The 144,179-nt window shown below is 37.2% G+C and overlaps 1 protein-coding gene and 2 long non-coding RNA genes across 3 annotated transcripts; 1 reads left to right on the top strand and 2 right to left on the bottom strand.

Moving 5' to 3' along the window:
* Positions 1-72,940: 72,940 nt before the first annotated feature.
* LOC110348641 (uncharacterized) lies at positions 72,941-77,345 on the bottom strand. The gene is made up of 2 exons (XR_002394051.2): positions 75,876-77,345; positions 72,941-73,092 (listed from the first exon to the last, which is right to left on the bottom strand). It is a non-coding gene; the product is annotated as an uncharacterized LOC110348641 (long non-coding RNA).
* LOC110348642 (uncharacterized) lies at positions 77,343-90,686 on the top strand. The gene is made up of 3 exons (XR_002394052.2): positions 77,343-77,540; positions 79,445-79,523; positions 89,435-90,686. It is a non-coding gene; the product is annotated as an uncharacterized LOC110348642 (long non-coding RNA).
* A 12,849-nt stretch (positions 90,687-103,535) lies between these two features.
* On the bottom strand, positions 103,536-118,670 carry Mrpl39 (mitochondrial ribosomal protein L39). Its single transcript, XM_004842219.4, has 10 exons — positions 118,472-118,670; positions 117,428-117,634; positions 115,444-115,583; positions 113,429-113,528; positions 112,182-112,249; positions 109,367-109,479; positions 106,645-106,710; positions 105,551-105,704; positions 104,326-104,373; positions 103,536-103,639 (listed from the first exon to the last, which is right to left on the bottom strand). Exons 1-10 carry the CDS (start codon positions 118,611-118,613, stop codon positions 103,592-103,594), a joined length of 1,086 nt encoding a protein of 361 aa, XP_004842276.1. The 5' UTR covers positions 118,614-118,670; the 3' UTR covers positions 103,536-103,591.
* Between the last annotated feature and the right edge of the window lie 25,509 nt (positions 118,671-144,179).

Below are 144,179 nucleotides of genomic sequence, written 5' to 3'. Positions count from 1 at the left end.
TCTCATCATTTTTCCTTTCCCTTCTTTCCTTTCCCCTGCCCCTCCCACTACCCCTACCCCATTGGGCCTTTTCTTCCTATTTTGCATTATCGATTATTCATTCTAATCATTGGTACATTTTAGGTATACAATATAATGACATTCATCATTGGAAATGTGCACCTTTACATAATCTCTCTTGGTTCTTATTTTTCACCCTTGCCCAGCCCTCCCTTCAACCCCTGCAGTCCTCCCTATTTACAAAGATTTTGTTCCTATTTTTCCATTTTCTCATATTAATTCCATTCCCTTCTTTCCTTTCCCCTACCCCTCCCACTTCCTTCCCCTTTGCCCCTTTTCTTCCTATTTCACATTACCTATTATACATTTTAGTCCTTATTTACACTTCAGTTTCTCACACCAGAGAAACTATTCAGTATTTATACATGTGTGTCCTATTTATTTCACTTAAGAGTATCACCTCAATGTGCATCCACTTAGCTATAAATGTCTCTAATTTCTCATTTTTTATGGTGGAATAGTACTCCATTTTATTTTTTTAAAAAACACACATTTTCTTTATCCAGCCTCCAGTTGATGGGCATTTGGGCTGTTTCCAAGTTTTAGCTATCACAAACTGTGCTGCTATGAACATGGGTGCACATATATCATTGTGGTGTGATTCTTTTAATTCTTTGGGGGAAGATCCCCAGCAGTGGAATAGCGGGGTCAAATGGGACTTCCAGTCCTAGTTCTTCGAGGAATCTCCACACTGATTTCCACAGTGGTTGCACTAGTCTACACTCCCACCAGCAGTGGAGCAGGGTTCCTCTTTCCCCACAGCCCCACCAGCATTTGTTATTGGTTGATTTCATGAGAGCAGCCATTCTTTCTGGAGTGAGGTGGAATCTCAGCATTGTTTTCATTTGCATCTCTCAAATGACCAGTGATGTTGAACATTTTTCATGTATGTATTTGCTATTTCTACTTCTTCATCTGAGAAATATCTTTTCATTTCAGATGCCCATTTTTGGATTGGGTCTTTAAATTTGGGAGGTCTGATCTTTTTAACTTCTTTATAGATTCGAGATAGTAGACCTTTGTCTGAGGGACAGCAGGTGAAGATTTTTTCCCAGATTGTGGGTTGTCTCTTCACACTGCTGGTGGTTTCTCTTTTCAGAATAGTCTTTAAAAAGCAAAAAGAGAGATTCTTTTGAAATGTAATCTTGGCCAGACACACCTGTACATGCCCTTAATCCCAGCAGCTTGGAAGGCTAAGGCAGGAGGATCACAAGTTAGATCCCACCTGGACAATTTAGAGAGAACTGGTCTCAGAAAAAGGGTTGGCATATAGCTCAGTGCAAAGGTCCTGGGTACAACCTTCAATACCACCAAGAATAAGAATAAGAATAAGAATATCACTCCTCTACTCAACCATCTTTCAGTTCCTTTCCATCTTACTCAGAATAAAAATTAAAAGTCCTTACCACAATGGGCAGAGGCCTACTTGGTCCTCATTACTTCTCTGACATGTCTCCTCCTAGTTCCCTTTTATTTACTCCACCTTAACTAAACAGATCCCATCACTGCTCCTTGAACATAGCGGCAAGGTCCCTTGCTCAAGACATTGCATTTGTGTCCCCTCTGCCTGAACTTTCCTTTCCTCTCATATCCAGACAATCTCAGGACTGGGGTGCACACTGAAAAGCTTAAAATGTATATTTTTTAAATGTTTTACAATTCATACTGTTCATTGTTTTGTGTTGGCTTGGTGCCCAATTTACTTAGATGAGCAAGACTCTCTTTACAAATGCTTTACAAATCCTTAAACTTTGCTTTAAACCTTTTCCTCCACCCACAGAGCATGTACTTTGGTTCTATTCCTACCCATCAACACTTACTTAGCACTCAATTTCATCAGACTTCAATTTTAACATAAATCATAACTAATACAGCCTAACTAGTGGCATCAATTGAATTCACCAATGCCAAAGCTGAACTATTTTTCCTTAAAATTCTCAGTACAAGGTGGTAGACTTTGCATATACGTTTATCTCCAACACTTTACAAAACCCTACTGAATAAAAAATACATAGGGAGAAGTAAAATCATAACCAAAAGATAATGGGGAACCAAACAGGGATATACATGCTCTAGCAACACACAAGAATATCCACACATTTTTGAAAGATCAAAAATGAATGAATGTAAGTTTATGTAATAAACCAGGAAAACCTTGAATCTGCTACCAAATACCTGCAAAGTTATTAGCCAGTTATATAAATGTAATATTTTGTATCATAGTTTTTCAGGGCAGTCTTTAACTTATTTTCCCAGTGCAATTATTAATGCACCCCCCTATTTCCCTCAAAAAGGGCTGCTTTGGAAGACTATTGTATGACTATTATGTCTAGAGGATCTGTATGAAATTTGGGTCTTATAAAAAGCAAAAAAAATAGATACATCAATTGTACTACAGGTATTCTAGAAAGAGCCCTGCTACATCATGAAACTTTCCTCATCTTTTGCTTTACTCAGAATCGAGTAGTTTTATCTCCTAGGGAAAAAAATTAAACTTTGGAGAGAAAAATTGAAAATCATACACATAGGTTTAGAAGTTCTGGACATTAGAGTTGGAGTAATGGGATTAGATTATCCAGAAGGAGAGTTCAAATGAATTAGAAAAGGAGGCAGCCAGGGACAGATACTCCTGGGAAACCCACATCGAAATGGTGATCATATATGAAGGAAGAAAGACAGTGGTTGCAGGAGCAGCATAAGGGAAAAAGATAAAAGTATCTTAAGTTCTGAGACAATGGATAATGTAAGTATCCTGAGTTGATCAACACAGTGTATTGAAATATCACATCTATAAAGATATTCAATTATTATTTATCAATAAAATGAAGAAAAAATCTAAAGAGATAAAAAAAGATTTGGATGAGGAAGGATTGGGTAGGTATGTGGGTCAGTTGATTAATTGTATCAATTGGTGCAAGAGGTTAAAGACTGACAACTGAGAAAATGGCTATTGTACTCAGTGAATAGTAAATTACTACGAGTTTGGAAACACAGTGTAAACATGATGAGGACAGAAAATGAATTGGAAAAAATTTTAAAGCACATAGATGCTGAGGAAGCGGTTATTTAAGAAGTTCGCTGGTAAGGAGAAAAAACAAAATACTACAATAATTTTTTTTAGCAGAGAAATTGTACATAATTGTAAAATATTGTGAGATTGAACAATAGTAATTAAAATGTAAGAAAAATAGGAGAGTTTGGAATTAAAACACAAATTCTTACTTTAGTTTTGAGGAATATATAATTCAACAAAACTAGGAAAAAAATATGCTATAATGCAGTGTGATGATAAATGACTTATTCTCTAATAAGTCAATAGCATAGATGTTATTTAATGTAGATGTTTATGCAGAGATGAGCTCTTTTATTTCTGTTTTATTTTATTAGTACATATCAATTGTTTTGGCGTACTTGTTCATGTACATAATATACTTTGATCATCTTTAACCTCAATGATCCCCCTTCCTGTTCCTTCTAATCCTCTTCCTCTTCTCTAAGACTCCCTTCTACTTTCCTGTCACCACTTTTTTTTTAATTCCACATAGTATAAGGGAAAACATGTGACATCTGACTGAATCTGACTTATTTAACATGATGCTCTCCTGTTCCATCCATTTTCCAGCAAATACTATGGTTTTATTGTTCCTTAGGAATTATCAAGTGTGCAGGACCAGTGATGCAGGTGGTAACAAGAATTTACCCAGGCCAGGAAAAGAGTAAAGATAAGGGTTTACTCAGCCCAGAGTCCACTGCCTAGGGGGGCACCAGGTGAGTTTCCAAGAGAGGAATCCCACCAGACAAGGTGAGAGATTGGGGTTTTTATAAGTGTTTAAGGATATGGAAAAGCAGTCTAGGCATCAAATGTGATTATACAAAGGATATATTTATCTGGATTATCCAACACCTTATAGATCTTTTGAGAGCACCGCAATGTGAGTAAAATGGCATATTTAAAGTTGCAATTTGATAAGACCATTTCCTTAGGCTTACAGAAGCCCTATTAGCTTCAGATAAGGAGTTCTATACATTACCTTTTAGAGAAGAGGGGTCTAGACTCATTGTGAGGAATGAATGGGCCTCACATCAAAGGTTTGTTTTTGTCTTATAAAGTTGGGTCAGTGCTGCTATTTTATGACTCTGGGCTAGATGGCTTTAAGGGAGTTCTGATGTTCAGGGTTTGGGCCCTTTTACTGCCAGGGGCAGCCACTACATGGCTGAGTAGTGTTCCACAGTGTATATACACCACATTTTCTTTATCTGTTCATCTGTTGATGAGTACCTAGGCTGTTTCCTTAGCTTGGCTATTGGGAACTGCACTGCAATAAACAAGTGTATACATGTATCAATACACTATGCTGACCTTAATTCTTTTGAAAATATACTGAGTATTATATATGAATCAAACAGTAGCTCTATTTTTACTCTTTTGAGGAACCTCTATATTGATTTCCAAAGTGGTTGTACTAATTTACATTCCCATCAACAGCATGTAGGTTTCCTTTTTCTCTGCATACTTTCCAGTATTTATTATTTTGTTTTGGTTTAGTTTGATTTGGTTTGGTTTGGTTTGGTTGTTGTTATTGTTGTGTATATTCTTGATAATAGCCATTCTGACTGAAGTGAGATGGAATCCCAACGTAGTTTTTTTAATTTACATTTTCCTAATGGCTAATGATATCAAACATGTTTTATATACTTACTGGCCATTTGTATTCCTTTTGAGCGTTGTGTTTGATTCACTTGGCCATTTATTGATTGGGTTATTTATTTTTCATATATTAAAGTTTTTGAGTTCTTTATATATTCTAAATATTAATTCTCTGTGTAAAGAGTCACTGAGAAAGATTTTTTTCCCATTCTGCAGGTTGTCTGTTCAGTCTTATGTTTGCTTTGCAGACTTTTAACCTGATGTAGTCTCATTTGTTGATTCTTGGTATTTCCTGTGTCATTTGTCCTATTCAGGAAGTTTTTGCAGCCAGTTATGACTTCAAGTGTTTCCCTTGTGTTTTATTTTAGTAGTTTCAAAGTTTGGCATCTTATGAGTAGGTCTTTGACCCATTTGATTTGATTTTTATAAAGGAAGAGAGCTGGGGATCTAGTTTCAATCTTCTACATATGCATATCCAGTTTTCCAAGTATCCTTTTTTAAAGAAGCTGTCTTTTCTCCAGCATGCTTTTGACTCCTTTGTCAAGAATCAAATGATGGGCCGGGGATTTAGCTCATTGGCACCACACCTGCCTCGCAAGCTCAAGGCTCTGAGTTTGATCCCCGGCACTGCAAAACAAAACAAGAATCAAATGGTTATAGTTGTGTGGGTTGTTTCTTCTATTGGTTGTTTCTATTCCATTCCATTGGTCTATATGTCTATTCTTATGAGAGTACCATGCTGTTTTTATTACTATAGCTTTGTTGTGTATTTTGAAATTAGATATTATGATGCCCATATAGATATATGATATAGATATATAGAGATATATGATGCTGTCTTCTTGCTCAGGATGGCTTTGGCTATTCTGGATCTTTTGTGTTTCCACATGAATTTTAGGATTATTTTATTCTAATTATGAGAAGAATATCATAGGTAATTTGATGGAGATTGCATTGAATCAGTAGATTGCTTTCAGTAATATGGCTATTTCAACAATATTAGATCTGTCAGTCCTTGAACAAGTGCGGTTTTCCCATCGTCTGGTGTCTTCGCCAAATTCTTCCCTCAATCTTTTGTCATTTTCATCATAAAGATCTTTCACCTCCTTGGTTAGGCTTATTCTTGGTTTTTTTTAACATCATTGAGAATTGAATTGTTTTCCTGATTTCTTTCTCAGTGGGTTAATTATTGTTATATAGAAAAGCTATTGATTTTTTTAATGTTGATGTTATATCCTGCCACTTTGCTGAATTTGTTTGTCAGGTCTAAAAATCTTCTGGTGGAGTTTTTAGTATCTTCTAAGTAAAGGATCATATTGTTTATAAATAGGGATAACTTTACTTCTTTCCCCTTTTGTAGCATTTTTACTTCTTTCTTTTTCCTACTTGCTCTGGCTAAAATTTTAATTTCTACATTGAACAGAAGGACATCCTTGTCCTGTACCTAATTTATAGGAAATGCTTTCAGTTTTTACCTATTCAGTATGATGTTGGCTATGCATGCATAGGCTTTATTATACTGAGGTAATCCTTCTATACTAGTTTTTTCAGAGTTTTTTTCATGAAGGGATGTTGAATTTTGTCAATAACGTTTTCCACATCAATTCATAAAATCATATGATTTTTATCTTTGTTTCTGTTTATGGGGTGTATTAAATATGTTGAACCATACTTACATGCTGGAAGGAAACCAATTTGATCACGGTGTATGATCTTTTTAATGTGTTGTCAAATTCAGTTTGTATTTTATTTGCGCATCTATGTTTATCAAGAATGTTGATCTATAGTCCTTTCTTTCTTTCTTCTTTCCTTCCTTCCTTCCTTCCTTTCTTTCTCCCATTCTTTCTTTTTTTCTGAGTTTTTATCCAGTTTTGGTAACAGGGTGATATTGGCTTTGTAAAGTGACTTCTCTATTTCATGGAACATTTTGAGAGGCATTGGTATTAGTTCTTCTTTAAAGGCCCAGTAAAATTCAGCAGTAAGCCATCTGATATTGGGCTTTTCTTTTGGAGAAGAATTTTATTACCATTTCAATCTCATTGTTGTTGATCTATTTAAGTTTTTTATGTCCTCATGGTTCAATTTTGGTAGGTTGTATATATCTAGGAATGTATCCATTTATTTTAGATTTTCTAATTTATTGTAATATGTTTTCAAAATAGTTCCCAATAATTCTCTAGATTTCCATGATATGTGTTGTAATGTTGCTTTTTTTCCTCTAATAGTTTTCATTTGGTTCTCTTTTCATCAGTTTGACTAAGGGTTTATCAATCTTGTTTATCTTTCCAAGAACTAATTCATTTCAATGATCCTTTGTATTGTTCTTTTAATCTTCATTTCATTAATTTCAATTCTAATTTTATTATTTCTTTTATTGGTTCTGGATTTGTTTTATCCTCATTTTTTTAAACCTTGAGATGTTCTAAGATCTCAGATTTTTAATGTAGGCATTTACAGCTATAAATGCCTTTTCACAACCATCTCAACTGTACGCCACAGATTCAGGAATGTTGTGTTTCCATTATTGCTTGATTCTAGAATATTTTAAATTTCTCCCTTGATTTTTGCAATGACCCATGGGTCATTAAGAGTGCATTTTTTAATCTCCATGTGGTTGTGTAGTTTCTGTGGCTTCTCTTGTTGATTTCTACTTTCATTCCATTCTGATAGAATGAATCAGATTATTTCAACATTTTTATATTTGCTAGGATTTTTTTCCATTAAGTTTATTGATACATTTTAGGAATCCAATACACTTAGATTCATCATTGGGATCTTGTACCTTTACATGACCTATCTTGGTTCTTATTTTTTCCCCATTCTCCTGCCTTCCCTTCACCCCCTCCACTCCTCCCTACTTACAAAGATTTTTTTTCCATTTTTTTTCCTTTTCTCATATTTTTTCTTTTCCCTTTTTTCCTTTCCCCTTCCCCTCCCACTTCCCCTACCCCTCCCACTTCCCTTACTCCTTTAGACCTTTTCTTCCTATTTCACAATATCAATTATACATTTTATCCTTATTTACACCTTTAGTTTTTCACATCAGAGAAACTATTTAGTATTTGCTAAGATTTTATGGTCTAAAAAGAATTCTCTGAAAATGAATGAGTTGAACATGATCTCGCTATTTATGGGAACACTGGGTAAGAGAAGCCCCTTTCACCAGTCTCAGAGCCAGCTATTCATAGACTGAAGCCAGACTTTTGTGATGCACTTTGTTAATTCTGCACACACCACTACCTTCCCAAAACATCAGTACATGCTCTGCTGAACACAGTATGAAAACACAACAGATAAAGAAATGCTATACTAGAATAATTCTTCATGAATTTTAGTTTTTTTATACTTTCACACTGTATAATGATAAGTAATTATGTTATTATAGAAAAATGCATTCATAAGCCCTTAAAAGTAGAGAGCTTTGACCAGCTGGAAGCAGAAGACTTGTGCCAGGAGACATGATGGAAATTTGATGTGTGAGAATGACTCAGAGCACAGCAGCTCATTTGAAGGTGGAGGAGCTCAGGTGGCCTTGAGGAGTGGAGGGACTCTTGGCATACCCCACCACGGAAACAGGGACCTCTTCTCTACAGTCCAAGTAACCGGATCTGTTAGCAACCCCAAATGAGCTTGGAAGCAGATTCCCTCACAAAGCCCCCAGGCAAGAGTCCAGCTTGCCAACAACATGACTTCAGCCTGTGAGACAGGCCCGAGCAAATGGCTGAGCTTACCAGCTTGGATCCACAGAGCCCTGAAATAATACATTTGTGCAATTTAAGTGGCCAAATGTGTGGTAACTGTAAGGTAGCAGTAGGTAAGAAACACATCATACTTCCCAGAAAAAAGATGTAACAGCTAAACAACATGTTAAAAGGCTTAACAATGAGAAATGATTATAATTTAATTGTTTTACAGTCATGTGAGTAAAACATACAAAATGAAGTTCTAGTAGAGAGATGTGTTGTGTCATGGTATTTGCCATAATTTCTTTAAATAAGCAGCTAAACAAATATTTTTTCTAAATGTTATAATCTGACACAATCATAAATATTATCAGATCCTGACTCATTTTAACTACATAGGGAAGGTTAGACTTGAATAAAGGTGTTGATAGCCCAAAGCAACTCAGATGAGAAATTTCCCATCATTATAATTTGTCATTACTTCATTTCTTTGTCACTGTTACTTCATCTACTATACAGTATATATAGTTCTATATATTTAAAACATCTAATATAATATATATATATTCTACAGTAGGTGAGTATTCAGGAAAATAAGAATATTCATGAGCCCCTGATGGGCTTATAAATTAATCCAAAGTTTTAGGCCAGTAATTGGTAATATATTTCAGAAATAAAGCTGTTATATTTGGCCTTTAACCTAAAATTCTACAGATTTTTCTAAGAAAATAATTTTAGTAGCATTTCTTGGCTTTGTCCCGGTAACACCACATTAACATATTGAAGAAATACCTGAGTGTGCTGGAACACACCTGTAATCCTGCACAAAGGAGACTGAGGTAGGAAAATCACTAAGAGTTCAAGGTCAGACTGTACTGCATAATGAGCTCAAAGTCAACCTGAACTACATAGTTTGAGACCGTGTCTCAAAACAAAACTAGAGGGCCAGGGATTTACCTCAGCAGTTCCACCACCCGCCTTGATCCCAGGTACAAAAAAAAAAAAAAAAAAAAAAAAAAAACTAAGGAAATAATATTAGGTACATCTTATATTGAAATAAACACTAAAATGTGAAGACAAAAATGGTCATTGAAATACAATATACAATAGTAGAAGTTGGTACCAACCTAAATATCTAACAAGAGAGATTGGTTAAATTAGGGTACACTCACATAATGAAATACTGCCACATCAGCTAAAAGCATGTGGTAGATATGTACTTCTTAACATGCTAAGTTACTCCAAGAGAAAAATCAGGGAACAAAACAGCATTACGGTAAATTATATGAAAACATTTACTCCAAAATGTCACCAATTTCAGGTCCTTTCTACTACTCTTCTATTTTTTTGGTGTTTCTGTTATGGTCATAAATTGACTAATAATAAACTAACAAAAGAAATGTTATTTTTAGTAAATGAAGTTTATGTTTCTGTGCTTTTATATAAACTTCCAGATTTATTTAGTCAGGACAAAATTGACTATACATACTTCAGGAAAAATGGCAAAATAGTTATTTTTTTTATTTGGAGCAAAGAATTAAGACAAAGATGTTCTAACCCTCAGAGGTTTGTGACTAGTGGGTAGGACAATTTATCATTAGTTTTATCACTTACCAAAACATGTGCCTACTGCCTCTTTACCACCATGACCTCTTTAATTCTGCATAAATTGTGCACCAAAGTTCATTAGTCAAACTCTTTCACCTGAATATAAATGTTAAGCAGTTTAAGAATTTTTGCGGAACTAGAACTTGAACTAGAAATGCATTCACTTAATCCTCACCTTTATTTTTGCCACCTCAGAAACAGTATCTGAAAGTTTTGTGTCCAACCACTGACCAGAGAACCAAACATGATTCTATTAACTATAAACACATCAAAGATTGTGATAAAATTTGACTTCAGGAGAGAAAGGAAATGAAAATTTTAGTTTTTGGAGATAATTACTTTTCTGAGACAAATCTAAAATGTACATTTTATGAGATTTTTCTCAATTTCAACTTTCAATTCTTGTATTGACTGGAATGAGATGACGTTGTAATGAAAAAAATCAAAGATTTTAGTGCTCCACAGGACTGTATTTGAAATATGTATTTACTTGTTGCTAAGTCCCTAATTGCTACTGAACCATAGAGAGCAAAAATTTGAATTCCTACCTCACGATTACAACTAAACCTAATCAGCCCCTGAAGGTCTCTCATCCTAATGTTGAAGGTTAGCTTCTCAACCTCTGAATTTGGAGGACAATGCAAACATGCAGTCCATAACATCTACCTTCTAAGGTTGCTTGAGAGTTACATTGGGTAATACACATAACCCAGAACATGATATAATAAGTGTCTGCACTCAAAAGCAGTGATTGCTGCTGGAGGAAGCCAGGGAGTAAACAGTGCAAGATAAGATATAGAGGTAGGAATAGATTATTTGTGTTCAGAGAATACCAAGCAGTTAAGATGAGTTAAGCAGTTAAGTTGATTTCAGGCAGAGGACCTGAATGAGGATTGGAAAGAGCCCTGGATTTCTTTGGATACCTCTTTCTTCCTATTTGCCTAATGTGTTAGGTCAGGCACTCTTACTCTCAAAATATCCACCATTTCTAGAAGAGCAGCAGCAGTACTCAAATAACTGGCCAGCAATCATAAAAGTAGAAATTGCTTTGGCTGCTTATTCAGAGCATGTCCTAAATATAACTGAGCAAAGAGAGTTCAATATTCCCAAGGCAGTAAAAACTCAACATCCAGGACTTAAACTGATGTCTCCAGAGTGTACTTACTGCAAGGCTATCCAGAGAACTGTGTCACACAGCTGCACTTAAACTTCCTTTCCATTAACCTCAGGCTGGGAGCTGCTTATTCCTTTGCTTTGAAATTGACCCTTAGTGATTTGCAGATGGTTTCAGAAATGTTCTTTGTAGTAGATAGATCGACTTTCCAATTCTTTTTGCTTTATAATATTGTGATTAAATTTAATAGAATGATGGAGTAAACAGCAGATATAGCCACTAAGTTTCAAGTAGCTAAGGTAAAAGAAACTTGGGTAAATTTAAAATTAGGAATTCAATACTATTTGTTGGTACCATTGACTTGGCAATGATTTTCTAAATCCTTGCACCTCAAAGTGGATTCACAAAAGAGCAGCAACATTGTGTAAGAATTATTAGAAATATAATCTCAGGCATCATCCACACCTACTGATTCAGACACTGCATTCTAACAAAATCCCTTGGTGATTTATATGTGCTTTAGTATTTGAGAAGTACTATTATAGGCACTTGGAATTTTATTGTTGCTTTAACAAAGTCTTCTCACCCAAGCATGGTATCACACACCTATAATCCCAGTGTACTCGTACTGAAGCAGAAAGATTGCAAGTTTGAGCCCTTACCAAGACTATTACAAAATTAAAAATTACAAAATGGCTGGGAATGTAGCTAAGTGCCAAAGCTGTGTGGGAAGGAAGGAAGGACAGAAGGGAGGGAGGGAGGGAGGGAGGAAGGAAGGAAAGGACTTTCCCACTGTCCACTCCCAAATCATTTGTTAGGATTTGTATTCAACTGCAAGCAACAATCCCAATTATCAGTGGTTAAAGTAAATTAGGAGTTTTATTTTTCTGCCGTAATGGAAGGTCGTTAGTTAGAGCAGAGCTGAGAAAGAAGCCCCATGATGCTATCAGAAATTCAAGTTCACTTCACCTTTATGCTTAGCAATCCTTAGCATGTATTTGTCACCTCAGGATTAAAAAGAAAGGTCCCTTTCATGTCTTGGTTCCAGCCTGCAGGCCAACAATGATACTTGGCTAAGGAATCATACAGGGGACAGCTGCAAGGAGGACAAATCTTCCCCTAGATTCTTTTCCTTTAGCTTCTCCTTCAGACATGCTTGATTTGTCGTCATTTCCCATCAAGTTCTTACTCATCCATTGGCACCAAAATTTCAGGAAAGTTAGTTAGTGACTGCAACACTCATCCTCCACCTTTCCCTTTGGGAACCTCACTACGAGAGCTACTTCCACAACTGGTAAAATCTATTTCCTAAATTGATCCTTCATCCCAAGGGCTCATCATGAGCCCTGTTCCCTAACTAAGCATTGACTGTTCTAATCCCAATGATAGCATCTTTCCAAACCCACTAAAACTCAAATCAACTCAAATGAAAATTAGATAAACATACAAAAATGTTCATGTATTCAAGTGTATAAAAGAACTTGAGCACATAATTTTTAGCCCTTTGGTGCAACAAACTATTCCTTGATACTGGTACAGAATAATTTTCATTTTATTTGACTGAGCACCATCTGTTTTGCTCTTCCACTGGTCTCTTCCCATTCAAATGCATCCTTCACCACACTGTCAAGGTAGCCTTCATAAAACAGATCAAATAACATCACTCTCACAGGCTAAGATAGGAGGATCACAAGTTTTCTCACCAACATTTAAGGAAAAAATAATATCAAACTCATACAGACATTTTCAGAGTTTAGGGAAAGAAGAAATATTTTCTAACTCATTTTATGAAGCTTGCATAATAATGATGCATTCAAGAAAAGAAATATATAGGTTAGTATCGCTCATAAGCATAAATGCAGAAATCTTTTTTGAAAGTTAGCCTATAGAGTCAAATAATATATATATATAAATGATAATACAGCAAGAAGTGAAGTTTGTCCTAGGAATACAGGGTTGTTCCCCTAGAAGTTAATTGAAGAGACTGTTCTTTCTCTACTGGAAATTATTGGTATGTATATTTTAACAATATTAATTCTTCCATCCATAAACATAAGATAGCTCTCCACTTATTTATGTTGTCTTCAATTTCTTTCACCAGTGTTTTAGAGTTTTCAGTATACAGATCTTTCACTTCCTTGGTTAACTTTACTTCTAAGTATCTTTAATGCTGTTGTAAATGAATTACTTTCTTAATTTCTTTTTCAGATAGTTTATTGTTAGAATTTATAACAATGCTACTGATTTTTGTATGTCGATTTTGTGCCATGCAATTTTTCTGAATTTCTTTACTATTCCTACCAGTTTTTTGGTGAACTTTTCAGGGTTTTCTAGCTATAAGATCATATCATCAACAAACAGAAACTATTTTACTTCTTCCTTTCCTATTTGGATGCTTTTTCTTTCTTTGTCTTACCAAAGTTGACTGGCTAGGTCTACCAGGATTATCTTGCATTGAAATGGTGAGAGTAAACATCCTTGTCTTGTTCCTGAGCTAAGAAGGAAAGATTTCAGCTTTCCACACTGAGTATGATGTTAGATATGGGTTTGTCATATATGGCCTTCACTGTGTTGGGGGACATTCCTTTTCTACCCAGATTGTTGAGCGTTTTTATCATGACAAGATTTTAAATCTTGTCAAATGCTATTTTTGCATCTATTGAGAGGATCATATAATTTTTGTTTTTTATGCTATTCATGTGGTGAATTGTACTTATTGATTTGCATATATTGAAATAGCCTGGCATCCCCAAGTTCAATGTCCCTTGATACTAGTGAATCATCTTTTTGATGTGCTGTTGCCTATAGTTTGATAGCGTCTTGTTGAGAATCTTTACATCTATATTCATAGAGAATATTGGCCTATAATTTTTCTTTCTTGTTCTGTGCTTCTCTAGCTTTGATATCAGAGTAATACTGACCTTATAAGATGAATATGAAATTATTCTTTCCTCTTCAGTTATTTGGAAGAGTTTGAGAAGAATTGGTATTAGTTCTTCTTGAAATATTTGGTATAGATCAGTCATGAAGCCATTTGGTCCTAAACTTTTCTTTGGTGGTAGATTTTTATTACAGACAACCTCCTTATTCATTGTTTATGCTTATAGTTTCTATTTCTTCATGATTCCATCTTGATAGGGTATATATTTTAAGAATTTAGCTATTTCCTCTAGTTTATACAATCTGTTGCTATACATTTCTTCATGGTAGTCAGTTATGGCCTTTTGTAGTCTTGTGGAATAAGTTGTAATGTCCTCTGTTGGTATACAATATAATGACATTCATCGTTGGAAATCTGCACCTTTACATAGTCTCCCTTGGTTCTTATTTTCACCCTTGCCCAGCCCTCTCTTCAACCCCTCCAGTCCTCCCTATTTACAAAGATTTTGTTCCTAGTTTTTCATTTTCTCATATTAATCCCATTCCCTTCTATCCTTTCCCCTACCCCTCCCACTTCCTTCCCCTTTGCCCCTTTTCTTCCTATTTCACATTACCTATTATACATTTAGTCCTTATTTACAGTTTCAGTTTCTTAGACCAGAGAAATTATTCGGTATTTACACATGTGTGTCCTATTTATTTCACTTAAGAGTATTGCCTCAATGTGCATCCATTTAGCTATAAATGTCTCTAATTTCTCATTTCTTATGGCTGAGTAGTACTCCATTTTATTAAAAAACCACATTTTCTTTATCCAGTCTCCAGTTGATGGGCATTTGGGCCGTTTCCAAATTTTAGCTATTACAAACTGTGCTGCTATGAACATGGGTGCACGTATATCACTGTGGTGTGGTTCTTTTAATTCTTTGGGGAAGATCCCCAGCAGTGGAATAGTGGGGTCAAATGGGACTTCCAGTCCTAGTTCTTTGAGGTATCTCCATACTGATTTCCACAGTGGTTGCATTAGTCTACACTCCCACCAGCAGTGGAGCAGGGTTCCTCTTTCCCCACAGCCCCACCAGCATTTGTTATTGGTTGATTTCATGAGAGCAGCCATTCTTTATGGAGGGAGGTGGAATCTCAGAGTTGTTTTCATGTGCATCTCTCGAATGACCAGTGATGTTGAACATTTTTTCATGTATTTATTTGCTATTTCTACTTCTTTGTCTGAGAAATGTCTGTTCATTTCAAATGCCCATTTTTGGATTGGGTCTTTACATTTGGGAGGTCTGATCTTTTTAACTTCTTTATAGATTCAAGAAAGTAGACCTTTGTCTGAGAAAGAGCAGGTGAAGATTTTTTCCCACATTGTGGGTTGTCTCTTCACACTGCTGGTGGTTTCTCTTGCTGTGCAGAAGCTTTTTAATATGAAAAGATCCCACTTGTTGATTGTTTGTGCTAGTTCATGGGCAACTGAGGTTTTGTTCATAAAATCTTTTCCTACACCAATATTTTCAAGAGTTCTACCTAACCTCTGTTCCAACTGGTTCAGAGTTTCTATTTTCATATTTAGATCTTTAATCCATTTCGATTTTGATTTTAGTGTAGTGCATGGTGAGAGATATAGGTCTAGTTTTAATCTTTGGCAAGTTGAAGGCCAATTTTTGAAGCACCATTTATTAAAGAGGCTATCTTTCCTCCAGTGAGGGTGTTTGGCTCCTTTGTCAAAGATGAGATGGCTGAGTGTGTCTTGCATTGTTTCTGCATCTTCTAATCTGTTCCACTGGTCCTCAAGTCTGTTTCTTTGCCAGAACCATGCTGTTTTTATCACAGTAGCTTTGTAGTATAGTTGCAGGTTGGGGATTGTGGTACCCCCTGCCATGTCTCTGTTACCTAGAATTGCTTTTGCTATTCTGGGTCTCTTCTTGCTCCAAATGAATTTTTGGATTGTTCTCGAGGTCTATGAAGTATGCTGCTGGGATCTCAATTGGAATTGCATTAAATCTATATAGCAGTTTTGGAGGTATGGCCATTTTCACTATATTAATCCTTCCTAGCCAGGAGCAGGGGATGTCTGTCCATTTTCTGATATCATCTTCAATCTCTCTTTTCAGAGTGCCATAGTTTTCAGAGAAGAGGTCTTTGATTTCTTTCGTTAGGATGATTCCTAGGTATTTCAGGTTTTTGGATGCTATTGTGAAAGGAATTATTGGCCCTATTTCTCTCTCAGTGAGTCTGTCATTGGTGTAGAGGAAAGCTATTGATTTTTGTGTGTTGACCTTGTAACCAGCTACTTGACTGAATTTGGTTATTAAGTCTAGAAGACTTTTGGTGGAGTTCTTGGGGTCTTCTATATAGAGTATCATGTCATCTGCAAATAATGACAATTTGACTTCTTCATTACTTATCTTTATTCCTTTTATTTCTTTCTCTTGTGTAATTGCCATGGCTAATGTTTCCAGAACTATATTGAACAAGAGTGGTGACAGTGGACCTCCTTGTCTTGTTCCTGATTTTACTGTGAAGGATTTCAGGTTTTGATCATTTAGTATGATATTGACTGTTGGTTTTTCGTAGATGGCTTCTATCAGTCTGAGGTAGAGACCATCTATTCCAATTTTTTGTAGGGTTTTTTCATAAATGCATATTGGGTTTTGTCAAATGCTTTTTCTGCATCTATGGAGATAATCATATGGTTTTTGTCCTTGGCTCTATTGATATAGTGTTATTACATTAATTGATTTTCATGTATTGAACCATCCCTGCATCCCTGGGATGAATCCCACTTGATCAGGGTGTATGATCTTCTTGATGATCTTCTGCATTCTGTTTGCCAGTATCTTATTAAGGATTTTTGCATCTATGTTCATTAGTGAGATTGGCCTATAGTTCTCTTCTTCAGTTGGGACTTTCTCTGCTTTGGGGGTCACAGTGATGCTTGCTTCCAGAAATGAATTTGGAAGTATTGCTTCCCTTTCAATTTCATTGAAGAGTTTAAACAGTAGTGGCAGCAGTTCCTCTCTAAATGTCTTGTAGAATTCAGCAGTGAAGCCATCAGAGCCTGGGCTTTTCTTAGTTGATCGGTTTTTAATTACATTTTCAATTTCATTGGTTGATATTGGGTTGTTCAGAATTTTTAGGTCTTCTTTGTTCAACTTTGATAATTCATATGTATCTAGGAATCTGTCCATTTCTTCTGTGTTGTCCATCTTATTGGCGTATAGGTTCTGGAAGTAGGTATTGATGATCCTCTGGATTTCTGCTGGGTCTGTTGTCATTTCACCCTTTTCATTCCTAATTGCATGGATTTGGGCCTTTTCTTTCCTTTTTCTGACAAGGTTGGCTAAAGGTTTGTCAATTTTGTTGATTCTTTTGAAGAACCAACTCTTGGCTTCATTGATTTTTTGTATCATTCTCTTAGTCTCCATTGCATTGATTTTTCCTCTGATCTTTATAATTTCCTCCCTTGTATGAGCTGTGGGGTTGTCCTGCTCTTCTTTTTCTAGAAGCTTGAGGTTCAGCATCAGGTTGTTTAATTGGGCTCATTCTGTTTTCCTAATATGAGTATTCACTGCTATGAATTTCCCTCATAAGACTGCTTTCATTGTGTCCCATAGATTCTGATATATTGTATTGTCATTGTCATTTAATTAAAGGAACTGTCTGATTTCTTCTTTAATTTCCTCTGTGACCCATTGGTTATTCAGAAGTGTGTTGTTCAATTTCCATGTGTTTATGAAATTTTTTGAGTTTCTTTTGCTATGGATATCCAATTTCATTGCCCTATGGTCTGATAATATACAGGGGATAACTTCAATTCCTTTGCACTTACTTAAACATGTTCTATGTGTGAGTATGTGGTCTATTTTGGAGAATGACCCATGTGCAGCTGAGAAGAATGTGTATTCTGATTTTGTGGGGTGGAAGACTCTGTAAACATCTGTTAAGTTCATTTGTTCAAGAGCTTGATTGAGTTCTAGTATTTCATTACTTATTTTTAGTCTAGTTGATCTATCTATTCGTGACAGTGGGGTGTTGAGGTCCCCCACTACAATTGTATTAGTGCATATATGACTTTTCATGTCCGTTATTATTTGTTTTATGTGGTTGGGTGCACTAGTGTTTGGTGCATAGATATTTATGATTGTCATCTCTTCCTCTTGGATTCTTCCCTTTACAAGGATGTAGTGCCCTTCTTCATCTCTCTTAATCAGTGTTACTTTGAAATCTACTTGATCTGCAAAGAGGATAGCTACTCCTGCTTTTTTTCAGGTTCGGTCTATGAGTTTCCTTTTGAATTAAGTGTGTTTCTTGTATGCAGCATATTGTTGGATTTTGCTTCTTGACCCATTCTGCCAGTCTATTTCTTTTGCTTGGTGAATTGAGACCATTAACATTGATGGTTATAACTGAAAGTTATTGACTTGTCCTTGCCATGACTTTTTCTTTTTGTTGGGTTCTCCCCCTTTCCATTTAATTTCTTGTCATGCCAGATGGGTTCATTCTGGTTTGCTTCCTGGGGTTGTGATCCTCAATGTCTGTTCCTAGGATATTGTGTAAAATTCTTTGGAGTGCTGGTTTGGTATTCACAAAGTTCCTAAGGTGCTCTTTGTCATGAAAATATCTTATTTCTCCATCCATTTTGAAAGATAGTTTTGCCTGATACATCAATCTGGGTTGGAGGCTGTTTTCTTTTAGGGCTTAGAATATGTCACTCCAAGCTCTTCTTGCCTTGATGGTTTGTGTTGAGAAGTCTGCTGTGATTCTAATGGGCTTTCCTTTGTATGTGATTTGTTTCTTTTCTCTGACTGCTTGGAGAACTTTGTTCTTCTGTTGTGTTTCTGGAATCTTAACAATTATATGCCTGTGTGTAGATTTTTTTGATCAAGGCTATTTGGAGTCCTATATGCCTCACTTATCTGTATGTCAAGCTCTTTTCCCATGCTTGGGAAGTTTTCTGCCATTATTTCTGTGAAGAGATTTTTTATGTCATCTGCACTCTCTCCTGTTTCTTCATTGAGCCCAATCAGTCTTATGTTATTCTTTTTTGCATCATCTAGCAGCTGCTGGATTGATTTCTCATGTTCCCTTATAATTTGGAAGCAATTTTTCTTTTCCTGGTCGCTAATTGCAATCTTATCTTCTATATCTGAAATTCTGTCCTCACATTGGCTCATTCCGCTGTGCAGACTTTCAATGGAGTTTTTCATGTCCTGGAAATCTATTTGCATCTGTTTTAGGGATTCCATTTGTTTCTTATGTTGGGATTCCATCATGTTCCTCAGCTCCTCTCTAGATTTATTAACCATGTCTTGCACTAGGGGCACAATTTCTCCTGTTATCTGAGAAATTATTTCTGATTTCATTTTTTCCAGATCCCCTTTTGTAGCCAGTTGAGTGGGTCCAGGTGGTTGAGCATCAGAGTGTTCCATCTCATTTCCCTTTGGGGTTGCTGCAGGTGATCTGGAAGTTTGGTTTTGAGACTTATTTATGTGTTTTCTCATTTTGACTAGGGTGGGGGGCTGTTAGCGCCTGCACGGATTACCTCCTCTGAGCTGGGTGAGGTGGGACAGGGGCCAGGAGCAGCGGTAGGGATAGTGACCCAAAAGCCCTTTCCTGTGGGCTGGGAGCAGCCAGAGGGATGATGGCCGGGAAACCCCTTCCTCTGGACCAGGAGCAGTGGGATGGTGGCTCAGAAGCCCCTCCCTCTGGGCCGGGAGCAGTGGGAGGGATGGTGGCCCAGAAGCTCCTTCCTCTGGACCAAGAGCAGCATGACAGAAGGTGGTCCAAAAGCCCTTTCCTCTGGGCTGGGAGCAGCAGGAGGGATGGTGACTGGGAAGCCCCTTCCTCTGGACCAGGAGCAGTGGGATGACAGCTCAGAAGCCCCTACCTCTGGGCTGGGAACAGTGGGACTCAGTACCTCAGTCTGGTGGTCTGGTGTCCTCTGCGTCTTTGTAGTGTGGAATCAGGTGGCTGCCTGTCTGCAGCGGGCTGATTCGGCGTCTTCCCCGCGACCAAGATGGCTTTCTTAACTAATTATTTGTGGTAACCTGACCACACAATGGAAAAACCTGACCCCTACCTCACATCATACACAAAATTAATTTAATATGGATCATAGTCCTACACATGAAAGCTAAAACAATCAAGCTTCTGGATGAGAAAATGAGAGAATATCTTCATTACCTTAAGATAGGAATAAATTTAAACAAGATAGAAGAAAGACCCTAAAAAGAAAGTATTGATAAATATGACATGATAATCAAAATAATGAACCCCAAAGATGTTCACATCTTAGTCACCTAGAGCCTGTGGATGTGAGGTTATATTGGAAAAGAGAATAAAGTTTACAGATAGAATATAGGTTACTATCATTGAAGACAGAAGAAGGAACACAAGCCAAGGAGCCAATCCACTTCCAGAAGCTGGAAAAGGCAAGAAATAAATTCTGTCCTAGAGCCAGTAGAAAGGACCCTGCCCTACTGACACTTTGGTTTTATTCCAGTGATACATATGTCAGACTTCTGATACACAGAACTGCAAGATAAGAAGATAGTGTTGTTTGCAGTTGGCAGGTTTGTGGTAATGTGCTGCAGCAGCCAGAGGAAAAAGGTACATATAATTTCATTAAAATTAGTAACATCTGTTCATATAAAGATCATTAGAGCTTGAAAAAGCAAGAAATAGATGATATCTACTAAGAAGATATTTACTGCAGAAGATATTTACTACAGAAGGAATCTACAACAGACTTGTATCCCAAATATAAAAAGAATGTCTATCTCTAGTTAAAATACAACCTAATTTTTTAAACGAGCAAAAGATTTGAACTGGTATTTTACAAAAAAGGAATCAGAATGGGCAATAAAAATTGAATAAGTCCTCAGTATCATTACTAATCAGGAAGAGTCAAATTAAATCCATATGAAATAAACCAATAAACTCAAGGAACATCTGTAATTAAGAGTGACTGAGGAAGCAAAAGAGATTGGGACTCAGAACACAAGTGTGAGGCTGGGTATAGGACAGGAAGAAAGACACTTTTTTCATTGTGACAACATGGAAGTCAGAGAGTGTAAATTCAGATGAAGGCATGTTGTTAAATTTTTATGGCACACAAGGCCAAATGGAATGATTTCCTGTAGAGTGTGGTGAAATCACATGGTGAGAGAGTCCTTGTGAAGGGAATTTTAGAGGTATGAGGAGAAAATAGATGTTATAAAGAAAATGTAAGTAAATATATAAATTAAAGAATGGAAAAGACTTCAAAGTGTTGGCAAGGATATGGAGCAAATGGAACCTTCAAGTTTTGAACTTGAACCTTGAAATGTAAATTGGAGCAACTGTTTGGTGAAATCTACTAAAACTAGACATATTCTTATTCATCAATCCTACTCCTACACTAGTCCTAATTAGGTAGTCATCCATATGATTGGTTCCAGGACCCCTCGAAGATACCTAAATTTTCAAATACTCAAGTTCTTCATATGAAGTGGCAGAGTATTTCCATAAAACCTAGGCAAATCTTCCTATATACTTTAAATCATCTCTAGATTATTTATAATACCTAAAACAATATAAATGTTATGTGAATAGTTGTTGGATTGTTTAAGGAATACAAAAAATATGTACATGTTCAATACAGACATAATTTTTCTGAGTATTTCCTGAGATGTGTTAAATCCACAGGTGCAAAACCTGAGGATATGGAGGACCAATTTTATACCCAAGATAAATTAGTACATATGTTACCAAATTATATTATCAAAATAGCTATTGTGGCTCTATCCAAAATAGCCCAAAAACCAGAAGTATTCCAAATGCCTCAAATAAGTTAGATAGATAAATGAATTTTGGTTCAGTGATATGATAGAATACTACATTGGAATTTTTAACAATACAAGGTAATACATAAATGGTCATTATATTGAGTTAAATAAGGAATGTATATTCAATATGATTCCATGTATATGAAGTGCAAAAACAGATATGGCCAGAAAGTTGTGGGAGTCAAAATAGTGAATGTTTCTGAGGAGAGAAGGCCATTTTCTGAGAAAATACGTGATGGAAATGTATGGAGTGCTTAAAATATTCTGTCTTGATTTAGATCATTTAAAACTTCAGCAAGCCTAACTCTAAATGTATTAGTTTACATAATTAGTTTACACAATTTACTCCATGTATTTCAACTGAAAAGATATAAAAAGTGAGTTAAATGAAATATGCTCACATTGCTGGAATGTAGGAGATAGGAATTTCCAACTGTGTAAAGGCATAGGCATGTAATAGCTAGGGCATAGCACAAGATAATAACATCCAACTGCTCTAAAGTTTTTAAACCAAAGAATAAGAGAAGTTAGCCTAAAACTGATCAGAAGATAGACAAATTCTTTTAAATTTAAGTCATCTGTTCTTGGCATAGCCAGATTTTAAAGGAGATTTCTATCTATAACAGAAAACACGAGCAGCATTTGTACACTATCTATTACTGGCTAAGACTCTGTATGTTGCTTAGCACCCCTGAAACAGTCATCGGATCTGAACCAGCCGTGCCTCACAGGCAGGAAAGTTATACCAAGCATCCTGCCTCTCTTCCTTCTACTCTGGACCCCAGTCTGTTTTCTATTTGGCTATTGTACCAGGATTCTTCTGGAATACAATGTGGTCTAAAACCAGACATCTTACCTGAAAATGAAAAATCTCCAAAACAGTAAATACAAAACAAAAAGAGAAATAGTACAAATGCAGGTGAGTGTTTAAAACAGAGCAGTCCATAGGTCTAGGTCAGTCAGTGGTGGAGTACTTGCCCAATACGTGCAAGACCCAGTGTGCAATCCCCAGCACAGCAAAAAAGACAGGAGGGAGGGAGGGAAGAAGAGAAGGAGGGAGGGAAGGGAAGGGAGGGAGGGAGGGAGGAAGAGAGGAATGGACAGAGGGAGGGAGGGAGAGGGGGGAGGGAGGGGGAAATGAAATGAAACAAAATTAAAAGAAAACTTTATGCTTAAAGTAAGTAATTTTTAGTGCTATTTCCTCCCTTATTACCCAAGTACAAATATGTGAGCTTGTCCCATGTTCTGTATCACCCATCTTCCTCCATGGAGATGGATTGTGGATGGCAGAAGGAGAACAGTATTGAGATCCCTGTAAAGGACAGGCTAAATAGCCAACATGAGCCGCTTCCCAAAGTGCAAAAAGGAAACAAGCTAGTCAGTTCTACAGTCAAAGGCTCGACTTTTGACTGCTGCTTTAATAACTTTCTTACTTTAAATAATATCCAAAAGCATTAGCCGAAGTTATACACAATTGTCTAAGCACTAGATCCAATTACCGATCACTAAGCCAGAAACTTCCCCATCTATACCTTCAGAAATTGTTGCTTCTTCCTTAAGGTTACATACATTGATACTTCATGAATTGTATCCTAAACCACCCCCACATGAGTTAAAATTCTCTCTCTCCTTCATGCTCCCATGGACACTTTTGTATTACTATGTAAAACTTGCTATATTCTTCTTCGTGATTCATGTTTGTATTATATCCTCTGATGAAGTAATCCAGTCCCCCACCATAATCTACAGAGTGAATAATCTACATAAGGGATCTCAACCAACAGAAACTATCCTTTATGCTTCACTCCCTACTTATCAGAATTCCTTTTGTTTTTTGGGAGGTAGAGGAGTGCTTTTTATTTGATTTCTTTTTTTTTTAGTAAATCTGAACACATTTTCATTTGTAGATTTTGGATTTTTTTCAAAATGTGTATTTGAATCTCTTTCTGTGTATGTTTGACCTTTATTATACTGATCCTACCATTTTTTTCAAATGAATGCTTGATTCTCTTTTCAAGTGTATGAGTTTATTTATTTGTGAATATAATGACTTCTTCCCCTTTACATCCAAAAACAATGCCCAGAAAGATTAAGAGAATATCGGCCTTATACTCATGCATGAAAAGAAAGTCTGCATTTAGAAGTGTTACCATCCTTGGCTCCTGGCTGGTGATCAAGCTCCCTTATTTTATAATACATTCAAAACTTTTGAGTCTGTGGACTTTTTCTTCAGTTTCTTACAGCTGATAGGATCTGGAACAATGCAAACCCTGAGGAGAGTGGAGTCACCTGAGAACTAAGTGGGCACATGAGACCTCTGGTTGCCCTGTTTTCACAGTATCCTCTTCATCTTCCCTTCACCTTCAAGGAGTTTCAGAAATAGCTGTTTCTCAGCATGGTACTGGCAAAGAAACAGACCTGAGGACCAGTGGAACAGATTAGAAGATGCAGAAACAACTCCAGACACACTCAGCCATCTCATCTTTGATAAAGGAGCCAAACACCCTCACTGGAGGAAAGATAGCGTCTTTAATAAGTGGTGCTGGAAAAATTGGGCTTCAACTTGCCAAAGATTAAAACTAGACCTATATCTCTCACCATGCACTAAACTAAATTCAAAACGGATTAAAGATCTAAATATTAAAATAGAAACGCTGAACCCATTGGAACAGAGGTTAGGTAGAACTCTTGAAGACATTGGTGTAGGAAAAGATTTTATGAACAAAACCTCAGTTGCCCATGAACTAGCACAAACAATCAACAAGTGGGATCTCTTCATATTAAAAAGCTTCTGCACAGCAAGAGAAACCACCAGCAGTGTGAAGAGACAATCCACAATGTGGGAAAAAATCTTCACCTGCTCTTTCTCAGACAAAGGTCTACTATCTTGAATCTATAAAGAACTTAAAAAGATCAGACCTCCCAAATTTAAAGACCCAATCTGAAAATAGGCATCTGAAATGAACAGACATTTCTCAGACAAAGAAGTAGAAATAGCAAATAAATACATGAAAAAATGTTCAACATCACTGGTCATTCGAGAGATGCAAATGCTGAGATTCTACCTCCCTCCATAAAGAATGGCTGCTATCATGAAATCAACCAATAACAAATGCTGGTGGGACTGTGGGGAAAGAGGAACCCTGCTCCACTGCTGGTGGGAGTGTAGACTAGTGCAACCACTGTGGAAATCAGTATGGAGATTCCTCAAAGAACTAGGACTGGAAGTCCCATTTGACCCCACTATTCCACTGCTGGGGATCTTCCCCCAAAGAATTAAAAGAATCACACCACAGTGATATATGTGCACCCATGTTCATAGCAGCACAGTTTGTGATAGCTAAAACTTGGAAACAGCCCAAATGCCCATCAACTGGAGACTGGATAAAGAAATGTGGTTTGTTTATAAAATGGAGTACTACTCAGCCATAAAAAATGAGAAATTAGAGACATTTATAGCTAAATGGATGCACATTGAGGCAATACTCTTAAGTGAAATAAATAAGACACACATGTATAAATACTGAATAGTTTCTCTGGTGTGAGAAACTGAAAGTGTAAATAAGGACTAAAATGTATAATAGGTAATGTGAAATAGGAAGAAAAGGGGCAAAGGGGAAGGAAGTGGGAGGGGTAGGGGAAAGGAAAGAAGGGAATGGAATTAATATAAGAAAATGCAAAAATAGGAACAAAATCTTTGTAAATAGGGAGGAATGGAGGTATTGAAGTGAGGGCTGGGCAAGGGTGAAAAATAAGAACCAAGAGAGACTATGTAAAGGTGCAAATTTCCAATGATGAATGTCATTGTATTGTATACCTAAAATGTACCAATGATTAGAATGAATAATCGGTAATGTAAAATAGGAAGAAAAGGTCCAAAGGGGTAGGGGTAGTGGGAGGGGCAGGGGAAAGGAAAGAAGGGAAAGGAAAAATGCTGAGAAATGGAAAAAATGGAAATAAAGTCTTTGTAAATAGGGAAGGGTGGCGGGTGTGAAGGGAGGGCTACGAATGGGGAAAAAATAAGAACCAAGATGCATCATGTAAAGGTACAAGTTCCCACTGAGAAATGTAATTGTGTTGTATACCTACAATGTACCAATGAAAGAATTTAAGAAACAAAACAGCTGTTTTCAGTTCCGAATGGTTTGTCCCTTTGGTGGGGATTACAGATTGAGGCCATCTGTTGTTTCAGCTCTGTTGCTGCTCTCCAATAGGGAAAGGAGAGGAAGGGAAAGGGAGGGAAAGGAGAGGAAGAGAAAGGGAGGGGAAGGGAGGAGAGGGGGAAGGAGACAGGAAAGGAGTCAAAATGAGGATGGAGTTTTTAAAAAAATAATTGAATCCCACATATTTGTAGTCTTGCTGGTAAAGAAACTACAATACCAGAAGCACATTCAAAGAACAGCCAGGAAATCAATCGTGTGAACTTGGAAAATCTACAAAGACATGAAATTCAGGCTCATCTCCCTCTATGTTCAACATTTATGTTTGTAAAGACAGCATCCCACCAGGCTTCAAGCTCCAAAACAGCAAGGAGGCTGTCTTGGTAATCATGGTATGGCCAATACTTAACCACAGTGGAAACACAGACACTCAAAAATGGGGGGGGGGGGTGAAGAGAGAAGAGAGAGGGAAGGGGAAAATCAGAGGGATAAAACGAAGAGTTGTCTGCTGTCATTCTATATTGGAAATCAGCTTTTCCTTTTGAGTAACAACCACAATCTATCCTATAAGAGATCAGTCTTAGATAATCACTTTAGGAATGTATAGTTATCTTTTCTCATATCATATCTTATATTTACATTGATTTTAACCAACCTCAGTGCAGTTCTTCTCTCTTTGTGTATCATATTTTTCCTCAGATCATCTTTATATCCTTGAACATTTCTATATATTTATTAATATATTCCAGGACCTCTCAGACACTGAAAAAGTCTTCACTATAAGATAGGAAGGAAAAGGTAGGCTATGTTCACAAATTCTATTAAGGTGTATTGACTCTTCATTAGAAGCTCTTCCCACTGAAGAGAAAAGTCATTTTCAACACCTCTTGAATGCATGTTGTCACGTGACTTGGAAATATAGGTATTTAGAATATGCAACTTATATAACTACTGATTGGAAAAATTATTTGAGGCACAAAAATTGTACCAATCATCTGAAATACAATTGCTAAATTATTATGATCTATTGTCTTGAAGACAAAAACGTCTCCTCGTTTCTAATTTTAAATTTTGTAAGTAACAAGGAGGAAGGCCTTTCAGTGTACAAACTTCATACAATGTACAATTCAATTTTAAAACCATTTAAACAAGAAAAAAGGTGTGAAACTCCATGAGGCAATTTAACTGAAACCATTGAGAGCCTTAATGTCAGTTTGTAATAGCTTGTCTCATAAATTTGTTTTCAACATAGTCCTGAATCAGCACAGTAAGATTTTGAATAACATGGACCAAAACTTATCCTAAAGTACATAAAGCATTTTGACACATAAGTTCACAACAACAGTCTTCAGTAGAAAAGGGAACAGTGAAAGTTCTAAGAAACTGGGCAGGAATACTTCCTAACGTTCAGTGGTTTAGATGAGTTGCTAAATTCTAGTTGCAACAGTGTATGTAATTCACATGAAAAAAAATTATTTTATTCACTATGCAGACAAAAAGTCCCTTTGAACATGCTCTATTTGGGGATAATTTTGTGACTCAAAAAGTTTGTCATATTTCCCCAAGGGTGCTTTAATCATTTCTCTCTTTCGCCCTACAAAGACCTCAGAAAATCCAGTTATGTGTCATAGGTACACATATGTGGCAGAAATATTGAGAACATATACTTCCCAGTAAATAATTAGGAGTAGAAGAGTAGGTCTTTGTGTGTTTAATGATCATTTTTCCATATATTTGAGGAAATTTCTTAAGGCACTATTTCACAATAATTCCTTGTTATTCATTAAGGGATGAATGTCCCAAACCAAAGTATTAGGATTCTGAGAGATTTTCTCCATTGCACAGTTCAGCCAAAGGGCACATTTTGGAGAAATAACTAAAATCTAGAAAAGTCTAGTTATTTTATTTTAAATAAAAGCCCAGATCTTCACAGCTAAGCCAATCCAAGAAATGTCCAATCCAAGAAATGTCCAGCTAAACCAATCCAAGAAATTATAGTAACTGTACTATAATCCACTGAAGTTACTAAAATCCAATGAAGTATTCAGTGAAGAGTATAAACAATTTCTGTGTGCTCTGAAAACAGAAATAACTTAAAATATCCTTTAGGTCATTCCTGGATGGGACAATGACATTCTATATTTTCTGATACTTTCATCTCTCTTTCTCCACATTTCAAAGAAATGAAAATTTCTCCCCATTATCAAATCTTCTAATTATTTCATTAAATGTGTTTTAGTCTGGAAGCATAAACTCATATAAAGTGGTGTTCATCTGCCTTGTTTGCCTTGCATTTGCTGCCTGCTTATAGACTTTACATTGTGAAATTCACCAAATAAAAAAGATAGAAATAAAACGGTAGAGAAAAATTGTTTATCTTTATGTCAACTTATATTATGCTAACTTCCAGAAAAGGGGTGTCTCTATCCTGTTGTTTTTGGGTTTCTGTTTTCAACTGAGAATCTGAAAGTCCATTTTGGCTGATAGAATTTTCCTAAGTTGTGGTTCCTACTGGTCTGATATAATTCTTAAGGTTAATCTCTGTATTACACTTTCCAAAGAAGATGGACCCCTCTGTAGATATTCTGTTAATTTTTATATTACAATATGCATACAATAGCCAAGAGAACATTGGGTCTACTTCCTTTCTTGTTGACAATTTATAGAATGTTTAGAAAGATTTTTCAAACCCCTTTTGAACCATTCCTTCTATGTACTAGGATCCTTAATATGAAATCATACTGTTTTTTTCTCAGTTGTTTTTAAAATTTGCTTCATAAAAGATCAGAATGCTATTTGTGGATGCCAGAGGCCTACAATCCCTTCATTGTTTTGATTTGATTTTCAAGGATAGGCTGTTTGTATATTGTTTCCTCTCCCCAAAATGCCATGCTTCTCTTTTCTTAGCTCTCTGTAATCCTCCTAGGAAACCTACTGTGCAATCTTGTTTTCCCTGAAGCCTCCTGGTCCTCCATCTGTACTTCCATATTTTACATGTTCCTCTACTATAACACCTAATGTATAAAATGAAAATTGTGTAGACTGTGAGTTCTTAAAGAAAATTCTATTAGCTTTGAAGTTCTCAATTCATTATACATTATATTCTCTCATTAATTTGTTTATTAATTTAATCACTCATTTAATAATCTTTTTCAAGAGTCTAGTATTTGCCAGCACTCTTTAGGGATTCAATGATCACTAGTGAATGACACAAACCCTGCTCTCTTTGAAGCTTTTATTTTAGAAGGATGAGGCCTAGCAATGAGCAAGTAAATAAACAAACTAGATAATTTTGTGGTTAATTGTTGTCAATAAAATATAGAAAACAGGCCATGTAATAGTGTAATGAAAAATGTACTAGACATGGAAGTGAGATATTGTTTGGATAGTATTATTTGAGCTTCAATCTAAATGAAATGGAAAACTACATTAAGATCTGTACATGGAGCCAACAAGCCCCCAACAGTTGGAATAAACCTGGCAAGCCCAAAGAATAAAAAGAGCCCTGTGTGGGTAGGACTGAGCAAGTAAAGGAAACAGAGTGTTAGCCAGACAGTTGATTGGGTAAAGCTGTGAATGTCAGTGAGGAGTTTGGATTTCTTTTTAGTTTAATTACAAGCCACTGGAAAACTTCTAAAATAGTGATGCAATCTAGCTTGCATTTAAAAACAAAGGTATTCTGTATTTGTTGAATGAGTAAATAAATTATGATTCCTTCATTTCTGTAGCATCAAAAAGGTTTTTGTGTTGATTTTGAAATCCTGCTTCAGCACTGATTTAAGTTGAAGAAAAGAGGTGATTCACTATCCCTGATCTCCCGGGAGGGATCCTTCCTATCAAAGTATACACTCTCCATTATTTCCATCTCTATGTATAAGCTATTCATACACTGCTCTTCCTGTCCATAATGTCCTTTCTCTCCTTCCTTTTATAGCCAACTCTTGGTCATTTTAAAGAGAACTACTGCATAATCTACCTCTGGAAGTAAACTGCATGAATTATTTGGCAGATGACAACCATATCTATTGCAGTCCATATCTATTACCTGAGTAGAGCTAATCTTTCAAACAATCTATGCAAGAAGGATTTGGGGTCTCTCTGCTCCTTTTCTCTCTTAAATGCTCCATCTCTTGACTCTTCTCCAGTTAGTAGCATTAAACATTCCTTTAGGTGGTCCTCTAGCGAGGTGTAGATTGGGGTAAGGGTGGGCAGGTGTATTATGCAGGAATATCATTGTTGTCCTATACCCAAGTTATGCCCTCCAATACCAATTTCATGAGTTTAAAAAATGACATATTGGTCCCATCTACCTGAATCTCATTTCTACCTCACAACTGGTTCTGAATTCAGAGCAAAAAAAACGGGTTTCTGCAAGCTTAGCAAGATACAGCATGATACAGTTGGAAGATAACAAATTGGAAGTTTCGGAATGTGATAGGCTTGACATCTGTTTGCAACTCTATTGATAAGTAGCTGCAAAACTTTAGGCCTGTCATTCAAAACCAATAATGAACACTCTATATCATTCATTTGTTCATTTATATACAGTAATACCTCGGTCCACAAGTGCTTCTGTTTGGTTCACAAACAAAAGTTTTTAGCAAAATTTTGCTTCCATTCACAAACTGCATCTGGTCTTGTACATAACCAGGCCATCTTCCCCACACAAACACAAACACAGCCATATTCCCCAAAATCATAAAACAAATTAAATTCATAAACCAAGGAGCATATATATATATATGTATTATACTATATTATATAAGTATGTCTTTAAAATAATTCTGAGATAGTTATTATCTAGTTTTGAAAATGAAAAGTTGGGCATTAATAGGTTCTGCTCCATTGAAATTTGTACTCGGAGGAAAAAGAAGATGTGAAGAGAGAATAGCTGGAGATACAGAGATTTTCAACACACAGGATTTGATTTTCAAGTCATCAATTTACTTGAATGTAGGCTGTAAGCCTGAGCATGGGGAGAGTCCATCCAAGCACTGGGATTTAAATCCGGGCAGCTTGACTCAAGAACATGACTAAGCCTCTGAAAGTTTCTATAAAATGTGCAGTTGGACCAATCTCTAAGGTGTCTTTCTGAATTTTTCTGAAACTTTCCTCCATTATCTCATCTGCCTTCTCAAAAAGTGTATATCCCTCTTCAATGCCTTGACAATGACACAATTAGCCCCATTTTTCTGTCATTTCCTTGTGGTAGAGAGGACTCTCACGTGTATTTATTTTCATGAGTCACTTATGGATGGCACACTATTTAGCTTGATGATTGTAGCTGAATGTTTGCCCTTCTTGTATGAATATAAACCTAAATTGATTTGGCAAACAAGTCTGATTTGCAATATTTCCCCCATTATTCATCACTTTAAATTGTCTTTTGACAGAAGCTGGTGACTCAAAAACTCAAATCCTATATATTGGAAATCTCTGTATATCCAATTATTCTCTCTGGGTACCTTCTTTCTCCTCCCTATATAAACTTCAAATGGGAGAATCTATTAATACCCTATGCTTTGTTTCCATCCCAGACTTTAAAATCACCAGGCACACACTGCACTTTACTACCTATTATTTTGTCTGTTCCTATGTGAGAGGCACGCTGTGTCCAGGTATAACTGTTTTGAACCATAGTCACATAGCTTTTAATGTCCTTTCTCAAAATTATTCAATCTGCCCCCTAGTCAACTTCTTGTTTTATGGTGAAGTGGGTGGGTGAGTTTTAGTGGACTCTTCTCTAAACTCAAACATATTCCCAAAACATGAGTACATCTCATAATGAACACGTTGGATCTTGCTACAGACCATAAATATTCCTCACCTCAGCTAACACCATAATTCTCATACACCTGGAAACTAACAAAATCCCCCCATGGTCCAACATCCATTGGACCTTTTCATTTGTGAGTTATAGAGCTCATCTTGTTTTGTTGTTGTCATCACTGTTGTTTGGAGATACAGCTTCACACAACATGGAGTGAACCGAGGATTGATGGCTAGCTCTACTGAATTCTGATTGTTTTTTTCTTTTAATTGTTTTGCTACATTTTCTGTCTCTTGATGTTAGTTTTTAATATACTCTAAAAATTCACAATTGTCTTCTTCCAGACTTCCTTCTAACTAGACTATTATGCTGCATTGTCTCTAGTATATATAGTGATTAATAAAAATAGCTGAGATTTGCTCAACAAAGACATGCACTAAAACATTTCAAACAGCACTATTTGTAAGTGCCCAAAACTGGAAACTACCCAAATGCACATCAATAGTACAGTGACTGTGACATATTTACACAATGTTCTTCAGTAAGAATGAACACGCATAAGTGCATGTCACGTATAGATGAATTTAAGTGAAAGAAGCCTGACCAAAAAAAAAAATTTGTTGCTGTTGAAAATCAGATTAGTCATGACTTTGGGGAGCTGGGGAGAATGTCTGGAAGAAAGAAAAGGAGTCTGCATACTGTTCGTATTCCATTCTTTCATTTCAGTTCAATTTTAGAAAACTCAGTGAGACCTCCACTTAACATATATGCACTCTCTGTATTTTAATAAATCACTTTTAAAAACAAAAATATTTAAACATACTAAAAAGTAAAAAATATTACTTACTTTGTGCCACAATACTTATCCATGTGATTTTTATGGACTAAATAACTCAATCTGCAATAACAGAATCAAATCCAAAGTTCTAGCACAGATAGTTGACCCTGGGTGTAGTTTGAATCTTGGTTCTGTTCATTTCCAAGTCTTTGCTTTTATTTTTACTATTTTTCTAGTCTTTTGTATTAATCTGTTCAATCTTCAGCTTACTCATTTACGAAATGAAGGTAATGATAATAGCTATTTCATAGGTTTAGGTAAGCTTACATTAATAAGTATTTGCAAAGTACTTAACATAATACCTAGCAAATTGTAAGTCCTCCTTAAAGCTTTACTAAATTATAGTTTCTGGATAAGAAATCCACACCTTTTGTAAACTGAAGCATTCCTAAGAAAATGCAAATCTTTTCACCTTCAAATTTTACAAGCTAATTTACAAGCTAATAAGAGCATGTCATACTCTGCTTAGGAATGAATAATGAGTTTGCACGGAGAAGGATGTGATCTTAACATGTGGAGAAGGGAATTAGATAATGGGCACAAGTATAAAACAGCCAAGGTCCTCATCATCAGGGTTTATAAAAGAAAAGATAAAGTGTGCTTCTCTCTAAATCCAGACATTTAGTACAATTTGGTGTCATATATGAATGCCAGGCATGATGTGTAGTGGTGAGGCTGCTGACTGAGAGACACAGCACCTCTTAGCCTGTTTTCTGTTGCTCTAACAAAATACCTAAGACTGGATAATTTTTTAAAATGTGATGTAATGTAAAAAAAAAAAAAAAATAGAAGTTTCTTTGGCTCACAGTCAGGAACCTGGGTAGTCCAAGTACATGGCATTGGCATCTGTTCAGTATCTGGTAAGGGGCTTCTCACTGCATCATCATATAGCAGAAGGCATCACATGGTGAGGCACAGAAAGGGTGCCATTTGAGCCTCTCCACCTCTTCTTATAAAGCCACTAATACCATCATAGGGGCCCCTCCCTCATGACCTCATCTAAACCAAATCACCTCCCAAGGACTCCACCTCCAAATTTGGGGATAAGGTTGCTAAAGCATGAACTTTTGGGGGACACATTCACACTATAATAGCTTCTTGTACTATCTGGGCAAATAATTTCTCCCTTGGCTATCTGACCTGCTGTTAAGGATTACAATGGTACCCACCTCAGAGCTTGATATTTAAAGCAATATTTTTAAAGGACTTGGAGTTATTACCATTCACAAAGCACAAAGAGCTAGTTTTAAAAACATAATAAATGCCCAAGATTTTTTCTGGGCAAAATTATAAAGTGAATTTTTTGTTCTAACCTTTGTTAATTACCTTCCAAGTGCTCCTGCCTCACTCCCTGAGGTCCCTAATGCACATAGCCTTGAATATGGTAATTCAATTACCCCCAGACCAGCCTTCTACCCATCCCAAATTCTCTCCTTGGAATATTTACGGAATTTACTTGCACTGTGTTTCATTTCACTAAATGGGGCGGTGGGGGGTGGGGGGGTGGGGGGGTAATCTTCTCTTAGGTAATAATGAGTGAATTTTTCTCAGAAAACATTTCTGATCTTAATAGACTTTTGTCAAACCTGCTTTATCACCCACCTACTGAAGTGGCACCACCTCTTGCCAAATGGAAGACATTTTCAATCACAACAGTGTTTCCATTCTCAGTCATAACAAATATATTCCTGCCTAGTATTCCATGATGATTTTCGAGCTGTAAATTGCAAAACAACAAAAAAACTCTCCATCCTACTCTTTCATGTCCAAATAAAGGACAAAATTGCTGGAGAATTAAGAGAAATATGTTATCATTCTTCCATTGGATTTCAATTTCCCCTGGGAATGTCCAGGAAGCTACTATGTACAACCCATCCTTCCCTGTGTTGAAAAACTTTCTATTTCTCAATACTCTGTAAGCCTAGGATATATTCTCTTCCCCACACACTATTCTGAATTTCCTGATTGATTCCAGGAGCAACCACATGCATGTGCTGTATGCACATGTGCACATTCACATGAACACATACCCACAGAACTACACTGCCATGCCTAATTCCATACCTACAGTATGTTGTCTTAACTTTCAAAACAACTAATTCTGATGACCCAACATGCAAAACCTGGACTTCAGTGGTAGCCCTAGGATCCTAAATGAGTTCAATTAAAAACAGAGGCAAAGTCCGAGTTGAAGAAGTTCAGGTTTTATTAACCACACAATATATAGGCATCATAGAAGTAAATATAGTGATAACACAAGCTCAGTTGAGAAGAACAGCTCCAAATGTAGTTTGCAGTTACGTTTAGAATGGCTTAGTTAATCTACACCTGTACTCTAGATGAAAATGACAGTGGATGTGTGATAAGTAGGCAGAAGTGAGTCTGGTTGACATAAATTCCCAAATGTTCCAAGCTCTTGACTTTCTCTTTCTCCAAAGACATCTAGCCTGCCAGGCATTGAATAAAACATGGACCCATTTGGGTTGAAAACCGCAGTCTGGATCAAAGTATTCCATGCATTTCCTGGCAGTTGGAGAAACTCCCCCCACAAATCCAGCATCAATGCATCCAAAGAGAATCAACAGCAACTTTTCCTAAAGCCCTCACTTCAATCACGGGGCAGGGAGAAAAGGTAAATTCTCTCCATAATATAACCCCAAGAAATAGCTGGAAACATTCTGGAGATGGTTTAAAAAGTGTATCTGATGATATAAATCTGCACTGATGGCTCAGAATGTCCCAGAAATAAATGATTACTCATGCAAGAAAATATTTCACAGAGAACTAACTGAACCAGGTCAAGACTGAAGGAAAGTTAAAGACACCCAATACAAAGGTTTCCTTTCTTTTAATCTCTGGACAGAAAGGACTTGAAATACTTTCTGTAGTTGGGATTTCTTATGAATAGTTCAAATGTGGGTATTCTCTGGGTGTTCTAACATCTGAATCCTTAAAGTGCCAGTACAGCCAACTGCCCTAAAGTGAGATCACTGGGCATGAGCCAAATGCCATCGAGTAGCACAATCCAGTGCCTCCACACTGACCAGAGGGCCTGTCAGGATCTGCTGCCCACTTCACTCCTGGCAAAGGTCATGACCAACATGAGCCCTTGCACACCCACATGCAGACCACTTTCCATCTATTGCCCTTAGTCCCGCCCCAACTGTCTTCACTATTCAATGGACCTCAGCAATGGAAAGGAAAGCACAGGTTAGCATTCTGGGTGCTGAACCTTTGAACAAAAATAAAATTGAGTTTTTAAATAACCATGAATAAAAACAGCATTGTTCTTGTCCTAGAGAAGATATCCCTGCCAGGAGCCCTTGTGCTTTAGAGGGTTATTGTAGCCCTCTTCTTACCAGGCTTCTCCTCATAAAACAGGACAATTATAGAGCAAAGCTGTTCATGTGGAGCCTATACCTCACCTTGTAGACCGAAATCTGGAGATCTGGAACCCTAGAAATCTCCACCCAGATATCTGTAACCCCACATCCAAGGCCAGAGTGGAACTCTTCACCAGGTGAAAGCAGGGGGCTGTGGTCATTTGCTCATCCTAACCCAGAGAAGTGGCTAAGAAGCTGTTGTATTTTAAAACTATGGACATAGTTCTAAGTGCAGCTTGGGGTACTCACACATACGTAGTAAGATAACACTCAGCACATGAAGGTTCTTGTGGTGGGGATAAAAGATGAAGTACGCAGAAGCTGGAACCTGCTTTCCCCAAGCTGCTACATTTTCCTACAGAACTCTGAGAAGTCAGAGTTATCAATTTGCACTTAGCTTCCCAGGTTGATACAAAGGGATGTTTGTCAAAGTAGCAGCATAAGACAAATTTGATTTAATGATATGTTGGCTTGTCATTGCTGTAATGAAATACCTGATAAAAAGCAAGTTAAAGGGAGGAAGATTTATTTTGGCTCTCAGTTTCAAAGATTTCAGTTTCTGGCCACTTGGCTCTGTTGTTTCTGAACTGTAGTGAGTCAGACTACACTGGCAGAGAAGGTACGGCAGAGGAAAATTGCTTAATTTGTGGCAACCAGGAAGCAGAGTAAAAGAATATGAATGACCCTGTGCTAGCCAGCTCCCTCCTTCTACTTTTGTTCCATCCAGGCCCCCATCCAAATGGGATAATGTTGCCCATGTCTGAGGCAGGTCTCCTCCATCAGTTTGCTGTCCCATGTGCCAATAATCTCTAGAAACACCATCATAGATACACCCAGAAGTGTGTTTTACTAACTTCCTAGGTATTCTCAATCTATTCGAGTTGACAATCAAGGTTAACCATCACAAGTGCATGACTAGCTTGAGTTATAATTTTCAAATATTTATATGGTTTGTGTCCCTCAATTTGTACTCTAGTTCTAAGGACAGTACTAATGACAGACATGCTAAAAGCTATATTTCCTTAATGTTAATTAAATTTAGAGCCTAACTTCTATAAAGGTTCCATTCCTAAGAAGGCTCAAGTTCTAGTTGAACAGTAAAATTTCCATAAGACCAGCAACATTGATCCTTAAAAGAACATGGTGGCAAAAAAGAACTATGCCCAACAATGTTGGAGCATGATATGCTTCATGAAGTCTCTCGGACTTAGTGCAGAGTTTCCGAAATCCAACAGTTCCAGCACTGCTGAGAAGCACAAGTCCAAAGTCTCCCCTGAGACTCAGAGGAAACCCTTACCTGTGCACCTATTAAAATAAATTGAAAAAAGGTTAAACATTTAAATATACAATGACTCAGAATAAACATTCTCATTTTAAACAGGAGGAAGAGGGAGATAGAAAGAAACAGGACCAAAGCAAGATCAAAACCCAACAGGCCAAACATTAAATCCTGTGATTCCATGTCCAGCACCAGAGACAAAGATGTGGGCTCCAAAAGACTTTGATGGCCTAGCTTCCACAGCATTGCTAGTTGCTGTAACCCATATGGCTTCTCTTCCCCTCAGGACTGCTTTGATCATTGCTTGTGCCTTTCCTCAGATCTTCCAAGTTCCTGGCTTCTTTAGCTTCCTGGGGACTCCACTGCACTCTTAGCTTCATCTCACAGCTTAATGGCCTGCCCTCTCAGGGACACACTGCCTGGCCTCACAGACCTTCATCTGAAATCTAAGTGGAAATCTTGACACTACAACTGCTGCATTCTGCATGCCTGTAAAACTAGCACCATGTGAATGATGCCAAAGTCTGCTGCCAGCTCAAACAGTAACTAGGCCCTTTTAAATCATGGCTGTAGAGACCTCCAAGTGCCTGGATAAGTGAGCACTGTAAACTGAATGCCAGGAGGGTGTCCTGGGAATGCCCTCTCAAAGCAAAAATTTATAGTCTTACACCTTTGAGCCTGCAATGGGTGGGTTTTGGTAATTCCCAGAATTCCTTCAAGCCATTTTTCCTAATTTCATGATAGAACTTGTCTTCTTTTCAATGCAAACTTTTCAGCAAACAAGCTGTCCTCTGCTCCATCTTCACAGGCCCCAACTTTATAGGAGATTCTTTTCTGGTGAAATTCAAAGCTTTGAAAAATCACTCAGCTGTCAGGCCAGGATTTAGCTCAGTGGCTTTGCTGCCTGCTGCACAAGTGCAAAGACCTGAGTTCGATCCCCGGTACCAAAAAAAAAATCACTGAACTATGTCCTTTACTCTTTATTCTCAAGGTAGAGCTGGTTAAAAGCCCCCAATTGTACCCATCCCACAGCCTGAATGTTGGACTGCCTTGAAATTTCTTTTGCTAGATTAATTACTCCACTTCCCTTAATCCCAATCTCCTACAAAGTCTCAGGACATGAGGAAAATGTAGACAAATTTCTGCCAGATCATAAAACACATGGAGACTAACTGCCAATGGAATCTTTGTTCCCAGGTGAAACCTCCCAAGCCTGGTCTTTACAATTTGTCTTTTTCTCAGCATTCTGGTCTTCAAAGATCCTACCAGAATCTTTCCTCAAGATCAACTCATAGAATTCTAGGGTTGCTTCTCCAGCTGGCATCTTGAAACCCTTCCAAACTCCTTCTTCAATTAGTGCTAAAAGTTTCTGAATCACATAGTCAGGTAACATCATAGCAACTACCCCACTCTTGGTACCAAAATCTGTCTTAGTCACTTTCTGGTCACTGAGACACAATATCTAACATATGCAACTTAAAGGACAGGTTTATTTTGGCTCATGCTCCAATTCATGCCCAGCCAGCTTCCAAGAAGAAACAGCCTGGCAGAGGGGCATTGCTGAGAGAAAGCCACTCACATCATGGCATCTGGGAAGCACCAACCAAAGGGAAAACCTAGGAAGGGAGACATACTCTTCTAGGTCACACCTCCCATGACCCAGCTCTTTTGACCAGACCCCACCTGCCAATACCAAGCCTGCTGTAATGTTCACATAATCCAATCACCTTCCACAACCCCTGCCTTTGAGTGAATGAGGTTCTAGGGGAACATCCAGATATAAACTATAACAGACAGGAATATACTGAGGGGATGAAATAGGTGGATTACAAAGGATCAGGGAGCTATAAGAGGAGCAACTCGAGAGATAGAATGGGAGACTGGGTAGTGTTGGGAGCAAGAGAGATTTGGAGCAGCTACCATGTGTTTTAAGATAATAAAAAATACAGGCTATTTTGGATTAAAGATGACCATAAATGTTTCTGTTACACCTATTATGAGAAAGTCTCAGTCTGCTGGTATAACAAAATACCTTAGACTGGATAATTTATAAACAACAGAAATTTATTTCTTACAATTCTGAAGACTGAGAAGTTCAAGGTTAAGGCGCTAGTAGATTTAGGGTTTAGTGAAGGACTAGTCCTCATGGGCAGCACATTCTTGCTGTGTTCTCGCTTGGTGAAAAAGGAAAAGGGCTCTCCTTTGACCACTTTTTTTTTTGAGACAGGGTTTCAGTATGTAGTTCAAGCTGATCTTGAATTCACTATATAGCACAGACTGGCCTCAAACTCACAGTGATCCTCCTGCCTCATCCTCCTGAGTGTTAGGATTACAGGCGTGTGCCACCATACCTGGCTCAACCACTTTCATATGGGCACTAATCTCATGAATCTCCAATGTAAAAGACTCATTCATGTCCTAAAGTCCCCATTTCTTAATTTTATCACGTTGGGTCTTAGATTCCAAAACAAATTTTGGAGGGACCCATTCACATCAGAGCAGAGAGTCTCCTTCAACTTTTCTGAACATGGGGCAATCCCATTAATTACCATGGCGAACAGAATGAGATGGCAGTGGCACTCCTGAGGTGGAGGCTTCAGGGACCTCATGTTGCTTCTCTCATCCACTGGAAACCCTTCCTCTCAGAACCCGCCATGCCATGAGAAGCACAAGCCCTGTAGCATGGCCACAGTAAGGAGAACTGAGACATTCTGACAGACCATCTCAGCCAACAGTCCCAACTGCCAGCCTTGTAAATGATCAGGGCTGGATGTCCTACTCCAAATGAGCCTCTGAATGACTGTAACACTCAACAGTAGCACAAGAATAGAGTCAGCTGATCTCATCAACCCACAGAATCACAAGAGATAATAGTTATTGATGTTTTCAGCCACTGCCACTAACTTGGGATGGATTGCTGCAAATCAATAAATAAGCAAAACTTTGGAAAACAGGATTTTAAGACACTTCACTGAGGATTATGGATATATTATCTCTGTTTTAAGAGATTACACAAAAATTAATTTGCTTTTCAGTTATTTATATATGTCAATTGGGTATTGATATGAAGTGATGAGTCACATACACTTTACATGAGTTATCAGAAGCTCTTAATTAGTACAAAATCATGTTTTTCATATTCATGCAAAAATTCTGGATTTTTCTTTTTTCAATTAATTTTATTGATATATAATGATTATATTCATCATTGGGAATTTGTACTTGTACATAATTTACATTGATTCTTTTTCCCCATCCCCCTCCCCTCCCTTCAACCCTTCTTCCCCTCCTTATTTACAGAAGCTTTGTTTTCATTTTTTCCTTCTATTCTCTTTTTCTCTTTTCTTTTCCTTCCATTCCCCCTCCCCCCTCCTTGCTCCCCTTCCCATTTAAACATTTTCTTCCTACTTCCCAATATCTGTTATCCATTTTGGTCCTTATTTACTCTTATTTACCCTCACACAAGAGAAACAATATGATAATTAAACATATGTGTCCAATTTATTTCACTTAAAGGTATGGTTTCAAAGTGCATCCATTTACCTAGAAATGTCTCGCATTTATCCTTCTTTATAGCAGAGTAGCACTCCATTGTATATAAAAACCACATCTTCTTTATCTATATATCTGTTGATTGGCATTTGGGCTGTTTCCAAGATTTAGCTATAACAAATAATGGTGCTATAAACATGGGTGTGTATTTATCACTGTGGTATGTTTTTAACTCTTTTGGGAAGATGCCAAGAAGGAGAATAACTAGGTCAAATGAAACCTCTGGTTTTAGTTTTTTTGAGGAATCTCTATACTGATTTCCATATTGTTTGTACCAATTTCCATGCCCAACAACAGTGGAGAAGGGTTCCTTTTTCCCCACAGCCATACCAGTATTTGTTATTGGTTGATTTCTTGATAATAACTATTCTTTCTGGAGTGAGATGGAATCTCAGTGTTGTTTTAATTTGCATTTTTTGAAGTACCAGTGATGTTGAACATTTTTTCATGTATTTATTTACTGTTTGTACTTCTCCATCTGAGAAGTATCTATTTACTTTAGATGCCCATTTTTGGATGGGGTCTTTAAATTTGGGTGGGGGGCTGATTTTTTTGAGTTCTTTATATATTCTAGATATTAGTCCTTTGTCTGAAGAAGAGCTAGTAAACATTTTTTTCCCATTCTGTGGGCTGTCTCTTCACTTTGTTAGTGGTTTCTTTTGCTGTGCAAAAGCCTTTTAGTATGATGAGATCCCAGTTGTTGATTCTTTGTAATATTTCCTGTGAAATTGGGATTTTTGTTCATAAAGTCTCTGCCTACACCTATGTCTTCAAGAGTTCCACCTAGGGGGCTGGGGATTTAGCTCAGTGGTTTCGCCACCTGCTTCACAAGCGCAAGGCCCTTAGTTTGATCGCCGGTACCAAAAAAAGAAATAAAATACAAGAAAGCAGAAAAGAAAATCCACCTTGAAAAAAATCCCATGATTCGTAAAATTTGTAATAACTATGTCATCAGAACTGCATGGTTAGATGCATAGTCATATCCAAAGAACACTACCCACTAACAATCTTTCTCTGTAAAGCATATAGGATCCCCAAGCAGTATGCTATCCTTAACAGGACACCCAGACCCATGCCAGTATCAGATATGTTAACAAAATCTGAGCTCCTCAGGATATTGGATTTCTTGAAAGACTATATGCTTCTATATTTGAGAGAGGTTTAAAGCACTCAAAGAGCCATTCCATTCCAATTTAGGTGACCATCATATACTATATGATTCTTGCACCTTTATCCAGTTCTTTGGCCACTTGGAAATGACCACAGCTCCTGTGAATCGGTTCTTTTTAACAACAATATGCAATGCTACCAAGTTTGGATCAATGACACTGTTATTTTCTCTGTGCAATTCAGATTTCTAGCTTATTTAAATCCTTGATTATTCCATCCACATAACATTAGTTATGGAAGAGCCAGGTAAGCACTTAGCTATACATACTTCAAGTAGAAATTGCAAGTTAATGGCTGATTCATTATATTTACCCACCCATCAGTTAAAGCACTTGGTGGTGTCATGAAAAACAGCCTCTCTTCCCCAGGAGCAGAATGGTCAGCATCCCTGACTCCATTAGCTGCTGCCTTCTGCTTCTGCAGCCAAACTCCAAGGCCCACAGGAATCTGCTGGAGCCCAGGAAGAATTAGATACTGCCTCCTGTGCTGATTCCTGTAAAACATGAACCCAATCCCTACCTCAGCCAGCCTCAGGAAAGAGCCACCAATAGCTGGATCATGTCATCCAAGCACTGACCAAACTCTCTCCTCAGAGGTTAGAAACACCTCAATCCTTAATGTTAGATTCAGGTAGAATTTTAAACTCACCTTCAGAATAAGATTGGTAATTTTGTTCCTCTTAAAATAAATATTATTAAAATATTTTTTCAACATCCCTTTAGCAGAAAAGAAATTTTCTTTCTTTCTAAAATCACATACAACTTATTTACATATATTGATGATACTATCCCAATAAGAAAATAACTGAAAAGCAGATGAAATCATTGAATATATAAATAATAAAGTAAAATGCATGTTTCTGGTAGACTGCCTATATTTTGACCTCTGATTCTTCATCACAGAAGCCCAAGTGTGGTGGGACACTGCTGCAATCCTACCACTCCGGAGGCTGAGGCAGGAGGATCACCCCAAGTTGGAGGCCATCCTGAGCTACATAGAGAGTTCAAGGCAAGCTGAACTACATAGTAAGAGCTTGCCTCCAAAAGACAAACCAAAACAAAATTTGTAAATATAAATAAAAAATAAAAATCCAGAAAGAATTCTCTCTAAAAGAGTACAGAGAGGTGCTTGATAAATCAGAGAAATCAGAATCCTCTTAGCTGACAGAAGGAAATGAAAGTCTCAGAGGGTTCATACATTAATAATTTGTATGTCATCATATTTGGTTTCAGAACTTGAGCTACTGACAACCATCAGCTTCAGGCAACTCTCAACTGCTGATGACACCATCTGGAGCTGTATTATATAATTTGTACTTTCAAAGCACCAAAGTTCAAAACGCCTAAGATGGTTTCCAAAATTTCTTACGGTCACAAGATGGTTGCCTCATTCCTGAAGCATCACACCCATGTTCCAGTTGGGTTTTATTGAATAAAAGAAGCATTCCCCTAGTTCCTGGGAAGAGATACAAATTTATACATTATTACATACTACCAGTTATTTAACATGTGGCCTGTTATGGTTTAAGGTTTGTTCTGTTTGTTCCTCCAAACCCACATGTGCTCATAGGTGGGGCTTTGGGGAGCTGATTGGATCATGGGGGCGTGATTATAGCCAAATGTGATTTGGGAGGTGAAATCTGATTGGAGGAGGTGAGTGAGTCACTGGGATGTGGCCTGGAAGAGTCTCTCTCCCTTCTTGATCACTTTCTTTCTCTGCTTTCTGCTGCCATGTCATGAGCTGTTTCTCCTCTGCCATGCCACTCTGCCACACCACCCTGTCTTGGAGCCAGATGACTATGAACTGAAACTGCTGAAAACCATGAGCCAAAAAAACCTCTCCTTTAATTTACAGGCATCTGTCAGGTATTGTGTCTCACAATGATAAAATAACAAAGACAGTCTATAAACACCTAAGTTAAGGGACATCAAATTCCCAATTTACTTCCATGGCCATTTATGGCTCTTAGAATCAGGAATCTGGGCTGTTGCTCTTTATCACTTAAGGAATAAAGTACCCAGGCACAAAAAGGCAGCACCCAAGGAAGGAAATGGAAGACAACCAGAGAAGGAGGCTGACCTTTGTATTGAATCCACTTCTGATTTGTGATGTTCTTCTAAGACATCTCAACTTTGCTTAAATCTTCTCCTCTTAAGCACACCCTCAAGGATTAGATGCAGGAATAGATGGCTTAGTCAGTGACATTGGCCCAAAGTATTCTTAGATTAGCACTACAGAAAGACTTCCACCATTTCCAAAGATCATTGCATCCTTTCTACTATGTTGACGTAGGAAATATTTGGAAATTAGTTAAGAGGATCAGAAACCTCTTGGGAAATGTAATACTCTAATTTTGTAGTAAACATATGTTGATATTCCCATTATGATATCTTTCCATCAAACTGCCTTGCTGCGACAATATAGTGGTTGTTTTAATGAATAATAGAACACATCAAATAGACATTCAACCAAAATAAATATCTTAAAATAATTTCTTTCAGTATTTTACATTTTCAGCTGTATTTCATAAAATTGATCACAATCTTTGAATTTAATCCATAATTATTATTAACTCAGCAAAATGTTTTATATTTATTAAAATTTAATAAACATATTAATATTGTTATGTTACATAACTTTGCTTTATAAAGAAAATAGGAAAGAAGACATGCTACTGGAATCCATACATATTCCTTCTAATTTTTACCTACAGTTACTGCTTTTTATGCCTATACACTGCAAATGCTATGAAAAAACAGCTACATTATGTACATACTAGCATGCCAATCCTCCTTAAATCATTTGTAACTTCTTTTAATTAACCAGGGGTAAATGATTCACTGTGTCAATAAATCATGGATGCAATGTAATGGTCATGGCAGACAGCTGTTGCTAAGGTATTTAAAATCATACCATGTCCAAAAGGCATATATCCTAAAGTGTGTATTAGTCTCTGGAGAGCAAAATTACACAGGTATAGTTTCTCTCACTCAAAATTTACATTTTAATGAAAGCACTTTCATGTAATAGGTAAATCTCTTCAGGCTAATGCCAAGGCTCATTGCTTTGCAATCTCATCCTGTTTTAGAGACTCTAGCCCACTAGATTAAAGTGTACGTAAATGTTAAGACTTAAGCCTGTATTTTAAGTAATCTGGGAAGCATTTTCTCTTTAATGAAATTAGTTTCAACATGTATGATTCATTCATAATTTACAGGGACTTCAGGAAGTTAAAAATAACTAGAGCGATGTCCCTCAATTTATAGAAAGGGAAGAACATTCTATAATCAAGTTCAAAATTTCTGCCTCTCGGAATTCCAATAAGAATCACTATAGTCTTGGTTCCACCATAAGAATGATTAGTACATAGAAAACAGGACACTGACAAGTTCCTATTTCTCAGGAAAAACTGTAAAACCTGCAGCATCCATGCTAGATACCAAATACTCCCCAACTGTGGCAAGTCCTAGGCTGCAACATAAAGTGCCCCAGTGCAAACAACAGCATGGTATCACCCGAGATCAATACAAGTAGACAGCATAGTGTAGCTAGCACTTATATAGCACTTCCTTCATGCCAGCTATTATTAAAAGTGCTTTACAGAAAAAAAATCAATCCCCTCAATAACCCTGTATGGTTAAAAACTATTACTGTCTCTGTTGTCTAGCTGAGGGAAAAATGGTAAAAGGGAGTTAAGTAACATTGCTTGCAGTCAACAGCCAGAAGAAATTAGCAATCTGTGGCCTCACTGTAGTGCTGATCTAAAGGCCTGTAATCCACCATGAAAAATTTACACTCTTATGAGGGATAAAAACACTTCACATGAAAAAGATGTGAGAACACTTGCAAAATAATGGACTAGATTGAACAAAAAAGCAAAGAATTTCTAAGTGACATACTACATTAATAAGGAAAGCATTTTAATTGGAGAACAACTTGATTCAGCTTATATTAGACACAAAGGATTACACAGGCTTCAATTAATATTATCTTTAACCTGATGGTAGTTCTGCAGTGTGAGAGAACATTTTGAGCATTTTAATTTAAAAGATCTGAAGATACATGAATGATTGGGATTAGTTATAAATAATAAGCTCAATTCTCCCTGTGTCTAGAGCCGGTCAACGCAGTTCCCCAGCTCATCTAGGAGGGAGCTCTCTGATTGCACCTTACTGGTGAGAGTAACGGCCTCATCCATGCTGATAATGCTGCAGGAATAGGGAAGCCTCTGAAAGATCAGCAAGGCCTTACTCACTACCCAGAAGCCACAAGACCACACCTGCATAGAAAGTGACCAGTGTATCTGCAGATACTCAGGACTTTCTTGAGCCAGCATGGAAAGCCCCATTTTCCAGGAACTCTCTTTCCTAGGAAAACTGAAACAGTTGGTCACCCAAGAGCCAGAGCTGTCTTGACCATAAGCAAGGCAGGTGGGAGTTGAAACAAAGAACAGAAGCCTCAGAAAAAGTCACATTTTGATTCCAATTCTCCTTCGGCATGACCATCTGGGACATGTGACGTAATCTCTCAGAGAGATCATTCTCTCTAAAACATTACAATAATTGTCCTATGAATTTTGGAAAATTAAATGAGAAACTATGAAAAGTTCCTGGAAAAATGTCTGGCATAAAACATGGACAGTAAGTATGGCAGATGTTAGTACTATATTCCAGGAATTATAAAATCAAACAGTAACTACATAAGCAGCTATGTCTAGACAGAAGGTTTTTGGGGAGGTGCATTTGGGGTTCTTTATATAATGTTTTGAAGTGGGGAAGAAGGGATATGTCTTTGACCACAAGTGTTTCAGTTTTTTAAAAGTCAGTACACTTAATGGGATTTTTTTTTGTCAAAAATCCACGTTGAGTCATGCATTTTCAAAATTCCATTTATGAGTAAAACTCAAGTTATTTCTTCTAAAGTAAATATTTAAGTTAAGAATATAATTACCTATTGCTAGCATTTTCCTTTCTGTGGTATTTTAAGAAAGAAGCTTGAAGAAACAAAATTATTCAAAATACCCCATTATTTCTGTTAAAGTATAGGATTCTTTAAAATAACAATTTTTTTACAAGTTTTTATCCAAAGCTTGTAGGCAACAAGTTCTTATCCAAAATAGTTTTTATCTATTTAGTGCAAGCTCTAGTTTACACTAAGCATATTTTAAAAGATTAGTTAGAAGAGAATAAAATATAATCCTCTTCTTTAAATTGACAAGCTATAATAGGTTTCTTAATATAAGATCCATTAAAATCTATGATATTATTTTTGTATTTTTATGATATGAAACAATTCATTTTTCAAGCAATGATGATTTTATGTTCTGTGTTGTTCTCTAAAGTGAATAGTTTGCTATACTTGAATTTTAAATTGCAATAAAGAGAAATAGTTTTGACTAATTTTAAAATCCAATCTTTAGTTACATGTCTTCTACTATATAAGGCTTTAAAACAGTCTGATAGAGATAGTAGAGATGCAATCTATGCTAGCATTTATTTTATCTACTTGGGAAGTCTTTTTCTTCCACTAAGTACTACACTGAATAAGGATTTTCAAATTTTACCAAAAATTTTATTACTAAAATATTTCTCTACTGTATTTTAATAGTCATTCTGTATTTCAGCCCATAAATTTTTCAGTTTGTGATATGATACAATTCAGAATAAATAGTTAAAAGATTCTGAGAATGAAACTTGAATTGCTCAGACAAAGTGTGAAATCCCATGTGTTACTAAAATCAAGGGACTGTCTTGATAAAAATTTTCTGAACAAGTTGCAAGTGGATAATTCACTTTAAAAAACTCCCCACCCACATGCTTCTCTGAAGCACGTCTCTGAAGCATGTCTAAAGTCCCAACCAACCCTCCCATTCCTTAGCATAGAATATGCATTGGTTTCTTTCTCTTAACTTTGCTTTCTTTAAAGTCAAATAATAACATTCAATCTTGGGACATTACAGGAAATGTGATTTAGATTCTTTCTATTACTGTGACATAGAAAGAAAAAAAAATCCCCTCTGTGTACTGCTTGTGTTTCTTTTTTAAATATCAATAATTTAATTATTTTTTAATATATTAAGATATAATGGATTGCCTTTCTATTCATGTTTCTTTATATTTCACACTGTGCCTTATTTGTTCTCTGCTTCCAGATTTTGGGTAACTCTCAGATCGATGGACCATCTGCCCTCATCTTTTGAGTATATTTCAAATTAGGTAGAGAAAGTTCTGAATAAAAGTCTTCATCTTTTAATATAGTACATTTGTAAAGAAGTACAATACCCAAAAAAGTACATTACTTCTGACAGAGAAGTGAACATTTACTAATCAAATTTGTCATCAATGTTATAAGCAATTTACTGTACAAGTGGCCACTTTGAAACTCTGGGAGCACTACAGATTGCTCAAAAGCTCTGAAACCATGTTACATTTCTGCATTGCACCTCCATACACCAAATTGAGCATGCAAACAAAATAATAAGTCACCTGAAGGCCTGAAATAGTTCATCATAAATCTGTAATATATTCAGATTTGTTCACTTTTAATCCCTAGGAGAAAAACAAAAATTATTTAATTAGTGTTATTTATTTTTAACTCTTTGTTAATTATTCTTATTATTTGTTCAATTTTAATCCTGGGAAGAAAAACAAAAATTAATATATTGATAATTGATTGACCCACCTAATCCCCAGTAATTTCAAAAGTTCAGATTTTCACAAACATCAAACACCCCCTACCACCACGAAATAGAATCTGTATTTCGGATGGTCAAGAGCAAATACATAGATTTCTAAAAAGTCACAATTAGACATTTTTTCCATTTTCAAGGTTTAATTTATGTCTTTTCTAAATTCCTATTTACTGTCAAAATGAATTCAAACTCCACTGAAGACTGCATCCTGGTACTTCCTGACCATGAAGTTTGACCTGTGAGTCTTAGAGATAGGAAGTCCAGCCTGAGAATAATCAAAGAAACAAAATCAGATCTACTTTTTTTTCAGTTAACACTGTTAAGATGTATACTTTATTTCTGCCAGAATTGTGGCATGTTTTTTAAAAGTGGAAAATATTCTAAAATTAAGAAAATGGGTATTATCACTTTTCTTTATTGATTTTCACTAAAGTATTTTATATTTTAGAGAACCTTCAAGCTAAATTACTTAGTAAGAGAGTAAATATTTAGGTGTTAAATATTTACCTATAAGAAATTTTAAAACAATTTAAGAATGAATATTGCTTTAACTATCAAATAAAATGTTGAAGAATATGGATATTATCTATCATTATATAGAAAAAACTAAAATATTTATTTTGCTATTTTAGAAAGTTTTTATCATCAGTCTGCTCTTCAGTCATTTTTTTCCATTTATTGAAAATCCATGATTTCTAATAAAATTAAATAAAATACTTAAATTGTATTAACACAGTATTCCGACCATATACTACATCTAAAATGAGCTCAATGCAAAGGCATGCAAAGGTATCATCTTTCTCCTCTTCTGGCTCAGAAATACCACAGATGATTTCTACAGAAAAATTAGTTTTGTTTTGTTTTGTTTTGTTTTTAATAACTGTAGACAAGATCCAGAACTATATTTACCAACTTGGGAATCCCACTTAAAATGCAAAGTTATTCTCTCCCAGGAATAGAATATAAGATCTAACTTAGTAGACTGGATCCTGGAATAGGTCCACTAATATACACAACCTCAAAACTAACAGGAGAGCCCATGTGTTCCAATGGTGGGGTGTGGGATGGAGGCTGAGCTGAGCTGTCCCTCCTGACCACCACTATCCTTTGGTGCTACAAAATAGTAGTACCAAAAAAGTAGATGGGTAACACAACATTCAAACTGCAGGGAAATGGAGAAACTAAACAATAATAAATAATAATATCAAAGGTATAGTAAAAATGGAGACAAGATCCTGCGTGCAGTCCATCAAAGCAAAAACAATTTCTAGGCAGAGCCATCCAAGCATGAATAAGAGAGAAAAAAGGAATGGTTTGGCAAGCATGTGAATGACACAGAGAAAAGAAAGAAGCATAAAACAGAGAGAGGATGAAATGAAACAGTCTTAGTTACTTTTCTCATTGCTGAGACAAAATACTCAATATCCACAAGTTAAAGGAGGAAAGATTTATTTTGGCTCACAGTTTGTAGAGGTTTCAGTCCATAGTCAGCTGGCTCCAAGGCAGGATGGTGTGGCAGAGGAGAGACAGTCCATGATGGGGCAGGCAGAAGGCAGCAAAACAGCAGCAGCAGCAACAACAAGACTGCCTTCTTTCTTTCCCTTTCTATTCCATCCAAGCTATAAGCCTATTGATTGGTGCCACCTACACCCAGAATGAGGCTTCCATTATCTGCACCTTTCATCCCAGTATCACACTGTTAATTCATATTCACACACCCTAAATCCAGCTGCCTGTGAAAAGCCCTGCCTGTGAAAAGCCCTGCCTATGACAGCCTGAGGCTTTGGGGAGATATCTGAATACAAACCATAACATATAGAAAACAAGAAAAAATTCACCTCAAAGGAATAAAAGTTCTCCATATGTGCTTCAAATTATTTAAAATATTAATTAGTATAAATGCTCAAATACAGATTTTTTTTTAAAAAAAGAATGACATGAGAAGACTGAAGGCCTAAATAATATTGTCAAAAACTTAATGAATCTTTTAAAAGATGGTAGGTGTAATACATACAACTGCAGACTGAATTACTGACACGAAGGAAAGATATAGATGGTGTTATGGCTTATATCTAGATGTCCCTCCAAAGTCTCATGTGGTTATACGTAGGGCTTTGGGGAGTGACTAGATCATCAGTGTGTGACACTGGGTTAGTCCACTGATTGATTTAGCATAGTTCTGGGTGTGGGTGATGGACTTACTGAGGCAGTAAGGCCCACCCTGGCTATAGGTGGTACCAAACAATGGGCTGTAGCCTGGATAGAATTAAAAGAACGAGAAAGAAGGCTTGCTGCTTCCTGTCTTCCTTTCCGTGAGCTCTTTCCCCTCTTCCATGTCTTTCTGTCATACCACTCTGCCTTGGAACCAGCCAACTATGAATTGAAGCGTCTACCAACTGTAAGCTAAAATAAGCCTGTCCTCCTTTAAAGTTGTGGGTTTCAGGTATTTTGTCTTGGCAATGAGGAAGTAACTAAGACAGATGGTCTCAATGAATACAGATAAAAAACACTAATCTCCCATTCATCTTTTTCCACTCAACTCATTAATTAGATTTTTCAGAGAATTGTTGCCCTAAAACACAAATATTATCATGCCACTTATATGTTATCCCCAGGTATCTACGTAGGAAGGACAAGCAGTAGAGTGGGATAGGAGAAGACATGAAGATTAGCATTGATGTTCTCATTCTTGGGTTGAGTGGGAGTCTATTAGTTATTAAACAATGTGTAAATAAATCCCAAGAATTTAATTATAGCAATTATGATTTTTAAATTAATATCTCTGATATTCAACTAGGAAGTCAATGATAGTAAGACTTATGTCTTATGAATCTTTCTGTCTTGAAAACCTATCCCCAGTGCCCCGGAATCAAGATATATAGTTTAAATGAATAAAAGCAAATACTTCAGTAATATGATAAGAACATATGCAAAATGACCAAATCATGAAAAGCTTGCATGTCGGGTAAAGACTCTGAAGTTCATCAAAACGTATAAGAGGAAATGACATAATTTAATGTATATGTTGAAAACTCATACTTGTGATCATGTAGTAAATAGACCAAAGAAGGCTAGAACTAGAAAGAGCAAGAAGTTTTATAATGGTACAAATAAACAATTATGAAAATCAAGATAGTGATGGCAAGAATGAAATAGTAGGCAGATACAAAAGATGCTTTGAAAGTTGAGTGGATACAATAAACTTGTTAATCTAATATAGAAGTTGGGTTTTTTCTGTTTTTGTTTTTGTTTTTTTTTTTGGTACCAGGGATCGAACTCGGGACCTTGCGCTTGCGAGGCAGGTGCCGGAACCACTTAGCTAAATCCCTGGCCCTCTAATATAGAAATTAATGAAGCATTAGTTGGATGTGGTGGCATGAATCTGTAATCCAAACTACTCAAGAGGCTAAGGTGGAAGGATTTGCAAGTTGGAGGTCAGCTTGGGCAACATATACCATCTCAAAAGAAATGTTAATGAGGCATTGAAATGTAAAAGCATCTTCAAAACTTCTGGCCTTGATGACTAGGAAGATGAATTCATTTCGCAAATCATCAAATTACATTAAGCATATGCTCAGAATAAGCAATATAAAGCCAGAAGAGATAAATAAAACCCAGACCCAGTCCTCTGGAGTATAAAAGTGTACTTAAAGTGTAAACAAGGATCAAAATGTATAATAGATAATGTGAAATAGGAAGAAAATGTCCAAAGAGGAAGGGGAAGTGGGAGGGTTAAGGGAAAGGAAAGAAGGGAAAGGAATAAATATGAGAAAATGAAAAAGTGGAAACAAAGTCTTTGTAAATAGGGAGGGGTGGAGAGGTTGAAGGGAGGGCAGGGGAATGGGGAAAAAATAAGAAGCAAGATATATCATGTAAAGGTACAAATTCCCAATGATGAACGTCGTCATATTGTATACCTACAATGTACCAATAAACTCAATGAATAAAAAAAGTGTAGTGTAAGAGATAAACATATGAATGTGTAATAGAATGTAATGAGTGCTATTAAAGATCTATAGGCCTATGGTACTGACTGTCTTTAGATTTGAACTGTGTTTCTCTGAGTGATAATGTGCTTTTGTACCAATGTGACACTATGGTTTACCTCTGAGCCTCTCAACTACATATGTGTTTCTATCTCCCATATTGTATTTTATCAAAGTATTTTGCTTTTTGATTATCTTCAGCTGTTACTAGATTTACTTCTTGCTGTTGCGATTCATTGCCTTTTATTTGTATGTGACCTTTCCATTTTGGCTGTGTTACATGACTCATAAGATTCTTACCTCAAGTTCAGTACACAAAAGCAAAATCTACTATCGTCTTATTTCCTTTTTCTATGCTTAATATTCTATATTTAAGAGATAAGTAGCAAATAATCCAGGAATATATAAAAAACAGAAATAACTATTGAAATTACCTTAGATGAATTTAAAGAAATTGAGATAAATAATCTGCTTTAAGGAAAAAATGACTCTCTCCACAGGTAGAGATGAAATGGATTCCACAACAGTATGGTTTTATTTTAGTTTTCAATGGTATTACCAGCCAGAAAGTGATGAATATATAAAACAAGTATAAGAAGTTTTGAAAAGGGTTGAAAGTATCTGGATTCTGCATGGGGCAAGGTTTAATTCTGGGTAGGAAGTGTTTATCTCCCTTTTAGATAAACTCGCTGAACAGTTACTGACTTCAATTAGTGTAGGGCATAAAGAAAATGCTCACATTTCTTCTGGAATTGTACATATTCAATTGCTTATCTCTCCAGAGACATTGTGATATCTGTTGGAATTTTACTATTATGAAGACTATTTATGGCCTTTTGGTAATCGACTTTCCTTAAATATGGAAAAAGAAAACAGGATATTTGCTAATAAGATTAAAGAACATCATACCTTAAAAAGAAAAAGATCTATAGGTCTGTAATTCCAGCACTAGCAAGGCTGAGGTAGGAGGATTGCCATGAGTTCAAGACCAGCCCGGGCTACAGGGTGAGTTCAAGACCAGACTGAACTACATAGCAAATTCTGTCTCAAAAAAAAAAAAAATTATAGGCAAATTGCTGTGGATAAAATAAAACTTAGTGCTTAACCCTGTTGGGGGATGAGTAGTATATAAATATATACTTAGTGGAATCAGCTCCAAGAAGAGGTACAGTCAACTAAGATAGAGAATTCAGGAGGTGGAATAGATTCTAAGGAAGGAAGGAGGGACAAGACTTTCTCTCTGAGCCAGTTAAGATTGAGTGACCTGTACATAATCCAAGTGACAGTGTCAAGCAGTCCCGAGCTGAAGTGAAGGGGAAATAGTTGGGTTACCTCTTACACCAGATTATAACAACGACCTTGTCTTAGTTTCCTGTAGCTACTGTAACAAATTACCACAAATTGGTGGCTTAAAACCATAGAAATTAATTTTCTTATGGTTCTGGAGGAACCCAAAATTGAGCCATTGGCAGGGAGGTCTGAAAGTTCTAGGGGAGAGTTTTTCTTTGCCTCTTCCAACTTCTGGAGGTTGTCAGCCTTCACTGTGGTTTCATGGCTTCATCCTTTCCCTCCATAACTACATTGCCTTCTCCTCTACTGTCTGTCTCAATTTGCCTCTGTCTTTCTCTTTTGAGAATGTTTTTCATTATATTCCAGCCCTACCCAGATAATCCATGATGTTCTCAAGATCCTTGATTATATCTACAAAGACCCTTTGTCCAGAGAAGGTAACATTCACAAAGTTCTGGGAATTAGGATGTGGAAATGTCTTTTCAGGGCCACCATTCCACCACTACAGGCATCCCTGCTTTCCCCACTGATGGCCTTGTTCAGTCAGGGAACCTTTAAATTTTAAATCAGATTAAGCCACTTGTCTTAGTTACTTTTCTCATTGCTGAGACAAAATACTCAACACCAAAAGTTGAAGGAGGAAAGGTTCATTTGGTTCAAAGTTTGTGGAGGTTTAAATCCATAGTCTGCTGGTTCCAAGGCAAGGTGGCATGGCTGAGGGACATTATAGAGGAGAAATAGTCCACAGCTGGCAAAAGCACACATTAACCCTCTTCCTGTCCCTTATGTTTGATGCAGGCTACCCACCTTGTGGGTGCAAGCATAGCACTCACACTCTTAATCCTAGCCAGAAGTACACCAAACCAATCAGTGGACTGATTCAGTAATCCCACACCCTTGATCTCAGCACAACATTATCTAGATCCACCACCTCTGAAAAGCCCCTCCTATGACTGCATGAAGCTTTAGGGGGACGTTTAGACACAAGACATAATATCAAAAAGAATTTAAGTAAGTAAATAAATAAATAAATAAGAAAAAAACAAGACATAATATCACCTCTCTGTACAAATATCTCTATTAGCTCCCACTCTGACAACCAAGTGACCTACTAAGCTTGAGCATATCTGACCCACAGTTACCTCTCTCTACCTTTAGTTACTTCTCTCCCCTAAGTCCACACTACTATAGCCACTCTAGCCCCCTTTCTTTTCCTCTAACACAGCACTCCATCTAGCACACCACAATGCGAGTTTTATGTGTCAACTTGACTGAACCATGGGGTTCCTAGTCATTCAGTGAAACAGTATTTTGGTTGTGTCTGTGAGGGTGCTTTTGTATGAAACGAACATTATATCAGTAGACCTAGTAAAGTAGATTTCTTTCCCTAATGTGGGTGGGCCTGATCTATTTAGGTGAAGGTCTGAAAAAAACCAGACAGACCCTCCTCTGAGTAACAAAAAAATTCCTCCTGACTCGTGGTCTTCTAAGTAGGGCATCAGTTTTTTCCTGCCTTTAGACTCAAGCAGAAACATTGGTTCTTACTAAGTCTCAAGATCAGAACTACTTGTTTAGATCTCCTGTTTTGGGTACCTTTGGACTCAGAACTAAGGCACCTGCCCTCCTGGGTAACCTGCCTCTCACTTTGCAAATTTAAGAATTTTCATCCTCCATAATCACATGAGCCAATTCCTTATAATGCAGTAAATCCTGAGTGTGCATGTGTGTGTGCGCATATACACCCATTGGCTCTGTTTCTCAACCCTTTCTTTTTATTCATTAAGTTTATTGGTACATTTTAGATATACAATACAATGACATTCATCATTGTGAATTTGTACTTTTATATGAATTATCTTGGGTCTTATTTTTCCCCATTCCCTTTCCCTTCCTTCAACCTCTCCAGCACTCCCTATTTACAAAGACTTTGTTTCCATTTTTTCATTTTCTCATATTAATTCCTTTCCCTTATTTACTTTCCCCTACACCTACTTCCACTTCCCCTTTAGACCTTTTTTTCCTATTTCACATTATCTATTATACATTTTGATCCTTATTTACACTTTCAGCTTCTCACACCAGAGAAACTATTCTATATTTACATATGTGTGCCCTATTTATTTCACTTGCGTATCACCTCAATTTATATCCATTTAGCTATAAATATCTCTAATTTCTCATCCTTTATGGCTGAGTAATACTCCATTTTATTTTTTTAAAAAAACACACACATCTTCTTTATCCACTCTCCAATTGATGGGCAACTGGGCTGTTTCCAAGTTTTAGCTATTACAAACTGTGCCGCTATAAACATGGGTGCACATATATCTCTATGGTATGATTCTTTTAATTCTTTTGGGAAGATACCCAGCAGGAGAATAGCTGGGTCAAATGAACCTCTAATCCTAGTTTTTTGAGGCATTTCCATGTTGATTTCCTCAGTGGTTGCAACAGTCTACACTCCCACCAACAATGGAGAAGGATTCGTTTCTCCCCACAACCCAACCAGCATTTGTTGTTGGTTGATTTCTTGATAGCAGCCATTTATTTCTGGGATGAGGTGGAATCTCAGTGTTGTTTTCATCTGCATCTCTTGAATGACCAGAGATGTTGAACATTTTTTGATATATTTATTTTCTGCTTTTACTTCTTTGCCTGAAAAACGTCTGTTCATTTCAGATGCCTGTTTTTGAATTGGGTCTTTAAATTTGGGGGGGGGGTCTGATTTTTTTAAGTTCTTTATATAGTCTAGATAGTAGTCCTTTGTTTGAAGAACAGCTGGTAAAAATTTTTTCCCAGTAGGTTGTCTCTTAGCTCTGTTGGTGGTTTCTCTTACAGTGCAGAAACTTTTTAATAAGATGAGATTCCAGTTGTTGATTTTTTGTGCTAGTTCCTGTGCTACTGAGGTTTTGTTCATAAAGTCTTTTCCTATTCCAATGTCTTCAAGAGTTCTACCTAACCTATCTTCCAGCAAGTTTAGTGTTTCCACTTTAATATTTAGATCCTTAATTCACTTTGATTTTAGTTTAGTGTATGGTGAAAGATATGGGTCTAGTTTTAATCTTGGGAAAGTTGAAATCCAGCTTTTCCAGCACCATTTATTAAAGAGGCTATCTTTCCTCCAGTGAGGGTATTTGGCTCCTTTGTCAAGGATGACATGACTGAATATGTCTGGAGTTGTTTCTGCATCTTCTGATCTATTTCACTGATCCTCAGGTCTGTTTCTTTGCCAGTACCATGCAGTTTTTATCACAGTGGCTTTGTAGTATAGTTTCATGTTGAGGATTGTGATACCCCCTGTCAAGTCTATGTTGCCTAGAATTGCTTTTATATTCTAGATCTCTTCTGGTTCCAAATGAATTTTTGGATTATTTTCTCTAGTTCTGTGAAAAACACTGTTGAAATTTCAATTGGGATTGCACTGAATCTATATAGCAGTTTTTGAAGTATGGCCATTTTCACCATATTAGTTTTTCCTACCCAGAAGCAAGGGATGTCTTCCATTTTCTAATATCCTGCTCAATCTCTTTTTTCAGAGTGGTGTAATTTTCAAGGGAGTTATTTACTTCCTTCATTAAATTGATTTCTAGACATTTCATTTTTATAGATGCTATTGTGAAAGGAATTGTTTTCCCAGTTTCTCTCTCAGTGAGTCTGTTATTTGTGTACAAGAAGGCTATGATTTTTGAGTGTTGACCTTGTATCCAGCTACTCTGCTAAATCTGTCAATTAAGTCTAGAAGTCTTTTAGTGGAGTTTTTTCGGTGTTCTATGTATAAGATCGCGTTGTTAGCAAATAATGACAGCCTAACTTCTTCCTTTCCTATCTTTATTCCTTTCTCTTGTTTAATTGTGGTGGCTAATGTTTCCAGAACTATACTAAACAGGAGTGGTTATAGTGGACATTCTTGTCTTGTTCCTGATTTTAGCATAAAAGATTTCAGTTTTTGACCATTTAGTATTATGTTGGCTGTTGGTCTTTCATATATAGCCTTTATGTGGTTGAGATAAAGACCATCTATTCTAATTTTCTGTAGGATTTTTATCATGAATGGGTGTTTGATTTTGTCAAATGCTTTTTCTACATCTACTGAGATGATCATATGGTTTTTGTCCTTGGCTGTTAATATAGTGTATTACATTTATTGATTTATGTATGTTGAACCATCCTTGTATCCGTGGTATGAATCCCACTTGGTTAGGGTGTGTGATCTTCTTGACGGTCATCTGTGTTGTTTGCCAGTATCTTATTGAGAATTTTTGCATCTATGTTCATTAAGAAGATTATCCTGTAATTCTCTTTTTTGGCTGGGTCTTTCTCTGCTTTTAGGATTAAAGTAATGCTTGCTTCCAGGAATAAATTTGGGAGTATTGCTTCCCTTTAAATTTCATTAAAGAGTTTGAGAAGTAGTGGCATTAGCTCTTCCCTAAATTTCTTGTAGAATTCAGCAGTGAAGCCATCAGGATCTGGGTTTCTCTTTGATGGTAAATTTTTAGTTAGGTTTTCAATTTCACTGATTGAAATTGGGGTATTTAGAATTTTTATATCTTCTTCATTCAACTTTGGTAATTTATATGTATCTAGGAATCTGTCCATTTCTTCTGTTTTCCATTTTATTGGAGTACAGGTTCTCAAAGAAATCCGCTGGATCTGTTGTCCTTTCACCCTTTTCATTCCTAATTGCATGGATTTGAGCCTTTTCTTTTCTTGATAAGATTGGCTAAGGATTTGTCAATTTTATTTATCCTTTCAAAGAACTAACTCTTCAATTTGTTCATTTTTTGTATCATCCTCTTAGTCTCCATTGCATTGATTTCTGCTCTGATCTTTATAATTTCCTCCCTTGTGCAAGCTTTGGGGTTGTGTTGCTCTTCTTTTTCTGGGAGCTTGAGGTTCAGCATTAGATTGTTTATTTGAGTTCATTCTGTTTTCCTAGTATGGGCATTCACTGCTATGAATTTTCCTCATAGAACTGCTTTCATTGTGTCCTATATATTTCTGTATGTTGTATTGCCATTATCATTTAATTGTAGAAACTGTCTAATTTCTTCTTTAATTTCCTCTGTGACCCATTGGTTATTCAGGAGAGTGTTATTCAATTTCCATGTGTTTGTAAAGTTCTGTGGTTTCTTATGCTATGCATCTCCAATTTCATTGCACTATGGTCTGATAACATACATGGGATAACTTCAATTCCTTTACATTTACTTAAACATGTTCTATGTATAAGGTAGCATGTGGTCTATTTTGGAGAATGACCCATGTGCAGCTGAAAAGAATGTGTATTCTGATTTTGTGGGGTGGAACACTCTGTAGACATCTATTAAGTCCACTGGTTCAAAAGTTTGGACCAGTCCTAGTGTTTTGCTGTTCATTTTCTGTCTAGATGATCTGTCTATTTGTGTCAGTGGGGTATTGATGTCCCCCACTACAATTGTATTAGTGCTTATTTGTTTTTTCATGTCCATTAATATTTGTTTTATATAGTTGGGTGCACTAGTATTTGGTGCATATATATTTAAGATTGTCATCTCTTCCTCTTGGATTCTTCCCTTTACAAGAGTGTAGTGACCTTCTTTGTCTCTCCTAATTAGTTTTGGTTTGAAATCTACTTTGTCTGCAAATAAGATAGCTACCCCCACTTTTTTTATGGGCTCCTGTCACATGGAGAACTATTTTCCATCCTTTTACTTTCAGTCTATGAATTCTTTTTGAATTATGTTTCTTGTATACAGAATATTGTTGGATTTTGCTTCTTAATCCTTTGTGTCGGTCTATTTCTTTTGATTCATGAATTGAGGGCATTAACATTTGATGGTTATAACTAATATATATATAGACTTACCCTTGTCATATTTTCCTGTTGTTGGCTCTTTTATTTTTCATTTTCCTCCCTTTTTCCTTTAATTTATTGCCTTGTCTGATGGCTTCATTCTGTTGGGCATCATGGAGTTGCGACCCTCCTTGTTTTTTTCTAGGATATTGTTTAGAATTGTTTGGAGTACTGGTTTGATATTCATGAAGTTTCTCAGGTGTTGTCATGGAAGTATCTTATTTCTCCATCAATTTTGAAAGATAGTTTTTCAGGACACATCAATCTATGTTGGAGGTTGTTTTCTTTTAGGGCTTGAAATACTTCACTTCAGGCTCTTTTTGAATTCAGGGTTTGTGTTGAGAAGTCTTCTGTGATTCTGATGGGCTTTCCTTTGTATGGGATTTGTTTCTTTTCTCTAACTGCTTGTAGTATTTTGTTCTTCTGTTGTGTTTCTGGAATCTTGACTATTATATGTCTAGATGTAGATTTTTTTATCATGGCTAGTTGGAGTCCTATATGCCTCTCTTATTTGTATGTCAAATTCTTTTCCTCTGCTTAGGGAGTTTTCTGCCATTACTTCTGGGAAGAATTTTTTTATGTCATTTTTACTTTCTCCTGTTTTTCGTGGACTCCTATCGGTCTTATGTTATTCTTCTTTGTGTCATCTAGAAGCTGCTGGATTGATTTCTCCTGGTCCCTTAGTATTTCAAGAAATCTCTCTTTTCATGGCCACTAACTGCAATCCTGTCTTCTATAGCTGATATTCTGTCTTCACACTGGCTCATTCTGTTGCAAACACTTTCAATAGAGTTTTTAATCTCCTGGATATCTGTTTGAATCTATTTCATGGATCACATTTCTTTCCTATGTCAGGCTTTCATGGTTTCCATTTCTTTCCTATGCTGGGTGTTCATGGCTTCTATCATGGTCCTGAGATCATTTATTTTTTTATCTATTTCTGTTCCAGAGTCTTTAGTCATGTATTTAATTCTGCTCACCATCTCTGTAGTTATCTGGGAAATTATTTCTGTTTTAAATTTTTCTAGAGCCTCATTCATCTGTTTTGTTAATTCCTGTGATATCAGTTCAGGGTATCCAGGTGGTTGATTATCAGATTTTTCCACCTCATTACCCCACAATTTGCCTGCAGTGAGCTGGAAATCTCGGTTTGCACCTTGCTTAGGTGTCTTTTCATTTCTATTTTTGTTGTTTATGCTTTTTTTGGTTTAATTCCTGGCTTGATACTTCAGTATTGCTTATTGTGAGTATCATTATTGCTTGTATTTAGAACCTTTATAGAATGACTGTTTCTCAGAGGTGTCTTCCAGGTATAATTTGTCTTTAGATTTTGAGTCTAATGACTCTTAGGCAATCTCATTTTCAATATACTGGGAAGGACAATTGATTAGATCAATCATGACAGTCTAGCCCAAGTGATACAATCAGCATCAACAATAGCATCAGATGCAGCTTAGAAAATGACAATTTGTGTTAGCTATTAATCTGTCACCTTTAACTTCATGAACTAGATAAAGATTGAGGACCAGCCAAAAATATCTTTGTGGTAAATAAACTCTTCAATATAGCAAATTTACCCTTTAGGATGAGGACATAGAAGGAGTTGGGGAGGGAGGGATACAGAGATAGAAGGAGAGAGAAAGTTTAGAAGTGAGATTAGAGGACACAGGAAGATCACACAAGCTTTGGGAAACTGTTGAGGACAAAAGGAAAAGATAAATTGAAGGAACAAAGACAAGAACAGAACAAACTAATAGCAATAGGGAAGCTAGATGCTGTATTACCTTCCTATAAAAATAATGACAATTGAGAGAAGGAAAGAGAGAGAAAAAAATCCAAAATAGGACAGGAACAAGAACAAATGAGAAATGAGAAACAAGGAGAGAAATGAAAAGCAAGAAGGTAGAGAGGAAAAAGAAGAAAAGGAAAAAAGGGGGCCTCCTTCAGGGTATGTCTCTGATGGCACAATAGACAATGTGGGCAGCAGTGTCCAAATCTAAGTCAATTAGTCTTAGCAAGCCAGCCATAGTCCACTGAGATTCAGGCTGATTTCTGGCTGCAAGGCCCAAGTTAAGCTCCCTGACCTCATGCAAGATTGAACTCTGCCAGGTTCTACTGCAGGTTTCAGCTGTCCTTCCCCCAAAGCAAGTCTGGGTTCTGATGGGAGGTGCTGATCCCACTAACTTACCAACCACAGTAGTCCAATGTGCCTTTATTGCAGAGATTTTCCTGACTTTCCCAGTGGGCTTCAATTTTTCTCAAGGAGCCTCAGAGAAGCCCTCTCTCTGTTTTTCACTTCTGTTCTATCTTCTGGTGCTCATAACCATCAATTTCATGGCCCCAGGTGCCTCTGTAGTGCAGATCAAGATACCAGCCCGGCCTGCACAGTAATCCCAGGGCCCAGCCCTCTGTGCGATGGTCCTGGTGCCAGGGTGGCAGACAGTGTTCTCGCAATCCTAATACACATAACTTTTATCTGTTTACCTTGTTTATTGTCTACTTCCCACTAGAATATAACTTCATGAGGATAAAGGTTTTTGTCTGGTTTTTGTTTTTGTTTTGTTATTGTTGTCTTGTTTTGGTCATTGGTGTATCCCTTCTGCTTAAAAAATATAAAATATACCTAGCATATTGTATACATTCAGAAAATCTCTTATTGGGTTAATTCATGAATGTATATATTCTGCAAAATACTTTTCTTCCAGTTTAAACAGAGAATACACAGACTGTATTTTATAATTTCTAATGGATTTGGGGTTCACCTAAAGTATGAATGGTCATTGGCATGAGTCATGCCAAAGAAAGAGAAAATTGCAAAGTAACATAAAATTTCAGAAAAAGAGGACAAAGTTTTAAATACAGAGACATGTTAAATGTCTATCAAAAAAGGAAAGGACAGATAAGACTATCTTCTGAAAAAAATAACTGAAAATAGAATGTAATTGATAATGATCTTTAGATGTCTTCACAAATATATTTTAAAATTAATTAGAAACTTTTGTAAATGTGTCTGCAAAATTATATTTATGAACTGCATTTTTCTGAAAGCTTTTTGGTTTATAGGCTATGAAGATTTTATTAAAAGAAAAATAGCCATTGAATTTTAAACTCTCAAATGGTTTAAAAGTTTAAAAGTTTTGGCTTCCAGTTGAAGATGGTTGACTAAGCACACATATTTCCTTTCCTCCCCACCACAAATCACTTTGAAATGGCAGAATACAAAGCATGAATATTGCAGTGCAGGAAGCCTTGGGCAGAAACAATGAAGACCTTCTTGAACATAGAAAGAAGATAAGATGGATTCTAAAACGAAAGCTGAACATCCTCAAAACAGAGTGAAGGTAAGTTTTTCTCTGACTTGGTCTTATATTTCAGGTGAGCTGCAATCCTTTAGAAATGAAGTTTACACCCAAAAATGTCAGTTTTTCCAGAAGAAATCTTAGAAGATATCTAAAAGTAGAAGCAGAAAACTTGGGTCATTTATTAGATAATGAGTCAGTTGGTGAGAAAATTAAAGTCTATAGGGTTCTAAGGTTAGGATGCAGTTGAGCACGTGTTAATTTCCTCTATCTGCTAGCACCCTGTTGTTGCTTAGTAAATCCACAAATGAAGGGACAGGAGGTGGCTATAAATAAATTTCTGGAAAACAGAAAGCACAGGAGAAATAGATATTGATAATACAGAACAGAAGACAGTGTAACCAAAAATACACACTGGGAGTGTATACTAATGGAGAGAGCTCACTTGGTCTTCTGGTAAGATTTAGAAATACTAGACTTGGTATGACAAATTGCCTAAGTGACGTGCAGGGCCAAACAACAAGAAGCTACTAAACAAATAGTCAATCTTCTCCAGACAGCCAGGTGGGAAGAAAAATGTGGGGCCTTATCTTAAAAACTGAGTGAATTCTCTGCAGAGAACTGGGCCAACAGACCTGAGGGTTAGCACCTTATAGACTCTGTCTCCACATTCCAGAAATGTTGTTTCCCCAGATATCTGGGTATTCCTTAGCCCATCCAAGTTGACACATAAAAGTAACCATCAGGTGGGATTTGTCAACTGACTCAGTTTTTTCTGACTACAAAGTCTGTGAACATGGTGATGAAATAGTCAGGGAAACAGAATCTATATATATATATATATTTCATTTAACAAATATTTATGGACTACTCAGTTACACCAGGCAATTGTCTTGGTGCTGGAAATACATTTGCCAATTAGGCCAAGGCTTTGATATCATACAGCTTACATTCTAGTGAGCATTCTCTTCCTCCAAGAAAGAAAAACAAACCCTCCTGACTCCTAAGCATGGCTATTAAACTTTGAGGTTTGTTTTCAATTGTAAACATCATCTTTTAGCATCTGTGGATTGCTAGCGACCCCCTAGGAAAAGAAAGAATCATTCCAGCCACAGTCCATGCAGGCTAAGCTTTCATACCCAGGCCTATCTTTCAGGAAAAAAAAAAAAAATAGAAAACAGGGATAGGACTAGCTAGGCTGTCCTTTTCTCTTAATTGGGATCTGAAAAGTATTTTTCCAGATTTAATATTATCACCTTGTTTGTTGGTGCAAAAAGTCTTTAAGAAATAAATGTCACTTAAAACAGTTTAGCTACTTCTTTTTCACATTCTGTCCCTTGCCATGTGTTGCCCTGAGCCACTTCAGGACTGTCTGCAAGGCTGTCACCAGATGTTGTTCCTCAATCTTGGTCTAGAACCCAAATAAATTTCTTTTCCTTGTAACTTAAAAAAAATATGTGTATAGTGTTGTTCCTACTATGAAACCTTTACAGTTAACAACTCCACTGAGATCACTCTGCTGAGGAGTGACCTCAATTTAGGCTTTATTTGCAACATTGATTTATTGGTATATGGTGTAGGAAACACCAAAAACCTTCCCTAGCAGAATAAGCCATAACCTCTACAAGAGCACAAGCACAGCTAGCAGGCTAATGCCACCTAGGAAACTTCTGTTTGAATTTGGGAGGGGAGAAGAAACATCTATGGTTAAACCCAAACCATTCAAACTGTCATTGAGAGAAGAGTAGCATTAGCTCTACTACTTTGCTACTACCCTGTAGGTTGTTTTCAAGAAACTGAACGTTTTATGCCCAAAACTTTCAGGGGACGATCACTTTCTGAAAGACTAGTTTGTCCTAACAGATATGTAATCTACATCTCTGAGCACCCAGGGATCCTGTGGGACTTTGTACATACTCCCCATTGTATAAATATGCTAATTTCTAAAGCATGGGAACAGCAATGACCTTGGCCCTGACTACCCACACCTTGGGTGTTTGTCTCCTCTGCTTTGAGGAGGGTGGCAAGTGTGGCAGAACAAGGTTCTGATCTCTATCAAGCTATATTCCTCAGATCCCTCTCATCACTCAACCTCCTTTGGGTCACCACATCCTCACAAAGACGCCAAAATATTTGTAAAGATACTCTAAACTGCTTATAGTTAACCTTTTGAAAGAAGCCGTGTGGGTTTCTTAACCACTTTAACCACCATAGGCAGTTCCATTTTACAGGAAACAGGGAAGTTTACTCCCCTAGGGGATCAGGGTTACAAAAAAATCCATCCCACAGTTTTATTTACTTTTCTTCACAGAAACTTCCCTCTTACAGGTTACAGAAGTTAAAGTCAGAAGGAGCACAGTGGCCATCATAGTGAAAGTGTATAAGATGGAGCAGGATCACTGATTTCCAGGAATAAAAATAAAGCCATTGTGGCTGAAATATGGGAAGAATGAGAAATGCATAGGAGTTAAAGTCTGGAAAGTAAGTAGGACCCAGATGCCATAGGTCTTTACAAACCAGTTTAAAATTTGAAATTTATTCTGAGAGCAATAGCAAGCTATTGCAGAGTTTTAAATAAGAATACAACATTTGCGTTAGATTCTTAAAAGATCATACTAACTACATACGTACTATGGCAGGTACAGCTAAGAGATAGAATAGTAACTTAAACTATGGCAACCCATAGAGATAGAAGTAGATGGTTTCAGGCTATGGTTTACAGGTTAAATATGTAGAATTCTTAATAAATTAATGTGTGAGGTGAAAGAAAACAAGAAATCAGAGGAACTTAAGTAATAAAGTGGATGTTGGCACCAATTACTGACATTGTCAAGATCAGAGAAGAATAAAGAGCTCTGAAAACTGCTAAGGTCAAAGTTAATTTCTGATATTCTTCAAGGAAGGACTTCATGAGTCAATTCCATTTTATTAGTCAACATATACCAAAATATGCTAAACATTTTAGTTTACACTAAATTATTTAGTATTCACACACGTTCAATTTTTCAAGTCAAAACTGTAACCTGTTGATATAATCTTGCTGTTTCCATTAGTCTCCTGTCTCCTAGCAAAATTAATTTATTCAGAACTTATTCATTAACCACTCTGTGCATAACACTAAGGATATGCTGTTTTATGAGAAATAGTAGCTTGATAATTAAAGCACAAATACAATTATTGAAGGTTTTTTATATTTTTAATGAGACAAAAACAAATACCAGTAATACAACTAAGTAATGAAATCAAATGATAAGTATTAAATGCAAAAGTTAATAACACAGAAACATAACTATAGTGCCATAAGAGTTTGGGGAAAAAAATTGTGAAGTCTGATGAAATTGGAGGACAGTTTTTTCAGGAGTACACAGAACTCCAAAAACATTTGTTCAAAAATGAAGATAGAAATCAATTAATTAAGTCTGTGTTCTCTAGTGATATTAAATATATCAGTCATTTCTACAAAAGGAAAAATATTAACTTCATAATCTTTTGAGGCTTCAGTGAAAATGAAGGAAAATGGGATCTGCCTTTTATATTTATCTAATAACAAGAACATCCTAACACCATTTTACTTCAGAGATGACTGACACTGAAAGATATTTAGATGTATGGGTTTTCTGTCAAATATAATAACATTACGCCACTTCTTGGGTATGTCCATATTATTTTATAACCCATTTGACTAAACTAATGATAACCACTACATTCAGTGTTTAAAGTTTACCATCTCTATTCATGTTATTCTTTTACATCCAATTTTTCCCATATTTTAAACTCACTGGGGTCATTCTTAGATTATAGATAGCAGAATGAACATTAGGATGCTGTTTTTAAAACAGGTTTGGGAATGTAGATGTGTTTTTTAAAAAGCTGTTAGAATGTCTAAATACTTTAGAAATAAAGCTTTGTAAAGAGAAAACTGGAATTATTTATTTATATAAAAGGATGAAAGAAGAAAACAAAACACTATTATTATAGCAAGTTAGTTCTATGGGCTGAGTTGTGTAGTGCCCCCCCCCCCAATTCAGATGTTGAAGCCTTAACCCACAATGTGATTGCATTTGGAAATAGGAGCTTTAGGAGCTATTTGAGGTTAAATGAGTTCATAAGGGTGGTATTCTAATCAATAAGATTGGAGACCATATGTAAAAAGGAAGACATATATGCACACACTGAAGAAAGCCACTTGAGGACATAGCAAGAAGGTGGCCATCTTCTGTCTGGTGAGCCAGACAGAGAGACTCACTGTGCATACAATTGGCTTTAGACCTAATCTTAAACTTTCTAGTTTCAGAACAATGAGAAATAAATTTCTGTCATTTTAGCCCCTTGTTCTACAGTGTTTTGTTATGGTAGCACTAGCAGATCAATACAAATTTCAGTGCTGAGAAGTGGGGTGCTGCTGTAACAAATACCTAAATATATGAAAGTGCCTTTGGAAGTAGGTAATGCATAGAGGCTGGAACCTTTTGCGGGGGGGGGGGGGTGTTAGTTACTTTTCTCTCATTGCTGCGACAAAATACCCAACACCCAAAGTTGGAGGGGAAGAGGTTTATTTGGCTTACAGTTTTTAGCAGTTTCAGTCCATAATTGGCTGACTCCAAAGCATGGATGGCAAACACGCCTCACAAAAGAGAAACAACATGGTGCACACAAGGTAGCAAAGGCAACAAGGGATCTTAACCATGTCATCGTGCCCCTTTCATTCAGACTAACAGAAATTAGGGCAGTGCCAAACCAATCACTCACTTGTAGTGGTTTAGTAGTTACACACCCTTAATCCTAGCATTACACATTCCAGATTTAGCTACCTTCAAAAAAAAGGCTTTGGGGGGTCATCTAGACACAAGCCACAACAGGGTGTGTGCTACAAATATGGATATTAAAGGTGGTTCTGGTGAGATCTCAGCTGGAAATGAGAGCTAGAAAGAAAGTTTTGATCTTATGGATGGAAACATAAATAATTATTATGAGAACGTTGGTAGAAATATGAATGTCTGACAAAAATCTCATCTGTTTGGAAGGTGATTGAATTGTAGTTTACTATACTTATTAGTGGATTTATTCTGTAGCTAAATGTGGTGTTAGGAGGAGGGGCCTAGATGGAGGTGGGTCACTGGGGGCTAACCTGGAAGGGAGTGTTCTTGTCCCCAGATCCTTCTCTCCCTCTCTGTTTACTGGCTGCCATAAGTTGAGTCTCTTTTCCTCCACCATGCCCCTCTCCCATTCTGTATTTTGCCTTGAAGTGAGCCAATGATGGACTGAAACTGTGAGTCCAATAAACCTTTCCTCATTTAAGTTGTGAGTATCAGGTATTTTCTCTCAATTATGGGAAAGTGGCTAAAACAGATTTTGGTACCAGCAAAGTGACTGTGACTATACCTGACCATGTGATTCACAATCCTTTGGAACTGGCTTGTAGGAGGAATTTGGAAAGGTTTGGAGATGCAAGCTAGAAGCCTTAGAATGCTGTATGAAGAGCTTGATGACTAATTCTGGTCAGGTCTCAGAAGATCAGAATGCTGATAAGAATGTGGATAGTTAAGGCCAGGATAAGGAAGTTTCAGTTGGGAACAAGGACTCCATTGGCAATTGGACTAGAGGCCACATGTGTTACACTCTGGAAGAAAATTTGTCTTTGTTTTGGCAATATCCTAAGACTTTGTGAAAGTCTGAGATGAAGGGTGGTGGACTTACTCAAAGCTACAGGTGGTGAATTTTAATCTGGCAAAGGAATTTTCAAAATAGCCCAGTGTTCAGGATGTGGCATAGGTATTGTTGGCTATTTTATTTTCTACAGTGAAAATCAGAAGCAAAAAGCAGACATGAAAAGTGTGCAGTTTCATCAGAAAGGAAACACCTGAAAAGTTATAACTGAGAGATTGATTGCTAAAAAACAAAATGACATTAAAAAGAAGCCAAGTACTTTGCGTTAGGACATTAGGAAAGATGACTTCAAGGCATCTGAGGAATTAGCAAGACCTCACCCCTTGCAGGCTCGATGGTTCAAAACTATAAAGCTTTCACTTGAGAAGAGAACCCTTGGATCTCATGCTCAAAAATAGCCACTTAGGGAATGGCATTCCAGGATTTGTTTCACAGTGTTCATGCACCCAGGTACTCAGAGGCCTCTGGAGTCATGAAACAAGAAAGCCTCACTACTGCTTAAACTGATGGCAGACCCTGGCATCATCTGTGTGTGCTGGCTTTACAGGTATACAGAATGAAAGAATTCTGAATTTGAGGAGGCTTACATCAGATTTCACACAAAGACCTATGAAGCCAGACAGTGTGCCCCACAGAGGGCAATGTATAAAGCTGTGAGAGTAAAGTCAAAAGTGCAGTAGAGACTCCAGGAAGTTGAACATGGTAGGAACATGGATCATCTACTGAGAAAATCCACAGACAGTGAGCAGAGCTACCCCACAAGAGAGGTCATGCAACTGGCAATGCTATATGGCTCAACTGGCAATGATATAGGGGCAGAGCTGCCAAAGCCCTTTGGAATTCATGTCTCACCACAACTTCCCTACAAGTGCTGGACACACAGCTACAGGATTCAATGTTTATCTTGTGCTGGTACACATTGGACGTATTTAACTTTCTCTTTTATTTTTACAGGGACCCAGAGCTAAGAGTTTGCCTTGAGTCTCAGAAGAGACTTTGGACTTCAATTTTTCAACAATGCTATAACTGTTAAAACTTTGGCAACTCTTAGAGATATACTAAAGCATGTAGCATAATGAGATAGATTTGAGTCTTTTGAGATCTGGGGACAGAATGTTATGGTTTAGATCTAAAATGTCCCCCAAAGTTTCACATATTTGCAACATGATTGTACTGTGGCAGTTCTACACTCATTAGTGGATTCATCCATTCATGAGCTCAGTAGTTAAATGTGTTATTAGGAGGTGAAGTCTGGTTGAGGGTGAGTCACTGGGGACATAACCTAGAAAGGGGTATTCTTGTCCCTGGCTGATTCTTTAGCTCTCTGCTTCCTGGCTGCCATGGATTGAGTCCTTTTCCTCTGCCATGTTCCTCTGTCATACCATTCCTGCCTTGGAGTCAGCCAACTATGAACTGAGACAATGAACCAAAATAAATCTGTCCATCTTTAAATTTCAGGTTGGGTATTTTTGTCCAATAAAGAGAAAGTGATTAATACAATGAATATTAAAGGCTATTCTGGTGAGATCTCAGACAGAAATAAGAAAAATGTTATTGGAACTGGAGAAACAGCTGTCCTTTTTATAAAGTGACAAAGAAGTTGGCTAAATTATACTTGCATTCTACTATATTGTAAAAACTAGAACTTGATAGTGATGAGATTGAATATTTAGCTGAAGATTTATCTCAGAAAAGTTTTGAAGGAGTGGCTTGGTAATAGTAAAATGTGAAAGAAGAGAGGTGAAGTGAAGCAGAAATTGCTAAGCGAAAAAGAACCAGAAAATTTTTTCAACCTGGAAAATTTTTCATCATTGCAAAATGATGAGAAGGCATGTTCTGGGAAACACTGTATTAGTCTGTTTTCCCATTGCTGGAAAAAATACCTGACATACACATGTTAAAGGAGGAAGGATTTTAGTACACAGTTTCAGAGAGGTTCAGTCTATGGTTGGCTGGCTCCAAGATAGGAACATCATGGCAGAAGAGCATGGTGGAGCAAAGTTGCTTATTTCACAGTGGCCAGGAAGCAAAACCACAGAGAAACAGCACCAGCAGGACATATTTCTTGCAAAGGCATCCTTTGAGTTCCCCACTCCTAAAACACATTCAGCTCCAAACATTAGTGGATTAATCCTCTGATAATATTTACACACCCATGATCCACTCATCTCTCCAGTAGTCTCTTAATCCAGTCAACTTGGCAATTAAGATTAACTGGCAGGAACACCAAGGGTGTAGGTGGACTATCAATCAACAAAGAGCTTATGATATAATATTAGCAGAAACACTTTGTTTCAAATGGAGTGAACAATAAAAAGGACAAAATAAAGAAAGGCTATCATAATCCTTAGATTTGCAGGACAACAGAGCTATTTGGGTGAAAACAGACAGTATTCTTCCAAGTAGAAGAAAAAACTTCAAAAGTGATTCAAAGATTATCAAGCCTACTTCTTTGGTTTCAAAAGGTTAGATGGCCCCCAACCAAAGCACTGGGAGGATACAGCTATAGGATAACACTGCCACCTCAGTAGATCTTGAAAGCAACCTATTAAAGCAAAGAGGATTGATTGTTCTGGGGCTTCACAACCTAAAGGAATGTACCTTGCTAGGTACAAGTTTTGGACTTGTTTGGGACCTGGTACTTCTTCCCTCTTTCCTATTTTTCCCTTTTCGAATAGGAATGTTTATCCTATGTCTGTCCCAGCATTATATTTTAGAAGCACAAAACAGCTGTAGAGAACTTTTGCCTGGAGCTTCACACATATTTGATTTAAATGATATTTAGATGAGACTTCACACTTTAAAGTTGATGTTGGAATGAGTTAGGACTGTTGAAAGATGGTATGTATTTTGTGTGGGAAAAGACATGAATTGGAGGAGACAGAATTCTATGGACTGAACTGTGTTCTCAAAAAATTCCTATGCTGAAACTCTAACCCCAATAATTATACTTAGAGATAAAACATTTAGAAGGTAATTAGTGAGGTCATAATCCATACTGTGGATGACATCATAAGAATAGGAAGAGAGAGAAACCTTTCCGCATGTATACACAAAGGAAAGGCCATCTGAAGACGTACATAGCAACAAGTGGTGGTCTGTAGCCCAGGAGATGGCCCGCATCAGAACCAAATCAGCTAGCACCTTGATCTTGGATTTTCAGGGTCCAGACTGTGAGAAATAAATTTCTGTTGTTTAAGCCATACTGGCTATCATATTTTGTTATGCAGTTCTAGAAGGCTAATAAAATGAGCAACATCAAAGTAGCATTGATTTCTCGTGAGGACCTCCGTGCCTGGGTTATAGGATACTGGTTTTTAGGCAGAAATAAAACACAAGGATAGTACTGGTGCTCACAGAAGTATCCCATCATTTCAGGGAGGAAGGGGTGGGGGAGACAGTGTAGAGTGATATACCACAAGGGACTCATCAATTCACCAACTGAAGCTAAGAACTCTGGGCCAGGCCAGTGGAGATAAGAGCAGGCTGTGTCAGATACTGAGCAAAATGAGTGCTGAGGGAGAGGGGAAGGAATTTTTCTCTGTGTTGGTAATGACAGATCTTGAACCAGCGTGGTTCTCTTCCAATGTTGTTTATGAACCAAAATGTTCTGAAAATCTCAGTCCAGTCCCAGGAGTCTACCTTCTCCTCCACTAAAGGAAAATTTCCAACAGACTCTGACAACTTGTCTTCCCAAAACATTAGAAAGAAGAAATGGGCCAACAAAAATGGCATTAGCAAAAAGTTTAAACATTGGTTATTTTTAAAAGTTATCTACAGAAGACGGTGCATATATAAACAAAAAGATTCTTAGGAGACATGTGATGCATTAATTAGGTCACAGCTGATCAGAGCCTGTCACTCACTGCACTAAATACGAACCTTCTATGCAGAGATTTGAATGCATTCCATTCATCACTGCAAAGGGGTGAATGGGAAAGGAAAAACTGAAAGGTTAATTTTCCCTAATTTGTAGATTTCATCTATTTGATGGAGAGAGCAGAAAAAAATACACCACTCTTTTATCCTCTGAAGGCATCCCAGCATTTAAGAGTGTCACATAACACTATAAGCCAGTAACTCATTTAACAAAGGAATTGTGGGTGAAAAAAAAAACAAACTTCAGACTTGGGCTTCCAAAACGTTATGAACAGTGAAAGGAATAAAAATTAAATTATGATAGGAAAAATACTCTGATCCTTTGTGAAAAATAAAACATTTTATTAAGTCTGAACATCTTATGAAGGCCACATTTTTAGCCTCAGGCACCAATTATGGTTGCACCACTGTTGGGATCCAGAAGAAGCCTTCATAATCCTTCAACCTTCATAATCCTAAGGGACAGAGGGCATCTGCAAGTTCAGAGAATAATTAACGATTTCCATTTTACTATCCAACAGAGTAAACAGTGAACTGAAAGCTTGTGCTTCATCATATAAGCTGGTCAAGCCTGAAATGTGGGTCTATTTCTTCACCCACCATCTAAAATGTATTATCCATTCTGAGAAATGTTTCCTCTCATATTCTTCCAATAGGCTGAGCTGAAAAATGAGTTTAGTAACCATCAAACTTGAATTTTAGTAGTCAATGAACCTAAAGGAATTACTGTTATTTTTTTCACCATTTATTTCTTTAAGGACCAGAGTTTAGGTGGTTGGTTCCTAATCATTCCCTGTGATTGTAGTGGTTTCTACACAATTGCATGTATGTACAGTGTGTTCATAAGATTTCTTCATCGGTATGTAGATGTGCAGCTGCCACAATCGATTCAGCATTATTGATAATAATATCAATAATTGCCACTTTTATCTGGGAGATTATTGGTGTTAACTGCTCAGACTCTGATGGGTCTGAGAAGGGATAAGAACCTGAGCCAAATCAGTCCTGGAGATGCATTTGTTTTCCTTTGCTAGAGCTACCATAATAGAGTACCACATACTGGATGGCTTAAGCAACAAAGATGTATCATCTTACAGTCTGAAAGCTGGAAGTCCAAGATCAATGGGTTGACAGCATTGGTTTCCTCCGAAGGATATAAGGGAAGGATCAGTTTCAGGCCTGTCTCCCTGGCTGGTAGATAGCCAACTTCCCCATGTCTCTCCACATCAACTTCCCTCTGCATGTGCCTCTTTCTCTACACATCATGTGTGTTTTTGTAATAAGTACACCAGTTATTTTGGCCTAAGAGCCCATCCTATTGCAATATGATCTTATTTTAACTAATTGTATTCACAAGACCTTATTTCCAAATAAGGGCACATTCAGAAATACTGGTGTTATGACCAGCATATGAATGGGAATGTAGGTACAGTTAAGTTCAGGACACCCATGGGATAACATTTATCTTGACAGGGACCCTTACTTTCTCAAGCTTTCATGAAGCAGGCACTTTGCATTCATCGCCTTAATTAATCAACGTATCCCTACCTTAGTCTGCTAAGGCTACCATAACAAAACACCATGAACTGGGTGGCTGAAACAACACATTTATTTCTTCATAGTTTTGGATGGCAGAATCCAATGTCAAGACCCAGTAGAATTTAGTTTCTGGGGAGGATTATCTTTGTGACATAGAGGAAACCATCATGTCATTATATTCTCAGATGACCTCTTCATTGTAGAGGAAAAGAGGGAGAGAAAGAGAGAAGTCTGATGTCTCTTCCTCTTCTAATAAGAGCATTAGCCCTACCAGTTTAGATACCCACCCTTGATCTAATTTAATCTTTATTACATCCTCACAGGCACTATCTCCATATACAGTCACTTTGGAGGTTAGAGTTTCAACAGTTGAATTTCAGGATAACAAAATTCAGTCCATAACAATCCCATTATTAGCTTTTTTTTACAGATAAAGTGAGGCACCGAGGTTAACCATCAGGTTCCACAGCTAGATCTAGTGTGAAACACAGGCGAATTTGATTCCAAAAACCCATTTCTCTGTCCACTCTGCTTTGTGTCCCAAACTAGGACCTAAAATGGGGAACATACAACCTAGATTTATTTTTCACTGGGAAAAAGGGGGGTTGAGAAATATAAACCCTGCTTCTATTACACTGAATTATACAAAGTTCTAATTTGGGGAATGAAAGAGCAAATATGGGCAATTTCGTATAGTCCAAACTATGACAAGAATGGGGAAATTTTGAAAGACCTTTCAGGTTTCTAAATCCAGTAGAGGGGCCTGGTCCATCTGAGTGAGAATCATGCTTCCTTGCCATATACCAACTGCTCACTGTATGGCTCTTCCCCAGCTACCAGATTCCACAGGGATCTGTAAGCAAGGAGACTTGGAATATGGGGATAGACTGCCTGGGCTAGAGCTGTGTTTGAATCTCAGCTTGACTATTCACTAAGGCCCAATATAAAGCATTTAATTAATTTCTCTGTGCCACAATTTCCTCATCTGGACATAGAGGTAACAATGTTCCTCTCCATAAGATCATAATACTGAAAGTCAATACACATATGGAGTTTTAGGGCAAGGCCCAGGACACAGTAAATGCTTTATAAATGTTACATCTTATCATTATGGTCATTCTTTGTTGAATTATATGTAAGAGGGAAGAAAATACAAGCCTTAAAAATAGAGTCTTAGGGCTTAGGGCTCAGTGATACAGTGCTTGCCTAGCATGTGCAAAGCCCTGGGATCAATTCCCAGGACCCTCAAAAAACAAACAAAAAAACACTCAAGAGGAAGGAACCTCCACTTCTCAAAAGAAGAAATATGAACAGCCAATAACTGTATGAAAAAATGTTCCCAAACTTCACCCATCAGAAAAATGCAAATCAAAACTATACTGAGATTCCATCTTGCTCCAGTCAGAATGGATATCCTTAAGAACACAAAAAACAATAAATGCCAACAAGTATTTAAGGAAAAAAAACTACTGTCCACTGTTGGTGGGAATGTAAATTAGTCCAGCCACTAGGGAAATCAGTACGAAGGCTCCTCAAAAAACTAAAAATAGAACTACCAAATGATCCAGCTATATCACTTCCTAGTATATACCCCAAAAGAATCAAAGTCAGCATACAGAGGAGTGTATACCACTGTTATTCACAATAGCCAAGTTATAGGATCAGCCTAGGCGCCTGTCAACAAGATGAATAGATTAAAAAAATGAGGTATACATACACAATAGAGTATTATTCAGCCATAAAGGAAAATGAAATCATGTCATCTGCAGTAAAATGGATGGAAGTGAAGATCATTATGTTAAGCCAGATTCGGAAAGACGGGTCTCACGTTTTCTCTTACATGTGGAATCTAGACCAAAAAAGATGACATGAAAGTAGAAGGTAGACAATTTAAAAAGATGAAAGGGATGGGAGAGAGGGAAGGAGAGGGTAAAGGAAGGTAACAGGGAAAGGATATTGTTAAAGTTTGTTATACACGTGTATGAAAGGGTCACAATAAAAACCACTCTACTGTATAATCAATATGTGCTATAAAAAATCGTGGAAAAAGGATAGTCTTAAAATTCTCCCAAGTTCCTTAACCAGACTGGATCCTCTGTAAATTGACTATGTGGTTTTCAATTCTGCCATGCATTCAGGAGATCTAGAAATAAATTTTCTTGTATCAATTTTATACCGACTAATACTGCCTTTTGCACTTGGGATGGAAGATCCAAGTATAGGCACCTGTGCTGGAAATCCAGCAGTGACCTTGTCTTATCCATAAAAAGGAATGAGTGCATGATGATGAAACTGTCTATTCTTATCCTCCCCTCTCTTATTTCTTCAAGTCTAAAAGGTTATGAGACTCATAAATGAGTTACTCAACTAAGCTTGTTAAGTATAAACTTGCCAGACTTTTGCATCTTTGTTCTGCCCCACCCCATCTATCAAATGGCCCGCTCCAAGAAAATGCCACCCACCCTGGTAGGGTGGGAGAAAGCAGAGGCTGGGGTGATGAAATGAAAAGAGTGACTAAAGTCCCAAGTGCTCCTGGGTGGAACATGTCCTGGGAGTGGGTCTGGAGGGCCAGGAGGGAAAATGTGTGTGGTCAAAATTAGCGACTATTCAAATGTATCCTTAGCATGCCCAAGTATACCTGGGTGTAGGGAAGGTACAAATTTTCTCAACCCTTTAGTGCATTCCAAAACCAAAGGCTGACCTCTGAGGGAAATAAGGGCGTGGCCACACAGACCGTCCCTAGAAGACATTCCTTCCTCGGTTAGGGACCGCTTGCCTCTGGCTGAATCAGTAGGAGCAGGAAGGGAGAACTTTCCACTTGCTTCACTTTTCTTTCTCAACTACAAGCAGGGTGTAGACTCCCCAGCCAGCCAGTTGTAAGAAGCAGCACTTCCCCTCCAGCCGACTGAAAGCTCGGCAACGTCTGGCCGTAATTTGAATGCGTTTCCTTTTCATTGCGAACAAAGGTTGGCGCCCCAGCCTTGCTGCGCGGGTCAGGAAAGTACATGGCGGGTGTAAGAGAAAACACACACCGAGTGACCCACGAGAAAGGGAAAGGGGAAAACACCCCTCCTCGGGGCGCTGGACTTTTTCGACTTTTCCTTTAAAAAGAAAAAAAAAGTTTTTCAAGCTGTGGGTTCCAAGAAGAGGCAGGAGGAGGGGAAGGGGGGGGGGTGACAGAAAAGCCGCCCGGTCGGTTATGAGTCACAAGTGGGTTATAAAAGGGTCGCACGACCGTAGGCGCGGGCTTCCTGTGCTCGGCCAAGCCGGAGCGAACGTCACCAGCCACCGCGGGATTGTCGCCAGCCCCGGGTCGGGACGGGGCGGCAGGAAGCAAGCGCGAAGGTCGGCTTGAGAGGAAAGAAGCGGCCAGAGCCCGGAGGTACGCGACTCTGGGCTCGCTCACCCGTCCGCCCTCCTCTGGAACGTGGCGGCGGCCCGGCGACGGTGGCCGGGGCGGGACGGGCCGCGCGAAGACGGTGGCCGGGGCGGGACGGGCTGCGCGGCGCGGGAGCGACAGCGGCAGCGGCGCGCACGTGGCCGCGAGTCCAGCCCGGCGCGCGCCTGAGGAAGGCGCTCGGCTGTGGCTGGAGGAACCCGGGGGAGCGGGCAAGGGAGGATGCTTAAAAATAATAATTTTAGAAATGAACGCTTGAGCTTCTTGGCCAGGTCTCCTTTGCTGATTGCGGAGGTGCTTGTGACGGGCTGTCGAAGAGGCCAGAGATGTGCGTGGGGCACTGTGGGTCCAAACAGGTGTCTCTTCTAGTTTCTCTTGGAAAATAACTAGTAATTAAGTTTTATAAAGTTAGAATCGTATCATTTTGGCTGTCTATGACTTCGTTTAATAGAAGTGAAGGATGAGCAAACGTTCAGTGAGCTTAGGTGTTTATTTATTTGGGGGTTTGTTTTGTTTTGTTGAGACAGGGTCTCCCCATGTAGCCCAGGCTGGCCTGGAACTCTTGGCGAGCCTCCCGCTGCCTCACCCTCCCAAGTGCTGGGATCTCAGGCGTGCGCCTCCATGCCTGGCAAGCTTGGATGTTTACTTGCCAGGCCCAGGGTGCAGTTCTTCGGGCACATTGACTGTATTGATTGATTGATTGATTGATTGATTTTCCTCGCAAGATTCCTATGAGTGTCTATCATATTTCACAGCGCTCCAGAGTAGACCAGGTCTTAAAAAAAAAAATTATAGCCGCAAAACAGGCATATTAGGATGATTCAGAATAAAATGTAACGTGTAAATTCTGAAGTGAGCAACTGGCAAAGATATAAGTGAGACTCGAAACTATGTTAAAAATGGAAAAACTGAAGCCCAGAGAGGTTAAGTTACTTCTCCATCACACAGCAGATCCAAGACTCTGTGACTTGAAGAGGACAGAGGTATCTAATGGCACTTATAATTCAATTTACATTTAGCATTAGACAGATGAAGTTAAGTGGATATGATGTAGATATTTCAAAACAATTGTTACTGCTTATTGACTCTTCACCACTGAAAAAGAACTGCTTTTTTTCTTTTAATATTAGGGATTGAACCCAGGGCCTTTGCACTCAGCTATGTTGCCAGTCCTTTACAAGAAAAAAAATTTTTTTGAGATAGTATCTTGCTAAGTTGCCCAGGCTGAACTCAAACGCCTCGAGTTCCTTCTGTCTCAGCCTCCCTGCGTCTTATATATTGCTTTACAATCTAAGAGCACTAGTAATACTCATAGACTCATCTTTTAAAATTAGATGGGTATTTAATTGTTTATGTGAGCAATAATATAAACTATAAAGTTTTCAAAGCAGTTCCTTGCCTCAGCTAATTTGTTAGTGACAATGAAAGGAAATTGGCAGGGTGCATGGTGTTGGCCCCATTTTGTCCTCAAGGACTTGTATCTAAGAGAATTTGAGTTTTCTCTAGTAAGGTCACTCAGTCCTTAGCACAAAGTCTGCTTTGAGATAAGCATGTGGGCTTTGGGGTGGAGGGGAAAGGATTGGATTGCAGGCCTCTGAGTCTCAGTTTAGGCTCTGATGCCTGATACCTTGCTGTCCCCTGATTTCTGTCACACTTACTGGTTATTCTGCTGCAAGGGCAACTTCGGAATGGGCTGGAGTCAGTGAGCTCCCTCCCTCCCACAACGGCTCAGTTCTCTCTGGCCACACATACTAAGAATGAGACCTATTGACACTGGCTAACACTTACAGCACCTTCAAGGCAGAACAAACCTTCAAGGTACTGGATAAACCTGAACTCTTGTCTTACCCTACTAGTGTGTAAAAAGTACAATTTAATGATCTTTACAGGCAAAGTAAAAGCCTCAAAACGCCATGTTCTCTTGCTGGGAAGGCTGGCGTCGCTCTGCTTACGGATGGAGGAACACAGGTGAGCAAGCTGGGCATGGCCCCAACTGCATGACCCTGAAAAGAGAGAGGAGAGGCTAACAGGACATTGCTGCACAGTTTGATACCATTTCAGTTGTGGGAACTTAGTTACTTGTACTACTGGAATGTACTAAAAAGTTTTGCCACACTTTACTTTCCATGTGCAAACACGATAACTTTCATCTTTCCTCATAGTTCATCAAATCACTCTTCTGTGAATCAAAAAACCCATCTAGAAAGCCCTAGATTTTAACTTCTGAAAATTTTCTCATCAGCTACTCTGTCATGACTAAGATCTACCATTCTATTTAGAGAAGTTTTTCTTCATTATAGAGTAATAGTTCTTAAACCTCCCTTTTCCTCCCTCTTTGGGATTATAATGGAAGTTATATATGATTTTCCCAGAATTTTTTAAATGTGTGCCCTCACATAATTTTGTGTTCGGTATCAGCAAGTTAAAAGCTTCCTTGACTCTTCAGCCATGACCCTCCTTGATGGTTCGGTTTCATAGTCCCTAATAAATAGTTTGACTTGGTGGAAGTGGTATGCAGACTCTCCACCTTCACTTGTGCTGCGCACCTCTCTCCCTAACTAGTAAAAGTCTTTGTTGTTCGAACCATTGGCTGTTCCTTAGCTGAACTATTGATTTTAATGGCTTCATTGCTTTAATCCTGGGCCTCCAGCCCACGGTGGATGAGCAGTAACCTGAGAACATGGCATGTTTCTAGCTCCATCCCTGTGCCTCCTTTTTCTCATTCTCCCAGGTGGGTAGCTAGGACTGAGTCATTTTTAAAATCCCTTACACTGAGGAACTTTTGTGACTCCAGAATAATTATTCAAGTCCCTTTTGATGTAGCTCCTAACTTTGTGAATTCATGTCCTCTATGTCGGAGGAAGAACCACTGAAATTCACCATAGAATGTATACTTGTCTTTCACTGATCTTAACTGAGTTCAAACCTGGTACCTGTTTCCTGAAAATGGATAGAGTAAAAACCATGCAGAACATTTTTTCCAAGGGAAAATATTAAAATTTCAAAAGCTACTTTTTATCCTACCTTTCTACTGGCAACTTTCATATATATACATATATACACATAGGTATGTATATATAAGCAGTAACTTATATATAGACACATGTATTTATACATACATATTGCTTTTATCAGGCTTTTAAGGAAAGCAAAGCATTTATTTGGTCCCAGCTATGTAATCCTTTCCTGCCATGAAACACTTTTCAGCCCTCTCCCTCTAAGTGTCTTTGAACTCACAGTATTCAGGGCCTCCAGCAAAACCACCTCAAAAGCACATTTGCCCTCAGATTAGCTCACTGGATGTCAGAATAGTTGAGTGTCCTCACTCACCACCCCAATGTGAAGGGATATGTACTTGATTTCTAAAATTACCACCCTCCCACACAACAACACATTTGTGAGAAAATGAGGCTTAACATCCATCCAGCGGCTGTAGCTTAACACTAATTGTGACTGTGTTAGTTCTGAAAAACTATAACCATCTGTGGATAAACAGACACTGGCAATAGGACAGATTAGTGAAGAATGTCACATGGGCGCTTTAATGAGACTGAAGCTGATGATGAGATAAGATGAAACAATGATGTTCGATCACATTTGTTCCATTTTTCCATCAATGAGAGCGTTCTGTCCCAGGTATTGTTTCCTGGCTGCCTTTACAAAATGCCGTGGTCCTTTATGTGCCTGTCCACCCTGGCTAGGCCAGAGCAGGTAGTGCCAAGATTGCCCAGGGTGTGTCCCAGCGGCTCCTCCTCCCCCACTGTTAACCTTGGGAAAATCATTTCCCTGCCTGTGCCTCGCTGACCCTGTGTGTACATGGGGAGGATGCTAATGCTCATTCCTGAGGTTGTGAAGAGGAATAACCAAGTTAGGATACATCAGGCAATCAGAAAGTCCTGGCATGGAAGCAATCCTGTGTGAGTATTTGCTGTCATTATGTATAAATCAACTGTGTAAGTGGATGATCTTGTCTGGTTCAAGAAACCAACTTTGAAAGTGAGATAGACATTCAGAGAAAGAAAATATATATGTGTACACAGGGATCTCTAAAAATTCTTGACACATTAAAAAAGTTGTTAATTTTAGGTTTTGCTTTGTTTTTTGGTACTTGGGATTGAACCCAGGGCCTCTCCTACATCCCCGAGCCCATTATATGTTTTACTTTGAGACATTTTATTTGGGTCTTGCTAAGTCACTAAGTTGCCCAGGCTGAGCTCAAACTTTCAATCTTTCTGCGTCAACCACCCACAGTACTAAGGTTTTTAAGTTTTCAACAGTTATGGAATTCATCTGCCTCCTTAACCAGAGAAAAATTCATAAAACACTTCAGATTTTCCAAGGAAACATTTTATGTATTAAACAGTTACTTTATGTGCTTGCTTTGGCAGCACATATACTAAACAGTTACTTTATGACTTCGAGATCAGGATTAAACCAAATAATACAGACTTTTAGATAACCCCTAATCTATATAATGATTCAATTGTAGAGTAGCAAATCTGTCTAGACTTGTCCTTGTAAAATGGCAAGGTTACCGTATGATGGATGTCCAGATACTTACAAGGTCTTCTCCACGCACTGATTACTAGTGTCATTGGTACTGTGGCTAACATCTTTCAGCCCTGAGTATGAGCTTGGTACCCAACTAAATGCTTTACATTTGTCATGTCACTTCATCTTCACAACAACTTTTTTAGTAAAGTCATTATCTCCATTTATAGAGAAGAAATTAAGACTCAAAAAAAGTCAACGTGCTAAGTGACATCCAGCTAGTAACATTAGTGAGGTCAAGGATAAAACCCAGGCAAGTTAAAAACAGAACAAGGAATACCTTACCTTCAGGTAGACTCACTAATTGTTACCTTTTGCCTCCTTGCTTTACTTCTCCCTGTCCTTATCCATCTATCTATCCTTATCTCTCTATGTTTATATTCTACATGCAGACCTGGCATCTCACCTCTAAATGCTTTAACACATATTCCCTAAGAACAGTGACAGTTCTACACAATTATGACATCTAAGTGTGGCTTGAAAAAGTAAGGATGAAACCCAGTTTTTACTCACAAGCCCAGATGATTATTTCTACTCATTTTTTTCTAACTTTACCCTGATTATACTTTGTGAACTGAGATCCATGCCTCTGCAAGGGTCCATTACTAATCTGGAAAACTAACAACTCAATATATTTCCACATTTACAAGGTTCTGCTACACTAATCCTCCAAGAACACTGTATATCACTTAAATTTTACTGAAATACTTGTGCCAAATCCAGTTCCACCCTGCAGATAGAAAGCCTAATCTCAGGTCAGAGTATTACTGACAGTTGGCTCTGTATCCAGCACTAAGGTAAGACCTACTTTCTGCCCTCACACACAACTCAGCTATGAAAGAGACATACAATAATTGCCACACAGTGTGATGAGTGGATGGAGAGAGGACTAGCCACCTTGGGGAAGACAAAGGAGAGTCACACTGGGAAACAAAGAGAGCCCAGCCCCTAGAAGTGCTACCTGACAAAAGAGCATTTAGGAAGGGTAGGCAAGTCCATCTGAAGAGCAATTCGTCATAGGCATACCCAGTGCCTCAGAGGGTGGTATCTCAGGATGACATCTTGGGAAGCACCAACAATAACCCTCATTTGGTTTGCCAAGTCATTAAGTAAAATCCTATGGCGTATAAAATACAAACGGTGTGGATTTTGCCTCATAACTCAGAGTATCCCATATATGTAGCATCATAAGACACTAACTTGTAATAAGGCAAAGTCAAACCTTTTGTTTACAGAACTTGCTTAGTTTCTCAAACATAATACTCATTGCACAAATTCTTCCTTGCTTGGGGCCATTATGGTATGTGGAAATAGAAAAATATGAACTGTGGCTTGTCAAAGTAGGAAAGCAAATTCTTCCTGTGGTTTAGACATACAGACCTTACTAACAAACAACCCGGAAGTTCTGGTGGGTGTGTTTTGTGGAAACTCGGTATTGAGAGTTAATACTGTGAAATCAAGGGCCAGGGATTTAGCTCAGTGGTTCCACCTCCTGCCTCACAAGCACAAGGTTCAGAGTTCAATCCCTGGTATCAAAATAAATAAATACTGTGAAATCAAGGGCACAGAAAAGGCCTTATGGAAGAGAGACCCTGAAAGAGTGACAGAATATTCCAGAGTCAGTAGCTTTTCTTTTAGAAAAGTCCAGGGTGGAAGATAAGAAAGGATATCAAAAATAAATTATAAATGAAAAGGAAAAAGTTATTGTTACACAGGGAGATATGGAGACAGAAAGAGGATCTGGGGGAAGGAGAAGGGAAAGGGCAAGGGGGAAGGAAGGGTAAAGATGACCAAGACGCGATTTGTACATATACTGATTCACAAAGATGATTACAATTATCATAAATATATTAAAAATAGAAAACTAATTTAAGAAGTCTACTTAAATGTTTAAGTTTGCAGGTACATGGGAAACTTTGTGGAAATAGGAAATAAGAATGGCCATCATTTAAAGCAATAGAATGCATCCCTCCCCTGAGTTCACTCTCGTTTTTGTTTGCGGGTGTTTTACATTTTAGCTGTCTGCGCCTGCAGCTGAGCAGCGTGAGGTCAGGGTACTGAGGAAGTCAGTCCCTCCCTGGGACGAGCTGCTCTTGGGGGTGGGGCAGCAGACTCAGCCTGGCTCCACTCCTGCTTCTGCAGCTTGCTCTGTTACACTGACTCTGGGGAAAAATTCCTAACCTGATTTTTCCACATCCTTATCTGAAAAGTGAAGGTATTAATCACAATCCGTAATGAAATTATTAGGAAGGTTACTTAGCTCGTAAATAAGTTCCACAAGTCATTTCAGTAAAAACTTCCTGGTTTTAAAATTGGGAAAACCAAATAATTTTCTAAAGCCAGTATTTTTTCTCTTTTGTGCATTCACAACTAAATGTTCACTCATTGCAATGGTTGCATAACTATTCTGCAATATCCACATTGGCTGTCTTTTGAGACAGTTCAAAACTTTATCACTTTTTTGTTGTTGTGATTAATATTATTGGCAAATTCTTGAACTATATAAATGTATGTTGTAAAGCTGTTTCATATGCAGATGGCTCTTTTCAATAAGGAGCTCTTAATTTAGAAATAGTAGTTATTTTTAATAAATAGCTCTTACTTAGAAGTAGCAAGTAAAGACATTTAGATTTGTATGAAAGTATATGAAAAGAAAATATCACAACATAATTTTATAATTTTCCCTTACAATAATGGCTTACACAGGAAATTTTTCTTAAATATAAAGTTAATGATGTGAAATGTAATCTTATTCACTAAGAGTGCGGGATATAGGTTATTTCTGTACAGCAGTCATTCTAGTTTGAGAAGCTGCATTTGTGTGCTTTAGAAGATGTCACTATCATTGCTTGGGGTCTTGGTAGCAGGCCACACCAGTTCTTTTTTAATGATAGACCTTGTGAATTCAAGAGGAAAAATAACATTCTGACCCCATTTCCTGACAGCAGAGAAGTTGCCTTACCTTTAAAATCAGGTACTGATTCATAATATATAATATTCTCGAGTGCAGGTGATAAACTTTATACAAATAAACACACTGTGAAAGTTCAAGTTTTTAATAAAAACAGTATTTCAAATTTCTTTTATCAGAGAACACTGAAGCTCTTTATGAAGGGTTACTGAAAAATTAAAATACATTTTATGAAGTTTTATAACATGCAAAGACATTTAAACAGAAAACAATTAAAACTCAGATGAGACAGATAAAATATTTAATTTATGACTTTTATACTAAATATAAACAGTATAAGCTCTTGAACTATTTTAGGTGTATCTTTATCTTTTCCTTAAATCACTCTTTACTCCCATCAAAACCTACCTACCTTGGATCCTCTCTCCTCAGTTTTTAACTAGTGCTTTCAGGGATGACTAGCTAACTAACCTAATAAAGGAATATAAGTTAATATGTCAACTTCAAACACACCCTGTTCTTCCTTCCCCAAATGACTTAACTTGAATTTCAAGAAGAACTTATCTGAAACCTTACCTACCATTTTGGTTCTCCCACCACAGAGGATGATTCCGATAGTAAGAGATTCAAACTAAGTAGAAGGAAAGCACTAGGACAGATGCAGAAGTTTTATTTTTTTATTTTTTTATTTTTGGTACTGGGGATCAAACTCAGGACCTTGCACTTGCAAGGCAGGCACCAGAACCACTGAGCTAAATCCCCAGCCCAGATGCAGAAGTTTTAAAGGTGTGGGTCTTTGGGGTATCTTGTTTGCACTCCCTTCATCTTTTGGCCCTAGGTCAAAAGGTAACCAAGAAATTGCTGTTATGCCAAAGATAGCTCTGGCATGTCCAAAATTGCTCAAGGTCTTGATTTCTACATACCTGTATTAATCTTTATTGCTTACATCCATGACCTACCCCAAAACTCTAGTTTTGGAACACAGAGAATCAGAATAAGTTCTGGTGGGAAAGTCAGAATCTGCTTCCATATATGCAATTATTCGCTAATTGCTTTCAGGAAGAAGATCCATATAGGAATCAACTATGAGTTCCATTTAAATGCTTGTATTTTTGACAGGTACCAAAACAATTAAAGCGGGAAAATGTTTAAAGGAAATTAGCTAAACTCAATCATTTTAATTTTCAAAAGCAGGAAAATATTTCTTTTCACCTGTTAAAGTGATTTTGGAGCTAGACTTTGTATTGCTGTATCAACATAGGATCATGGCTTTCAATGGAAATAGATGTATATTCATTTCATAACAAACTAATGGTTTCCAAATATTTTTATATTTCAAAGTGAATAGTTAGGGTATTCCATGATGGGTTTAGTTATGAAATTCAACCACTGACATATCATGCAGTTGCTTTGATATGCAAATATTAAATTGTGCTGAGAAGAAGCAGCACAACTTGAAAAAATAGATGTATCAAATTGTGGGGGGATAGAAATTATGATTCATACATAAAAAGAGATCCTTACAATACAAGTTATGGAGATAAATTATGATGATTGAAAAACATTACAAGTAAACTTAAATATGCAAACTTAATATGTAAACTTAAATATGATTAAGATCATATGATTCCTCTGTATTTTACCACCAAAAAAATTGAAAAAATAAAGGGATCAAACCTGGGATATATTCTCCTCTGAATATATAGCATGCCGATAATATATTCCCCAGCAAATCAGTAAGGTAAGTATAAAGATATTTTGAAATCCTATCCCTTCTCTATCCTCCCCAAAAAATCATCTTTCAGAAAAGCATAATTTAAGGGAAAATTTCCTGAATGTGCCTTCAGTTTAGATCTTATTACCAGGGAAGAGTAACCTGCCCAATAATGAAAGTTATTTGGGACTATTGATTATTTGTCATATATATATATATATATATTCCTTCATCTTAGTAGATTTTTGTCCAAGGTGAGGATTGGTTTGAAACTTGCACAGTGAGTAGCAGTTCTTTCAAGTACTAGATTTAACAAGAAGTCTGTTCCCAGCTACTGAGAAGAACTATGCTGTAGTAAAAGTTACATTGCCACGGCGTGCCTCATGTAAAAGGCCAGAAACTTTTGTGGAGTGCAAGAGTTTGAAGTATAACTGCAGAACTGCCTAAGCAAGATAGCAATCCAACTTATCTTGTATAATTCACATAAATTTCTCTTGGATTGCTCTGCATTGCAAATTATGCTTGCCATATTCTCATCATTTGGTTGACACTGTCACTGTTGATTGCCAGCTCTATAATTGTGTATAATTCTTCTGCCACTCTACCAGCTGGTAGGTGTATTAACTCCAAAAACAGCCACTTCGTTTCCTATTGGCTTATGACATCATCCTCTACCCAAGGCCTTGGCTAATGGACCAGCCTATCTTGTCTACGATCGGTAGTTGCCACTCAGGCACATAGCAATTCTGTTTTTGGTTGGCTGGCCCAGGCAGAAACACTGAGAGCACAGCTTCCACCTTCAGGAGGCTAGAAGACTATTGAATATATTTTTAAAGCTATTCTTAGATGTCTTCTCCTCTAATCTGTTTATTGGAGTTAATATTTTCATCTGTGTTTTAAATGAGACTTAAGATTATGTAGTGTACTAAGACAAATGCTCATTTCTCTGCAGTTTTAGAAATTCATCAGACTTGTATCACAGTTTGTATTTGAGCATTAAGAACAAGACTTGTGTGACTCTTTAATATACCTTTAGTTTTTGAAACAAAAAAAATTAAAAGCTAAGCTATTAGAATTTTTAACATAGTACAACTATCAAAAACCCTGGTACCCTGGTCACTCTTCAAAGCACTCTAATCAGACAATTCATATGTATGGTTAAAGAAAAAAGGTCAAAAGAGGAAAAATATTATATTACAAAATAACTATTTTAATACTTGTACTCAGATATCACAATTAGAGAATAGGAGTTAAATTTATGGGTAGAATAGTATCAAGCAAATATATATATATATATATATATATATATATTTATTTATATGCACATATATGCCTTTTAGAGAAAGTGGAATTATACTGGTTGAGTGGAACTAACCCTTGAGATGACTGTGTATTGGGCTGGGGATTTAGCTCAGTGGTTCCACCGCCTGCCTCACAAGCTAAGGATCCGAGTTTGATTCCCGGTACCAAAAAAAAAAAAAAAAAAGATGATTGTGTTTGTATTGAGCAATTACTGTGTCTAAGGCACTACTAAAGGGAAAAAGTCACTATGTTTACAGTATTTTTAGCAATATTCTATAAAATGAACTAAAACCCTGAATTGATACTGTTTATTTCAAATCTTTTCATCATGAAACTAATTCATCTCAGGAAACAGCAAAGTTTAAAAAAATACTATCAGTAAGTATGATATATTTCCTTGGTTTGGAAATTTCCAAACCACGATATTCTCCCCTGTCAAAATATATTCACTGGGGAATTTTTAACTTTATGCATTACATTTGAACTTACTCACATTTTTACATCTAGCTGGTTTCATTATTAAATAAAAAGAGAAGGTGCTTCCCCTATGGTACTCAAGAGGACCACATACCTGAATGATGCTCTGACTTCTAGGTTCTGCAGTAGTAACACTGAAACCAGAAACTTGTGGGAGAAATGTCACTTTATGAGAGAGAAAAATCTGACTCTAACGGGAAATAGACAATTCATCTTTTTCTTTTTTTCTAATCAAATCTTTGCTGAAGACAAGTCATTTGAGATAAGAACACTCTTTAAGTCCTACTCCTTTACATAGACCAAAACCAAAGCCTCTGGGGCATGCTTTCCCAAAGGACGCTCTAAATAGCAGATGGGGACATTTTTAGATGCATTCATTTGGAGGCAAGACCTGAATTGTCTATGTCATAGTTTCAGAAAGAATAACAGTAAAACTTCAACTACTTACTCCAGAATGAAAATCTAGCCCAAATCCTACTTTTATAAATAGGCTAATTCACTTTTAATTTTCATAAAGTACGATTTTGAATATTTTTGTCTTTTACTTGTCTAGCTCCTCAGTGGGAAATAAATTAGGACACATAATACTGTATCAGAAATCCAGCTCTCTCCTTTTCATTTTAACATTTGGGGACTTTGAAGAGTAGTTTTCTTTTTTGTGGAAAATCATACAAATGCATAAATTATTCTCAACTACAGAATAGAATTTAAAATTTTAAAAAGTCTTCAAATATACTTAAAAGTAACAGTATTATCTCTTAATTGCCAATTTCTCCACCTTTTTCAACAAATTAATGCTTAGGATTTAAAGAGCTCTTTCCCTTCAAAAGAAAATAAAGACTATTTTGCATTCCGATTTATACCCTATCACTCCATCTTTATTAGTGCATGTGCATACGCAACTATTTTTTTCTCTCTTTGCAGGTGGCGCAAATCAGGAAGGGGAAATCTGTGGTTTAAATTCTTTACGCCTCATCCTGTGAGTGCTGGAGGCTTGCTGGAGGCTGTATGCTGTTAATGCTAATCGTGATAGGGGTTCTTACCTCTGACTGACTCCTACATGTTAGCATTAACAGGGTATGATGCCTGTTACTAGCATTCACATGGAACAACTTACTGTCGTGGGAGGATGACAAAGAAGCATGAGTCACTCTGCTGGATAACTTAGACTTCAGGCTTTATCGTGTTTAAATTTGTTAATCTGGTACTGGGATGTTCCACTTTAAGTGTTAAGAATAAGGTCATTTAAAGGATTTATCAGCCGTATCACAAACACATACATTTTTACTTTCATCTTCAAGCCCACACACTGATATTTCTCTTTAAAAGAAAATATATTGGCATTGGTTTAAATTCAAATGGTTTGTTCGTTACAGTATAACTGTTCATAAGCATTTTTGATGGTTCACCTAGAATACATGCTAAGTACACTATAAAACAAATTTCCATAATATCTTTATAGTTAAAAGTCAGACTACCATTCTCCAGTTATATTACGTATTATCTGTAAACATTTTTTAAAAGATTTAGAAATTGGCATTTTTCCCCAAGTAACAATTTTCTATTCAGACATCTTCAATTTAAAGTTAATACTTTTATTTGAATCATAAGAGGGAATGACGCTATGTTTACAATGAAATAGTATTAATAATTTGCATGGCAAATAACATCCAAAAGCTATCCGCCGGCCATACACAGCACAAAGATTTAATTTTTTATAATTCATATTTCAAATGAAGTCCCAAATCTAGGCTCAAGTTCAGTAGCTAAGCCACATAATAATGTAGTGAAGTCCAAGAATCCACCTTTCCTCTCTAAGCCTGTTTCTTCATCCATAAAATGGGAATAAAACTCTACAATGTTGGTGTGAGGCTTACATGAGCTACAGAACTATTTTGTAAGATAATAAAATGCTACATTAAAGTTGTACTAAAATTAACCCAAGAATGAGTTCCCCTACTTTATTAGATGAAAGCCAGTGATTTGACTTATGGAATTTTTAAGGTTTGGATTTGCACCATTCTTCATAACTAATTATGTGACTTACCCATGCATAGCCAATAGTACTTATTAGCATATTTAATGTATATTTGTTTGAACGAATTCAACATTTTGTCAAATAATTCACTGTAACCAAATAAACTGCATGACTCTTTAGTTGATTTAAAATAATATTTTATAGCCTTTTTTGTAATTGCAATGTAATTACAATTACAAATTGTAACTTCAGAAGATATTTACACAGAAGACAATGGGGAAAAATACTAAGGATACTAAGGGGAATGTTCCTGACTGCTAGAACACAGTATTCTCATATAAGGGCACCTCTTGGCCTCACTCCTTTCTGTGGAAGTGCGTGCTGCCAAGATAAATTTCTCCTCTTAACCCCTACGATGACTTGTGGCTCCGTGGGGCTCCCACGTAGATCTGTCACATCCGATGGTGTTTTCCCAGATGGTTCATTTTATCTGCCACATCTTCAAAAGGAGTGCATGCTTTGAGACCCAATTCTTCAAAATCTTACCTGCTGTCTACAGCCACAAGGTCACAGAATGTTAGGACTGGGATGGACTATTCTGGTGTTACCTTCCTAATGTTATAATAAAGAAGTTTAAACATCACAAAGACACCACAAGAAAAACTGTGCTGTGAAAGGCTGTGTGTGAAAAGCACTGGACTTACACCTCATGAACCTCAGGGAAGTTACTTGATCTCTCAGCCTCAGTTGTTTTCTCATCGGTAAAATTATATACATATACACCTTAAATGGGATACTGCATGTTAAGACCACAATGTATTTTGTATTAAAGGTTAAAGACAATTAAAAGCAAACTTTAAAACTTTTACATTCAGTCATCTAACTCAGACTATTTACCATAGGAGGTATACACAAGGGCCCTCTAGATCCAGCCTTGCCAGCAACCCAGAGAATCTAAGTAGTGTAAGGATTTTTCTCTGATGCCCAGCTCTCCTAAGCTTTTGTTTGTTATCTCCTAGTCTTAGATGGATTCCTCCTGACCAACATATCCAGTCATTTCAAAAATTCTTGGAGCATGAGTAAGACTGGGTATGTATTTGGATTGGAGGAAGGGTTAGTAACTCTGTGTGTGTGTATGTGTGTGTGTATGTGTGTGTGTGTGCGCACACGCAAACATGCGCGTGCAGGCAAAGGACAAGCTGAGGGTGGTCTAAGTGAAAGAGAGTTCTCCGAGGATTGGAGAAGGTAACAGCAACCAAATTTTGTGTGCAGAAGATTGGATTAAATGAAGTACTAAACTGTGCAGGACATGATTTCTTTTTTAAAAATTGCAGGGTATCAAGAGAATTATCTAGGATCTGACCCACTTCCTCAGAAATTTGCTGAATTAGAAACCAGCCCTTTTCTCCTGTCAGCAGTTAGGTGGACCTAGCAGTTTTAAAAACAACAAACTGAAGTCAGGGGATTGAAGTTTAGAAAGCATTGTATATTAAAATTTTTTCTGAAAATAAAAGATTTTAAAAAAAACCTCAAAGAAAGCAAGAAAACTTGGAGAGAAAAAGGAGCTTGAAGAAAAATAATGAGTCCATAAATGCAAAGCACACAATAAAAGCTTACCCTGTATGTGGTTCTTTCCTAATAATAAATAGAAAACAGTGAAACCAACAAGTAAAACTTGCACGTAAGAGTTCAGCTTTCCACTTTGGGTTTCAAATCCTCCAATAGCTATGAAGATAAAGGGAATAATGTTCACACTGGGTTTTTTTTTTTCACTGTTACTGTTGTATTTCAACAAGTCTAAATGTTCCAGTATTTGTCTTCACTTGCCTAACAAACATAACTATTAAACTTTTTAGGTAGAGTCTCCAAATGTCATCACAATTATGCCTTCTCTACCTTCAGTCATACTCATCCACGTTTCCCTGCAGTGCTCTGGATTTCCCAGATCACTAACACTTAGCTTACTGTGTAATAACTTCTGTTGGTGTGAATGACATTAGAAGTGATACCCTTGAGGTCTGAACCATCTTGCATATTCATATGCTACTCAAATGTTCACCATTATCTGGTGGTGGGGGGCACTGGGGGTAGGGTCTCACTGTGTAGTTCAGCTGGCCTTGAACTCACTATATAGCCCACAGGGATCCTCCTGCCTCAGCCCCCCAAGTGCTGGGATTACAGGCATGTACCACCATGCCCAGCTGATCACAACATTATTATTCCCACTCTAATTTCAACAGAATTGAGTCAACACTTTAATAGCACCTCAGGGTAATATTTGGTGAATAAAAGTTCCTTATAGCAAGTAAATGAAAAGTTCTACACAAAGTCTGAAGAGCAAGAGCAGTGATTTTTACCTGGAAAGCATGTCAAGATGCAAATTCCTATGCTCCCACCTCCACATTCTGATTCTCTAATAGAGCTGAGGACATTACATTTTTACCATGCTGACTGGGTGATCCAGATGCCAGTGGTTTGTAAACCATCTGTTCAAACTGGGTTATACACAGTGCTACTATTGATGTGGTGATTAAAAATGTGTTTGGCAGAGCCAGGCGTGGTGGTGCACGTCTGTGATCCCAGCACTTAGGAGGCTGAGGCAGGAGGATCCCCAGGAGTTCGAGGTCAGCCTAGGCTTTATAGTGAGTTTAAGGCCAGTCTGAACTGGCCTTTTGTATTAAAGGTTAATCATAGTGAGACCCTGTCTCAAAAAAAAAAGAGAGAGAGAGGTGCTCAGGAAAAATCCTGTAACATACAGATCTAATGCCTGCCATTGTTCACTCTGTATAAGAGACTCTGCAGTATGAGCTGAGCGGTAAGTGGTGTACAGTAGTTCACATCTTTGGGGATAAACAGCAATTAAATTCTAAGTTTCATCGTCCCTCTCCAACAGAAGCATCCTTCTCTCTTTAATGACCTCCACCTTATTTGAAAGCCCCCACAGAAATCAGCTACCTTCGTTTTACATTCTAGCTTCAAGCAACCAGTGACTTGGTACCACCTAGTCCCAAGGTACTCTGCTGTTCAGAGTAGTAGACAGGGAAGATTAATGAGAAAAGATCGGTGCCAGTTCCTGCCTAGCAAAGAGCAGACTAATGGAACAGTCACAGACGCCACTGTCCTCCCAACTCACCCTCACAATGTGCTGCCAACACTTCAACACTCACTATATCCAGTCTCCACTTAGGAACATGCTGCCCTTTCCCAAATCCCAGCAGCCCAGCGATTTCCGGTCCCTTAGCCCATGCATAGCACACAGAAAAAGAACTCTGACAGGGGCTGCACAGTGAAGTGATCTTTCTCCTCTGCACAGTTTCTAGCTCTCCTGTGTGTCCATTCCCTTTAGTCCATTATTTATGTCCATGTCATCCTCTCCTACACTGAGCTCATGGAGGAAAACAGTATTAGTTTAAACTTTTCTGTATTCTATCCAACTAAGGACTTTGCTCATAGCTGCTTAAATTAAACAGGACAATGTATCGAAATCTCCACTGACATTGGAAATTCAGCCTACTCTGAAGACTCTCAGTACCTGGCGTATGAGTGTCCCAATTTCTGGCACTGTTTTTCAAATTGACCGGCATGGATCCATTACAGGCAACTCAAGCATCAATTTGGTTCTCCCTAAATTCTTCAGATCAGGAAGATAGACTCCATGTTCATTTTAAGAAAATTCTATTATTTAAAAAATATATAGAAAATTTGTCCTCAGCATTTTTAATTTGTACAATCTTCAACATCCTTTAAAAATAACGCCGCAGTAGTAGCCGCCCCTAAAACTAAATATTTCTTTCCTTCAATATATTTGGCTACATATGAAACATAAAATCTGCTTAGTAAATAAACTTATCTTTAAAAGGATATTATTTGTATTTATCAAAATTAGAATACACATACTATTTGACCTGCAATCACCTACGAAAACTTATTTTACAGGTCTACTAGCAGATATGTGGAATTATGTGTACATAAGATTACTAACTGAAGCATTACTACAATAACAAAATGAAAACCAATAGAGAACAGATTAAAATCTGTTAAAATCTCTATTAAAATCAATAGAGAACAGATTAATGAATTGTGACTAATGACTATAAACTGAAAAAATAGAAACTGAATATATAATTACTAAAACAAAAACTAAAAAAAGGAAGAAAAGATAAGGAAAAAACTGGATCAATCCAATACAGAAGGAAAAATGCAAAGAAATAATTCCAGTAAGATGTACTTGAATTAAAATTTACTTTTAAAAGATCAGAATTCCAAGACTAGATTTGCTATGGCTTATAACTAGATGTACCTCTAAACCTCATGCATTCATATGGGGGCTTTTAGGAGTGACTGGACCATGGATGAAGCATACTTCTGCGTGTGTGATAGATTTACTGAACAAGTAAGACACCCTGGGTGTGGGTTGTACTGACCAATAAGCTTGTAGCCCGGATGGAATAAAAAAGAAAAGAACAAGGAAGGCCCTGTTTCTCCTCTGCCATGCCCTTCTGCCATATTGTCTTGCCTTGGAACTAGCCAACTATGGACTGAAACTTCTACAAACTGTGACCTTTCCTTTAAGTTGTGAGTGTTGGGTATTTTGTCCCAGCAGTGAGAAAGTAACTAAGACAGAATTTTTTTAAAAAATAAGTTTTATGTTGTTTACAAAAAAACCCTTCAAAACTAATGATATAAAAAAATGAAAGTAAGTTTAGGCCGAATAAATACTAAAATAGACCCAGATTAAAGAAAAACCAGAAGTGGTACAACATGGGAGGCTAAGATCCCTAGTGATTATCTTCCACATAGACTCTGCAACTGAATAGCTAACAAACAAACTACCTTCATAAGAGCTAAAGCAGCCAGGTGAGAAGTCACAGTGCCTGGTTTTAGTATAATGATGAGAAAAGATGCATGGAAGAAGACAGAAAGGAACAAGTTTCCCACCTTACTTCTCTCCCAACTTCCATGACTGCATCAGTCAGGTTGCTAGGTGAGTCCTTCCACCACCTTTCCCCCAGCCTAAGGCAGTAGAGGACAAGACACCACCCAATGAGGAGGAGGATACAAAAGCTACCCTTTCCCCCAAGATAAGGCCTAGCCAGAAAATCATTAGCCTTAAAAACCACAGATCAAAAATGCCAGCCCTAACCAGCCTAACCTTGCCTTACTGCTATCACTACTCATGGACGACAGTATACCTTAGCAACAGGCAGCCTACAGAAAGGTAGAACTTGGTCCTACTCCAGTGCTGCACTGATCTCTACAGGATATAGCCAGAGTATGGCACAGCATAGTAGCACTGGAGCTCACACACATAGCAGGGACCCCTGGAGCTGACCTCTCCAAGATGATTCTGTAAAGATCCAAGCATAATATCATAGTGCCAGACCACATACCAGTTACTATGGATGAGGCATCTGGGACTATCCCAGCCCCAAGGTCTTGCATAAATGACCCAGCTTTCTCAGGTTCCCCCTCAGTTCATACTGAACAACACACACCAACTACAGATTTGAGACAAACCTGGGCTTGGATCACCATTTAATGCTAAAAGAGCAAAAACATACCAATAGTGGACTTAGGCAAACCTAAATATACAGCATAATCTAGTGCTAAAATTGCAGAAGTGAATATAGGCTCAGAGGAAATTAATAGCTCACTTAGAGTTTCTGCAAGAATAGGCACAAAGCCAGATTACAAAGTCAGGAAAAGGTACCTAACCTTTCAAGGTGCAGATGGAATTGCAACCCAACAAACATCAAGAACTTTTAAGGAGCTATGACTTCACCTAAAGTCAAAATAAGATGCTAGAAACTAACTGCATACTAATGAATATAGCCCAACTCTAAGATGAAGAATTAAACACAGCTACTTTAGACCTTTTCTTCCTGTTTCAAATCCTTAGGTCCAAAGGGGTAGGGGAAGTGGGAGGGGAAGGGGAAAGGAAAGAAGGGAAAGGAAAAATTATGAGAAAAAGAAAAAAATGGAAACAAAGTCTTTGTAAATAGGGAAGGGTGGAGGGGGTGAAAGGCGCACAGGTAATGGGGGAAAAATAGGAACCAAGATACATCATGTACAGGTACAAGAACTCAATGATAAATATAAATGTATTCTATACCTAAAATGTACCAATAAAAGAATTTAAGCAAAATAAATAAATAAAACGGCTATTTTAGGGGAAAATAATGACTTTTAAGAAAATAGAAATGATTCAGTACTCTTACAGAGAAAGTTTACAGAGAAATGGAAGCAATTTTAAAATTCAAAGAAATTCTTGAGCTTAAAAAATACATCAAATGAGATTAAAAATGTCGCAGAAGGTATTGATAGCAGAACAGATCAAGCAGAAGAATTAGTAAACTCAAATACAGGCTACTTGAAAACACACACTAAAGTAAAAGAATAAAAAGGCATGAAGAAAGCTTATGGAAGCATTGAGACAACACCAAAAGGGCAAATACTGAGGTTCCTGGAGCTCAAAAGGGACTTGAGAATGCCAAAATAGAAAGTTTATTTAAAGACAGAATAACAGAAAACTTCCCTAACTTAGAGAAGGACGCAAATATGCGGGTACAGGAGGGTCAAAAATCACCAAATTTAACTCAATGAAATCTATCCCCAAATTGATGTCAAGCTCTTAATGGTTAAAGATAAGGAGAAAATTATTTAAAAATTATAAAGGTATGGCAGCAAGAGAAAAGAAACAATACATAAAGGTTTTCCAATTCACCTGATAGTAGATTTATCAGAAAAAACCTTACAGGCCAGGAGACAATGGCATGAGATTTTCACAGTAATGAAAGAAAAAAGCTGCCAACCAAAACACTGCACCCAGCAAAGCTATACATTAGATATGAAGGAGAGAAAAAAATTTATTCCCAGACCAAAAAAAGCTGAGAGAACACATGTCCTATAGGAAATGCTAATGGGATTTCCTCAAACTGAAAGACTGATATTAATGAATGAGAAGAAAAGATTAGAAGGTGTAAAACTTAGTGGTACAAACCTAAGAGATACCTACAGAATATTCCATCCCACAGGTGCAGCAAACATTTTTCCTTGGCAGCCTGTGGAAGGAATACTCACCTAACAGGCCATAAAAAGTCGCACAATTTTCTAGCATTGAAATCAGATAAGTATTCTTTTCTGACCACAATGAAGCAAAAACTAGAAATGAATAAAAAGAAAAACTTTAGGAAATACACAAATACATGGAAATTAAGTAACTTTTTGTTTTGTTTTATTTTTTTCTTTTTTGAGACAGGGTCTCATTATGTTATTCGGGCTGGCCTGGGCCTCACTGTGTAATCCAGGCAGTTCTGCCTTAGCGTACTGAGTACACCACCACACTAGGCAACAATTTACTTTTGAATAACCAATGGATCGAGAAGAAATCAGAAAGGAAATTTCAAAACCAAATGAAATGGAAACACAGCAGACCAAAACCTATGGAATACAAGAAAAGCAGTACTAAACAGGAAGCGATACCAATCAATGCCTACGTCAAAAAAACATGAAGATCTCAAATAAATTACCCCCTGCAGCAACTTAATGAACCAGAAAAATAAGAACAAACCAAACCCAAAGCTAGTAGGACAGAAAGAGTACAGATCACAGTAGAAATAAGTCAAACAGACATCTCAACCCCCCCCCAAAACTAAAGATCAACAAAATGAAATGAGGTTTTCAAACAGGTAAGCAACATTGACAAGCCCCTAGCTAGACTAAGAAAAACAAAGAAGGAAGACTAAAATAAAATCAGATGAAAAAAGAGACATTAAAACTGACACCAAAGAAATAAAAAGGATTAAAGACTTTCATGAACAACTATGCACCAACAAATTTGATAACTTAGAAGAAATGGACAAACTCCTTACCATGATTGAATGGACATACACCTTACCATGAATGAATCACGAGGAAATGGAAAAGCTGAACAGACCAGTAATAAGTAATGAAAGTGGATCAGTAATAAAAAGTATCTTATCAAAGAAAAGCCCAGGCCCAGATAGCTTCACTGCTAAGTTCTACCAACATCAATTCTTCTTATTCCAAAAACTGATGATGAAGTTCTTCAAATCCATTCTATGAAGCCAGCAGTAGCCAGATACCAAAACCAGACAAGGATAAAACATAGAAAGATATAGGCCAATATCCTTAAGAAATACAGATGCAAAAACCCTTGACAAAATACTATCAAATCCAACAGCACATTAAAAAGATTATTCAGGCCTGGATGGTGGCGCACACCTGTAATCCCAGCGCTCAGGAGGCTGAGGAGGATCACCATGAGTTCGAGGCCAGCCTGGGCTACATAGTGAAACCCTGTCTCAAAAAAAAAAAAAAATTATTCACCATGACTGTATGGGATTCATCCCAGGAATATAAAGACGATTCAACATAAACAACTCAATAAACATGACACAACACATCAACAGAGTGAAAGAAGTATACATTCATCGTTCATCTCAATAGCTATAGAATATGTATTTGATAATATTCAATATTCCTTTATGAAAAAAATCAACAAAAATTTATATAACTATAATTTAACATATATATGTATATATATATGGAACATATTTCAACATAATAAAGTCTATTTCTTTATAATAAGACAAGATAATAATGGCAAACTGATGTAGAAAACCTGAAAAGTTTTCTAAGATTTGGAACAAGAGAATGCCCATTTATACTACTTTTATTCAGCATAGTACTGGAAGGCCTAGTCCAGGGAGTGGCCAACTACAAAAATCAACTCTAAATGGATTTAAAGCTGGCTGTGGTGGTGCACACCTGTAATCCTAGCACTGGGGAGGCTGAGGCAGGAGGATCACCACAACTTCAAGGCCAACCTGGGCTACACAGTAAGACCCTGACTCAAAAAAAAAAAAAAAAAAGGATTAAAGACTCAAATATAAGAACAGGAACTATGAAACTACTAGAAGAGAACGTAGTGGAAATGTGTCAGGATATTGGAAGAGGCAAGATATTATTGGATAAGACCCCAAAAGTATAAGAAATAGAAGCAAAAATAGACAAATGGAATTACATCAAATTAAAAAGCTTCTGTTGAAATTAAGCAATACAGTGAAGAGACAACCTACAGAATGGAGGAAAATATTTTTCAACTACATGTCTCACAAAGGGTTGATATAAGGAATTCCAAAAATTCAATACCAAGAAATACAAATAAACCAATCAAAAATAGGCAACAGACTTAAATAGACATTTCTCAAAAGAAGACATGTAAGTGGGCCACAAGTATATGAAAAAAATCCTCAATATTACTAACCTTCAGGGAAATGCAAATCAACAAACTGAGATAACACTCCATCTGAGTTAGTATGGTCAACTAATCTTTTTAAAAGCTAGAAAGATAAGTGCTGTTGAGGATGTGAAGAAAAGGGAATCCTTGCACCCTTGTTGGCAGAAATGTAAATACAGCCATTAATGAAAAACGGAATGGGGTCATATCTGTGATGCTACCTGGCCATGTGGTTCAGAAGCCTTTGGAACTGGCTTGCAGGAGGAATTCGGAAAAGTTTAGAGTTGCTAACTGGAGAAGCAGCCCTAGAATGCTGTGAGCCAAGCTTGATGGGAGATTCTGGTCAGAGCTCAGAAGACAAGAATGTTGACCGTAATACAGCCACAAAAGACCAGGCTCAAGATGTTTCAGTTAGGAAGGACTCCATGGGCAGCTGGACTCTAGGTCATGTATGTTGTGCTCTGGCAGAAAACTTGCCTGCATTTTGGTCATGTCCAGAGACTTTGCAGAAGACTGAAATTAAGGGTGGTGGGCTGATCTGCCGGAAGAAATTTCAAGGCAGTCTAATGTTGAGGTGGTGGCATGGCTACTGTTTTAGCCAGCTCTATCTTGAGACTCAAGAGCAAATGGCTCAGCAGAATGATTTTAAAATTTTTTAATTTGGCCAGAAAGGAAGACCTGGTAAAGTCAGGGACTACAAAGATGGAGCAGGAGATATTAGCATCAAAAAGAAGCCTAGTACTTTGGAATAGAATAGGAAAAAATGGTCTGAGGACATCACAGGAAACAGGACCCCAGCTTTAGAAGGTTTGCTTTAAGAGACTCCCAGGGCACCATGTTCCAGAATGGCAGCCTGCTAGGGAATTTCTTCCTCATAATTCAAGTAATAGCACTCAGCCCTCCAGGCACTCAAAAGACCTGTATAACCAAGATAGCAGGAAGCCTGGCTACTGCTCCAACTGGCAGCAGACCCTAGCATCATCCATGTAGTGTTAGTTTTATTCACATGCAGAATCAAGTGCTGTGGGGTCAAGGAGGCTTCTACCCAGATTTCAGAAGGCCTGGGAGGCCAGGCTGTATGCCTCTGAGAAGGCAATGCATGAAGCTGTGAGGATGAAACTAAAAGTAGTGGAGACCTCAGGACAGTGGAAAAGCCAGGAACATAGACTATCTTAGGAAAGCTGTAAGGAGTGAGCAAAGCTGGTCCAAGAGAAAAGCCATGAGAGCTACAACCACTACCAGTCCCAGAGGGGCAGGGCCACACAAGCCCTTTGGAGTTCATATCTAGCCAGACTGCCCTTTAAATTGTGGGTGTCATATATTTTGTCCCAGTGACAGCAAAGTGATTAATATACCCCACAACTCTTGCATTCTGCATGCCAGTAAAACCAGCATCATATAGACAACACCAAGGTCTGTTTGCAGGAGCAGTACTCAGGCTCCCTTTGACAGTGGCTGCAGTGACCCAAGTGCCTAGTGTCACTGTCCTATGATGATGAAATGAATCCTGGGGGACCAATTCCCTCAGACACCTTTCTTGAGCAGAGGTCCCAGAAACTCTCTTCTTAAATGAAAGGTTGATATTTTTGTACTATTGAGCATCTGATGCATGGTCTTGCTAATTTCTGACATACCTCGAAGGCATCTTTCTTCTTGTACCTGTACAAAGTACTTGGTTTTTCTTAATAGCACTAATCTCTTCAGCAACTATACTTTCTTTAGTTCCAACTTTACATGTGGTTCCTTTTGGAACAGGTTTCTCAATTGTTCTGGTCTGCTATTTGCTCACAGATTTTCACTATGAATCTGGCTAAAAGCAGCCAGCAGTACCAATGCCACAGTCTGAACACTGGGCTGCTTTGAATTTCCTCCACCAAATCAATCAATCCAGTACTTTTAGTCTCAGTCTCCTGCTAAGTCTCAGGACATGGGGAAAATGTACGGATATTTTCTGCCAGAGAATAAAGTCTATAATCCAATTGCCAATGGAGTCCTCATTCCCAACTAACCCTGGCCTCTACTGTCTGCATTCCTGTAGTCAGCATTCTGAACAGAATCACCCATTAGGCTCTGCTTACACCACTCTAAGGCTCATTTAGCCCACATCTCCAAACCTTTCCAAACTCTCCCTGCAAACCAATTCCAAAGGCTTCTAAACCAGTCAGGTAGTCAGGTACAGTTACAGTGACAATCCCACTTGTGATACTAATTTCTCTACTAGGCAAGCTTTCTCATTGCACAGACACAATACCCAACACCCATAACTTAAAGGAGAGGTTTAATTTAGCTCACAGTTTCAGAGGATTGAGTCCATGGTCAACAGACTGCAAGGCAGAAACATGGCATAAGGGCATGGCTGAGTAAAGCTGCTCAGGTCGTGGTGGCCAGAAGCAGAGCAGTGGAAGTGTCATAAAGAAGACAAGGGACCAGACACAGACCCCTAAGGCCACACTTCCATATCCCACCCAAATACATCCAGAAGTGTGCTCCATCAGTCCCCTAGGTAGATCTCAAAGCCAGTGAAGTTGACACTCCACCCAAACCACCATAGAAAGACAAATAAAAGATTTCCTATACCTAAAGATGCTAAAAATTGAAAAGACCTACTAAAAGCCAAGCAGAATAATTGGCTGAAGAGACCTAGATAAAGATACGGAAACTTACAAGTTTAAAACACTGAAAATAATACGGTCCAAGATGTGTCCAGAGGGTAGGGTGCAGTTTTCAGGTTATATTTCAACCAAAAATCGGATCGGTATCAGATTTCTTTTTAGCAGTATCAGATGACAGAAGATAACTTTCAGAACCCTCACAGAAGTTATTTTTCAATCTATCAAGTCAAACAGTTGATCAAATAAAAAAAAAAGCCAGGTTAAATATGCAAAGGCTCACCTCTTAAAATATTTTTCCCTTGGGAAGAATCTTAAAGACACCCCCCCACACACACACACAAAATGAGAATGTTCACCAAGAAAGAGGAAGATATAGACTCTAGGAAAACAATCTCACCCAGGACAGAATAAGGTATTCAGGGGAAGTCTGCGCCAGTTCCAAAAAGCCTGTTCAGACTAGAACAGGAAGAAACATTTTGGCAAAATATTTTTAAAGACTCACAATTAAAGTCTGGTCAAAAGTGTGGGCAAATAGGCACTCATTGACACTGTTGCGGGGAACATCATTTGGCAAAACTTTCCAGAAACCAGCATCTGGTAGCATATGTAGGTAAATCCACTACCTAAAATCTAGACCTATAAAATTATTTATATGTAATACAGTACATAAGAGCATGTTAGTGAAACTGCCTGGGTTCAAATTCTAGCTTTACCACTTTCAAACTCTATGCTGTTTCCTCCTTTATGAAATGGAAACACCTTCTTAACAAGTTATTTTGAGAATCAAATAAAAAGCTCCACATGAAGGACTCAGTACAAAGCCCAGCACGTACTAATTACTTGGCTAAAACCAATCTCAATGTACAAACATTTGCCATTTTGCAGAAAGATGTTTACTGCACTACTGTTTTAAATAGTGAAAAATATAAGCAGTACATTTTGTACAGTATGACCTTATTTTTTTTTAATTGTATGTCTTTGTACATGGTTACGTACATAGAAAAGAGAAAACATGCTTAAGTACTGCAACTGTGGAGCAGGAAAGGAAGGGTTATTTCTGTGTGAAATTTTTGTGAGCAACATAAATTTTTTTATCCTTTGGAGAAAGGAAAAAGCAAACATCACCATCAATCTTCAGGACAAAACGTTAATCTCTGTAAGTACACACAGACATTATATTAAAATATTTTATTTTAATTTACTGTACATATTTAAATTTTAGAAAGTCTTTAAGTAGATGCACTTTCCTCTGTCGGTTTAGTCTGATCTTCAGTAACCTGTAAAAATACAAACAGCTTTATTTCTCTAATAAATACTTTCAATTTTACCCTTCAGCCACCAGCTTAATTCCTCCTACAGTCCTCTTATGACAACATTTTGTCTTTTTTCTTCAACAGTAATTATTATAAAAATAATAATGGAAAGCTTGATTAGTGTTTTTAAAGTCATGGGAACTTAGGGTAAGAAGGAAGAACACACTAGGTCTGATACAGGACAGCTATCTGAAAAAGTTAAGAAAAGGAGAACACTTAACTTGTGACATAATGAATAGCTGGTCAAGAAATATAATCAGTCCTATTTGTGAAATCTAATGCTAAAAAGAGAATAAACTATAGACACATAAATATTCAAATCTGGTTTTTCAGACTATTTATATAATTAACATTAATAGTTGAGGCAGCTCTAAAACATCTAACAAATCATAATCTTTTAAGGGTAGATTGTTTATTAAAAAATTGTCATAAGGCTTTATACCAATACAACTATTAAGAACTACTACTACTATACTGTAATATTCTCATTTCTATTCCCAAATTACAATTTTACTTTTGCCAAAATAGCTCTGGGGTAAACAATCACAACAGTCCCTTGTCTGTTGAGTTAAGATATTACCCTCCACCCCTTTGGTGGTTGTTACTTAATTTTAATGAAAATTTCTTCATAGAAAGAAAAAAATACTTACCATTTTCCGAGATCTTTCTAGTAGCTTATCCCACACTGTAAAATGTGCCTGAGTAGAAAAGATTTGTTGTGAATTAAATAAAGCAGAAAACTTAAAAAGGATTGAGTCTTCATATAGCTTTTTAAATAAAACAAGAAAAAGCTAGACAGCACTAATGTACTGACTGGTTATAAACATAAAATCAGTAAGGAAAACAGGTACTATGTATATAGAACAACAGCTTCACTGGCATTTTAAGAAAAAAAGATTTAAGCACTGAGTATGTAATTCTTCTTTTATTCCTTTTTATCATTTCCATCATTAAAAATATTCTTCCTAGTGGAAAGTAAAAATGTGTTCTACTTTCCCAAAGTCTGTGATTCTTTCCCTAAATAGCCAATTTCAATATGCTGGAGGTTATTCTTTAAATTCTGAGCAATCACAAAAGGTTCATTAGGAACTACCTGTGACATCTTCACTCTGCAAATGGCAGACCAAGAGGATTTAGCAAATTATAGGAAAGAATAACCAGAAACAAGACCACAGTAAAATGATAGAGCAAATTTCCTCAATCCTTATTAGTCTTAAGCAGCAGAGGATTATCAGAATGCATTGTGAAAACAGTGAAGTGACAATGACCACATCAATTTTATTAAGCAACTGAAGGTAATACTGAGGATCGTCCAGTGACTATTTCACACAGAATAAGCTCAATCTGTAACAAAAGGTAAAATTACTATCTACATGCAAACCCTTCTAGAGACCAGTATGGTATGTTTACCTTACTCGTGAAGAATGAACAGCTGGAGCAGAAATACCCAGGCAGGGCCAGAAAACACAGGACTTTGTAAGGTAAGGGTAAGGGGTTGGGACTTATCCAATAATAAAGATAGGTCTTGGGTCATGAATACATCATTAAAATTAGGGGGAAAAAGGTGCCAAATGTTAGGTCAAAGGTGCTCCAGAAAGGTCTTACCAATATGCATTCCAATGTCCCCTCAATGCCCCCTCATCCTAATCTAAAAAATAAAAATACTATCTTAATTTGATTTACGTTTTTAATGATTGTTCCTTTTGTGAATTAGCTTTTATATCCTGGGAATATTTCTTTTTAATCATAAACTCAAGTTTACAAAATACTACTGGCACAAAACTTAAGGAAAATTAAAATTTATATCCTTCAAACTGGTATGAAACCACAATCTCTTCCCAAATTAGAAGACCTAGAACTTTAAGCTTTACTTACTTTTAAGTGAACAGGTAATGACAGACCCTGGAATCTTCTTACAAGACATGGTTGAGTGGGTTGAAGGTTGTGAACTGCAGACACTTCATACTGGAAACAAATGCTTGTTCGTGGAATGAGAGGACCCTCACTCACATCAATGAAGTCACCAATTCTGATTTGATTTAAAAGGTAAACAAACAAAACCTCAATATCAAATCATTTGTAACTGGTTAAAAGAGAAATCACTCACTCTCTTTGCTGCTACATCCTACTCAAGAACAATCTAGATGTCTCAATTCCATCTGTAACAACCCCTGACAAACAATCTCAAGTAAAATGGCTAAACTTTGAAAATCAAATCAAGTGAACCTTTCCCTTAATTAACATTTAGGTAAATTTAAAGAGTCATGGAATATACATCATGCTATCAATAACATCCTGTTGTCTAACACTGATAACCTACAACCTTGCAATCATCTGTTACAATAGCTTAACAGACTGCATCCTCAAACAAAGAGAAGTTTCTAGAGAAAATAACGTTTTGTCGAAATGAAGAAAATATAGCTGAAGAAATAACTCCAGGACCTAAAGTCATTTTTATATAATGTATAATTTTATATAATATATAATTTTATATAATTTTATATAATGCACCGTACTTGGATTTGCTCCATATGGAAGAATGTCAACATAAGCAATGTACCTTTCTCATCCACGAATCAATCTGCACATAATGTAAGTAATGGTAAGTAATAACTAATTAGTGTTCATATTCCTGTACAAAGAACTATCACATTCAATTCACGTAACAAAGATTATCTTGCCCAATGTCAAAACTGACTCTTAAAAATTTCATTTTTAAACATCATTTTCAACTCTTGAAATGAATAAAAATAATAAAATGAAGACCAGAAAGCGTAACTGCTCCTAAAGATAATTAAAGTTTCCTATTACCACTATATCAAAACAATGAACAAAGCACCAGGAAACAAGATAATGAGAATAATACAATACAGTAAAAAGTCACTTATTTGAGTCAGACACTTCATTGTGGTAACAATAAAGCTAAACTTTAAATTAGCATACCAGCCAATTTTTAGGCATTTATTTACCTGTGTAGCTTGACTGTTCTCTCAGGGTTCTGAGATGCCTTCTCTTCTATAAAATCTATTTTGTACCTGAAAAGCAGCATAGAAAAAAATTTTAGCTCTAAATATATATTAAAAAGAACTGTTTAAGACACCTCACTTTCTCCTCTTCAGCTATGGTTCTGACTTGGAGCCAGCCACTCACCACCCTACAACTCCACAACCAAAGTTACAGGGATCTGCTAGGTGTCAACCTAATGGACGCTGTTCAGTCCACATTTTCTTCACATCATTGCTCACCTCCACTTCTCACAGTGCTCCTTCCACAGGCCTAGGCATTCCCTAACATGTCCTATTTTATCTCTCCAGCCACTCTTGCTTTTCCCCACCCTTTAAGGATTCCATCCTGGACACTCTTCACACTAAGCTTCCTCCTTAGGCTAGCTTCTTGACTGACAAGCTTTAGCTACTGCTTATCCAGTTATACTGTCTACATCTGTCTCTAACTCACCTGTCTCTTCTGTGCCCCAAACTGTGTATCCAAAACCTTTCTACACACCCACTAAGATGCACCTCAAACACCTCAGTCCCCCAAAGCTCAAAACAAAACAAATTATCTCCCTTTTTTCACACCTAAACTTTTTCTTATTCCCAAATTTTCTATCTTAGTATGACATCACCAACCACCTGTGTCCAAGTGAAAGACCCTCTTCTGACACCATACCCTTCTCATAGCATCAAATTCTTCACCAAGTCTTATCTGTTCTACACCCTAATATCTTCCACATCTACCCAATTCCGTCAATATAACTGGCAGCACAAGTCGAGCTTCAGAGCCCTCATTCAAATCATGACTTTACTACTCACTATTAGGAGCCTTGCCTGTTTACTCCAGCATGCTAAACAAATATTAAGTGTGCACATACATGTGGACACATACGTGTGAGCACAATGAATGGCATGGGAAGGAAGCATGCAAAAACACCCACTGACGGCCACCCCCCTTCTGCCAGAGTCCTCGTGCACTACACGAGGGGCTGATTCCCTTAAATGCTTGTCCCTCTTGATCCACCTCCAAGAGATGCTTTTGTCCTGTGAGCCAAAACCTCTAAAGGTTCCTCCTCTGAAGCAGAAAGGTTCAATCACTAACTCACCGACCACAGTCCAACACTGTTCTGTCCTTTCAAACTTATCCTAAAATTGTCTTCTTCCTCTTGCCATGCAGCTAAATTTATCAAAGTCCCAGAAGTCCCCACCAGACTTGAATAGTTAGGTGGAGGAAAGCAAGATCTCAATATACAGAGAATGGAAGTTAAAAGTATACTATCCAGGTAGGGGGGACTTAAATGTGCTTAGTCCTCATTAAAATATGCTTTAAATGTAAAATACATACCAGATTCTGAGGACTTAGTATGAAAAAGAATACAAGATAGCATTAGTAATTTTTAATATTGATCATATGTTGAAATTATATTTTGAATATATTGGTAAAATAAAATCTATTAAAATTAATTATACCTTTTCTTTTGACTTTTTAAATATAGTACTACATATTTTAAAATTATATTTCTGTTGTATAGCATATGTCTAGATTTTTGTTAGAAAGTAATTTGACAAGTTGATAACCCAAGGATTTTTTTTTTTTCAAGGAATGTTCTTAATGCTGTAAATGGTAGTTTGAGTCAACAGCACTAACTATACTCTAGTTCAGTTATAACATATTTTTTTTTTGGTACCGGGGATTGAACTCAGGACCTTGTGCTTGCTAGGCAGGCACGGTGCCACTGAGCTAAATCCCCGGCCCCACAACAATATATTTCTACTCATTTCTTAGTATACTAGTTCCAGAAAATACAGAAAAATGCTTTGTTATACCCTACAGATCAGTGAGTAAATTTTTTTCCAACTCTTCTCCAAATTCAGCTAAATACAGTACACATTTTTCAGCATGTAAATAATTGTCTTACAGAAGACTATTATGAGCCATATTCCTTTGAGAAATGCCAGGCTAAGAATATGAGCTGAGGAGATTCTCACGAACTAATGCAATATGACAAACTATCCCTATGAAAATTTATGATGCAACTTCTATATATCCAAAAGAAATTCTAACACATAATCTTTAACAATTTGCAGGTGTGTATTTTGGCTTCAGACTTTGGTACCTATGTTTCTAATTTTCTATTAGTTGAATATTAAAATTTAGTTTACATTCGTACAACTAGTAGAAGAAGGTAAACTATTAAGTTTTCTTATTGGAAAAGAGAATTGAGAAGCCAGGCAGGATTTAAAATGCTAACAAAGAAAAATCTAACAAATAGATAATTTATATGCAGAAGACTAAGACCTGACCATGTAAACATTTTCCTTCAGCTGTTAATTCCCTTCCAAATCACATGCATTTTAAATCTTCCACTTTTCAGTTACAGTGGAAGAATGGAAGAGAAAGGCTGCCAAGTGAGCAAAACAATACAGTTGCCTAACATGTGTTATCGCTTCAGAATAGAAAGAAAAAGGGGATGCATACTACTATGCTGATACAAAAAGAAGGGCCTAGGAAACAGAGAAGTCAGAGTGAGGAAATTACCAACTGTGATGGGAACATTTTTTTAAGTGAAATCAACAATAAGATAAACAAAGACAACAGACCAGTGCAGGAAAAGAGTTCTCAGCGCAGAAAACAAAATGGTGTCATATATACATCAAATGTAAAAATCCTAAAAAGTTAAGCTTTCGTCATACTTACTTGTTGTGCTGAAATATTTCTAATGCCACTTTTGCTTCAACTTCTAGAGTTTCAAATGGCAGATCTTTATAAATTAAGCCATGAGCATCTTTTGTCAAGGAACGTAGGTTCTCCTAAAAAATGAAAGTATTAACCTTGAGTGGTTTACCTAACAGCATATCTCCATAAGTCAAGTAAAATCGTCTGCTTAGTACTGTGAATCCAACTAAAAGGCAAAAAGCAAATCTGTTAGGAGACTAAGTTACTAATTTGCAATAACTTAATTTAGGCCACAAACACCTCCCACTACCAGCTATAAAATTATAATTTACCTATAATTGAAATATTACCACCAGGTGTGGCGGCACATGCCTGTTATCCCAACAATGTAGGAGGCTGAGGCAGGAAGATAGCAAAGTCAATCCCAGCCTGGGAAATTTGATGAGACCCTGTCCCAAAATTTAAAAATTTTTTTAAAAGGGCTACAGATGTAGTTCAGTGCAAAGGCAAAGGCTGCATCCTCAGTAATAAAAAAAAAAAAAAAAAAAAAAAAAGAAAAATTATTATTATCCCTCATTAATAATAATTACAGACAAGCCTACAAATAAACTTTAATAAAACATTTCATCCAAATTACATAGGTGTATGTTTTTTTGTTTGTTTTTTATAAGTGCTTTTATTGGTACAGTTTAGGTATACAATTCGTTTACATCTATCATTGGGTGCTTGTACTTGTACATGATGTATCTTGGTTCTTATTTTTTCCCCACTACCTGTGCACTCTTCACCCCTCCACCCTTCCCTATTTACACAGACTTCGTTTCCATTTTTTTTCTTTTCTTACATAGGTGTATGTTTATTAAAACTATAATGGAACAAAAATGCCAATAAATAAACAGCAAGACATAAAAATGTGTTTACACTATGACTAAAAGTTTATTAAATGAATAGAGAAAAAAATTGTTTTCATAACTAAGAGTTTTACTAGAAATGTTAAATCATCCATCACTAGCATGTACAAAATAAAGTATATGCTCAATATTATAAATTTCTATTAAAGAAAAATGTCAATTTTATGCAATTAAAATGATTAATAATATACATTATGTTTATGAGATTTTAAATAAAAATCTATGATTCAATTTCATACTATAAATCATTACTAATATAGAAAAGGTCAAGCACTATTACACAAATAATTTGTATAATAAAATTCCATAAACTTATTAGATATTTTCACATAAAATGACTTTTCCATTTTTAAGGGGATAACATAATACTTTAAAAATCTGCATTTGTGGCTGATACAACCATCCTTCAGCGTAACTCTTCCCTCCTCTGTCTATGTCAATCATCTAACACATGGAGCCTGCTATTGGCTGGTACATTTCTTTTCTTAAAGCTTTATCTTTATTTTTTTTTATTTTTATTTTTTTGGTACTGGGGCGCGAACTCGGGTCTTTGAGCTTGCATACCAGGTGGAGAAACCACTGAGCTAAATCCCCAGCCCAAGCTTTATCTTTAAAAAAGGAAAAAAAGGGGGCAGCAAGTTTCATAGATGACAGTTAAATCTTGATCACATTAGTTTCACTTTACTCCCCCAGTAACGTGAGACCCATTTTTAAATTTGGGAACACAATTGAAAGAGAAGCTAAACTGACAAGAACTCAGAGAGCATAACACCAGTTCTAATCTCTTCTCGCCCCATCTTTCCTCCTCCTCCTCCTCCTTCTTCCCTCTTTCTCTTATTCATCCTTCCTGTTTCCCTCTTCTCTTCTTCTCCATATTGAATAAAGTGCAGGATTAAAAAGTAGCTTCCAAAGGCAGAATTTAAAGCTTGACCTTTCCTGACGCCAAAACCTTTGATTTTAATAACTACAGTAGTTCCCTAAATCTAAGATGTATCACTAAGAAAAAAACACTACCAATTATAATTATTAAGATGCTACCTATTGCAAAATAAATCTATTTTCAGAGATATTAAATGTAAAAAATTATAGAATGAAATTAGTAAAATGGTATGGTGTATTTCCTCCCATTTTTTGATCTCTGGTCTCCCAACTTAAGGACATACAATTTTGCTTAATTAAGAATTAAGTACTGTGGGCGGGGATTTAGCTCAGTGGTTCTATCGGCTGCCTCAAAAGCGCAAGGACCCGAGTTCAATCCCCAGTACCAAAAAGAAAAAAAAAAAATAGAATTAAGTACTGGCTCATTCTCCCCAGTCATAACTACACCTCCCTATTTGGCCTTTGATAACCATCAGTAACCCCTACCTACCAGGCAATTGATTTAGATTGTCCTTGGTAGCCCTTCCCTAGACCCAAGTCCCAGACCAATAAGAACCACCCTAATTATGAAGGCATACCATTCACAAAGAATATATTTTGTTGCTATTTGTGTTAGCTTTTCAAGCTTATTCTTTAAGTCATCCTCTCTCAGCATAACCCTTGTGTACACAGGGATCCCAGAGTAACCAACATACCAAAATGATTTAAGGCAGCAGGGATTCAAATAATGATGGATCTAATTTCCCTATCACCACATCAACCACGAGTTAAGCTCCTGAATATCTTGAACACCACTACTTTAACACATAGTTGGGACTTCAAGAAAAAGGCAAACAGGACATAAAGTTTCATCACATCAGACTATGGTGTTGCAAATACCCTCGGTCATGAGTCTCTGTCTTAAGTACATATACTGAAAAACCAGGAACAGAAAGGTTAGGTAGGTAGATTCATTAAGTTCCTCAATGTTCAGTACCATTCAGCAACACTAACAGGAATCATTTTAACAGAGAAAGGTTAGGCTCTAAAATTAATATTCCACTTACTTTTGTTGGGATCCATTCATCCAGTCTCTTATCCAAAACTACGTCATAGCAGAAGGCTCCAGCAATCACTGTAAATCCATCAAAATAAAAAGCAAAGTCAAATCTGTTAGGGCACAAAGTTATTCATTTGCAACAACTGAATATTTAGATCATAAAATGAAAAGGTAACAATCTCTCTCAACATTACAAATCATAAAACTATTGTCATTATCCCAGCTGCCTACCAGAGCACTATCAAATTTCCCCCCACCCAAATTAACTCATCTCTTATTAACCCAAAATCACCAACTTTTTAAAAAGCTATTCAAGCTTTTTTCAGGAACACTAACACTATAGGGACCTCAAACAGATATCAGCTATAAAATGTTTAAAAAGGGGCCGGGATATACCTCAGTAGCACCGTGCCTGCCTGGCAAGTACAAGGTCCTGAGTTTGATCCCCGGTACCAAAAATAACAAGATACTTAATAAGCAGATGAATGGCTAAGTGGACATGAAATGTTTAATTTCTTTTATAACACCTTCTAGATATCTTCTTTATAAAAATCATTTCTTGAGCTGGGTCTGGTGGTGCACTTTTATAATCCCAGCACTCTGGAAGACGGAGGCAGGAGGATCCCAAGTTCAAACCCAGCTTGGGCAACTTAGTGACTGTCTCAAAATCAAACATTAAAAGGGGGGGGGGGGGTGGCTCAGTGCAAAGCTCCTGAGTTTAATCCCTAGTACTGAAAAACAAAAACCTCACTTTGAGTATCTTTCGAATATTTGTGGTGATACACTTTTTAAAAAATTACACATGAACCTATTATACATAATGGTAAGAAACTGTAGTTTAACAAAATTACAGTCTGTATCCTTCCATCTCATCAAAATGGTGTGCCTTTTCAGAATCATGGACATTTCTGGAGAAATGGCAGTGCCTAAGCACAGTGCCCATTTCCTTCCCCACATGTTCAATTTAGAATTATGGGTTTCAAATGGTAAGAAATCAACACTGTGACAGTATAATTCCATGAAAATTTATATTTAAAGAAATATTTTCCACTAATTTTATTAATTATTGACGTCTAAAATTTACTTCATTATTTCATCATAACAGCATGGATTCTGTTACGTATAACAGATGAAATGTATATAATGGTAATTTATATTAGATGAAATTAGAAAAGAATCCTGTATATCACCACAGTTAGATATCAGAATATTTCAGGATTACAAAAAATATCGATATGTTTATATGTACATTACCGGGAACCTCTGGAGCTCTAAGCAAAGTGACCACGTACTCATCCTTAAACGCCCTCTCTATGACACAGCCCACCATCATGGCACAAGAACGCCAGTAAGCCTGAAAGGAAAAGACACATATGAATGCCACACACCCTACAATATTAAAATTAAGTTAACTCTTGGTTTGGGAAATATTTCTCATATACCTATCCATTCTCAGCATGTAGCAATAGTTACTATCAAGCCATGACATTACCTCTGCCCAGCAAAACCAGCAAATAATGAAGCAGTGGTTAGCAATGTTTCTGTGTAATATATCAGACATAATGGGTATCAACAAATAGGTAGTTTTAATATCTGACAGTTTTGATTTTTAACCCGGATAAAGATAAACTCTTAAGAAACTTGTGCTAAACTAAAATAAATGTTAATATTTATTTATACACCAGTTATAAATATGATGAGAAAAATTCAACTTGTAAGAATTATTTATGATTCTATCCTACACCCAACATCACTCAAGTTACTCAGAGCAGCCTCCCCACTAACGGGGCCTTCATTTTCCTAGCACATTTTGATGGATGGATATGACTGATAGAGATATCCAGTAGGTGAGCTTATTAGAGTCAAAGAGAGAAGCATGTGACCTACACCAAACCTGACCATCTTATTCCCTTTACTGCCAATACTCCAAGCACTTGACTTTCTAAGCTCTTCTCCACATCCAAGGACTACATAAAATGGGTTCACTTGGTTGTATATGGCTGAGAATGCTCCATTATGTATTCTACAAAATCACATTATACTTAGAAAAGTAAGTATAAACCTAGGCCTTACAGGCAAGTAGCAAAACAGACTTCATCTATCCTACTTAATTGTTTTTGAATGTTTCACTTTATACTCAGAATACCTTGGTTCAAATCAAGGCTCTACCACTTCGTAAACTAGTAACCTTAGTCAAGCTGTGGCACCTCTGTCAGTTTATTTATAACAAAAATAGGGAGAACAGTACCTACTCTGGAGTTGGTACAAAGAGGAAGTTAATTCCTACCTGTAAGTCACCTAGAACAGTGTCTGATACATAATAATTACTAGCTGTCACCCGCTACTATTATAAAGTATTTCATTTCAACAAACATTAAACACCTATAGCATGTAAGTGAAGTACTGGATCTAGTAAGGAAATGGTTACTATCTTCACAGAACCAAGAATCTAACACATTAAGCAATCTATGTTACAAGACAGAATTTAAATACTCTACTAGAGACAGTGGCCAAGTGTTGCCAGACCCTAAAAAATTCTGACAAGGAAAAACCTATCAGAGTACTGAACAGAGTACTGTAGATGGCATTTTAACTGAAGCATAAATGATACCCAGGTTTTAGTAAGAGAAAGAAAATGTTCAGCATTGATAGAAGAACATCTACAAGAGCAAGGGGACAGTGTAGCATAAACCACTCTTGTCCAAGTGCTCTGTGTGAGCAGAGACCAGAGAGGGTGAAGACAAAGGCTGGGGGATCAGGTCAGGACAGCTGAAAAGGCAGGCCAGGGTGTACTGCCCAGGACCTGGAAGGTTACGTGAACATTATCAGGCAGGCACGTTATTTGGGGGTAAGGGACACAATACTTTCAAATCTCTTAATAAAACTCTTATTGTACTATGAAAGACTTTTAAGTACTTAAAAACTGGGTGGAGGGAGTAGAAAATAATTTTTAAAAGTTATTGAAGTCATTCAGAGAAGATGCTTCAAGTAGTAGTAATGGGAATGGAATCACCAGCAATATAGAGAGGGTTATCTAGAAATGTAAGCTGAACAAAGTGATGAACGTAAAAGACATGTCATATAGTTGTTACAATCCCAAATAGAGAAGTAGATGCCCCTGGTACCTTCTAATCTAACAAATAAAACACTGCCTATCTAGGACAGTGCACCATATGATCTTTGCCATATGATTACATGCTATACTACACACAAAATAGGTTTAATAAAAACAAGAAAAACTGAGGAAGTTAGAATGTAGAGACAAATACCTTATTCACTTCTGTTGGATTACAATCTTTGAATGTAAGAAATTTAATTTCACAGGACTTGGTCAAAGGTTTATACATGTCCCAAGGTTGTCCGTCCACAAGAGCCAGAATAGACTTCCTGCAGTACCACTCACTTAAATCTAGAAATTAAAAATTGATTGATGATCTAAATCTAACAAATCCCAAAGTTAAAATTTAAACAATGCTTCACTAGAAAGTAAAATAATAAAAAAGCAAAATTCTGGGGACTGTCTTTTTTACAGCAGAAAAGTGTTACATAACAAAAAATACTTAACACATTTAAGGTATTATCAATTATTAACAAAATTACTCAAACCATTTAGAAAAATTATTAAGGCTAAGTTTAGTTTGAAATTAACTTGTCAATTATGAATCAAACAATCTTCCAAGAGCTACACTTAAATATTCAGAGTACAGCAACATGGATATATTTGGATAGACAAAAAACTCAGAAGAAAAAGAAAAATATATTAATACACACACACACAAATCTGTTCTAGATTGTTTCAGGTTTTGTTCCCAAACCATCTTACTTTCATGACATGGATTCATGGATTCAAGTCAATGGTACAGTGGTTATCATTTTTTAATTATGAATGTGAGTTCATATAAAAGTCAATTAGCTCTGGTCTATGGTCTAGAATACAATTCTAACCTAGATGTCTTGCAAGTATATAGATACAAAAATATTCAAACAATAATGTCTAAATTGTTAGCCATTACATAAATACCATAAAGGCACAGTCCTGTCTATTTCTGCTCACTCTTTAATATTCCGAGCCTAGTACCAGGCCTAGAATATAACAGGTGCTAGACAGAAGTTTACTGAATGACTGAAGGTATGGATGACAAGAAAGAGAGGTCATGCTAGAGTTAGTTCAGAAACTTCACCTCTACACATGATATGTATAATGCTTGATACTAATAGCCTGAAGTTTCTCATGTATACCTAACACATACAAGAGGTTCAAGAAATACTTAAAAACCAAATAAATAAATAATAATCATAAGTACTAACTCAAGTGCCAAAGTAGAAGACTGAGAAGGTATATACTCCTTAACCCTTAAGTTGTTGAATAATTAAAAGAAATCATTACTAAGCATTCCAAAAGTTTAAATAAAGCAGCTAGTCATGACGTGTATTTTGGGAGGCTAATTTAAATATTATCTTTTCTATCAAAGCTTTATCCAAATTTTTTGATCAAATAATATATACAGACTCTTCATTTTCACACCAAAACACATACAGGGCACAATTCTCTTTCCTAAGATATGAACAAAGCAAATATTTTTACCCCAGTTACATTTACTTCAATCACATCTCCACTCACTCATTTACGACATGTCCATACTAATCCAAATAAAAACACAACACACAAAGAGGAAAGTGGCCAGCACATAAAAGATATATTACGTTATGAAGAACTAGAAAGGTGGCAAAAAAGCTGGTTATCTGAGGCTACAAGAGTCCCCTTTTCACAAAATCTTTTAACACTTTCCCACCTGCTTGAACCATGGGTGGCACATGCATGACTGTCCCATCAGGTGTCATAGGTCAGTCCAACTGGGTAGTACAAGCCATGAGATAGGACAGTCATGCATGTATGGTACCATCATGAATGTGTTCATGAAACTTGTATGACAACCATTCCAGGTTTATCAAAAAAAGGACAAGTGTCCCAATAACAATGCACTCATATCTGGCCTTCTCCTTGAAAAAATGTTAAGACCCTAAACACTGCCAGAATCCAGGAAGGCCCAGGACAACATGAGCACTGAATGCCAACCTTGCAATAACCACAGTATCCTCCAGAGGTAGAGGAACAGTGAGCAGACTATAAGATGCCATGGAAAGGAGAACTTCTGAAAAGTTGAGGAAGCAATTACAGCATCTCCTCTGCACCAGTTCTGCCACACAGCTCATCTAAAATGGTCAAAATTTTATCCTGACACTGTTACTTACGCATGGCACAACTGTAAGGAGTAGAAATGTTTTTATTCATCACAAAGACAGTGCCGGGGTCAGTTTTCCCAACATGTTTAACTTCAATCTTCTCAGTTCGGGGAGTTAATGATAATTGCCTTTTTTTCTCTTTATTAAAGAGATCATTCCGCATTTCTGTCAGTTCTGTCAATGAGAGCTGAGCAGCCGGTGAAGATGCTATAAATCCTGTGGAGAAGTTAAACATAAAGACTGAAAAAAATGAGTAATTTACTGTCCAAATCCCACCTCGTTCCTCTCCTGTATAATCGAGTCAACAGAATTTTGCCATTTGTCAAAAATTCATTCCGAAGCAAAGTCAAACAACTTTCTAATGACTAAAATGACAACGGGAGAAAACTGCAGCTAACCCAGACCACTGCCTCTGTTTTGCTTTCACATCAGACCTGCTTCCCACCGATTTCCTGTATGATATTCCAGGCTGTGCTTTACAAGAAAGCACAAAAGTAACCAGGAAGCAGAGTCAAAACTAGACCAGAATCATGGGAAAAGAGAACTAAGTTGTTGGTTTGGCAGAGTCCTGGGGGAGCCCAAAAGACCTACAATGAACTGCAAGTTTTATGCCCAAACTATCAACGTCTTGGGTGGGAAGTGGTTTTTAAAATAACTCTATTAGTACATTGCTAGTCACGGTGGGGAACTGCACGTGTGCATAACGCGCCTTAATTCCTCACTCCTCTCCCTCCATCCCCAAACCACGACATCTGACAGGCAGATACAAGTGTCAGTCCCTACGGGAAGACCCCAACACGTTTGAAGGAGTAGTGGGGTCCTTCCTAAGGACACCGCAAGCTCTGCGCCCTGGGCAGCGTCCCCGCTCTTCCCCGACCCCTCTCGCCCCTAGATTTGTCCTCTGAGACCGGGAAGGGGCGACAGCCACAGCCGGGGCAGAAAACACTCCTCCTTCCTCGACTCGTCAGACTTTCTAGGTCCTAGCCAAGCCCAGTCTGGGCTACACCGCTCTCCACGCTTGGCTCTCAGTCCCCACGGCCCGAGGAAACTCACTCCGGCTGACCCCACCACTCGGGGCGACCAGCCAAAGCCGCAGTCCCCGAACAGCAGACGCCATCGCCTCAATGGCGGCCAAGGGAACCGCCGCGCACGGTTCCTTCTCTGTCCTCCTCCCCCGGAAACCAGGAACGCGCATCGAAGGTTCTGTAGGAGAGTTCCATTCCGGACCCTGCGCCCGGACTGCGCGCCGCCAGTGGGGGGCGCATGCGCGCTGCGCTGAGGATTAGTCACTGGCTCTGGGCACTATGGGCGCGGACAGGACCCAGGGCTTCCAGGTCAGCAGAGCGGTCGCACCCTCAGCTCGTGGGATCCGCAGGAGAGCAGCTGTCTCCTTTAGAGGGGAAAGTCCCCGCACGCCATTGCCTTCTGAGGGTTCGAGCCTCACTGACGGCGAAGTCCTTGCTTCCTGCGGAGAATATGTGCGGGGAGAAAACTTGGGGAAAGTCCGTTTACTCGAGCTTTTTGATCAGTCCGGCTGGCCACACCCCAGATACCTAGGTCTTGTTTTAACTCTCAGTTTGCAGAGGTGCTGGCCGGAGCAGATGTGCTCTGGGTCCTCCATTTAATTAGCTACTCTGCTGTGGGCCTGTTGAGATCGGAGGAAACTAATCTGTAGAGCTCTTTTCAATTTACCTGCCTTGGTTTATATGGTATCTATAGAGTATAGAGAGCATAATAAAAGGCCACTCGGGCCAGACTTTTTGTTTCTTGTCCACTGATGTATCCCAAGAGCCCCTACAAATCTAAATATTTGTAGGATGGATGGATGGATGGATACCCTTGCAAAAACCCCAGTAATGTCCACTTCCTTTGTCGCTCCGGGATGCTGTTGTTAATTTCAAGTAAGCATTCTGTAAGTAAAATCTGGAAATGTTTTTATTCAAACTTGGTTGATTCTGTGGCTGTACTGAAGCCGCATCGGTTTCCAGATTGAGCCGAAAACCTCTCCCCCTCATTCCCCGCTCCCTGCCCTTGAGTTGCTATCAGAATCCACCGCCAGCAGGTGGAAGTGCAGCCTAAGAAACAATACCAAGGCCTCCTCACCCCAGCCGACCGTGCTGGCGACCATGTATCTCCTTGGCCAGGATCTTACATTCACCATAGAGGCGTAGAGAAAGTGTAAGTCTGGGTTTTCAATTTCAAAGTGAGAAATATAAGTGGCTGAGCTTAGATTTCATTCACTCTATATTTTACCGGACTAAAATTAAGAAAGTTTGTTAAGGATCAAGATATACTGTCTCTAGGTAGCAACTCATAAGTTCCTAACTAAGCAAAGTAGGATAAATGAACCTTTTCAGTGGAACAATCTGGTGTGATATTATTTCGATCTCACATGTTCCCCAAAGGTCCTTCTGAGGAAGGCTTGTTCCCTGACATGTGACACTATGAGGAAGTGGTGAGACCATATTTGTGTGCTCCTGGGTATCCTCAAGATGAGTGAGCGAGGATGTTTATTTTTTTTGAGTTATTTATCTTTACCTGGTGTCTGTTTCTTCAGGTCACTCGTTAGTGGGCTAAAACAAAAATTAACTTTATCAACTAGATTAAAATGTAAACCATTTATATCTGTTTGAACTTAGAGATATGTTACTGATTTGAATTAATAGTATTATTTCTTTGAAAGTTGAAGTCTTTTGAATTTAATTTATACTATTGAAAGAAAAACCAAAAGTATAGGCCAAATACTATATATTTCTATTAGTAGTATAGAAAGGCTAAGTTTGTAGACTCATAGGATTTTTCACTTTGGAAGTTAGGTGTGGAGAGCCTGAAAGAAAAAAACAGGTATAACCTTGGATAACTTTGATTGTGTCTTCAAGTTTCAGTTTTCTCAAAATCTATGTCTCCTTTTTACCTATCTTTGTTTCTTCTGTCCTACCTTAAAGTGACTAGGCCTCCCTTGCTATATGCTCCCACCAACATATACTGTGCTACAGTCAGCCCAAAGCAACACAATCAACTGACCACATACTGAAACCTCTAAAACCATAAACTTCTTCTTCCGTAAAAGTTAATTGTGTCAGGTATTTTGTCACAGTGATTGAAAACATGGTGGCAACCACCTTAACAAAGTGGATGAACTTATCATCACCCAAAATGGGATAATCTGACATATTTGTGCCTCCTGGTTGTATTATAAATGACTTCTCCTCAGCCAGGCCTGTTGGTGTTATGCCTGAAATTCCATAAATCTAGGAGGCTGAGGAAGGAGGAGGCCAGCCTAGGCAACTTATCAATTCAGCAAGATCTTATCTCAGAATTTTAAATAATTTTTTTAAAGGGCCAGGGTTGTAGCACAATGCAAGGCCCTAGATTCAATCCCTAGTATCACTAATAATAGTACTAATAGTAAATGAAATCCCCTCTGTTGTACTCTTACCATAAATATATTACCTGAACCTAAAGAATTGTGAAATAATTAGATATAACCAGAAACTGAGACGTTCTACAAAACAACTGGCCTCAAACTTTCAAAAATAAGTTTCATGAACGAAAAGATCAAAGAATTCTTCTAAATTAAAGAAACTAAAGAGACATACAACTAGTAGTAGTGTATGACCCTTACTAGGATCTCACCTCAGAAAATAAAAGACATTTTATAAGATACATGCGTGACAGAAATTTGAATATGAACTATTTACTAAATAATGTATCAATATTAAATTTCATGGATTTAATATTAGTATAGTGGTCACATAGGAGAGAATCTTTATTGTCAACATATATACTTTGTTCTCAATATATATTTATAGCTGAACTATCATTATGCCCACAACTAACTCTCAAATGGTTCCAAAAAAATAGGAAGCTCTTTATTGAGAGAAGAAAGGAATTCAGCAATTGTGGCAAAATATTAATGATTGGTGCTCTAAGTCAGGATGATAATTTTACTACTAATCCAACTTTATTTTGAAAGTTTTCAAAATCAAAATTTTGAGGAATAACTGCAATAGTTTCCAACTGTGCAAATTTATTTTCTTCACATTACATGGCATTGCCCATGCCAGTTTATTCCAGAATCTACTCAGAGAAGAAGCAGCTCCTACTTGGGATTGTGCTTCTTTGGTGGAGGGAAAGGAACACAGTGACAAATTACCCTATGCACTGCCCTTAACAGTCCTGCCAGCATTCTCCCACAGCCTTCAGACAGTCACAGTCCCCTGGCCCTAGCAAGCCCTATGGCCAAGACCAAGGTCAGCCAGGTGGTAGGTGTATACCTCCAACCGGGAACCACTGGATGAAGTTACAGAATTCTCATGCAAGGAGGAAAGCAAATCATTGGAATCGAGACTCCAATAGCATGGTAAATATGATCTGGGTCTCAATTTCAGATCTGTCTGCCCGTGATTTCTTTTTTTTTTTTCCTAATGCTCATCTTTTTAATCCAATATTTGATTTTACATTTTTAAACTTTTATGAATTTGCTTCTATGGAAAATTTAAAAATACTAAAAGATACACAGTGAAGTTTTCCCCAGTTCTTTCCCCCATTCATAAGTTTTTACCAAAACCTCACACAGTACACCAGTTATTAATTTCTTGAATTGAAGTTCTATTGAGAGTTCTTGAAGCCTCTGTGAACTAACTCAAGTATATATCTTTATTTTCTCCCCTTTTTGACTCAAAGCTCTAACATGCCAAATACATGGTTCTGTGCCTTGCAAAGCTGTACTTACAATGAATGTGTGCAAGTTAGTCAGGTCCTCTGAGGAACAGACACCAAGACAGAATTTGATGTACAAGGATGTTTTTAGAGGAAATATCCATGAAGGAAAGGAGAAGACATCCAGGTAAGGCTGATGACACCTGAAGTAGAGTAGAAAGAAAAATTAAGTAGAAATATTTCTGACCACCCATGTAGTCTAAAAAAGGTTTTTCAAGGCTATCAGGGTCCTTGAGCCAAAGTTTACAATTAAAAATGTACCAGTCAACCAGGGCTGGGCTTGTTTTAGTATTCTCACTGCAGTCAGTCATTGATTAGAAGCAAGAAATACCTCTGGGAAAACATGGCAATGGATTTCAGAGCTAGGCAGCTAAGGTTATGGGTCAATTACATTCCCTGTAACTGAGATCTGTGAAGCACACACAATAAGCTGTATTTCGGGAATCCATTACAGAGGTAATTGATATGCATTTTACATATCCTAATAATAAACACACACATTTTTATAATTTATCTTATACCAGGGCTGCACTTCCATCTGAATACAGAGATGCACATGCTGTGAAATAACGAGAGAAAAAACCAAGTGCAACCCCTGTTTTCTTTCTATTGGTGTATATTACCGTCTTACAATTTAGATCTAAAATGACCCAAAAGCTCATGTGGTCAGAAGGTGGGCTTTTGGAAGGTGATTGGATCATGAAGATTCTAATTTAATTAGTGGAGTAATCCATGGATGAGCTCATAATTTAATAGCATTATTAGAAGGTGATGGAAACTAGTCAAAGGTAGTAGACCATGGTGTAACTTTGGGGGCTATATTTAGTCCCTGGACCTCTCCTCTTTGGTGTTTTTCCTCTCTACTTCCTGGCTGCCATGAGAAAAGCAGCTTTCCTTTACAATGCCCTTCTCCCATGATGTTTCTGCCTCGCTGCAGACCTAAAAGTGTGAAGGTAGCTGACCAAGGACTGAAACTTCTAAAACCATAGATCCAAATAAATCTTTGCTCCTTTAAGTTTTGGATTTTTTTCAGACATTTTTTCATAGCAACAAAAAGCTTACTAATGCACACCATGAGGCTAAATGTTACATTTACTTCAACATCATTTTTCTTGTTTTTTTGTTTCGGTTTTTAAATTTTTTTTGTTGTCTTTTTGTTTGGTAGTGGGGAGTGAACCCAGGGCCTTTTCACTGTGCCTTTTGGGGGGATGGAGGGGAGCACAGAATCTTACTGTTTCCCAGGCTGGGCTCAAACTTGTACTTCTCCTGCCTCAGCTTCACAGAGTGTGGGCCATCACACCCAGCTTCAATATCATTCTTTGTCAACTCCTTTGTGGGCTAAGTTGGCTGTGAAGTGTGTGCGTGTATTTGTAGATCTTTGAAGAGATGAAAGGCTCTTGAAAATAAGTAAAGTTCAAGGACATGGGGCATAGCTCAATGACAGAAGGTTTGTCTTCCACGTTCACAGTCCTGGTTTTGATCCTCAACACTACAAAAATAAAATGAATAGAGAAGTGCACATAATCCATTCTTTTTAAAAACCATTCCCGGGCCGGAATTTAGCTCAGTGGTGCTGCTGCCTGCCTCAAAAGCACAAGATCCCAGGTTCAATCCCCAGTACCAAAAAAAAAAAATTAAATAAATAAAACATAAAATCCATTCCTTTCTTTCTTACACCATAAGAAAATCTTATCAGTTATTCCTAATAGTAAAGAGAAAATCAATAATACAAATCATCAAAATATAGGTTCTCCTGTAAATAAAATTTTCTGTTTCATTTTACACCAAGAGGTATGGAGGGAGAAAATGGCAAAGTGGTGATAATTAGCAAAATCCAGCCTCTCTGGGATCCAAAATCCAGACATTGGCAAACAAACAAACAACAAAAAAAGTAGATCTCTAGGAATCAGGAAAGGACTGACAGGAAAAATTAGAAGCCTCAGACAAGTTGGAAAGATGGTCCACAGCACCCAGAAAAGAAAAAATACAATCTGGACATTCTCCACAGCTCATGCCTCAAGGGGAGGGGAAGCTGGCTCCCCAGAAGCAAGGTAAGCACCCAGGGCTGGGAGATCGAGGGAGAAATGGTGGCCAAGCCCATAGCTGTTGGGAACAGCACAGACAACTTGCATGTTGCTCCAAAAGGACTCCTTCCACGTGGCAGTTAACAGCCAGAGAAGCACTCACCCACTATATTGCCAGAGAGAGCTTAATCAGTGCCATTTTGATTATTTAAATCTGGGATTCAGACACAATTAAAAAAGCAACTTCACTTCAGGGTTCCTTGTGTTATCCTCCCACAGTGACTGGTGAGAGGTAGCCATGGGAGACAGTCACAGACAAGGAACAGACTAGAAAGAGATCCTCTGAGAAATCTAAACTCAGGCCAGGAAAGACATAGACTCTTCCCTCCAAGGTGAGAAGCCAGGCCTGACTTACATGTGCTCAGAACTGCTGGGTCTGAATCTGCCTGCTGGCATTAAGTACTTGAACTCTTGCACTGATGGCTACATCCAGCTCAGATCTGAGGTCTGATTGCCTTCCCTGTGTACCAAACTGAGCAACATTGTCACAGCCTGGGATAACCAGAAAAGCCCCTGGAACAGGGGGCACATTCCCCAAACCACAAACAATAAGGCTAGGGAATAGAAAACCATGACTCGGGGAACTCCAAACCTGCAGATCCTGGAAGGAAACCATTCATTCAAAAATACAGAGAAATATTTTTATTCTGTTGTTTGGACTCATTTTCTTTCTCTCTTTTTATTTTTATTTCTTTTTTTCCGTGCTACTTTTTTGTCCTTTTCCTTTCTTTTTCCTTTTAATTTTTTTCTATTTTTTTCTACTCCATATAATTTCTTTTCTTCTCCCTTTTTCCTTTTATCTTCTATTTTCATTTTTTTGATACCTTTACCTAATTCTATAAATACCCTTATACTCTTTAATAGGATCCATTATCTCACTTTTCTCTCTTCTCATCTCCCATGGTTTAATTTTTCAATACTTTCTTCTTGCATTCTCCCATTCTCATACGTTTAATAGTATAACTATCAAACTTTATTAATCTTTAAATAGTTAACTCTATATTACTACCATTGAATTCCTTTCTATCGTTAGTGGAGGTATAGTTGTTGCATTTGGTAGATATCTGATTTATATTAATATTTGGTTTGTCTTAGTGTTTATATTATAATTATAGATTTCTTTTCTAACAATGGTACATTAATGATTCTTATAAATGTCAATATCCAAGTGTATTGGACTATTGCTGATTTCTTTGATATTGCCAGAGTTCCAGAGTTGTTGCTATTAACAACAGTGTTTTTTCTGTACACCAATACCTGAATTACCTTGGTGACATTTACAATACTGCAGTCCATTCCCTGAGAAATGAGTGCTGGGCCAATATGTTAGTTACCTTTGTCTCTCATTGCTGAGACAAAATACCCGACACCCAAAGTTAAAAGGGCAGGGGTTTATTTGGCTTACAGTTCGTAGAGGTTTCAGTCCATAATTAGCTGACTCCAAGGCAGGGATGACAAACCGACATGGCAAAGCAAAAGCAACATGGCACTCACAAGGCAACAAAGGTAATAAGAGGGTTTAACAGCATCTTTCTGTCCCTTTTCTTAGATAGATTAGGGTGGTGCCAAACTAATTGTTCACATGTAGTGGTTTAGTAATCACGCGCCCTTAACCCCAGCATCACACATTCTGGATTATGCCTATGATCACATGAGGCTTTGGGGGGACATCTAGACCCAAACCATAACAGCCAATTACCTTGTATCCTCCCTTCCCAAACTAACAGAAGTGATCAGATCTTGGGATAGAGGCAAAATGATCAATTGAGATGAACAGACACTTCTAAGAAGAAGAAATACAGATGGACAATAAACACATGAAAAAATGTTCAACATCTCTTGCCGGCCATTAAAAAATGCAAATTAAAACAACACTAAGATTCCATCTTATTCCAGAAAGAATGACTATCATCAAGTAATCTGAAAACAAATGCTGGGAAGGCTTACAGGAAAAGGAACTTTCTGTATTGTTGGTGGGGGTATAAACTAGTGTAAGCATCTTGGAAATCAGTATGTAGATTCCTCAAGAAACTAAAGCAAGAAATTCCATTTAACCCAACTGCTCCCCTCCTAGATATGTTTCTGAAAGTTAAAGACATCATATTACAGTGATACACAAATACCTATGTTTATAACAGTACAATTCATAATACCCAACTCTTGGAAGCATCCTATGTGTCCATCAATAAATAAATGGATAAAGAAAACATGGTATTTATATACAATGGAGTACTACTCTGCCACAAAGAAAATAAACTTGAATCATTTGTAGAAAAACAGATGCACTTTGAGACCATAACATTAAGTGAAATAAATCAGACACACAAGTTTAACTATCATGTGGTTTGTCTTACATGAGAAACCCAAAATATGAAAAAGAGCAAAATAAAAGATAGATAATAGGGAATAATGAGACAGATCTTTTGCATAGGGGAAGATCACCAAGAGATGCAGGGAGAAGGGAGGGAGTGAAGGGGAAAGGGATAAAAAAAGAATTAAGATGTGTCATATACATGTCCCAACTTCCCACAAGGAATATGATCGTTATGTACTACAAACATGTAGTGCATAACTTAAAAATTAATTTTAAAAATCATATATCCCAAAGTAAAAAGAATCACATTTGATACCCCATTAAAAAGTACAATTTTAGGGTCGGGGATTTAGCTCAGTGGTTTCGCCGCCTGCTGCACAAGCGCCAGGACCCGAGTTCGATCCCCCGTACCAAAAAAAGAAATACAATTTCTATGTTCAGTTAAAATCAATGTTTTAAAAGTCAAAATGATGTATTAATATATGTGCATTTATGAATTATTAAGAAAATAATTAGTGTTTTTAACCAGCATTAATATCAAATAATGTTTATTTAAAGGGATGATGAGCCAGTAAGTGTTGACAATTATAAATTAAATCCCGAATTAGTGGTGTAGATCACATATTCTACATGCCTCCCTCATTTAGTGGAAAGAGAAGATGGATCACAGAAGGACTAGTATTTGGCTCAAGGTCATCTAGAATACTAATATAGCATCTGAGATTCTTGGAAACACCAGGGCATTCAGAAAATGCCAGGACTCATGAAATTGGCATGTGATCATTAAAATGCTCTGAATCATCCCACTATGCAACAGCCACACCAAATCCTTCATTCCAACATTTGTGAAGGCTGCAACATTTCTCCTCCCATTTGCTTAGGATTTCAAAGATGTACTAATCCCTCAAACACGTGTCAATGTGGATTTTCTTTGATGAAAAAAAGATGACTATGTTCTCCAGAAATAAGCTCCCCCTCAATCCTATTTCAGAGTGAGAAAGCCTATCAGACTATCTGAAATCTCCTTTGTAGTCTTTTAGTATGGGATTCATGCCTCCAGGGGGAAAGAGAGAGACTTGGTAATGCTATTTTGGAAAATAAAATACCAGAATCCCTTTCTCTTAATTATGCGTAACCTTTTTCCCTTATGTTTGTTATGTTAAACTGCTGACCAACCTTGCCTCTTTCCTAGTCCCTTGGCTATGACATTTGCCCACCTGCCCTCCTCTCCTCACCATTTAATCTTCACCTACTCTAGGAAAAACGTATAGGTGGTTCCTGACCGCCTAAAAGCCATTCACATTCACTGACTCATGACTGTAATGTAGAGAGGGATGAAATCATAGGTTACATCTTAGCAATCCACCTCTCAGCCATGTGAACTTGGGTGCACTAATCTGTAATATCTCCCCACCCCCACCACACTCCTACACTTAAGATATTAGAAATATTTTCCTGCAATGAGCATCTGTTTATCTAATATTTGTACACTGGTATATTCAAAAGAAGTTCTCAGCAGTGAAATTGCATATTCGACAGTTTAAAAGAGAGAATTGAAGGAAAAAAAGAAATAGAACTTTTGCAAATGGGAAGGAAATAAATGTTGGAGGGAGTAGGATGTGAAGGGAAGGGGAGAGAAAATAATGAAAAGAAAAAAGAATAAACTATATGTTTATAATGGAAAAAAAAGAGTACATGCACTTAAAGTTTTGATAGGATTGCCGAAGTATCCCTCAGAGGCATTAACATGCAAGACAAAAAAGAGATATTTATTTCAGATGATAAATCTTATCCTAATGAAAAAGAGCTACACTTTCATGCATCTTTGAATGTGTGACTGAAGCCCAGGACCACACTTTCCAATCTTCCTTTTCACTGTTTCATATGCAAAGGTTTTAAACCTAGGCTGGCACTTATTTGTTGGTGTAAAAGCGGAAAATGCAAACTAAGAGCCAATAATTTCACCTAGTTGTCAATCTCTGGTTCAAAGAGATGGATTTCACCCTGAATCCTATCATTATTCTTTGTCTCACATAATTGTGTAACTGATCAGAAATAAGTTGATCTAGTTGGACTTTTTAATGCTTTTTTTCTTAATTCCTTCTCAATTTTACATTTTTATTGTTGCTTTACATTCCACAAATGAAAGAGTCTTTCTATAAAAATTCAAACATTAGGAATGTATAGAAAATAGGGCATGAAAGTCATCTTCTCAATCCCACTAAGCTCTATATCTGTTTCTATAGCTATATCTCAAATATTTTTTTCAGTCCATGATTTAAAATCTAACTCCTCCATACTGACATTATTCATGTTATTCAAGTAAATCTCCAGGAAGTGACAAGGCAATGAAATATAAGGACAAGAAGAATAAAGAAGTAGTAAGTCTCTGAACAATTCTTTCTGTGACAACTGTGGGAGTACTTTGATAAATGTTGGCAACAGAGCACTGCATGTGATGTAGGGAAAGAAACCTTGGCATTCAAATAAACAAATGGTTTGGCGACAGTTTATTAAATTTCTGCCATGCTTGCAAATGCCAGTAACAATTTCTCAGACTGCAGAATTGCTACATGTGACAGGTTTGAAAATGTTGCACAATCGTCACCAAATAATCTTTCCACATTAAAAATCACACAAACTCTTGAATAATTGCTATCACTAAAACAAAAGCTCTGCTGGAGTTTTATGTATTTAACTTGTGCTTTTGGATGCCACTCTGTCATAGAACCAAAAACTAGGCAAACATCCAGGTAAGAGTTGATGTAATTCAGTCTTACTGGTAGATTTCTGTCAAACCATTAAATCTTCAGGCCAGATTAGTTCCTATTTTTTCCTAAATGTGTAGCTATAAATGCTTACATTTTAAAAGATTTCAAATCAATCTATAATGTTATACATTAAGGAACTAAAATGAGAAGAGCAAACTAAACCTAAAACTAGAAGAAAGGAAATGATAAAGATTTCAGCCAAAATCAGTGAAATGAAGACTAGAAAAACAGTACAACAAATCAGGGAAAATAAAAGTAGACTCCTTGAAAAGATAAAATTGACAAAAATTTTAGTTTGACAAAGAAGAGGGAGAGATTATAAATTGTTAAAACTGGGAATAAAAGAGGTCACATTACTACCAATCTTATAGAAACAAAAGGGATTATAAAACTGGACATAGTGGCACATGCCTGTAATACCAGCTACTGGAGGAGGCTGAAATAAGATGACTCCAATTTCAAGGGCAGCCTGGGCAACTTAGCAGACCATGTCTCAAAATAAAATTAAAATGCCTGGAGATATCGCTCAGTGGTAGAATGCCCCCAAGTTCAATCCCTAGTAATAATATAGAAAGATGTTAGAGACATATATGCAAAATTATGAACAACTCTACACCAAAAACATTAGATAACTTAGGTGAAATAGGCAAATTTCTAGAAAGACATAAACCAACTTAAGGAAAAATAGAAAATCTGGATAGACCTATAAGAAGTAAGGACATCAAATTAGTAATTTTAAAACTTCCTGATAAAGACCATGTACAGATGGATTTCCTGTTTAGTCTACCAAACAATCAGAGGGAAATTAACGTCAGGTTTTTACTAACTCTTTCAAAACAGAAGAGAAGAGAACATTTCCCAACCCATTTTATGTTTTCCAGAATTACCATAATACCAAAACCAAAGACATCTAGGAAAAATGTAAATAAATACATACACAAACAAAAATTAGACAAATATTCCTTATAAATATAGATGTAAATGTTCTCAACAAAAGATTAGCAAACCAAATCTAGCAACATATCACAAGATGATATACCACAAACAAACAAGATTTAGCTCAAGAATGAAAGGGTGGTTTAATATGTGAATATCATCAATGTAATATAATATATAATAGAATAGAAGACAAATATTACAATGTCATCTCAATAGATGTAGAAAGTGCATTTAACAAAGTCCAACACCCTTTTATGATAAAAACACTCTACCAAGTAGGAAAGGCAAGGAAATTCCTCAACTTGATAAAGTGCATATATGAAAACTCCACAGCTAAGATCAGATTCAAAGGTGAACAACTGAATACCTTAATTAAGAACAAGAAATTACAGTAGCTTACCCTTCCCCTTACTATTTAGAATTTTTCTAGAAGAATATACAAACAAATTAGGCAAGCAAACATCTAGACTGGAAAAAAAAATAAGATTATCTCTATTTGTAGATGACATTATCTTTACATAGAAAACCTATGGAGTTCTCTAAACAGCTATTAGAACCATTAAAAGAATACAATATTGCAAGATGCAAGTCAACACATGAAAAAATTGCATTTCTATAGACTATCAATAAAAACTCCAAAGACAAAATTAATATAATTTTAGGTAAAATAACACTAAATCCAATCAATTATTTAGCTATAATTTAGTTTAAAAAATGCAAAACTTTTGCACAGAAGACTGTAAAGCCTTGAGAGAAGGTAAACTGCTCCTAGCACCCAGGAGGAGGCTTCTGGGCCGCCATAACCCTCCCACACACCCAGTGCAGAGGAAGTGAACCACTCCCAGTGCCCAGGAAGAGGCTTGGGAGCCACTGTACAACCCCCTCAGCACAGAGGAGGTGAGTCACTCCCAGCACCCAGGAGGACACTTCTGGGCTGCCGTACCACCCCCTGCCTCAGCACAGAGGAGGTGAGTTACTCAGGCACCAGCAACAACCACCGCCCCCCCCACCACCATCAAAATCAGAAGACACATAAACAAGTCTCAAAAGCAGACTTCCAGATCAACTAAAGCAACCCCAAAGGGAAACAAGATGGAATACTCTGATACTCCAACAACCTGTATGCCCTGAACTGGCAACAAAAGAGGATCTGGAAAAAATAAAATCAGAAATAATTTCTCAGATAAAAGCAGAGTTTGTGCCATAGTGCAAAACATGATTAATAAATCTAAAGAGAGCACAGATAAAAAGAATAGAAGAACTGAGGAACATGATGGAATCCTAACATAGGAAACAAATGAAATCCATAAAACAGATACAAATAGATTTCCAGGAGATTAAAAACTCCATTGAAAGCTTACACAGCAGAATGAGCTAATGTGAGGACAGAATTTCATATATAGAACGTAAGATTGCAATTAGTGACCAGGAAAAGAAAAATTGCTTTAAAATTGTAAGGGAACATGAGAAATCAATCCAGCAGCTGCTAGACGATGCAAAGAAGAATAATATAAGACTAATAAGAGTCAATGAAGAAACAGGAGAGAGTGCAGATGACAAAAAAAACCTGTTCACAGAAGTGATGGAAGAAAACTTCCCAAGCAGGGGAAAAGAACTTGACATACAGATAAGGGAGGCATATAGGACTCCAACTAGCCTTGATCAAAAAAAAAAAAAGTACACATAGGCATATAATTGTTAAGATTCCAGAAACCCAACAGAAAAACAAAATTCTACAAGCACTGAGAGAAAAGAAACAAATCACATACAAAGGAAAGCCCATCAGAATAACAGCAGACTTCTCAAGACAAACCCTCAAGGCAAGAAGAGCCTGGAGTAATGTATTTCAAGCCCTAAAGGAAAACAGCCTCCAACCCAGATTGATGTACCCTGCAAAACTATCTTTCAAAGTTGATGGAGAAATAAGGTACTTTCATAACAAAGAGCACCTTACGAATTTCATGAATACCAAACCAGCACTCCAAAAAATTTTAGACAATATCCTAGGAAAAGATGAGGATCACAACCCCAGGAAGCACAGCAGAATGAATCCATTGGACATGACAAGAAATTAAATGTAAAGGGGGAGAATCCAACAAAAAGAAAAAGTCATGACAATGATAAGCCAATATGTATCAGTTATAACCACCAATGTTAATGGTCTCAATTCACCAATCAAAAGAAATAGACTGGCAGAATGGGTAAGCTGCTCCTATGGTCAGAATGGGTCAAGAAGCAAGATCCAACAATATGCTACATACAAGAAACACAATTCAAAAACAAACTCATAGACTGAAAGTTAAAGGGTGGAAAACCATACTCCATGTGACAGGAACCCCTCCAAAAAAAGGGGAGTAGCTATCCTCTTTGCAGATCAAGTGCATTTCAAACCAAAATCTGAAACACTTCTGGTCCCAGGAATTTCAGATAAGGGATAGTCAACTTGTGTGTACAAATCTGTTGTGAACATGTGTTTTCATTTCTCTTAAGTAAAAACTTAAGAACAGAACTGTTGGTTTTTAACAATAATACAAGAAATTTTGATATTGTTTTCCAAAATGGTTTTATCATTTTACATTCACTTTAGCAGTGTTAAAAAGTTTTAACTGGTTCACACCTAAGCTGACATTTGTTCTTTTAAAACTTTTAACTTCATCTCCCTAATGAGTGTATAATATGATCTTGTTATTGTACTGATTAGTATTTTTCTGATTCTAATGTTGCCCAACTTTCCTTGTGCTGTTCTGGCTATTTATCATCTTCTTGTGTCTACTTTTTAATTGGGTTGTCTATTAATGAGCTGTAAGTGTTCTCTATATATTCTGTTATAGGTTATATGTATTATAATTATGGTCTGTTTAAGGACTACTTTTCACTTTCTTAATGATGTCATTTAAAGTTCTAAATTTTGATGGAATCTCATTTATCAAGTTTTTTCTTTTATACATCATGTTTTTTGTGTCCTAGGAAATTCTTGCCTACCTAAATTCATGAACATTTTCCCTTATAATTTCTTCTTAAAGTTTTATAGTTTTAGTCTTTCATATTTAGGTTCATAGATCCTTTCAAGTTATCTTTATGTATGGAAATAAAGAGTTGAAGTTAATTTTTTACATAGGGATAACAGGTGTTCTAGTACCATTTGCTGAAAACACTATCTTTTCCTCTGCTCTTCAGTTGAGTTTATGTTCTATAAAATGTTAATGTTAAATAATCTTTCAAAACTCAGTGGAACATATATGTGTGGTTCTATTTCTAGATTCTCTGTTTTATTCCATTGATCTATATGTCTTTCCTTATGCCAACACTGCTTTGATTACTGTAGCTTTACAGGAAGTCTTAAAATTAGGCAATAAATGTCTTCCAACACCATTTTTTTCTTTTTACTTTTCTAGGTCCTTTGTGCTCCTACATAACTTTCAAATTTCAATATCTAATTCTTCATTTGTAGGAAGTATACATAGATCAGAATTTTCATATATACCTTGTGTTTTCTAATCCTGCTAAATTGAATTACAAGTTCTAGGGGCTCCTGGAGGTTTCTTAGTATTTTCTCTGTACATGATCATTTCATCTACATATAAAGATTTTACTTCTACCTTGCCAATACTATGCTAATTGTTTCTTTTTATTGCCAAACTATTTTGATTTGGGCCTATGTTTCAAAGTTTAATGGACAGATGAAGAATAGGCATATCTGCCCTTGTTCCCCACCTTAAGGAGAAAGCATTGTATCTTTTCCATTCATATAAGGCATTTTTGCTAGAAGTACGGAGTACATGTCTTATCTGTTGAGAAGGTTCTGCTCTACTTCTAGTCCCTGGTAGCTTTTACCATGAACAGCTGCAGAATTTAGTCCAATACTTTTTCTGCAACTACTGACAGGATCATAAGGCTTTTTCCTTTCTTCTGTTAAAATGATGACTTCTGGGGGTGAAGCTTCCAATGCTGAACCAACACTGCCATCCCTATAATAAAACCACTTTCTATATACTGCCAGATCTGACTTCTAATAGTTTGTTTTGTTAAACAAATTTCTATCTATGTTCATACTTTTTTCTTCTATTATCTTTATCCAGTTTTAGGATTAGCCCAATGTTGATTTCCTAAAATGAGATGAGAAGTGTTCCTTCTTTTTTCTGCTTTAAATGTTTGATATAATTCATCAGTTAAAATGTATATGAGCCTGTTGTTGTCATACGTTGTTGTCATATTTCAAGCTAGGAATATACTTTCTTTAATAGGTACTATTCAAATTTATATTTCCTTCAGAGTCAGTTTCATTAATTTATCTTCCAAGGTACTTCTTAGAAGTTGTCAAATTTATTTCAAGAAAGATTTTTGTAATACGCTCTCTATATCCTTTTAAATTCTGCAAAATCTGTGGTAATGTCCTCTAAATTTTGATATTGTAATTAAAACAATGTATAATTGATATTGTGTAATAGGAAGAAAAGGTCTAAAGGAGTAGGGGAAGTGGGAGGGGTAGGGGTAAGGAAAGGAGGGAAAAGAAAAAATGTGAGAAAAGGAAAAAAAATGGAAACAAAATCTTTGCAAATAGGGAATGGAGGGCAGGAGAAAGGGAAAATATAAGAACCAAGATACAGGGCACTCCACTCCACAGGTCAGCCAAGCAGCATGAAGCTCCTCAGCAGCATCCAGCTTCCTGCCCATGCCACGTTGAGGTCCCATGAGTGGCTTGGAGCCCCACCCCCATCTGGCACTCTGCTTAGCTGCCCAGGCTCCTGCAAGGCCTAGTTCCACTCCCGCACCACCACCCTCCAGCTCTTCTGCTACCTGGTCCCACACTACAGAGGCACAGGGGATTATACTTCACATAGTTAAATGTGATAGATTTATAACTACCACAAATTGTCATTTTCTAAACTGCACTTGATGCTATGGTATTGCTGATTGTATCATGTGGTCTAACATGTTATGATTCATCTAATCAGTTTTCCTTCCTGGTATAAGGAAAACAAAATAGCCTCAGAGTCATTAGAGCCTCAAAACCTAAACACAAGCCATATCTGGAAGACACCTCTGAAAAGCAATCATTCCACAAGAGTTTTAAACACAAGCAACAGAGATACCTGCATTAAGCAATTTTGAAATATCAACCCAAGAATTAAACCAAGGACAGTATCAAAAACAAAAATGAGAAGACATTTAAGCAAGGCACAAACACAGGCTTCCACACCACTAAAGGGAAATTCTGGGGGAAATGAGGTGGAAAAGTCTGATAATCAACCACCTGGACACCCTGAACTGATAGCACAGGAAGTAACAAAGCAGATGCATGAAGCTCTAGAAAAATTCAAAGGAGAAATAATCTCCCAGATAAATACAGAGATGGTGAGTAGAGTGAAAGACATGATTAGAGGCTCTAGAGCAGAAACAGATAAGAAAATAGATGAGATCAGAAACATGCTGGAAGCCATGAATGCCCAGCATAAGAAAGAAAAGGAAACCATGATCACCCAACATAAGAAAGAAAAGGAATCCATGAAACAGACTCAAACAGATATTCAGGAGACAACAAAACTCCGTTGAAAGCATACAGAGCAGAAAAAGAGAATCTGAAGACAGAATATCAGATATAGAAGACAGGATTGTGGTGAAGGACCATGAAAACAGAGATTTCTTAAAGATAGTAAAGGACCATGAGAAATCAATCCAACAGCTGCTAGGTAATGCAAAGAAGAATAACATAAGACTGACAGGAGTCCACGAAAAAACAGGAGAAGGTACAATAGACATAAAAAACTCTTCACAGAAGTAATAGTATAAAACTTCCCAGACAGAGGTAGAGAATTGGACATACAGATAAATGAGGCATGTAGAACTCCAACTAGCCACAATCAAAAAAAATCTACACCTAGACATATAACAGTCAAGATCCCAGAAACCCAACAGAAGAACAAAATTCAACAGGCAGTTAGAGAAAAGGAACAAATCACCTGCAAAGGAAAGCCCATCAGAATCACAGAAGATTTCTCAACACAAGCCCTCAAATCAAGGAGAGCCTGGAGTGAAGTATTTCAAGCTGTAAAAGAAAATAACTTTCAACCTAGACTGTTGTATCTTGCAAAATTATCTCTAAAAATCGATGGGGAAATTAGATACTTTCATGACAAAGAACACCTGAGAAATTTTATGAACACCAAACCAGCACTCCAAACAATTTTATGCAATATCCTAGAAAAAGACAATGAAGGTCACAACTCCATGAGGACCAACAGAGCGAAGACACCATGCAAGGTGAGACGCTAAAGGGAAAGGGGGAAAAATAAGAAATAAAAGAGCCAACAACAATAAAACATCATGACAAGGATGAGTCAATATCTCTCAATTATAACTATCAATGTTAATGGCCTCAATTCACCAATCAAAAGAAATAGACTGACAGAATGGATAAGGAAGCAAAACCCAGCAATATGCTGTATACAAGAAACACACCTAACTCAAAAGGAAATTCATAGACTGAAAGTAAAAGGATAGAAAACAATTCTCCACGTGGCAGGAACCCAGAAAAAAGCAGGGGTAGCAATCTTATTTGCAGACAAAGTAGATTTCAAACCAAAGCTAATTAAGAGAGACAAAGATGGTCACTACATCCTTGTGAAGGGAACAACCCAAGAGGAAGAGATGGCAATCCTAAATATATATGCACCAAATACGAATGCCCCCGACTATACAAAACAAATATTAATGGATACGAAAAACCAAATAAACACCAACATGATTGTAGTAGGGGACCTCAACACCCCTCTATCACAAATAGACAGATCATCTAGAAAAAAATTAACAATGAAATTCTAGAACTGAACCAAGCTATTGAACAAATGCACTTAATAGATGTTTACAGAGTGTTCCACCCTAAAAAGTCAACATTCTTTTCAGCTGCACATGGGTCATTCTCCAAAATAGGTCACATGCTAGCTCATAGGGCGTATCTAAGTAAATGTAAAAGAATTGAAGTTATCCCCTGTATATTATCAGACCATAGTGCAATAAAACTGGAGATCAATAACATAAGAAACCTCAAAACACCCACAAACACGTGGAAATTGAATAAGACCCTCCTGAACAACCAATGGGTCACAGAGAAAATTAAAGAAGAAATTAGACAGTTCCTACAAATAAATGATGATGCCGGTACAACATACAGGAATCTGTGGGACACAATGAAAGCAGTTCTACATGGGAAATTCATAGCACTGAATGCCCATATTAGGACAACAGAGAGAACTCAGTTAAATAACCTAATGCAGACCCTCAAGCTCCTAGAAAAAGAAGAGCATAACAAACCCAAAGTTCACACATGAAAGGAAATTATAAAGATCTGAGCAGAAATCAATGCAGTGGAGACTAAGAGAATGATACAAAAAAACAATGAATTGAAGAGCTATTTTTTTAAAGAATAAATAAAATAAATAAACCTTTAGCCAACCTTATCAAAAAAAGGAAAGAAAAGGCTCAAATCCATGGAATTAAGAATGAAAAAGGTGAACCCACAACAGATCCAGCAGAAATTCAGAGGATCATCAATACCTACTTTGAGAACCTGTACTCTAATAAAATGGAAAACACAGAATGGACAGATTCCTAGATACATACAAATAGCCAAAGTTAAATGAAGAAGATATAGAAATTCTAAACACCCCAATTACAATGAGTGAAATTGAAAATGCAATAAAATATTTACCAACAAAGAAAAGGCCAGGTCCTGATGGCTTCACTGCTGAATTCTACAAGACATTTAAAGAAGAACTATCGCCATTACTCTTTAAACTCATCAAGGAAATTGAAAGGGAAGCAAGACTTCCAAATCCTTTCCTGGAAGCAAGTGTTACTTTGATTCCAAAACCAGGGAAAGACCCAACCCAAAAAGACAACTACAGACCAATCTCCTCAATGAACATAGATGCAAAAATCCTCAACAAGATACTGGCAAACAGAATACAGAGTGTCATCAAGAAGATCATACACCCTGACCAAGTTGGATTTATGCCAGGGATGCAAGGATGCTTCAACACCCGTAAATCCATAAATGTAATACACTATATACACTATATTAACAGAGTCAAGGACAAAAACCATATGATCATCTCAATAGATGCAGAAAAGGCATTTGACAAAATCCAACACCCATTCATGATAAAAATGCTACAGAAAATTGGAATAGAATGTCTTTATCTTAACCTGATAGAGGCTATCTATGAAAAACCAACAGCCAACATCATACTAAATGGTCAAAAACTGAAAACTTTCACACTAAAATCAGGAACAAGACAAGGATGCCCACTATCACCACTCCTTTTCAATATTGTTCTGGAAACATTAGCCATAGCAATTAGAAAAGAGAAAGAAATGAAAAGAATAAAGATAGGAAAGGAAGAAGTGAAGCTGTCATTATTTGCTGATGATATGATACTTTACATAGAAGACCCAAAAAGCTCAGTCAAAAGCCTTCTAGACCTATTTGACAGGTTCAGTAGAGTAGCTGGATACAAGGTTAACACTCAAAAAACAATAGCCTTCTTATACACAAATAGCAGACCCATTGAGAGAGATATTCGGGAAATAATTCCTTTTACAATAGCATCTAAAAAAATGAAATATGTAGGAATCAACCTAACAAAGGAAGCAAAAGACCTCTACACTGAAAACTACAGCACTCTGAAGAAGGAGATCAAAGAGGATATAAGAAAATGGAATGATATCCCTTGTTCCTGGGTAGGAAGAATCAATATAGTGAAAATGGCCACACTTCCAAAACTACTATATAGATTTATTACAATGTCGATTGAAATTCCAACAATATACTTCATAGAACTAGAGAAAACAATCCAAAAATTCATTTGGAAGCAGAAGAAACCTAGAATAGCAAAAGCAATTCTAGGCAATAGAGACATGGCTGGGGGTATCACAATCTCCAACTTGAAACTATACTACAATGCTGCTGTGATAAAAACAGCATAGTACTGGCAAAGAAACAGACCCAAAGATCAGTGGAATAGATTAGAAGATGCAAAAACAACTCCAGACATACTCAGCCACCTCATCTTTGAGAAAGGAGCCAACCACCCTCATTGGAGGAAAGATAACCTGTTCAATAAACAGTGTTGGAAAAACTGGATTTCAACCTGCCAAAGATTAAAACTAGACCCATACCTATCACCATGCACTAAACTAAGATCGAAGTGGATTAAAGAGCTAAATATCAAGACAGGAACTGTAAACTTGCTGTAAGATAAGTTAGGTAGAACTCTCAATGACATTGGCATAGGAAAAGACTTTATGAACAAATCTTCAGTAGCATGGGAGCTAACACAAAGAATCAACAACTGGGATCTCATTAAAAAGCTTCTGCACTGCAAGAAAAACTACCAACAGAGCTAAGAGACAACCTACAATATGAGAAGAAATTTTTAGCAGGTGTACCTCAGACAAATGTCTACTATCTAGAAAATATAAAGAATTGAAAAAAGTCAGACCCCCCAAATTCAAAGACCCAATTCAAAAATGGGCATCTGAAATGAACAGACATTTCTCAGACAAAGAAGTAAAAACAGCAAATAAATATACGAAAAAATGTTCAACATCACTGGTCATTCGAGAGATGCAGATGAAAACAACACTGAGATTCCACCTCACCCCACAAAGAATGACTGCTATCAAGAAATCAACCAATAACAAATGCTGGCGGGGCTGTGGAGAGAAAGGAACCCTTCTTCATTGTTGGTGGGAGTGCAGACTGGTGCGACCACTGTGGAAATCCGTATGGAGATACCTCAAAGAACTAGGACTAGAGGTCCCATTTGACCCAGCTATTCCCCTACTGGGTATCTTCCCCAAAGAATTGAAAGAATCATACCGTAGCGATATATGTGCACCTATGTTTTTAGTGGCACAGTTTGTAATAGCTAAAGTTTGGAAACAACCCAAGTGCCCATCAACTGGAAACTGGATAAAGAAGATGTGGTTTTTTATAACATGGAGCACTACTCAGCCATAAAGAATGAGAAACTAGAGTCATTTATAGCTAAATGGATGCATATTGAGGCCATACTCTTAAGTGAAATAAATAGGACACTATGTGTAAATACCGAATAGTTTCTTTAGTGTGAGAAACTGAAAGTGTAAATAAGGATGAAAATGATTAAAATGAATAATTGATAATTTGAAATAGGAAAAGGTCCAAAGGTGTAGGGGTGGCAGGAGGGCAACGGAAAAGGGAAGAAGGGAAAGGAAAAATTATGAGAAAGAAAAAAAAATGGAAACAAAGTCTATGTAAATAGGGAAGGGTGGTGGGGGTGAAGGGTGCATAGATAATGGGGGAAAAATAAGAACTAAGGTACATCATGTTCAGGTAAAAACACTCAATGATAAATGTAAATATATTGTATACCTAAAATATACCAATTAATATATATACAAAAAAAGAACCAAGATACATCATGTAAAGGTACAAGATCCCAATGATGAATGTAACTACATTTTATACCTAAAATGTACCAATAAACTTAATGGAAAAATACCCTGTAAAGCACTGTTGAAATACATTAAATACCTTAATCAATGCAAATATATGCCATATTCAGAATCAAAAGACTTAACTTTTTTATTGGGAAGAAGAACCACTTTTTCAACACAGGGCTAGGACAATTAACATCCAGAAAGAATGGACTTATTTTCTGAGATATAGTTCTCAGAGCAGACAGCATGCATAAAAGTTTTACTTCTACAGAAACAAATTCCAAATGGCTTATAAAACTAAAAGCAAGAGATAAAGTTATAAAACTCATAGATAAAACATAGGAATAAATCTTTTACTACCTTGGTTAGGCACTCATTTCTTAGATGCAACACAAAAATACAAGTAATGAAATAAAAAAATAGATTGAACTACATTAAAATAACTTTTGTACTGCAAATGATATCAAGAAAGTGAAGAGAAAATCCATACAAGGAAAAAATATTTGCAAATCATACATCTTATAAGGAGCTTGTATCCAAAATATATAAAAACAACTCAATAACAAAAGAGACAACTAACCCAATGTTGAAATGGGCAAGTATAATCCGGCACGGTAGCACATGCCTGCAATGCCAGCACTTAGGGATGCTGAGGGAGGAGGATCCCAAGTTTGAGTTCCACCTGGGCAACTTAGCAAAGACACTGTCTTAAAGTAAATGTTTTTTAAAGGGCTGGGGACGTAGCTCAGTAGTAGAGTGCCTCTGGGCTGGAACACAGTATGGCAAAAATGTGTGTGGGGGAAAAGCATTAAAATAAATGTTTCTTTAAAAAAGAAATACAAATGGCTAAGCGGTATGAAAAGTAAAAAGAAGATGCATAACATCATTAGCCATCAGAAAAATGCACATCAAAACAAAGGAGATCTTACTTCACACCCACTAGGATGGCTATAATTAAGGAAGCAGACATTGACAGGTTGTGGTGAGGATGTGTAGATATTGGAACCCTCATCACTGGTGCAAATGGAAAGCAGTACAGCTGCTTGGAAAACAGGGTGGTAATTCCTCAAAATGTTGAACATAAAGTTATCATGTAATCTAGCAATTCAACCACTAAGCAAATGTGGGGGTGTTGACCAGAGCTATGTATGAGATGGTTATGCAGAGATAAGGGACTGTTAAAGCCACATGACCAAAACCTCCCAGAATGCAGTTAGAGATTAAAAGATAGCCTACAGGGCCATAAGTCCAAGTAGGATCAAAATACATTGCTTAAGGAATGAATGCTCTGGCCCTCTCCTCCCCATACGATTTATCACTTAGATTGACCCTAAGGTCAGTTATGTAACAGACCACCTTGACCTTCTCGTGTTCCCTATTCTCGCTTCCTGTTTCTATCAATAAACCTCCACAGACGCTTCAGTTCTGGCTGTCTTTATGAGACTCTCATGCGGAGGGGGACTCAACTAAGGGCAGTTCCCTGGGCCTCCTTGGAGTTTGCATTGGACACTGACTCTGAGTAACCTCCTGTCCTTTGTGCTATGCCACAGTCATGAACTGCGACAGGTAGACACCAAGAGAAAAGAAAATGCATGATGGGCAATCAAAATATATGGGCAAATGTTTACATTTTTAAAAAAATTATACAGCAAAAGACACATTGCTATTAATCTCCTCAAAATACTCCACCTTGCTTTGAACACATGTATCACATCTTTTTTGTCATTTTCTGAAGCAGTTCTGGCAGCCTTCTTTCATAAGTATCTTTGGAATGTGTGATCAAAATTATGATAAATGCCTGCTGCTAAGTGCCATGCAATGGAAAGGCAGATTAATAGAAACAGTGCAGTGTGTCTTCATCCACCTTATTCACTGGATCCGGCACCGTACACTTTCTGGCTCTTGCCCAAAGTCAAGAGAACCTTGAAAGGTAAACATTTTAATTGACAGGACACTGAGGCAGCTCAATAACACTCACGAAAAAGCACCTACAGAACTGCTTCTCAGGAAGAGGCAATAATGATGAATAAATATGTTTGCATTGAGGGGAAGTATTTTAAGGATATTAGTAACTTGTCTTTTATTGTAATAAATTTAAAAATTTTTAAACATTTGCTATATTTTTGAGTCATACCATGACCATACCAAAAAAATTTTATATAGTCACAGCAGCATTTTTCGTAAAAGCCAAATCAGGGCAAGGCTCAAATGTCCATCAACTGATGGACAGGAAACAAAATGTGGTATATCCATACAAGAGAATATTATTAATCAATAAAAAGAGTGAAGTACTGAAACATGCTACAATACAGATGAATTTAGAATGCATTATGCCAAATGAAAGCTCTTCACAAAACGTCATTTATTGAATAATTTGATTTATATTAAATCCACAGAATAGAAAAATCTATAGATAAAGTAAGTAGATAATGTAATTGCTTACCACTGGATGGAGAAGGCTGTGGAAATGGAGAATGACTGCTAATGAAACCTAGGTTTCTTTTATAGGGGCCTAAAATATTCTAAAATTGGATGAAGTGATGATGGTTGTACATTCCAATAAATATATTAAATAACATTAATTTTACAGTTTAAATGGGTTCATGATATGGTATGTGAATTATATCTTAATAAAGCTGTATTAGTGTATTTCTGTTATTATAATGGGTGTTTTCTAAAGAAAATAGACGTATCTGAATCTGCAAACAGCATGGCACCAGCTTTGGTGAAGGCCTAATGGCAGATGGCATCACGGAAGAACTGTGTGTGAAAGAGAAAAAAAAAAAGAGAAGGGAAGGAATGGAGGGTGAGAGGGAGAGAAAGAGAAAAAAATCAAATTGGTGAGATGAGAAGCCAGAGAATACCCACAGGTTGGACTTTTAGCACATGAACCCTTGCAGGATCAATTCAAACCATATCCAAACTGTTGTAGGAAAATGAATCTGGGAAAAGGAAGACACCCAGGGAGGCAGGAGGCAGTGTACAGCTCTTTTATTATGTCGACAGGCCTGACTGGGATAGCTCCCAAAGAAGTCAGGCTCAGAATATCAACAGGCAGGCAGTTTTATAGGGTTTCAAGCAGGAGGTATAGAAGCAGAAGCAGAGTATTTGGCAGTCTTTGGTTGGTTAGTTATATCTATGAGGCTCAATTCCTTTGGAGTTTTTCCGGGGAATATACCAAGCAGAGTTTACACAAAACAGAGCTGGGGGTGGGAGGCAGAGCAAAGAGCTCTAGAAGGACTTTCTGATTTCATTACACTCTTGTGGTGACAAATTACAGAAGTTGTCATGGCTACTCAGATACATTCTACAAAGAGCAAAGTTACCTTGTTAACCCATAGTTGTTTAATAACACAGTTAACTCATAGTTGTCCAATTAGTTATTTTCTGTTAGAAATATATACATCTGCCTGGAAATTCCATTCCAAAACTGTAGCATCCAACTCCTA

The sequence above is a fragment of the Heterocephalus glaber genome, unplaced genomic scaffold (genome assembly GCF_053883595.1).
Source record: "Heterocephalus glaber isolate CG9 unplaced genomic scaffold, H.glaber_assembly_v1.0 deba00000122, whole genome shotgun sequence".
Lineage (NCBI taxonomy): Eukaryota > Metazoa > Chordata > Mammalia > Rodentia > Bathyergidae > Heterocephalus > Heterocephalus glaber.
This window is presented reverse-complemented; position numbering and strand designations above follow the sequence as displayed.

Bases quoted from the DNA above. Each gene is read 5' to 3' on its own strand.
- Mrpl39 (XM_004842219.4), bottom strand. From the start codon at position 118,613: ATGCGCGTTCCTGGTTTCCGGGGGAGGAGGACAGAGAAGGAACCGTGC. The intron at 113,529-115,443 runs GTATTTGTCTCT...TTTTCCTTTCAG, and splicing joins ATCCAACAGAAGTGAATAAG to GCTTACTGGCGTTCTTGTGC. The intron at 106,711-109,366 runs GTAAGTATGACG...GCTGCTTTTCAG, and splicing joins GAAATATTTCAGCACAACAA to GTACAAAATAGATTTTATAG.